Raw genomic sequence first — 144,179 nt, 5'->3', positions numbered from 1 at the left:
CCACTACAGGACATGAAGAAAAAAGCTTCATGACTGAGGCAGATGCTGTTCAGCAGGATTCCAGCATTGACATAGCAGGCTGAATAGCAACATACATTTCAAACATTATATTATAAAATTCCTGTAACACATCTGGTCAGTGCTGTTGCTAGAAGTCGTAGCCTGACTCCACCAGGCACCCTGTTTTGCCTCAGTTCAGTTACTTGCATTTAAATACAGCCTAGGCAGAATGGAAAAGCAATGAGATTTGTGAATAATTTGCTGGAGGGCTTAAAATATCTTAGTAGAACAAGATGACTATCTAAAAAAAATAATTCTCCTGGGTGGCACATTCATGGCTTCATGACTAATTTGAGATGGCATAATTTTAGAGATACTGTGACGAGGACAGAGCCGCTGCGTCCTAAGACTTCAACCTACTGTCATAATGTGAAGGTATAAGGACTCCTGAAAGGGCACAATACTTGTCATTTAAATTAAAAGTGCCAGAATAGTTGTCCATGTTGTTGAGTTTCTGAAATGACAACATCTCTTGTTTTGTTTCAGATGTTACTAAAACTCATACTTTTATTATTTCAGCTACGGAGCCTTTTGGAGTCGCTCTGGATTATACACTTTAAATCAAATTGTTAAATAAAGCAGGAGTAATTGGTTTCTGGGTTTTATTTGGTTTTGGGTAGAATTTAAAATTTTTGGTTATGCAACCCTAAACAGTTTGAAAACAAGTCACCTGTGAGGATTTTATCTCAGTGAGATGCATTGCCAAAAGTGCAGTTGGAAGGATGTGTAAAATTTGATGAGCAGGGCCACTGGTACTTGGTGTTCTCCAAAGCAGTTCTTCAAACTGATTTGTTGCCTCAGTCTGAAATAGTCCAAGCAGACCAGCTTGCAGGTAACACAGAAAAAACAGATATTTGTTAGGTTCTGAGAAAGGCAAATGATGATGTGGAACAGTGCTTTAAGGTACGATAGAAAACTGGTGAGATTTTTCCTTTTTTTTTAAGTATAGCATCAGTTAGTGACTTCCTTTTACCTGTTGTGGAAGAAACACCTAAAGAATTTTTTTTTGTTTTTAAAGATAAATAAAAAAGAAAAAGAAAGAAAGAAAAAGTGTACATTGGTGAGGCCTTCAAGGTAATTTTTTTAGAAGTTAATTTATTAAGGGGAAAGGGAATAAGGGGATTGCAGGCCTTCTCCCCACATTTAGTGCTCCTAGGAATTACATGTACAGTGTTAAGGCTTTCTTGCTATGGCATTCCACACTCCTTGCAAAGCACATTCTGCCTGCTTCTTGAACCTATTCATGTTTTACTAGGTGTAAAACTAAATAAACAAAGAACAAGTATTTTTAGGAATTTTCTGGAAATCCAAAGTGTTCCAGATTCCTGACTTTGATACAATTCCAGAGCAGGCTGCGTCTTATTAAACTACTGATACTAAAATGTGTCTGAAATCTTGATACCAAGGCCTTCCAAGCTGCAACTATATTTATACTGCATGATAATAATAAATTAAAAATAATAGTAAGTAGCATTGAAATGTTTCTTCTCTTGCAAAACATATCCTGGGTTTCTGTTGGATTCTCACAGTTGTAGGAGTAAAATGTGATGAATATATTGTTTCACTGTCTTACAAACCACCAGGACACAGCAATGCCAGATGAATGAGGTTTATAGCCAGAAATTTATGCCCATTAAAAAAAATATAATGACACTCTAATAATGCTTATGAGAAGCCTGAATTTAGAAATATCTCAGCCACCAATCACCTGCCAACAATGAATAATCCCTGAGAAAAAGAACAGAAAAACCTAGAGATTGCATATACTTTCTTGGAATTATGAACAGATTTCTAACTTGATGGAAATTCAAGTAGTGCCAAAAGTTGTGCAAACGAAATGTGTAAAAAAGCCATATATGTAATAACACAGAAACATGTATTAATTATATTATATTATATTATATTATATTATATTATATTATATTATATTATATTATATTATATTATATTATATTATATTATATCATATCATATCATATCATATCATATCATATCATATCATATCATATCATATTTAAGTTTAGCATGACAAGAAGTGTGAAGAAATGGCATTGAAATGTAGCTAAAAATGGACTTAGTGTCTCATTGAAAATTTTCACCTCCTCCCTGGAAAAGTTCTTTAGGAAATTTAAATAAGAAGAAAATGACACAAATACTATCGTACTCGAGTCACACTAGATTTGAAAAGGACATTTATATGTCTTCTGAAAGTGTTAGAGATCTTGAAATTATAAGTAAGGAGATGAGTGCAGACAAGTTAAGTCAGCAGAATAAAGATAATTATGTGGGACGTAAAAAATTAGACAAAGACAGTTATGGTTAAAAAGTTATTTGTATACAACCTGTTTACACTCAAATAGGGAGATCTCCTCAATCATTAAAAATTATTCATTATTCCCAAAGTAAGAGCCTCTTTTCTTTACTTGTAATTTGCCAAGCCTGAAACATCTGTTCTAAAATTTCCCATACAGACTAAATTTTTGGAAAATTTCAATCCCAACAGATATATTTCTACCACAAACAATATTAGACTGAGTAATGTGATGATTTATCCAGGGGCACAATGGCAAATTAAAAAAGACGAACCTAGCCTGCACCTTAAATGTTGTAGCACAGTGGCTCAATCACACGTTAGCTCTTCTTTACAAACATACATGATGTGTGTATCATAATTCAATGTCCTTTACTAAAAAATCTGTGACCCTGGAGAGAAGCACTTGCCAAAGTGGGTTTTTTTTGTTTTGTGTTGTTGTTGTTGTTTATGGGGTTTTTGCTGGTTTTTTTTTATATTAACCCCTCCCCACTTTTGAGATAATCATGTGAAATTGCAAGAGCATAACTAAGTAACTGTGAAATCTCTTGGCTGCATATGTTGGTAGTTATAAGGATGCAGCAATGTGGAAACTACACAGGTAGCAATTGATCCTAAAGGTGGGGTTTTTTTCATTAATTTCTCGTTATAATTAATTACCATAAATAATACAAATGCATTTTTAGTTGTACAGTGTTAGAAAATGAGAAACTGTGCCAGAATATGATGGTGCAGCAGAATTACTGTTATGGAAGATTTTATTTTTCTCAAAAGCATGTTAGTTACATCAAGAGATTTCAGTCCACTTTTGAAAAGAGCCATCTAGAGCTCACTGTTAATGGAATGAGAGAGGAGCCTTATGTAAACCCCAAATTTAGACCCCTCTTTAAGAAGGAAGACTGGATCGTAAGCCTGGCTTCCCACTTTGGGCCCATTTCCATAAAATTCAGAGGGGCTTAGTTCAACATACACTGTTTAAGATGCATCTAATTCAAATAACCTTCTGTAGAGAATCTTCAGTGCATTCATCCTTCCACAAAGAGGTTCTCCATAAAAGCTCTCTCTTTCAAGCCAGATAGCTCCTGTACATGAATAACTTTCACCATAGGAACTCACTGAGGCAGCAAACCCTGATCTTAGTGTCTTTTCAGAAATAACAGGCTCTTGGAACAATATTCTCTAAGTCCCCTTCAGAAGCAATTAACTGCTTCCAGTACACCTGGAGCATATTAAGCCTGGGAGAGGCCTTAAAGCTACAGTTCACATTTCACTTCAGTCTGGTAAGAAATCAAATAAAAGGGGGAATTTAAGAAGTCAGCTAATGCTCATTCCATATTTCTGGCAAGCAAAATATTCATAGAAGGTGCTTGCTTCCTTTGGCAAGAGAAACCCTATTTCCATCTTAGGAAGCTTCACATTGTATGAATATCTAATTTTTCCTCACTTTAACCAGAGAAAACGTATAGTAGAATGTTTTAAGGGCTTTTCTCAGTTTCCAGCTGTGTGATCTACACATCAACACAAAGATCTATGGCATCTGCTAAGACTACCTGCTTTCAGAAAGGATGCAGGTGTAGCTATGGTCACCTGCTTGTCACATATCAAGTTATTAAGTGCTAATGATATCTGATGATATACATTTATAAAAATCAGCAAATCAATGACAGCTGTGTCTCTCTCAGCATATGGATGATCTGGAGAAAAAAACCATAAAATTATTTAGTAACCTCTGAAAAGTTCAGGTATATCCTCTGCTGAAGTTTGTGTCCCTCAGACTATTACAACTCACAAAGTGAGATTATTAATGGGTGTGAATTTCCTCTTCTCTGAGAAGGTGGGAAAAAGCAAAGAAACAGATTTTTTTTGAGAATTGAAAAGCAATTTTAAAAATATTGAAAGTTCTAGTTCTCATTTAAAAATAGGATAAGATTTTTGAAAGGTCCTGGCAGTCAAAGAGGACAAGAAATGTCAGGAGTAAGCACATTTGAGTACATGGCATTGAGCTGACAGTTTTCACATGCTGATCCTACCAATAATATCCCTATCACATCTGATGGTAGTCTAGGCAAAATCTCAAAGATGCAGATGAGATAAACCTGAAATAAACTTATTGCTTTTGTAAGACTGCATGAATCTGAAACAGCTATTATCCATCTAATTGGGATCTAGCAGAAAGAGTAAAATATGTATTCCTAATATTAGAGAGCCATGACTTACATGCAAGCACAATGCACTTCAGAATGAATGTGCCAGTTCAATGTGGCTGGCTTTATTAGCTACTAGAGGCTATAGACAGCAGATCAACCTCTTCCTGGTGAATGGATGAGAACTGACCTGCATTTCATTCTTGTTCCATAGCTTGTCTTGCAACAAGGAGCCTTTATACCTGTTTAAGGACTAGTATGGTTTTTTTGGTGGTTTAAAAGCTCAAATGATATACTGTGATGCAGAAAATAACGCATGATTGAAGAGTCGATGACACTTAAAGAACAAAACTGAATTGGGAGGAGCTGTTGACTCCCTTAAGGGCAGAGAGGTCCTGCAGAGAGATCTTGACCAAATAGAAAGATCAGCAATCACTGGCCGTAGGATACAAATTTGAGCAAGGGAAACTGCTGGATTCTGCACCTGGGATGGGGCAACCCTGAATGCACAGACAGACTGGGGAACAAGAAATTGGAAAGCAGCACTGCAGAAAGGGACTTTGGGGTCCAGGTTAATGGCAAGTTGAATTTGAGTCAGCAGTGCTGTGGTAGCCAGGAGGGCCACCTGTGCCCTGGGGGACATCAGGTACAGCATCACCAGCCAGGCAAGGGAGGGGAGTGTCCGGCTCTGCTCTGAGCTGGGGCAGCCTCACCTCGAGTGCTGGGGGCAGATTTGGGGGCTACAATAAAAGAAAGATATAAAGCTATGGGAGAGTGCCCAAAGGAGAGCAATAAAGATGGTGATGGGCCAAAGGAAGGGCCTCTTCTTCTTGAGGAGAAGCTGTATGAGGAGTGGCTGAGGTCACTTGGTCTGTTCAGCCTGGAGAAGAGGGGATTAAAGGGAGACCTCATTGCACTCTGCAACTTCCTCCTGAGGGGAAGAGGAGGGACAAGCACTGATCTCTTCACTCTTGTGACCAGTGACAGGACCTGAGGGAATGGCCTGATGTTGTGTCAGGGGCGGTTTATTTTGGATATCAGGAAAAAGGTATTTCACACAGAAGGTGTTTGGTCACTGGAATGGGCTCCCCAGGAAAGTGGTCACAGCTCCAGCCTGAGAGAGTTCAAGAAATATTGGGACAATACTCTCAGGCACATGGGTGTGACTTTTTGGGTGTACTGCACAGGGCCAGGAGGGGGAGTCGATTTTCCTGATGAGTCCCCTTCAACTCAGCATAGTATATGACTCCATGATAAAAAAAATTTGGGTAGATAAACTTTCATCTGGCATTCCCTAATAGGTAAACCTGTCTGAAACACTGGCTATTCAACTTTAATGTTCTTTGAACACATTTTAAATAGGCACAATATAAATGATATTCCCTTCAATTGGCCCTTCTCCTGGGACAGGCATGCCTTAGAGCATTTTTAATAACGCACTGACATTATATGAATGTAATGGAAAACTGTCTATTGTTCTTCCACTGGACAAGGAACACTTTACCTTTATGAGAGTACCACAATATTTTGTGATTCTTTCTCACAAAAAAGCAGCTCCAGATGGCTGAGAGCAGAAAGAAAGATTAAGGTGACCATGGCTATTTTTTTTTTTGTTTAGTCTTAAAAAATCTGTCAGACTAGGCAAAAGCAAAGGGACCTATCACAATATGCATATGTGTCAACTAAAGGAAAATATCAACTTAACTCAAAATTTCTTGCTCTTATCAGTAACTCATCTAAGATTGACAAGGGATTTCTCTGTACCATTTCAGCACACTCAGGAGAAAACAGAGCCAGTTTGTAAACATGGGTGAGGACATGGGTCTCAAGGATAAAACTGGGACGTTATTCTCTGACATGACTGGTAGCTTGAAGAGCGGCATCAGTCTTGCATTGAAATGACTGTTGTTCTCATCTCTTTTTCTGGTGTTTCAGCAAGGTAAGTAGTTGAGCACTGCCATAATGAAAGTGTCCTGAAAGTACGACTATGCCAACTCTTCAATTACATCTTCTCAATAGATATTGTGTCCTAAATTTAGAAAGGATTTCTTTTTAATCAACAAATAAATAAAGTGGATAACAATTTCAGAGTTTTTTTGTTCCTGATAAATTAGCTAAATAACTTTAGATACCTACTGTAATCCTTTAGAGGTTTATTTTTACAATGAAACAAGAATAGAGCCAAATACTTAGAAATAGGATTGGAAAAGAGAAGCTGTACAGGACAAACAAAAAAAAAAAAAAAGAAAAATGTAGCAGTGTGTTTTTTGATCGTAATGTTTTGCTAGCAGTCGGTTATATAATCTTTCCTATTTTGCACTGTTACAGCATATTTTATTACTGGTGGACTGTTCCTTTCCCCCGTGCTGTCGGTTTTGCCCTAGCTGTCCATCTCCCCAAAGACCTGTCTCTCTGCTCCCTGTTCTGCCTCCCATTGAATGTCAATCCCTCCCCAAGCCTGCCCCTTTCTCCAGAAATTTCCCAATCAATTTTGTATCCTTCGAAACCCCATTGGTTTGTTTAAGTTATTCTCCTCCCCTGTAGTCCCCTATTGGTTTAAATACTGTATTCCCCACCTTACCCCACCTTATGTTCCACCCCCAATTTTGCCCAATTGGTCAAAGATTGTATCCTTCCCTGGGACCTCCTCCCCTTTATAAGCTGATGTATGGTTTTTGCGTGGGTCTTTTCTGTCCCTGAACCTCTGGGAATAAACTGCTTTGGAAACCTTACAGAAGACCTCTCCCTGATCCTTGTCCCTACCTCACCTGTGCTCACCTAGAGCAGCCGCACCCCGGGCAGCCTTCTGGGGGTGACCCGCTCGGGCTGTCGGTGTCAGGAGCTGGCTGGGCAGAACTCTGACGCCACAGCAGAAAAGTATTTTAGAGGCCTGAAAATTCATTTCACTATGATTTTGGGAAAAAATTATATTTTTGCAGGATTCTGTTTGTTACAATTGAGAGAGAAAGAGAGAGCCTACATATTTGAAATTAACTTTACCAACTGTAAATGTTTGCGTTTATAACTTTGAAGAGAGTGTTTCCCTTTGGAAGTGTTCATCTACAGTAATCATCTAGAAAGAAGTTACAGAATATTTTTATGTTCACCTATACCAATAATTTTACATTTCCCATGTAATATATTTCTTTCTTTTTGTTTTTCTGCATTAGGTTTGCTGGATTCCTTTGTTCCCAATCCCTCAAATTAGTTTTTTTTTTTTTTTTTAAGAGACTTGAGAAGAGAGTAAATTAGTTTAGACCTAGTCTTGGTGGAAGTGGTTTCATTCAGCAAGAAATTATTTTCTTTTAGCTTGCATGTTTATACTTATGCCCGGAAGCAAAAGGATGTGGTGTTAGGTTTTTGAGATAAATGCTTTCATTTTGTCTGCTTCATTATGCAGCAGTTTTGAAAAATCATATAAAAAACAAAATTGTTTTAGCACTTATTCTGTGTGCTGGATTTATGTCTTAAGAGTGCCTAGCAGACACTTCTTTAGTACCAATGGAGTTTTAGCCAGACTTAAGCTTTAATGTTTCTGGAAGATGCTGTTCAGGTAAGTCTTCAGGTCCTGTTTCTGCAATTGGATCCACTTGGGTGAAATCATACCAAGGCCTGTTCACTTCAAATAACTTGCAGGTAACTAATATTTTTGGGTAGCTCTTCAAAGTTATCACTCTACTGCTTTTGTGTATATTCCAGGTGCTATGTATAAAGTACTTGAGATACATTTCTGTATATCACAACCAAACAATGGTTAAATACCCGATTTCACAAATTCATCTTTTTGATTCTTACATGTTGATAAACTTGAATTGCACTTGCCATATAATTCCTTGCATGAAAAAGACTTACAAAGACGTTGTTTTCGTTCTCAGTTGCTCTAACACTGTCTTGGGGAATGCTCTCCAAAGACCTGAGAAACTGAAGAGTTCCTACCTCAGAAGTAGGATTTGAATGTGGGTCCTGTGCAGCTGAATACTCTAGTTGGGTTTACTGCATTATTTACACTCTCTAACTTCCTACTGCTGCCTCTCTGCTCTGCTCATGGGCATTAACCTGTGTTAAGCACCTCAACCTGAAGGGATTTCTGAGAACTTCAGGAGGGAAAAGAGGCAATCAATGTCCAGACAGGAGATAGATGGCTCCCTTGCCTGGGAGTGCTGACAGATACCCTTCTGAATTTCCTACTTTGTGTCATTTTGCTGCTTTCAGTGGATACTATTCTCACAGGCCCATTTCTTCAGGAGCTTCAAGATAGCCAAAGCCCACATGCCTGCTACAGGGTTACAGATTCCACAGAGCAGCAGTGCAATTAGATTCAACATTGCAGCAACTTACTTTGAAGTCCATTAGGTGGACATAGCCTTGTAGATTTATCTCTGAAGATTGGAGAATGACATACAAGGATAATTATCACAAATGGTGGGAAAAAACAGACCAAAAAGATAATGTCAGGAAAATTAGGAGGTCTCAAAATAAAGGAAGCGACCTTGTAGTGTATAAATAATGACAAACATTGATACAAAGCTTGTGCTTTTATTTTGAAAAATGAGACAAAGAACCTGACAATACTCACAGATAAATAGAAGCATAACATCCACAGGCGCCCCAACTGCCAGAGGTCATTCTTGAGTCACATTTTACAAGTCACAGGCTTCAAGCCTTCTTTGGTAATATTTCAGCAAATAAAACAAAACTGAACTTCCAAGATTTCTCACTAACTGTAGCAGCTATTCATCATTCTAAATCTTTACTGGCACTTTCAGAGCTTTTCTGTCACAGTCACTGGAGTGGCAGGAAATTCCTGTATGGAGCTTGTCTTTTCACCCAGCAGTTCCAATTACTTCGGTCCTTGACTGTCGCTTTGACAGCATCACTTCTGAGCCATCCAGCGACGTGATAAAAATTAGGAAACAACAAAAACAACACAAAGCTTTTGAATAGGATATTTCTTAAAAAGTGTTTGAATATGCGTGAGTTAATTACCATGCTCCATGGTCATAAACCAGAGAGGATTTCATCATTTGTATGTCTTTTATCTGTAGTCAAGTGTTTCTTCTTCGAGACCTGTCACAATAACTGATACAATTTCTCCATGTCTTCCTTGTGAAGCAGAGTTGGGATTTTTAAATGTTATTGTAATTATCCTATATATTAATGAGAATAAATGAATTTTTAAAAATAAAATAAGTATTTTCAGAAATTCATTGATGTTTTCATTCAACACTCCTTCATTTAAAATGTGAACTACTTCAGGTGCACGTATAAAACTCTTTTTGAAGTATTAAAAAATCTGAAATAGAAAATAGTCTAATTTTCATCAGAAAATATTGTTGCTGCTTCTCCACACACGTGCCATTAATTAATAGCCTGCATTTTCAGTATAGTCATAGCCTTGCTATTTGAAACGATTCAGTGGAAACAGTTTTTACAATAATAAAATTTATTAATATACTTTTGTCCACTGGGCTTGTAGAGACCAATTTCTAGCAGAGTCTGAATAAAACAATGACAGTCCTGCTGAATTCTGTGAAGCCTTAAGACTGAGCTTCCCTTTGTTAAAAATCAAAATGTGTCAGAAATCTACTGACTCAGAATAAAATTGCAGGTTACAATTTCACCCTTGGGCTTAATCAAACATGTGGTGTAATATCAAATTTATTGTGTACTTTTGCTTTGAGCTTTGCTGACATTTCAATGCCATCAGCAGTAGAAATGTCGAAAAATGTGATTGTCTTTTTCTGCATTTGGATATGGTGCCACAGTTCACCTTGGCTTTAACAAGTTTCATGATATTGTCCATTTTTAAGCTGATAGAGGCCATTTTAAAGATCATATTTGTGTATAGAAAGAATCTCATATCACACTATGGTTGTTATCATGAACCACTAAAATACTACTTTTGACGTTCTGCTATATGTTTGATTTTAAAGTCCACAGTCCTTGATTACCATATTTATGAATGCAAATATTATGTGATGGAGTATGATAAATGTATAAATAATATACTATATACTTTTTTCCTTTCAGATATTTAATTGCTGCATTTTAGACCCCAGAGCACATTTTTTTTTATCTTAATCAAAAAAAAGAAATAAATTGTACAAAATGTATAAATTTGGTATCATGTTACAGACACATTTTTTTTAGCAGATAAAAAGCTTTCAAGTGGCTAGGACATGTGCATTATGCCCATACATCTGTGTAATGTATAGCTATTGTTTTAGTGTGTGTGTATTAAAAAAACCCCAAAAAACAAAGGTTTGAAATCTTATTTTCTTTCTGTATTTATTTTGCGAAAAATGCTGGTGTTTTATGTCTGGAATTAGTGCTGTATTTTCTGCTATTAAAGTCTAACGTTTTTCAGGCATCTCAATTTTGTGAAGAAATTTTAATAGCGAATGACATCTTTGATGAATAAATAAAAAGGTAATTCTTAACAACACCCTTTCTTCAAGTACCTCCCATAAACTGGAAGTTTAGTTTTGCACTCACTGGTGAAGCAGGTATTATTGCTGTATTTTAAAACCACAAGAGGTGAGACACTGTAGGATATAGTGTAATACCCCCAGATGCAGGTGTCTTAAGTGCATGTCTGTGCTGAAAGCCCTCTCAAGCAGTGGCAAGAGCAGCTCTCCTGTGGATGGCACTGGAACAAGAGACATGGGGTGGCAACTCCTTACATTGGTGGTGTCTCTCAGGACCCTTTGTTTCGTGAAATCTATCCTGGCAATCCCTCATGTGGCATCTAATCGGGGTGGTGCTTATAACTCCCTAACAGAAGTTTTCACCAGCTAACATACCTAGATGCCTGGATTTTTTTATAGGCTTGTCTCTATACTGTTGACCCAGCAGACACCCCATTGCTGCAATATTGCAACTGAAAAATGTGTTCAGGCACAGTGTTTGTAAAGAACTGACACAAAATTTGCTTACGACTGCACCAGATCTTATGTCATAGCGGAGAGAATACAGGTTTCCTCAAAGGCAGTGCTAAAACTTCAGAGCTGTGTTTCCTTCATATTTTGTTCCTGATGCTCTTTAGGAAATCATATTCTTTATTTTCTTTCTGTAACTATGAAGTCCATATGAAATGCTACTTATTCAGCTTCGTGTGAATATCAGTGATTACCTTCCAACATAAGTGCAATTCAAAAGATTATTACACTCTGATTAGGTCTTGTTATTATTGTTTGTTTCTAGGATCCTGTTTTTCTGTAGATGCTCATCTGCTGCCTACAGAGAATGCTGGATAGAACATGAAACAGAAATGAGCTTTAAGTGACATTTACACCTCCTAATCTGAGCTATTTGCAATTATTTTATAATCTTACAGGAGAAGCATTAACAGCTGATTGAGACTGCAAATGGTGCAGGTAACCAAGGATGAGTCGTGGAGAGCCCGCTGTTGCAGATCTGGCTGAGATTCTTCAAATTGTAAACCAAATGTTAAACCTGCTCCGTGACTGACTAAATTCTCTTCTCTTTGGCAGTCCTCCTAAATACAGAGTGACACTGTAGCAGTGAACACTGAATGCTATCACATCAGCCAAACATCTGTGTCCGAATTCTGGCTTACCTATAAGGTGAGTAAGATTTAGCATCCTGGCAGGTACTAACCATACTGTAGCACCCCTTCATTTTATTTAACCTTTCTGAATAAAAGTCAGTGGCATTCTCTGACCCATGTAACATTAGTTTTGCCAGTCTAATTCATATTTACTCTTTATAGTCAGTGTTGCCTGCTGTATTTGGTTTAATATCTTGGCCTTTTTCACACAGTTTAATCTGTAGAGGTCATGCATTGTCCCATCTGTGAGGGTGAGAGGCCATATACAGATTGTTCTAGGCTGGGGGATCATCTTGACATCTGGACTGCAGGTTGGCGACACTCATGAAGGGCCCAATACTCCAGCTGCAGCCCTAACATGCTGTTCTTTATATCTCTTTAGTAGCCATATTTTCTGTACTGTGTCCGACCCACCACCTCAGCAAGCAGCTCTGTACAGAGCCTCTGCCTGTCACTGCTCTGCACCACCACAGTGACCTGACTGCCCCAGGATAGTGTGGCAAGACTATAGATCAGAGGAAGGAGTCAAAACCAAGTGGAGCTCTGGGAAAGTGCTGAATGTGTTGTCATGTGAGGCAATATCCAAGTGGTTGCTCTGGGAGAAATCATCAGTTCATCTCTGGGCCAGAGAATTGCAAACTGATGGTGACAATGGTCCTCAGCTCAGCAATATGCTTGGGACATTTTCCCACTGCCACTGGCTGGAGATGGTGTTTTTGGCTACTGTCACTCTTAATCTTTGCAATGACCAAGAACAATTTTAAATTCCAGTATGCTGTCCTAATAGCTTTGTACCATGATCTCCCACTACTGCTTTACTATGAGCATGCTCTTTACTAGGTATATCAGGAATTCCTTTAATCTTCCCCTATATTAATATAGAAGGTGTTAACATAAATGTTATTGCAATAGTAAGATAGCAGGCTGTAACTGCTTAGTCTTGTTTTGCAATCAACACAGAAAGCTTAGAATAACAGTGGCTATAATGTACCTAATTTCAAAATCACTGACAGAAAAGCAAAGCAAAAAACCCATTAACTTTGAAAAAAGGGAACTACAGCAGAATGAAGAAACTCCTAAAAAGGAATTTACTGGAAATAATATGAATTAAAGTCAAACTTGCAAAAAGATATAAAAAGATACTTTTTACACTTATAAAGAACAAGAAGCTTGCAAGAAGTAAATAGGAGTTTGTAGATACATTAGATAATCAGGGCACGTGAAAAAAAATAAGGAAAATAAAGATGAAACTACTTTTAGTGTCTGTGTTAACTGTGGAGAAACTTGGAAGAGATGCTTTGATGTCAGAACCTGTTTTTCAAGGGCTTTAGACATGATACCAAATTTCTCCACAGTTAACACAGATACTAAAAGTAGTTTCATCTTTATTTTCCTTATTTTTTTTCACGTGCCCTGATTATCTAATGTATCTACAAACTCCTATTTACTTCTTGCAAGCTTCTTGTTCTTTATAAGTGTAAAAAGTATCTTTTTATGTCTTTTGCAAGTTTGTCTTTAATTCATATTATTTCCAGTTAATTCCTTTTTAGGAGTTTCTTCATTCTGCTGTAGTTCCCTTTTTTCAAAGTTAATGAGTGAATTTGTTCCATGAACAAAAGAGTTCATGGAACAAAATTTCAAAGTTAAGAATAAAAGATAACTTAGCATTTCTGAAATTAAGAACTTTAGAGTAATTTAGGAACGAAGATGCCAGATTCTTTCCTACAATGTTTAACCTTTTTTTTAAACTGATTTGCTACCCAGTGAATGTAATTTACATATATGTTGCAGTTAAAAAAAAAATCCAAGGAGGATCAATGAATCTATTGTTTCTCATTTGAACTGGACAATTACAAACAGGATAGAAGAAATATATTAGTAGACATAGAACAAATATGATCTGTTTCGGCAGAATTAGTGTTGCTTTTGTAAAGAAAAGCCACATCTAAAATTTTGCATACAATTCACGGGAGGAGTCAGCATCCACACACACAAGAGCAATCAAGAGCAATCCAGCTGCCAAAGTTGTCTTACCATGCCAAAAGGCTTTTTACAATGTTCCTTGCCCTTTTTAGAATGCTTCTGTAAAACAGACTATGCTGCCACTGAGTAGTAGGGAAAGTCTTGGAATAGATAGATAATGGCTGAAAAGTTGGAGACAAAATAAGTTTATGCAGTCTGCTTTCTCAGTTGAGGGAGGGTACTAGCAGAGAACTCTAAAAGTTTGTGCTAGATCTGTGCTCTTAAACATAGCAGCAAATGAAATGGAAAGATGGGTGGAAAGAGAGATAATAAAGTTTGCTAGTATTACAAATTTATTCAGGACAAGAAGGATGAGGATCAACTGAGAAGAGCTGAAGAACATAATCCTTGTGAATAAAAAACCAAGTGAAGTGAAATACAAATAAATGTTAACTGATGTTTGTGGGGAAAAATAACTTCAGCTCTAGCTATATATATAAGCCCTAATTTAACATACATAACCTTTCACTCAGAAATGATGTCTTCAACTCACAAAGAGTAGATAACTGCAGAGAAGCAGTTCTAAGAAACAGTAATCTCAAAACAGAAAATATTGTTACACCTCTCTGTAATTTCACAGTGTGAACTTGTCTTGAACACTGTATACACTTTTTGTTCAGTTTTCTCTCCTCCCTCTCCAATCAGAAAGATACAGAGAAGACAACAAGGATGATTAGAAGTATGAAACAGTTTCTATATGATTGTAAATTAAACATCTTATTACTCTTCAGACTAGAAAAAAAGGACATTATTAATGTAACAATAGTTGATAAAATCATCAAGATTATCAAGGAGCTAAAAAGGGTATGATTGCATACTGTCTTTTCTAGAGAGAAAAAGAAGCTATCAGATGAAATTTGAATAAGGCAAGTTTGAAACAACAAAAATCCTCTCCATGTAATGAAGTTATTACAGGACACTTGTGGTGTTAGAAGTTGATATAAGCTTGAAAAAGAATTGGAAGAATGAGCTATTCAAAAAGGTGCTGAATAACAACAATTACTGAGTTTGGCTACTTATAAACTGACAATATGCTGGTCTGGTAGAGTAGACTTAGGATATATAACTTAGTAACTTTTTCCACAGCCTGCTGAGAAATACTTGGTGGTAATGGTTGATGAAAAAATCAACATGAGCCAGCAGTGTGTAGTTGTAGCAGAAAACCAACCAAATCCTGGGCAGCTTCAAAAAGCAGCATAGCTGGTGTGAGACTCCACCTGGAGAACTGCATACAGTTCTGGTGTCCCCAACATAAGAACCTGGAACTGTTGGAACAAGTCCAGAGGAGGGCCATGAGGCTGATAAGAGGACTTGGTGCCTGTTGCCTCAGAAGACAGGCTGAGAAAGCTGGGACTGTTCAAATTGGAGAAGAGAATTTTGGGTGGAGACCTCATAGCAACCTTCCAGCATCTGAAGGTGTCTTACAGGGAAGCTGGAGAGGGACACATGATCAGGAACTTTAGTGATAGAACAAAAAATGTTGGGTACAAATCACAGAATCACAGAATAAGCTGAGCTGGAAGATACCCAAAAGGATTTTTTAGTTCGAGTCTCAGCCCAGCGCAGGAGACCAAGAGCCACACCAAGTGCCTGAGAGTATTGGCCAAATATATCTTGAACTCCATCAGGCTTGGTGCTGTGACCATTTCCCTGGGTTAGTGCCAAATCACCCTCTCTCTGGAGAAACTTTTTCGAATATCCAGCCTAAATCTCCCCTGACACAACTTCAGGCCATTCCCTTGGGCGCCACAGAGCAGAGATCAGTGCCTGCCCCTCCTGTACCCCTCATGAGGAAGCTGTAACTGCAGTGAGGTCTCCCCTCAGTCTCCTTCAGGCTGAACAGACCAAGTGACCTCAGCCTCTCCTCACACAGCTTCCCCTCAAGGCCTTCACCATCCATGTTGCACTCCTTTGGACACTCTCTCATAGCTTTGTAACTTTCTTATATCGTGGCACCCAAAACTGCCCACAATATTCCAGGTGAGGCTGCCCCAGCTCAGAGCAGAGCAGGACAATCCCCTCCCTTGCCCGGCTGGCCATGCTGTGCCTGCTGCCCCCCAGGACAGGGCTGGCCCTCCTGGCTGCCAGGGCACTGCTGGCTCACATTCAACTGGCCAAGGACCAGGACCCTTTCTGCGATGCTGCTTTCCAGTATTTCATTCCTCAGATTGTACCTGCACTGTCACTTTTCTTTGCTGAAATTCATGTGGTTGATGATTGCCCAGTCCTCTAATTTAGGTTAGATATTAGGAAGAAATTCTTTTCTGTGAGGGTGGTGAGATGCTGGAAGAGGCTGCCCAGGGAGGGCAGTGTGTGCCCCAGCCCTGGCAATGTTCAAAGTTGGATAAAGCCCTGAGTCATCTGGGCTGGTGGGAGGTGTCCCTGTGCACAGCAGTGGGGGTTGGGAATAGATGATCTTTAAGGTCCATTCCAACCTCTTTACATTCTATTATTCTATGAAATATAATTGTTTTTGCAGAGGCACCTGCTCACACTAATATTAGAAACAAGGTAATGAGGTACTTTGAACTTGGTCTTACCTGGTTCAGGGATGAGTGTTCTATTATGTTCTCTCCTTATTTTATGTATTTCATTAAAAGAACCATTGATTTCCTTATATATTCCTACAAACAGGATTAATAAAGGCTCAGTTCTGCTTCATGTTATATTTGGTATAGTTTTATTTCTAGAAAAGTTAATTTAATTTATTAAGATATGCAAATGCACCTCAAGTTTCATGCTATGGATGGAAAACAGGATGTTACTGTAGACAAAAAGAATAGTGACATTTTAGTTTTGAGGTATTCACTATAATATTATTATTAATAATCAGCTTCTTTTGGTACTAAGATCTGGCTTAAGACCACTAATGTTTGATGAGTCCGGGATTTCTAAGAGTTTCTTTGTTTTAAGGAGTCCATTAGCCCCATGAATTAGAATTCAATAAGAAAGTGGAACATGATATATGAGCTACACCTATACAGACAAGCTGATCATTCTCTGTTTTGCTTGAGGGTCCAATTTGTCTGGTTAACATCTGTGCACATACATTAAGATCCAACCTCAGCTAAAAGTACTTTTGACAGAGAAGCCCAAGTGGGAATGAGAACTTTATGCAAGGCTCAACACCTCACCATAAAGGACACAGAAGCAGTCTGCAGAAATGCCCTCTGGCTGAGAGCCACAGGGCATTTCCCATTGTGGATTAGAAAGAGGACACTGTCCCTGAGACCTCTTCCTTCTGCCCTGAGTGTTTTCTGAGAAGTGACAGAGCAAGGACCTTAAAGTCAACAGACACCGCCAGATAGTTTCTCCTTCACAGCTTGATAGCAGCACCCTAACTTCCACAACTGAAACCTGTTTCCTAGCACATTTCATATTTTACATGGCATGCAAATGAATTAATCTTCAGAGCATTCCTATGCAGTAGGTAAATGTTGCTCTTAAATAAAAAACCCCAACCAGCCAACTCATCAGAAGAGAGGAGAGAGGCAGTGACAGGAAGGCTCCTGAAATTGCCTTGCATCTGGGCTCAGAATTCAGCAAACCTTTTCATTCCTGCTATTGCAAAGAGGTCATCTTGCTCTTTGATGTAGTCTAGAAAATGAAATGAGCTATTAAAGCCTGGATACATTGCCCCGTTAAATTAGAAACATTTACAAGCCCAGCACTGCACATAAAACATAGATAGCACTTCTCATGGTAAAACTATAACCAGACTTTGTTTCTTCATTTTGGATAGTGCGACCTGCGGTCTCTCTTTTCTATCTGGCTTGTGGTTTACTGCATTATGTAATTTTACATCCACTTACAGGCCAGCCAAAGTAAAATACTTTGTTGGAAGTGAGATGTAAACAAATGTTTGATCTTGCCCTGCCATTTTTCTTAGGTCTTGTGCAGAGCTGGGTTACAACATGCCAGTATTCATTAAAGGAAATATATTTTAGAATCCATACTGTATTGCTCATAAATATTTCAAGGTACCTGCAAACGTAGGTTAAGAGCTATCTTGTCTTAGGAAACTAAAAATACAGCTATTGTACACCCAGGTCTTTACACTAAAATCATGTTCAGGAGTAACTAAGTGGACACGTATGAATATTTATTTACAATTTCAACTTTAACCACTGCTTCTGCCTGCTAGCTTGAAAGTAATCAACTAAACAAAGAAAAGAAAACAAGGAATTCTCACAAACCTTGTTGTTCTATATCTAATATCAAAACTCCAAATATAAATTATTGAATACTTTGTTATAAGAACCTAAGTATTTTTCCCCATTTTTTTACTTTAAACAGAGACTGTAGATACAGATATAGTCTTTTTGCATTTACATAAAGCTGGTGTTATTAAGAATATCCACATGAGAGAAGGTTACAAAGATGATCCTTGTAAGAAGGTGAATCAGATAGCATATATTGTAACATAGAGTACTTTTTGCTGTAGCTGAATGACACGTTTAGAAAAGCTGATACTTTGATGAGAAGATCAACTGCACAGTATTCTCCCAGAATCTTCTCCAGAGTCTCAATGCAAACTAACATAAGGACACAACGTATGTGTCAAGAGAAATAAACACACATTAAACCAGACATTCATTTTCCTCAAACTACACTCTGAAATCATATGCAACAAAATACTGCGAAGTGATAGGAGTGCAAATTTTACAGCAACAGTCACATTTCAGATAAAGAAAAGCTTTTGTATGAAGTTGTACCCACAGTCCCCAGCATAAAATATTAATAGTTTCAGCTATACTGCTTTATTACTGAGGAGGAAGTGTTCCTAGGAGAGAATAATTTGATTAAAAAAATCCTGATGTTCAACAAGTATTTAGAATTTGTAATTAAAAATATGTATCTCTTGGCTAATATGGAGGAACACTGGTGAAATATGTTTCATGATTTTATTTAGGTGTGTGGTCAGAGCTTAGCATAAAGAGCCTCATACAAAATTGCAAAGGACTGTTGCTGAGCTCATATACTGAGGCAATAAATTATCTTATTTTTAATAACTTGATTGACCTAAAATGCTCTTCCTTGTTTTTTGTGCAAAGAGGACTGTAGTTAAATGCTGTATTCACTTGTTCTCTTATTTTAAAATAGTCTGGGAGGAACTGAGTGTCATTGTCCTTCCCCTCGCTATACGCTGGAGGTCAGGGATTTTTGTTTCTCACAGAGCACTTTTGCTTTACTCTGCCTCACCTCCTTACAACGTCCAGAAGAGGTGGCAAGCTGCTTTTGACAACGTGAACCTTACTATGTTCAGTGTGAAAAGGGAGCTGGTTGTGGTCAGATGTGGGCAGCAAGCTGTCATTTAGAAAAGAGCTCCCAACTAATGGATAAAGTATTTTTAAGCATGCTGGAATGGCTCCACAGCCAAGCTGTTATAAATGAATAGGCCTTTTGTTGTGAGCCTTGATCTCTTCCCTCCTTCTCCCTTTCTCCCTCCCCCCACCTCTTTGTCAGGATGAGTCAATATCCTTCTAATTGGGTGTCCTTTCTGGACTTTTTCCCCAGATTTTAGGCATTAGGAAAGTTCAAATCCTTAGACACAGAGCCCAGGTGCCCAGAAACTATTTTTTTTTTCTTTAACAGATTTATTGCTTCAAGAGGCATTCATTTCAGAAGGCTCAACAGTATTGTTATGGAGTTTTTTGCTGCACACAGAAAACGTAAAAGCATTTCAGTTCTACTTCACTGAAATGGCATTATCATCCCAAGAATGAACAAGCTGATTTGTTATGCCTTTAACAAGAGTGCCGTCAACTTCTAAATCATGTTGTGGGATTGTTCTGAAACCGTGGCCCAGTATACTTTCAGAGATAACTACCCTGCTATCTTGGTGGAAGCTCTGATTTTGTCATCACATCCTTTCTGACTGCCTGAGGAAAGTGAAAGTGGGTGAAGCCCTCTCTGTCAATAATACCGCAGGTGCAAATGGCCAAACTGGAACACTGATAGGCAGGCAAGACGAAAAGCCCTGTAACGGTGCCTCCTAATGGAGACCCCCCCCACATGATCTGGTGAAGATTATTTACAGGTGTGTTCATTGATTTTGCAAAGTTTTGCCTTGAGAGTCTTGACAAATAATAACTGCTTGCAATTCACTGGATCCTGGCATCCCAAGATCCCAGGCAAATTTAACCTTCCTAGGAAGCAAATACTGCCTTTCTTATTTCATAGACAATTTGCAAAGATTAAGTTTTGCTTACAGATGCAGCGAAAGTTTGTGGTAGATTTTAGAAGAGTTGAGGTTTCCTGTGTTAAAAAAAAATGCAGAAGAAACTATGTTTAAAGAAATGCAGCTGGGACTCAAAATTTTTATAATAAATGTATTCATGCATTTTACTGTGCAGTTGCAGTCCATCTCCTGTCCTTTCCAGTATGCTTTTTAAAAAACACTATAAAGTATGTTCACCAATTCAGATTTCCTCCCTGTTGTCTCTGTGAATCATTTGTGGATATGAACTGAGAACATCAGAAAGCTGAAGACAGAAAACTGTTCGAGTAAATAAGGCCTTCTATTCTTTTTTTTTTTCCATAATGGTCAGTGAAAAGGACAAACATGTTCTATTTCTCTTCTGACTAACACTCCAGGAAGTGCCAGCTTGCCAGTGGATCGAAGTTCCCTGCTTCCTGCTTAAAGAGACTCTCCAAACCTGCCCGCCCAACTCTTCAGCATCTTCCACTTTCCTTCTTCATTTCCATTAAATTAAAAGGGTTGAATTTTATATAGCTTTCGACAGATGCATATGAGTTCAGAGGAGGAGGGAAAATGATGATAAGAAATGTCATCAGATTAGTTTCCCCAGTTCTGGAAATCACCAGATTACAAACTAATGTTCTGGGGTTTAGTTGTTCAGCTGCAGAAGACATTGCCTCCTTTTAACCTGAGTACCACTAATTCTTTCTTTTTAAAAACCCCCACATTAACCAAACATGGCTGGTTTGTATATGGCAGGCTACTGTGTGAGAATGATTTGAGTTTCTTGGTATTCACTGTCTAAATAAATATGAAGTAATATCCTTGCATTGGCCTTTTACTTATAACTCACAACATTAACTTACAAAATAAAAATCCTCCAACCTCAACTTCAACTTCCTCTCCAAGCTCTCAGGAGATTTTTCACCATAATCTCCTTTCTAATTCTGCAATGGCCTCTTCCTAGGTGTCAATCCTTACTTCATCTATACTTTTGGGGACATAAATGAAACAGGCTTGTACCTGTGAGACCAGAGAATTGCCACCGCGCTGGACTTGTTTCCAGCATGTGCTAACAGGCCAGTCTGGCAGATGATAATTGTTACCCTCTTACAGTGGCAATATGAAAATGAGTCATAAATCCTAACCCAAATCACACCTCAGTCTCAGCCCTCAGTTTCTATGCAGGTAACTCCCAGGTAACTAATTTGTCCTTAGCCTTGCTCTTAAGGAGAGGAAAATACTCCTTCCAAATTCTATACAAACTTAACCTAAGCCTGCCCTTCGTGGGAGATGAGCTGAGGCTCTCAACTGCTTTCAGACCTTCATTTACCCATAAAAAACTGTCTTTTTAATGTTGTTTTTTAAATGTGCTTCTCTTACTGGCTGATGGGAAAACAGTCATGTGGGTGGAATATTCCAACACCAAATAGCTCTTGTGATTATCAAATGCCTCAGCTCCATTTCAGCTTTTATGCACTCTCAAAAGCCATAAATTGCCCCATGTACTCCTCTACTATGAACATTGTCTCTTAATCAAACTGGATTAATAAATTTAAGAGACAATACCCACAATATATGTGAATTTTGTGTTGGGAATAATGAGCCAGATGTACAGGAGATGTAAAGAGCAACATAAGTTGCAAGTGCATAACCTAGAGCTTACGCAGCTTGCAGAGAGCAGAAATGCGTGCTGCTAGCAGAGAAAGCTACCAACAGGTTCACAGTCATTTACATTCAGCATTAAAATGTTGACACTATCTCTTGCCCTTAGCAAGCTTAGACCTGCTGACAAGGGTAAGTTTCAGTACTGTCTGATATTTGTACCAACTATATTTTCACTTGGAAAGGCCCTTGTATCCCAATACAGAACTAATAGTTTGCTCTAGAAACCCTTCATGTATTGACTCTATAGTATTGTGGAAGAGATTGATTAAATGGTTTCATTCCTGTCATTTCTGAATTTTAAATTTATGTATCAGTTGTCATCTATACATTATTTACCCGCACTTACAGACAACAGTCCAAATATTTGTTTATTCTATTCTGTTCAGGTGCTGTAAGCATTCTTTCTGACAGCTGTCCATAAAAGTCTACTGTACACATGCCTTACTGCTGCTCATTAAGTGCTTTGGAAATTAAAGTCTTTAACTGCTCACTTATCCCAAGGTACTAAAATTTCACTACATGGGCTATCACAAAGTGCAACATAAGGAAACACCATCTATGGTCAGCAGCATGGAGCATGTGTGTGTTTGTGTTTTGAACCATAAAGCTGTAATGAAAATAGTTTATGGCAGGATCCTCTCAGTTCCAGCTCGAGAGTATCAGATCTGTGACCTATGGTAGAGGTTCTGCTAAGCTAAATATAATGCTGACTTGGTTCAGTAGTTCATGCATTCACAACTGGAAATGAAAAATCTAGGTTATGCTAGGGGATTGAAGGTGTAGCCTGTGGTTTGCAAGGACGGGTGAGATATCATAAACGGAACAAATGTAAATCGTCTGATTTTGCACAGAGTATAGCACAGCTGACAATAGTACTTTTCCAGTTTTAACAGAGCTGTGTCTCCTTTAATTGACTTAGTTGTATGATCAATATCACAAAATGCACGGGGCATGCAGAAAACTGATTCTTTCTCAACAGTAATATTTGATAAGATTGGCTGTGGATTTATAAACACACAAAGTATTTTAAAATGAAGGACAGAAATCCAAAGACAGAAAGGCATTAAGTAGAAAGAACCTAGTCATAAATTAAACTAAACATCCTTTACACATTAAAAAATAAATTTTAGTATTGATTAATGCAGTGAGAAGTACAATTCCATCCCATGGATACCATACTGCCCCTTCAACCTGAACTTGAAATTTTCACAAGATTCAGTACTTGTCTTTGAAACTGTTACCTGTCATGCTTAATGAAACTAAGTGACATTTGTATTTCTTTTAGTACATTAATATAATTAGAGTTTTAAAAAACTTCAGGGTTAAAATTAATCATAAAACTTCATTAATTATTGCATGATAAGAAGTCCAGCTTACTGGATTTTTTAGTAAAGTACCATAGGTTTGTGCTACTGTTACTTTGTCTCCTTTAATAAATATTGATTAGGATTAAATACTTTATAACATATCTTTTTCCATTCATGAGTTCTAGGCATCCACCTTCACAAATGAGGATAAATGTATAATCTCATGGTCTAGTGTAGCATATCCTTTCTGCATTCACACTGCGAGTGTAGTTAACTACGGGTGTCTAGACAGATACTTACACAAACAGTACAGAGTATGTACAGAAATCTGTCCTGTATTTTCTTCACTTTGTTTTACCAAATTCCCAGATTGCAATCTGTAGAGGAAACTGTGGTAGTAGTTTTCAAATTGCTGTATCCATGTGTCAAGAATCTGATTTTTTTGGTTAGTGTGAGGCCTAAGTCACTCTACTGTTCCCAAGTTCAACCATTTACATTGAGAAAAAGACAAAGTATCTTCTGCTTTATTTTAAGAAGCTCTCCTGTGTCATGACACCTTGGTGCTATTTATCGGTTCTCATTCAATAAGAAATCTCATACAAGAGGAGAATTTAATATGTGAAATGATGTGAGAAGCTTTGGATGCCATAGAAGAGAGTTATTTGTTGGTATTAAATGGGGAAACCAGCATTTTTAGTGTTTCTGCTTAGCCTGATGTTTTGTATTTTCCAACTACAGTTTTATATATATATATAACAAGAAAATTAAATGGCTGATAAATTCTATGTTTCTGAAGATCAACTTCCATATTTTTCCCATTGTAGCAAATTATTTAATTTTTTAAAAAATTCTTAGCATGCTTGGTCCCATATACAATGGCAGGCAGAAAGAAATACATATTGAGTATATGCCTTGAGTGCTCCTTCACATACATTTCCAGGTGTATATTTTGGAAAAGTGGAGTGAGCAGGAATCTCTGCTCCCACCACTGCAAGTGACAAAGTCATGAGAGAAAATGGCACCAGCATTTTTGCTACTCACTTGGTTTACTCCTTAATTATATTTATGGTGCAAACTGACTAAAAATGTACAATTTATTCTAAAAAACCTGTGTCAAATCTTTTTGAAGACCAGAGTAGTAGTGTTTGAAAGTTTAACTAGCTACTGGAGAGGATTGGATTGGGTCAGGATTGGTTACTACTGTTACACAATCAAATCTAACTTTAAAAAATAGAATACTGACATAACAAAATTGGGCAAAAAAATTAGGGAAGTGGTCAGAGATCCAGGACTGGAACACCAGAGATGTGAAAGTGAAAGCAGCCATGCCACAATTGCTTAAGTTTTCCTTTTCTGTTGTTCATGGTTATCAGAATTTTACTTTGACTATAAAAAACTGTATTAAGTAAAAAATGCAAATAATTTATTGAGAAAATATAAAGATCACTTTGGAAAACTTCAGAATAATATTTCAGTCGCTTATGTTGATCACTGGTTATCAAGGTAATTTAGTCTGCTGGCATTTGTATCTTGAAACATTCTCTGAGAGAGCAGCTAGTGTGTTAGAAGTATAAAACAACCGAGTACAAACAATCTTATTTTATTTACAACAATAAAAGAAAAAAAACCCCACAGTTCTGACCTCAAAATAACTGATTTTATAAGTTTACAGGAACCTGTTTATACATCTTATAAATATAAAACAATATGAAATAAAATGACACTCTAACATTATGACTTATACAGCATCTTCATTAATACTTTAAAAGGTTTTAAACCTTTTAAACCACAGAAAAAGTAAAAAAGAAATAAAGGAATTTTGCACTATAATAGGCTCCTACAGTAAACTAAAATGTAATAACTTCTTTTAAAGGCAAACCACAAAAATTCCAGTGGTTTTATGTCGACATACATACACACACACACACACATACATACATACATACATTCTTTCTCTCTCGATGATATGTGGCAGATATTACACATATTAGTGAACAGTATCATTGTGCCACCATTCACCAGGCAGGACTGCATCTCCTAGATGGGATCCAAAACTACCAGCTATATGGGAGTCACTTTAAACCTCAGTTGTGTTTTCTATTTTTAACAGTATTTTAGCTGAGGTATTATGAGACCTTGTGTAAATATTTGGTTCTTGCATGGTAGGTGGTTTAGAATTGCCATTAATTGGCAGAAAGTATAACTGAATACTTTTTGGAGTTAGTATCTCTGTTGTGATATCAGAAATAAAAAACAGCTTTCAGTATTGCTTATTAAAATAATATGTCTGAACTTATTCTAAAACTAATGGTCAGTATGACAACTATGCAGTCCTTGAAATGGTGTAGGCAATTTCCTCTTGTGTCTTTCTAGTTATTTCAGCAACTCTATAGAATGAGGAAGGGAACTGGTAAAGGCAATTGGTCCTTAGGTTTTCTTTTTCTTCCTGGGAAAAATCCCCATCTTAGCAGCACAGTCACAGAATTAGATCAGACCTGGACCTAAGATTTGTATAACTTTCATTTTTCTAAGTAAGAAACTGAGGCAGAAGATTATTTTCTTCCATTCCCTGTTTTAGAAAAGTAAAATGGTGTCTTTTTCCATCCTTACCTGCATGGGTTGCCAGAATGGTCACCTGTCAATGTAGACAGACAATAACTTTTTGATACAAATGAAGTTTTGTAATTATGTTATTGTGTAATATTATCCTGTAAATTTTGTTCTGTTCAATGTAGAGAACTGCATGTTCCTGGTTGGCAACATCCCCCCAACCCCCAATTATTTTCTGCAAATATACAAATAAAAAAAATCATGACAGTTAAAAATACTAGTGGAACTGACTGAGGTTAATATTTCTATTTGTTTCTTCCTATGATCTGCATTTTACATGTACTGTCTGAATAAGCATTTGATGCTAAGGGTTTGGTCCAATCATCTAGATGGATACCAAAAGGAAATACCAGGAGCATATATATGCAGGAAATCAAAAGAAATATTGATGATGATACAGAGCAAAAACCCTCCCAAAATATTTTGCTTCAAGAAAACTATAATTCCCAATTGTTGTTGTACTGGCATTTTTTAAAATTTTTTCCAGTTGTTAACATATGGGTGAGAAATAAGCGCAAGATAGCACAGTTGCGAGCGAGAAGCATGAGAAAACAAATTCTGTTTCTATGTATAGCAAAGACTTTTTATCAACAATTTGGCTGTGCATTCAGTATTATGGGCTCATAATATGCAAATGCATTTGGCTGTTAATACATATTCGCAGCTTACATGATTCCAAAGGAACTGTTACAGTATATGCTCTGAATATGTATGAGGAATAATACGCAATATGGAAGTAAGAGCATGCTATATTATGAAAATATAAAATAAAATGCACAGTATTTTTAATACTCATTCACAGTGTAGTCTCTTGCAGCTCAAAAGGAGCATCTGCACTCTGTATTATTAACTCATATTAAAGATGTACAGAATTAACTAAATTTTTATAGATCTCCGGACGTGTTACCATGACCTCACACAGCAATATAACATATAGTCTTCTGTTCCACTGCATTATTTATTCTATTTGTAAAACATATTTGGTTTAGTATTTTCAGATTTAAAATCTTTGGGAACAGATTGATTAGATGCTCTTTTCACATGGAAATATTTTTGGTTTTGTAGAATTCTAGATAAGGTATTTTTTAAAAACATCATTTGATATTGGTGATTAGTTTGATACTGCTGAGAAAAGGTAATGTAAATTTCATGAATACTCACAATTGTAAGGAATGTGCATGAAATACTAATGTAGAATAATGCCAGATCCAGATACTTCTCAGGGTGCAAAAGCATAAGGAGCCTCATTAACCTGAAAAGCATCAGAAATATTTAGTTCAATTTTTTTGTTGTTGTTGTTGTACACGGTAAATACAGCCTCTAGGATTATGAGGACTAAATATTGCAGGCAAATTCATTAGGTGATTATAAATTCACAAAGTCTGTATATAACTCATATTACAATATTCTGTGTTAGCTAGCTACACTTTTTAATCAATATTCTCTTAAAATTCCTACCCAGTTAACTCTAAAGATGCTGTTGTCCATCACTTGCCTTTGCCAAGATGATCTTTAATGTCACTACAAGTTCTAAATAATCTTCAATGCCTTAAAAATCAGTACAGAGTTTGAATAATTAGTTTTTGCTCAATTTTATTTCTTCTGATGTCCTAAATAAGTTTTTTATTAATGAAGGTGCAATATTAACTGTAAAGAGAAAAGCTGAATAACTGAAAGAATATATGCAAATTAATTAACTGTTGCAATCCAGCGCAGCTGTAATTGTATACTGAACACCTCTTGACTTATTTGTAGGAATGTAATGAATTACTAGTTGACATTTTGTTGTGATGAAACATCATTTTCATGCCTCAATATATGATCTGTTATTTTTCATGAGATCTATTACCTGCTTGAGTGAGCCACTTGCTTGAGCTTGCTAAGGAACAGCTGAAACTACTGCAAGCCAGGCCATGTGATGTGCTTTGCCCTAAGCAGGAGAAAGCTTGTTGAGCTGAATTCATCTTCATGCAACTCCTTGAACTTCATTAGAGTTACATCAGAAAAAAATTAATCTTGGTGAATCTTCTTTGCTTGACTTAATAATTTATCAATTATAATGGAATCTTTACCACTTGTGTTAGGCAATATTTCTTATACTACTACTAAACTATTTCTTATACTACTATATTTCTTATACTTAGTCTAAACAGAAAAACAAAATGGAGAAAAATACCTTGAGCTGGCAGAAATCATTAAGCCTCATATTCCCTTTCTTCCCATTGTAGAGCCCATCCCATGGCAGAAAACCATCAAACCTGGATAAGGATTCTTTATTGTAGAAAAACCTCTTGCTCCCAGGTACAGCATTACTGGAACAAGATGCTCCTCTAAAAGATAACACGTATCTTTATTTCAGTTCTAGTTAGAGAAGGAGTTAAATCTGCATGTCTCTAGCTTCATTTTAGACATTCAACTGTTTATTTGTTTCTGTTAGTGCTCTTTGGAGATGGATTTCCTTGGCCTAAGGGGGGGTGGTTGCCCTGTTAGGACCAGCTGGTGTCTAAGGCACCATCAATCCCACAGCACTTCATGCTTTATGAAGTACAAATCCTCATCTACAACACAGCTGCAATCAGCTTTGCCCTGGCACCTGACAATTTACATGGCTTTTTACAGGATGCTTTGCAGAAGGGTAATACAAAAGCTAGGTCATGAACTCCAGGAACCAAAAGTACTCCAAGCTAAGCCTAATAGTGATCTTCAAATTCTCTTTTACTGTCCTTTTATGCATATATTGTGCATGTTTCTGCTTTTCATCTATATTTTAAAAATTATTTTTAAAAATTTTCACTTGCAATTATGTTCTTTTACAAAATAATTTGGTTTTAATTCTAAGGTTTTTATTTTGCCCTTTTAAGTATAACTGTCTTTCCATTTCAGCATTGCTGCACTATAAAATATTTAGGACAGAGATCATGCCATGATCCTAATACTGAAAAAAAAATGGGTGAAGTTTAGAATAATACACATATGTTAAAATTACATATAACAAAATTGAAAATCATGTTCTCAGGCATAGCAGAATAATAACTTAAACTCACAGGTACTGAAATACAAGCAATCAATCACAAAAAGATTCAATAATATTATTGTCCTCTATTCAGAACTATTTAAGGGTGTTAAGAGGGAAGTAAAATGTCTTCAGTTCCTCCTGACAGAAGGAAATCAGCATCAATTAAAGAATAGCTTTGGGGAAGGAAAGGGTAGGGTTAGGATGGATGGAAGATTTGAGTACCCAGACCTTCATTGATTCCTAAGTAACAGTTATTGACCATATTTTTTATTTGAAGAGTTATACACAATTTTCCTACAGCACTTCTGAGATGGGCATCTCTGCTATCCACAACTTCCTCCAACACAAACTATTTAAAATCCAAAACTCCCCAAACACTAAAAGTTTGCCTTGGAAAATTCAAGCTTGAAATATAGCTTGAAATTTTAATAATGTGAGTAAACAACCTCTACAGCTGTTAATTTTGGAACGTTGTGGGCTTGCTTTAAATAAACAACTTGCATCTTTCTGAAACACTTTATTCTGTTCAGTGACAAGTCTATTTTGACTGCAGGTAATATTTTTTGTATGGCTTGTGTAGGATCTCAGTCTAGGAACTGGTGATAAACAATTCTGTCCTGAAGACATGGGATTATGTTGTACATTTTGTGCACTTTTAACAGAAGTGCGTTTTAGAGAATCTTTTTAATAGAGAAAGAAACTTGGAGGGCTTTTTCATATGATGGTGGTGCGTGGGGTTTTTTTTTTGCCAAGTGTGGTTTTCTGGGGGTTTTTGGGGTTTTCTGGTTGTTTGTTTTTTTGGTTGGTTGTTGGTTTGTTTGTTGGTTTTGGTCAGGGTAGTTTTTTGGTGGTTTTTTTTTCCTTTCATTTTAGCTTGCCTACAAACTGCATTTATTTTCTGTTTACAAGGCTTTTGAATTTCTCTTCACATCAATCCAAAGATTTGTCATCAATTGCCTACAAGACCTGGATTTGGTGGTTTAGCAATGGAAGACTATATCGGAATACATATGTGCAACAGCCAGTAACTTGGTTGCTATAGTAAGATACAGTATACCTCAAATTTGTGGCCTACTTGAAAGGCTGCTGGTGTTAGTATCTGAACTGCCCACTTCCTGAGATTTGTCAGTAATATTTTAGAATGATATGTATTTTACAGGAAAGTAATCCAAAAAATATTTGAGATTTGCTGCACATTTGTTAGAAGTATGCTGTACAGGAAGCGCGCATGCCAATGAGCTTTGCCTATCTGTGGTATCTCATTAACAGGAACCACATCTGGACCCATCTTTTTACAATCACAGCCTTTGGTATGCAATGTGTCGCCCGTTGCACGATATTTTTAATATACAATTTCAGTGAATTGTGCTTGAATTCTCTTACCTTTTCTTAATCTGATTTTGTTTAGGACTGCCTCCGACTGCATCTGTTGAACTGTCTGCTGAAGATCCTGTAAATTCACTTGGTCAGAGCTTTAAACTCTACAACTGAACCTTGTCAGGGTGACCTCGTCCCATCACCTTTTTAAAGAAGATACGTCATGGGAGTTTACCATCTGGGTTTCACAGATAAGGTTAAAAAAACCCACTGAAATACCAACCCTGGGTGGTATCAGCTCTCCATAGGCATTTACTGTCCAATGAAATATTTTGGAAGCAGGGTGTGGTTGGCTAAATTATTGCTCCTCCCACAGCTCTCTTCTATGTTTCCAGTTTCAGAGGGAAAAACACAAGCTTGTATGTTGAGAGTGAGTCATAACCTTTCTTCTGCTACTGACTCACTTGGGAGTTTGAGGTAAGTCATTCTACCTGATGTTTTGATCACTCTGCCCCTGGGACAGCAAGGAGGAGACCATGGAAAGTTATGCAATGTTTGCATAGATGAAAAGTGTAGATATAGAGACCAATATTATTATTACTCAGTAAAATAATAGCTTTGTTGGCCCCAAATGGATTTTTTTTTTCACACAGATTCTTTCCTCCATAAAACATCTTTCCCCCCCCAGCACCCCCCATTTTCCATATAAATGTTTAAAGAAAGAGTATGCTGCACCAAAAAATACCTTAGGTTACTGAAATACTAAAAAATTACAGTATTTTTCAGAGGAAAGCATGTGCACCTTTCACCAAGCTTCTCTTTTGCACCATGACAAAAATAAAGCTGTAGAGTGGTGCAAAATTACTGATGACTTCTGAAATAGGAGTTAGCTCTGAAGGGTGTGGAGTTCACATAGAACTGGCTCCTAGTCAGGTATTTACACTTCATCCTGGTTATTTTGCAAGCATGTCAGGGAAGGGCTAAACTTTAAGAATTTAATGTTTAAAAATGGAGCATATTGCTTAGCATGTGTGATATCAAAATAAATATCTATCATCTATAATCTCACATGTTAAGATGCTGATAGTCTAACGTGTTTATTTTATATTCCTACTTTTGTTTCTCAAAAAATATACCTAAATATTTCACTGTCATGAGACATACCAGTAAAGCTAGCATATTTACTAAACCATAGCAAAATAATCTGCTTGTAAATTTTAAGGAAAATACATTTTAAACCTGGACGTACTTCAATTGAGAAAGGTGACATACGCTGTTCCCATAAGCAAGGCAAAGCCTGTAGTTTATGGACACCAGCACATGTGTGAGCAATAATTACAGTACCCTGTGTTGTGGGCAAGAACAGAGCATAAGACTGACGAACACATCAGACTGTGCCATGGGAAAGAAGTGTTATTTCCTATATGGAGAAAGTCCAGGTAACACTACTTGGCAGAGGGTAGCAGAGGAAATAGTTTGCACTTTAGGGTTCTACTTTTGAAAACTGCTTGTTCTATTCTTCGTGTTTGAGTATTTCTGTGTGCCCGCTGTGAAGTCTTTTCAATGGATAAACGTGCCTGTTACCAGCCAGGGGCAGGGGCAGATGGGTCGTGCGGGCAGCAGGGCCGGCGGAGGGTGCAGAGGCCGGGGCCCTGCGTGCCGCACGTGCCGCTCCGCGCTCCGAGGCGCAACTGGTGGCGGGCGATCCGCGACACCGCGGCCAGCTCGGGAGCCAGCGGCGGCGCCGCGCTGCGTGCCCCGCGCCGCTGCCAGCGCCGCAGCTGCACACCCTGCCCGGCCTGCAAAGCCTCCCTTTCACATTCTCCTGGGTTTTGGTGGTTTTTTTCCCTTCTTGCCTACTTCTGTCTGACGGGTTACGGTCTCCTGGGGGAATTTCCATGGCTGGAGGCCCGGCTGGGGGCAGCGCGGCGCCCCGCGGCCGGCCGGCCCCGCGCAGCCCAGCCCAGCCCGCGGGCCCGTCGTTGGCGGGCGGCAGGAGCTGCACAACCGCCGCCAGCCGGAGCGGCACACTTCATTGTCCGGAAATGATGGAGAAGGAGTGATTGTGGCGGCGGTGGGACAGCGGGCGTGAGTGCCAGGCTGTGCGCGCCACGGCCGGGGGAAGGCCCGCGGTTGTGAGGGGAGGCGGCTGCCGGGCCGGGCGGCGGCGGGGCGGGAGTGGCGCGGAGGCTCCCGCGGCCGGGCTGCGGCGCAGGAAATGCGGAGGTAGGCGCGCCGCGCTGCCGGCCGGCTCCGCCGCCGCCGACGGACCCCCCCGGCCACCCCGCGGCCGCTCCCGCCCCCCGGCCCCGCGGGTGCTCGCTGCAGGGGGCGGGGGGCGCGCCCGCCGCCGCGCCGGAAAGTTGGTGCCGCTTCCCTACTGTCCCTCTTCGGTCCCTCGCCCCGAGCCGTGAGTTTTCTGCGTAAAATACATTAACGAGCCTTTTCATTTGCTTGTTCCTTCAGGGTCGCGTGTTAGTTTTGTTGGAGAGGGGTGCAGGCTCTCTGTTACTTGGCGAGAGAGCTGGCAGATGTCCCAAGTGAGAGAACCTCTTCCTCCGGGGCCTGGAGGGCCAGAGCAAGCTCCGACTGAAAACAGCTCTTTGATCTCTCTCCCTCGAGGTAAGTTGCTTTAAAGTTTCTCTGTAATTGTTGCGCGTTATACTTGAAGGATACATTTACTGATATGACTAGTGGGTTTTAAACCCTCTTTTTTTGCCCCTCCCCTCTGTAGTGTATCTCTGTAGCACTTTGGCTTCACCACGTTATTAACCCAAAATTCCCATGAAAAAATGAACAAAAAAAAAGTAAGGAAAAAATGTGCTGCTCTCAGCCTTGATTTTCACTATTAAAAAACTGCAGTCATTCAGAGGCAGATGCTGCTCCTTAAAAATCGCTTTTGTTTTTCTCAGCTTTGTGTTTGTGTTTAGAAATTCTTTCCTGTAAAGCTGTCCTTCCAGGTCTTGAAGTAAATTATGGAAGTTTGATTCAATAGTGAGAGCCTTGTTCAGGTTGGAAGTCACTTTGTTGTTTTTTTCTTAGATTGCTCTGTGATGCTGCCGCTAAAATCAGTCTCTGAGAATATAACTTGTTTCATATTAGCTGTTCAAAAGGTTGTTTAAAAGTATGTTCATCTTAAATATAAATTATTTAATTTATGTCTTATTTGCTTTTGAACAAAATACACTGATACTCTGATCACCTTCATGTAGAGAAGTTTGACAAAGTATATTTTAGTTCGTCCTCAAAACTGGGAAGTATGCTTGCCTGTCACGTCCTGATCTGTGAAGATAAGACTTTTCTTTGTTTATTTATTTACAGCTATGATTTTCCAGAATTCTGACAGGAGCTTAAAAAGTCTCAGAAAAACAGACAAAAAATCTTGTTCAAGAACTGTAACTTTATTCATAACTGGTTAACTGGAGCAGAGCCTGGTAATACAGTTGTGCAACTGTGGATTAAAAATGCAGTCTTGTTTTTGTTACTAAGAAAATCAATAGCTATGAGTAATCAAAGCTGAAGACTTGTTTCAGAAACCAGAAAGTATCTGTAGCTAAGTAAAAAATCTTTTGGCAAGGGGGCATAGCAAGTTGGCTTATACTTATCTTATTGTTGGATTTTTTTTTTTTGTTTTTGTTTTTGTTTTAGAAGATGACTCATAACTTCTAAACAGTAAAAAAAAAAAACATAAAAGAGATTAAATGCAGAAGATCAAGCATGCAGAACTGAACTGCTAGAATCACATTTTTGTCAGAACCACCAGTACCTGTGATATGTGTTTATTTTCAGTGTGTTGTTTTTATTTGTCATGTGGTCAACTGGCCACACTGGTTAAATGCTGCATGTAGGCCATACATCAAAGTTACTGAAGTGGTAAGTCAGTGAACTTACTAGCACGGAAGTGGTCTCATTCTCTCAGAACCACTTCAGACTGAGTGTTCACTATGAAGTGAAAGTCCTATGTATGATTGTAAATACATGCTTTTTTTTTAAATTAAAAGCAAGGAAACAAATACTGATCTGTCCCTGACAAGTAATGTGCAGAAAATCCAAATGACACAATTAAACCTCACAGCTTTCTGAGGGATCAGTAAGGTACAAACAAGCATTATGGTTATGGTTTGTTCACTGGCCACACCTATCAAGGCACGTATCCAATTTTAAAGCTTATGTAGAGTTCACATAAAGCAGAATTCAGCATTCAAATACATTATTTTTATTCTAAGGAATTTAGATTTAAGGATAATATGGATTTTTAATGTGGATATTTGTTGCTTTTTTCTAGTCTAAGTTTGTTGGGGAAGTGGGGGTGGAAAGAGGAAAAGGTGAGTTCATAACATTTCCAGTCTATATTCCAGCATTTCTGTTGTCAGCTTTGTGGTGTGTGGTTACAGGCTAAGGTAATTCAGATATTCCAGGACTGAAAAACTAAGATAGTATGTCTGGGACTTTCAACAGCTCCTATCCTTCTATTCTGCCCCGGGACATCCAGAATTACACTGACTTCTCTAGAATTTGGTGATAATTTTAAAAGCTTTGATTGAAATTCATATTATTGACCTATAAATGACTTCATATAGTTACAGTGAGATACCTGAAATCTGGGTTGACTTAGAAATAAAGATTCCTTAATCAGGAAAAGACGGCTTATCTTGTATGTATAATAAAGTATTAAGTGCCTTCTAATGAGAAGGAATTTCTAATTTGTAACAGCATACTTTAACATGCTTTGTATATGTTTAACTGATATAGATACCTTGTCCTGAGAACAAACTTTTCCTTTACAGTAGTTCTGTGAGATACCATCAAGAAATCCAGGAACACAGTGTTCCTTTTGCTTCCTATCATATACATCCAGATGCTGAAGATGAACTGTATTTTTCCATGAAAGGAAAAGAAACTTCAGTTTAATTTGAATAGTCAAAAATAGCTATCCCACAATGTAATTAAAGATCAGGCAAACTTAATAAAACTTAGGCAGTATGCAGGAATATTCATCAGTTGTGGACATGGTGAAAACTGGGCTGAGGCAGAGTTTGGCCTACAGATGTGGTATATTCTGGCTTTCACATTTTAAAATAATTTTTCTGTGTTACTTTAACCATTATGCTCTCTCAACATATCCCCTGTCACTGTTCTTCCATGTTAGTTCATTTTTTAATAAATGCATAAATATTAGTGAGAATCTGGATGCCACCCATCCACAGTGTGGTGTCAGAGACAGCAAATGAAATCATGGCATCTTCTTTTGTGGCAATGTCACAATTCAACTTCAGTCTTTAAATCATTATCTATGTCAGTGTGGTCTTCTGCTCTAAGAGACACACTTCAGGGTGGAAGGTTTAATCTAATTTCTGCAAACTTGTTAATTTCTGCCACATCCTTCCAAAAGTATAGCTCTGCTTGTGCACCCTTGTTCAAGATCCTAGTGATGCCTTCTTTTTTAACTTAGCTCATGGACCTTGGAATCAAATTGTGATTATATCTACTTGTGTGATGTACTCAGTGAATAGTTCCATGTCTCTGCTCAGACCACTTCAATTTGATTGTGGTCAGGTATTTCTCAACTCATAGGTACCAAAATAATGTTCCTGAGGAAGGAATGTTGTAATTTATGACCATTGGACTCTCTGCTTTAAGGAAAATGTTTCATATATTTAAAGTTATGATGTGATTATTGCCTGGACTATGGGTATGCTTTTTTTAAAAAAAAAAAATCTTCTGCATTTGAATAAACCATGGAATACAAGAGAGAAATTCAGGGCTGTCATCTATAAATTATTTGGAATGCTTTTATCTTTGCTTTTTGGTAACTAACTGTAACCTAGAATTACAAAGGAATAATATTTAGCTATCTCAATTAAGAAAGAAAATAAAAACAGTGATCATAATAATTAACAATTTTTTACAAAATTGAGACTGATAATTTCACTATAATAAATCTTTAGATGATGGAAAATCACTAGAACTTTTTATTTTAATCGGTGGGGGGATGGAGAAATTTAGTAGAAATATCAAGGATCAGATTTTATAAGTGACTGTTCTCTCTGGTGCAAATCATCTCACTGTTGGTGGATGGAGATGCAGCTCTGATTTGGTATCTCAAGAAACCATATGCAGCAACTAATACTTCCATTCAGAAAATGTAGAAAGTACTCCTCTTCAAGAATGTGATTCTAATCTTCATGTTTTCGGTGCTTAACTGTTTTCATGATGAGGAGCACGAAAGGAATCTGATGGCTAGATGAGATTGGGTGACAAAGGACTTAATGCAGGGAATGTTTGGACATTCTTGAGGCAACAGTGATTGCTATCACAACAATTATTCCACTTTACCAGCAATGCTTCAGTGTTATGAGTAATATATTTTTATTTTAACGGTTAACCAGTGTACTCAGATTGCTCAAACTTACCAAATATTTCCTCTATAATTTTATTCCCTCTTTCTATCTGACAAGAGTTGAGAGAATCTGTATTAATTTGTTTCATTCCTGTGTGCCAGTACTGAGGCATTTATTTAATATTACTGACTAAAATATCTAAAACTTTGGTTAATAGATGTCTGACTTTAGTTTGTCATGAAAGCATATGTCTGCTTTCAGTTTCACGTGCATACCGTTCCAGTCAAGTGATTCATGCCCTCATGGGTGTGACAGACTTGTATTTCATAGAGTTGACTGTAAAGATCTTGTATCAAGTTTGAAATATTTTTGTTCCATCTTACATCACAGGTTTATTTTATATCACAGTAATTCTTAAATTCAGCTCTGGACTCTCAGAAGGTAGATTTCTCTTTGCTTTAAACACTTTTTTTTCTTTTTTTTTCCCTAGTAAGTAACATTCAGCAATGAGTGTGTTATCCTACTTTTTTTATTTGGATCAGCCATGCAGTTTTGAAGTAAATCTGTTCGCTTCTACTTTGATTTGCATTGTGAAGTGATCCTAGGGAGTGACCTGGATGGGAATCCTTTTGCTCAAAATAATGTGAAAGCTGCAGGAATGTGCCTAATACACTCCAGCCACTAGTAAGCCTTGAATCTTTAAGATTATATCTGAGAACTAGTACAAAGTAGAAGGCCCTTGGAACATGTATTACATGGAATATTCTTAAAGTTAACTCTTTCACTATACAGGCCCAGTTTTATTGGCCATTGCTAATATAGCCATAGCTGCCAAATATTGCTTAGCACTTCCATGAAACTGGTTTTTTATACATATGTAACTTATGCATGACATACATGCATAACTGACTGTATAATTAGTATGATTATTTGTGAAAAGTCTTCACTTATTATTTGACCTTTTTAATACTTAAAATAATGCAGAATACCTATTTGCACATTGCTGTTCATTTTTAATTTATCGTGACTCAAATTTGTTCAAGTTTGTCAAACTTCTAGTGCTTTCATAGTTATTCCATAGCTTGCACCTGGAAAATTCTTTGTAGGAGTTTTCCAAAAAATTGCTCAGTTAAATTGCTCTAATTTTAAGAAATTATTTTTTTCTGTGGCGCTTCTGAAGCCATTGAAAGTTGCAACAAGATACTTAAGTGAAAGCCAATGAAATTAAATGAACGCAAATAAGTTTTTTTTTGTTGTTGTTTTAAAACAATCAAACATCTAATTGGAGGCTTCTAACTCCATAACTTGTGGACTATCAGTATTAATTAGGTGTCCTAAATGAAATGAGATTGTTTCAGGTAAATGCTGGAGTAGGCATTCTGTTACACAAATTGTTGGATTTGTTATATAAGGTGCCTAAAAGTTTTAGGCATTTCATGAAGTAGATGGTAGGCGTTACTGTTAATAATTACACTGTGAAATGTGGTTTTACCAGGGTTTCTTTATGCAATTGTTGTGAACTGTGAATTTTCAGCAGGAAGTAGCATCCTTAGTGGTTCCTTGCCAGCGAGGTTATTAATGAACAAAGGAAGTGTTAGAAATGCAGTGTTTGCCACATGCTCTTCAATCCCTTCCAATTGTAGGCTTTAGACAGAGAACCAATTGTTACATTTCCTTTTGAGAATGTTCTTTGACTTTTTTTATTCCTCATAGATCTACTTATGTGTTTATGTTTTGTGGCAATTTATTTTCTTTTGTAATTGCTCTTTTCTTTGAAGGACAAAATTTCATTTGGGATGATTTGAACCTGGCACATTTATTTTTAAATCTGCATCTGCTTGTTGTAGGAAAAACTCAGGCCTTGTGATGGTTCATCCCAAGAATTAGGTCAGATTTAGGTGCCTCAGTAACTTTGCCTCATGCTTCCAAACCTTTCCTTTGCCCCTATACAATTAAACTGTTGGACCGTTTGTGATCGCATTTTTGGAGATCAGTGATCACTGTGCCAGTCCATTTTGCTGATTTCTCTCTCCTTGATGAGAATGATGCACTCAGGTTTCCAGAAACTTCTCCCACCAGTTGTTTTTTTTTTCTTTACATGCTATTTGGAGCAGTCCACCACATTGCTGGTGAACAAAATATGAATGTGTCATAGCAGCAAAGGCTTTGGTTGTTGCAGCAGCATTCATTAAATTCATTTTATATACAAGCTCCTAAATTTTATAGACAAACTCTAAACCTGTTTCTCAAGTCCAGTTTGTCATTTTGCTAGTCATGCACTGTAATGATACACATTCCTGGAAGCAATGGCTGAGTCAGAATATAAGGCTATGTGTCATCCAATGAACAGAAATCAGCTGACAGTCAAACTCTGAGGACGTGCAGTTAATGGGGGCACTTCTTTCCATTTTTGTTTTGTTTTGTGTATGTTACATACTTCATGATACATGGTAGCAGATATATGAAATCACAGAGAGCCATTTCTGAACAAGAAGATGTGGTGGGGCTCTTGGGGGCAGCTGGTATGTGAATGTATAAATAGACAAACACTTGGAGAAGAAAAATTGGTTATTTTTCAGTCTTGAGCTCTTTGGGTTATGTCTTGCAAATATACATCCATTACCTATCTTTTTCTGTCAGTCGTGTGTATTAATTTATTCTTCACTTAATATGCTTTACATTACAGAGAAAGATACACAAATGTAGCTCTGAAAAGAGAGATTATTCACTGGGATGGTCTAGGAATTTTTCAGGAATTAGTTTGACATATGTTCCAACAACTTTCCAATGGCATAGGATGCAGAATTGGAAGGAATCCGGGGAGATTGCCCTGTATACCTGTTTTGCCTAATATACATCGGTCTATCTTGACAGCTCCGGCTATTTGTTAAGTTTACATTTTGATGGGGCTGTTGTAATAGTAGTGTTGTTGCTAATCCAGACTGCTGTCATTATTCAGTTGGTGGAATCTTGCAGAATGTATTTGTCAGGTTGCAAAGGAGTGTGTGTAACCAGAGGCATTCTCCAAACTAGAACAAAAGTTAACAATCAATATTGCAGTAGTCTTAAAGGGGAAAACAGATTTCTATTCTATGGAATATGTGTATTGCTGTGTAATTTGAAAATAAATATAACTAAATTATGGTAAAATATAGAAATTATTTATATGTACTTCAGTAATTCCACAGAGAAAGAGCATTAATTCCGTTTATTCACTTATTTAATGAAGCAGTGACTTTGAGATGTGATTAAAATTTTAATTTTTTTCTCTAAGTGGCTTACCAGTTGTCCGTATCATAGGTATGATTTGGCTTTTAGCTATCTCAACTTGATACTTCTTGAGCATGTCATATCTCTTACTATTTAAATCTTAAACTTGCATTAGTCCCTGGACAGCAGAGTTTCTGCCTATACTTACCTTCAGGATAAATCACAGGGGTGTATGTGTGGGTGTCACTCCCTGGAGCTTTTGACTAGAAGCTTTTCAGCCCCGGCACCGCTGTTAGTTTAGGCGAAGTACAGAGCCACACAAGTTGCTGGTTTGGGGCTGAACTGTGGTAGGTAAGAAGTCTGTGTTGCTTTTGTGACATGACCTAGAGTAACTTACTGTGGTTTTGAAGAGAGATTGGATTTATACTTTAGCTCTGCCAGACTCAGAACATAATGAGTCTTTTCTTTCCATTATTTGAACTGTTAAGAAGAGCATCTCTTTTTTTCTTGGCTGTCAGTATTGGAGGTTAGCCACATGAGAGTGGAAGGGTGTGCTAAAGGAAGCAGAAGCTGAAATACTAAGGAAGTCTTACAGAAAGAATTCTTAAGGGTAAGCTTGATTGAAACAGAAAAGTGTTACGAACTTACTTGAAGATGCAGTGGAAAAAAGTCATGCTTTTCTATGACCAGATCCAGTCATTAGTATTTCTGTCAGAGTAAGGTCTTTGTGCTGATTCTTCATAAACTACTGTTGTGAAAATTCTTAGGTACCTAACATAATAGTAATGGCATCAACAAAAGACAGGAATGGTCTTGAGGCTATGTTCATGTGTGATTTGTTGCAATTGGTATGTTGCAGTGGCACCTCTAATATTAAAAAAAAAGAAAATATGATTCCATTATCAACTGTTTGTTATAAGGGAATAATTAATAAATTCCTTTGTAGAAAAACTGAGACATGGGACATATTCAAGAAAAAGGAACTGAGTCAAGACACTAGTGTGTGTCTGTTTTCAGAAGTCTGATGCACCAGAAGCAATTTATGAAAAAATGCTCAAACATATAAAAGAGATCATAAGGTCTACTATTTCTAAAGCCCCATTGAACTAAGTCTGGGTGTGATGAGGTTAATTTTCTTCACAGCAACCCCTGTGGTGCTGTGTTTGGGATCAAGCAAGGTTAATAGCTCACCAATGGGTTGGCTATTGCTGAGCAGCACTTGCACAGCATCAGTCAAGGTTTTCTCTTTTCCCACTTTTCTCTGCAGTGACTAGACTGCAGATAGGCATGAGACTGGGAGGGGACACGATCCAGGCAGCTGGCTCAGGTTGACAAGAGGGCTATTCCATGCCTCAGGATGTCATGCTCAGCAATAAAAACAGGGGAGGAGGTTTTAGGGGAGGTAGCCATTGCTTAGAGACTAGCTTGGGCATCAGTCTACTTGTGGGAGATAGTGATTGTTTGCCTTTGCATCTCCTGTTTTACTTTTCCTTCCTCTTTTCTTCACTTATTAAACTATATCTTGACACACAAGTTTCTTCGCTTGGGTCTTTCTGTTCTCTCCCCTTGTTCTGCTGGGGAAGGGAGGAGAAGCTGTGTGGTCCTTAGTTGCTGCCGCCCAGGGTGAGCTCAGCACACCTCAGAGCAGCATCTATCAGGATGAGCTGCTCCAGTGGGTAATTCTGGAGTGCAAAATAAGATACCAAACGTGTTTAATGGTGTAGGTTACTGTTATGTGCATTTACAGAGAAATCTTCATGTGAATTCAATAGATCAAAAAGATAATTAATGGTTATTGTTTTGAACTTCCTATCAAAATTGTTTGCTGCTCAATTGCAACATTGTTTCTGTTTAACTTTTTAATGGTGCTTCTTTTTTCTTGTTAACTTCTACTATTGTTTACATGGTCTTGACTGGCCATTTACTATTTCCAGCTAGAATAATAAAAGTGCACATGAAAAATACACATACAGCCTAGACAATGAGAAGAAAAAAAGAGAAAAAAATACTGAACTGAAAACAAGAAGAGGGATGAAAAATAAATTCATATGAATAATGATGAATGATTGTATTCTGCACTCCTTCAGATTTCTTAGATAAAAATGTAATCTAGAGCACTAAGGGCCCCATAATATTAACATTATTGTTTCCTTATAGCCATTCATTGTTTACTACATGAAATAATAGGGTTCTGCATAGTCATATCCTATATGTGAGCATTGTATACAGCTACTCTCTGGGTCTGTACTAGCACTGCTGGGTACATATTGTAATTTTGGTGTCATCACTGTAGTAAAGTAATTTAAGAGCAAAATCTCATAAAATAGCTCATTTAAGCTTAATGTTTGTGGAAAGCAGAGTGTTTTTACACTAGCTCTATCAGGACACTACTTATTTTTATTCAGTTTATCCCAGAACATTTTTCAAACACTTTTGAAACATATTTGCACCAATACTTAACTGCACAGGCTAAATAATCATACTTCAATACAGCCACTTTGTATTTGATAGATACCAGGCAGAAATAATTTGTATCTGATGTCTCCCAAAAGGGTTGAAAAACTGTATTTTGGTTTGTTGTTGTTGATTTTGGTTTGGCTTTTTTTTTTAATTTGGTTTTTTGTGTGTTTGTTGTTGTTGTTGTTTTGGGTTTTTTTGGGGTTTTTTGTTTTTTTTTTTAAATTTTAATAGGATGAGTATCTAGATAAGATTAAGTCATCAGGGCAAGGGACAAAACTCAATAAAGTCAATATCTTCCCATTCATTTCAATAACTAGACCAATCCCACTGAAACAGTTCCTCTCAGGATGGGCTTGAGGAAATACTGACAAGTTGTTGATGGGAGGGAGGACTGAGAGCAAAGTACTACGGAGGTAGCTAGGTCAGACATTTCAGGGGTGGAAATTGATAGAAGGGGAGCAGCAGTGCTTGAAGGCATATGCTACTCTACACACAAGATGGCATGTATTATTTTGAGTGATGTCCAGTGCCTCAGTTTAATAGGGTGGATAACAAAGGCAGAAAGTTAGGATTTAAAATCAAAGTGCTGTGGGTTATATAAGAAACTAACCTTTACTATGTCACAGTAGCAAAAAGTGATTTTTCTGTGTCTCAGGACTAGAATAATTGCTTTACTAGAGGATACAGTGTATTAAACTATAATACAGGATTTATAAACGTATTTGTTTGAAACAAATAAATAGAGTTAACAGACTTTTCAGCAGTTGGTCATCTAGGTTCACTGTAAATATTAAATGTTGTAGATATACTCAAAAAAAATACGTGAGACTGAAAATATTTAGTGTTTTACAGATCCCTTAAGAAAGTAATATAAACTGATTATCTGTTGCTGTGAATAATGAACAAAGTAAATCCAGATTTAGAGATGTTTCTTTGAATGCCAGTAGGAAAAATCTGTAACAATCAAGAACAGAAAGATTTGTGTGTGCAGATTTGATTATTAAAACATTAATGACAGTGAAGATGAAAACTGTCACTTTGGTTTGAGGAAATTATGGTCTCCTTGTGATAACTGGCAACATCAACAAAACAACATCTGTTGCATTGTGAAAGAAGCTGAAGAATCCCTCAAATAACCTTACCGTGAAATTTTGCCTGCATCTTATGTATACTTGGAGAGAAGAAATACTTTTTCTTTTCATTATTGGCTAAATGGTTGCATTTAATCAGCAGTGGCTTTTTAAAAGTTTTTTTTTCCAACAAAAAATACGTAATTGTGGTATAATAATTTTTCTGAATTTTTGTGCTAGTCACTTTTGAAGTATCAACTGTATTTGACTTTGGTTATGCGTTTAAGTATAAAAAATAGAGAACAAAATTTTGTGAAGTTACCATAGCTTTTATGTGCCAGAGCCACATGTATGTGGGTGAAAAATAATGGTTTTTTTGTGTGACAAAGCTATTAAAATTTTTATATGAAAACTTTGTGGAAGGTAACTAAATAAGAAAACACCCTACCTCCCCCAAAATATAATTTATTACAGAAGCTGCTGAGTTGCTGAGTATTATTTTGCACAATTGGATACAATATGACTAAAAGTCTTTCTTAATGAGAAATTATATTGATCTAGGCCAGAAAACAAAGAGAAAAATCAACTTTATTGGAAGTTAATTCTAAGGAAACAAGAGGGGATGCTAAGACGTTATAATTTATGCCATTTTACTTTTAGTTTTCAAAATTGATTTTGCCCACATAGAGAAAAAATACTGTAGAAATTAATATTTTGAAATTTCTTTTGACTTAGGAAAAACTGACCAAGAGACTGCTGTGGCAGGAGATAAAGACATAAACCAGCCTTCCAGTAATCAAAGTATACAAGCAGAGATACAAGAGCAGTCCATCTGGGGAAATCGCACTGATGGTGACCTCATCAGAAGTAAGTATTTCCAGAACAAATTGCTGCCACTGAGGCTTGCTTTCACAGTGTAATGGGATACTGCCTGTTGACTCTATTAAATGTGTGTCAAATGCAATTGTCTTGCAACTGTAATGCACATCTACTGAATTTATTTCCCAGATTGACTCCTGTCAGCATGCATAAGCAACAAGTATAAAGAAAGGTGTGATTTGAGTGGTGCAGTATGGTATAGACCTCTGTAGCATCTAAGCTTTTAAAGCCTTAGTGTTACATTCTTCTCATTAATAGTACAATAGTTACTACTGCATGTATGCAGCTGTGCTAGGTGTCATCACCCTCAATTTCCCAGGTAATGCATAAATATAAGCAGCAGAGTAAACTATGCTGAGAGCAGTTGCTTCCAGATGCACTGAGTACTGGTCAGGTGTAAGTTTTTTAAGGGTTTTGAGTCCTGAAGTAGTAGACTCCATGCTATGGAACTGTGGAGTTTTTAAATTGGTTTTTACAGGTCCACATTCCTAGTGTATGTCCTGTATGCTTTAAAACATAAAAAAGTATGCAAGATTATTCCTATTTTCCTGTCTTGGACTTAAGATCATATGCTATCCATTGTACCCTCTTAAGGCAAAAATATTTCTGTCATCTGCCAGAGGTAATACTCTGTAATGCTCTAAAATTCTGTGAATGCTTGAACGTTACTTGCTCAAGGGAGGGGCAGCGTGAGGAACTATTCTCTAATTATTGGGTGTATTCGGAAAGAAAATTGACTAAACACAGAGTGGGTCTCCAGCTCTCTTGAGGTTATCTGATCACACATTTCAGCCTTAGTCTCTCTTTACAATGCACACTATACTGTTGACAGTGGGGTAAATTCATATTTCTGAACCTGCTGTTGTCAAAACTGGTGATTTTTTGCTGCAGTTATCTGTTTCTTTTTAGTTTTTTTTTTTCATTTGTTTTGTTATTTTGCTTAGTTTTTTAGTCTTTTTAGTCTTATCTATACATTTATCTTCTCTGGAACTTTGTGTTAGCATTTGAAATTATTTTCAAATCTTAGTTAATCCTTTTTTTTTTCTAAATAATTAATCCCAGTAAATACTTACACCTCTAATGTATTGAATAGTTATCTCGATCCTTTACAAGAAACTTGGATTTACCTTGTCAGATATTTAAATCTGATTTTTTAAAATAATTATATTTAAATCTGATGATTTAAAATAATTCTTAAAGGGCTACAATCAGGGAGAATTGTTCTGCACAGCTTGAGAGTTTACTTATGATTTACTTCATTCCAAAAGATTATTGTTTTAAACCTAACTGTCCCTGGACAAGCAATTGCTCTGTGCTTATGTGTAAGGTGTGTATGGCATCTTCTTCTTTTGGAATAGCCTCCTTCTCATTCCCTCTTCCTAGAAGTTTCCTTATTCCCAAATCCTTGAGGACTGTAGGGTGATTCTGTGCATCCTCTAATCTGTTCACCACCAAGACTCAATGTACCTAGTAGCCAAGTTTGAAAACTAGAAAAAGTGTACTTACACTACTTATCACAAACACTACTTGGGTATTTCATGTAAAAAATAAGTATTGTAGCTCAAAATGATCTTGATTCAACCAGATCTATTACCCCACCAAACTAAGTCTAATAGACTGTTGTATATTGAAAGAAGGTTGAGGTTAGAAATAAACAGTGTTTTGATTATTGCAGTATATTTTAAAACTCTTTCTAAAAATTGTTTTAGACAGGGCATACTTCACAACTGTTCCACACTATCCTAATGAATCAGTTGCTTTTTTTTTCCCATACAGATTGTTTTCCATCCCCACACTTGATACATACTCCATTTGTCTTAGCATTAGCTTTTACTTTATAAATGTTTCCAGCATTTAATTTCCAAGGTTTTCCTTGTTTGCAGCTGTTTTATCCTGCTGTTATATGGAATTAGATTAATCAGTCAGATTTACTGGCACACTAACAACGAAGTCCAGTGTTAGAGCCCCTGTAATGACTTCATTATGTATGATTTCTCATTTGCACTTGTGAACTCAGTTTACCAGGCAACATCAATAAACTAAAACACTGCCCCTGTTTTCCACAGTAAGATGTTTTATGTTCACCTTGCTTTGCCCTTTCAGTCTTTTTTTCAAGCTCCCTTTTTTAACCTCCAGATATTTCCTCCAGATTAGCCTTTTCCCTACCTCCTTTAGAGCATCCCTTCTCCCCATTAAAGAAAATGTTCATAATATCCTGGGTACATGGTTAATCTTATGGGAAGCCTCAACCAAAGAGTTTATTATTTTTGAAGAGAGTTTGAGAATCAAAAGATTACTGTATACTGACGTATAAACAATGAAGGGCTGCATAAGAGGGAAGCAGTTGTATTACCTTTCTGTAGTAAATGTTAATACACTTGCATAACTGTAACTGGAAGACTGTTCAGTTGGAGAAGGGTCAGGGGAGAACCACAAATATCTTAGGAATGACTGGAGTAGTTGAAAATGTGCCATGTTGTGGAAAACCTCCTGGAATTCAATCTGCTTGGTGTTAACAAAGGGAATAAAGAGGGGCTTTTCCTAGTCCCTAAGAAGCATGCCACAACAAACAGAAATTTGTTAAGACAGTTCTTCAACTATAGCAAGACAAAGAGAGAGCTAAATATAATGTCAGGAAGTTCAGTTAGATTAGGAATAAGGTGTACTTTTTTAACAGAGTATTTGAGAACAGGAAAAACTGCCAAATTTATGTGTGTTAAATTTGCTTTAGTCATCATAAGGTGGCAACTGCTATCCATATCCTTGAATTTTAGAACCTGAGTAAAGGAGAGTCTTTCCGTAGTGGTTCCCTCAGCTGGGAAGACATATATTTTTCAGTACAGTTATTCCTCTAGAAAATGTTGGTACCTGTTCCCTTCTCTTCACAGATGCATACGTATTTTTTATATTATTTCTGACTGTAGGGGTTCTGCTTTTCAAAAGAGCCTTAGAATAACTCCATCTGCTATCTTTTTTGACAGTGCATTTAAAATATCTGCAAACACCTTCTGCTTATTTTCATTGTATGGTCTGGTGGCCCATAATGAAGTGGTTCTGCTTCTGTTATCACTCACTGTTGGCAAGTGAGGAGGAGTGCATGTTAAACATGCAGCAGGGTAACCTGTGGCTAAAGGAATGAAGCCATAGCAGTTTTTGCTGCTCTGTGTTACCACAATGCTCTTCTTTGTTCTCTGGAAGAGGTATGGGATTTTTTTCCCTCTTAGAGAAAAAATGGCTATAAAGATGGATTTTAGAATACTTAGGCAGGATTTTTGCAGAGGGCACTAGGTTATCTTCAATGTGTGTTGCTGTGCAGGGAAGGGAATGTTTAGGAGGGAATAAAATGCCAGTCTTGAACACTATTTGCTTGTGAGGATTTAATCTCCTTTCCAGTTCTCCAGCAGAAGCTTAGCTATGTGATATTTAAGAAAACAAAAAACATCTACCATAGATTCAAATTGTCATGAATAATTGATTAATAATAATCCAATTCTGAAGATTAAATACCTAAAATATGCCCATGTTTTACAGATAGAAAGGTCATTGCTATCCATCATTTTCTACCTTCAATTGTCTCTTTCTCCTCCATGAAACACCCTCCTGACAAGAGTGGTTCTTCAGAGAAAGGGATGCTTCTTTCAGCTCTGTGGGGATCAATTTTACATGGTGGCCACTGTTTTATTTGCTATATTCTTCCGGAGTAAAAACCTAAATATTTTTATCTTTTTGTTTCCTGTATTTTATGTTGACATTTTCACTTTACATGATTATTTATTTAATTTTAAGGTTTGGAAATTCCTTTCTTTGTCTGGCTAAGTGAGTGATTTCTCTAGTTCGTTATGCTGTTTGTGTTTTTGTTTTTTTTTTTCCCAAGAAGAAATAGCTAATCTGCTGTTAGAGGTCTGTTTCATTTCATATTAATCCAGATATCTTTTCTTGGCTGTTCTATGATGCGCAGTCATCTTACAATTACTGTGATTTTGGTAGATCCTGTTTATTCTGGCTATAAAATAGTTCCAAGTACTTGAATTAACTAAAATGGTTCTTTTCAAAGCTAGAAAGTACGACAAATACAGTCTTCTTGCAGCATAACAGTGTGTGACTACAGAAATTGTGCAGAATAGATTAATGGAAATTATTCAAAATATATTACTGGGTTTGAAAGGTGTATTCTATTAGTTAAAGAAGTGATTTATGTACAATGTTCCGAATAGACCCAGGTATAAAAATCTGTTAACCTATGAATGAACAAAGCTTAATCAGTTCAATATTTATACAGCAGCACAGTATTTGATATTTAGAACCTTCTTTAAAAAAAGGTTAATCTTTGACAAATCTGGCTAGATGTAAAGAGGTCCTCCCTGAGAACTCCTCTCTCAGAGATTTTCTAATCTTCTCCCCAGCACAGAACTAGCCTGTGTTGCCTCTGTTTCTCCCCTGACCTGGCAGTTCTTTTACTACAGCTTCTCCAAAAGTCTTCAAAAACCTTCTCAGGCCTGTTGAGGGGCCTGATGAGTTGCACAATGAAAGCCTTTCCCTTTGATCTTCTCTTTACCCTCTCCTGGGTAGAGAGGGATTTTCACAGGTAGCTGTACCATTATAGTTACAGTCCTCGGAGTCTGACTTGGTCTTTGGTGTTAGCCTGGAAAAAAGGAGGCTCAGGGGAGACCTTATCACTCTCTACACCTGCCTGAAAGGAGGTTGTGGCCAGGTGGGAGTTGGTCTCTTCTCCCAGGACAAGCAAACACAGTATCAAGCTGCACCAGGGGAGGTTTTGGTTGGTCATCAGGAAGAATTTCTTCACGGAAAGGAAGATCAGATGTTGGAATGGACTGCCCAGGGAGGTAGTGAAGTTACTATCCCTGGAGATATTTAAGGAAAGACGTGGCATTTGGTGCCATGATTTAGTTGACATGGTGGTGTACTGTCATAAGTTGGACTTATTGATCTCAGAAGTCTTTTCCAGCCTTTTCCTGGTGTTTCTGTGTTTACAGAAGTCACTGTGAAATGACCCAAGTGTTGCTGTAGTAGTCCCTTGTACACTGAGAGACTGCCAGGTGTATGTGTTTTCTGTATATCCTCTTCCTTTCAACTCTACATTGGCAGTGTAGCTAATGGACTGAGATAGATGAGGAATTTGTATACTCTGTTGACACTCCATGTCAAGAAATAAACTTCTTGCTGTTGTTGATCAATTTACAGAACAGTAGTCAAACTTCAGTGAGAAGTTTAAACTCTTTCAGATGGCCATAAGATAGGTGTATGTATTCTGCATATCACTAATAGCCAGAATTACTTGGAGGCTTTTAGTTTCTGTTTTATTTTACTTGTGACTCTCAAAGTGTTACCTGAATTTATGGTCTGAGGCTGAAGAAGTTTGGATGGCAGTAATCATCAGTACCAGACAAAGATGAAATTCTTCAAGTAACATGAAGATTACTGTGCTTGCTGTGTTTGGGCCTGAAGTAAACTGTATCTTAATTTTAGAATAATTTCCTGTGTTGTATTGGTACTGTCTCAGAATTAATTATGCTGTTGTGCCTATATGGGAAAGAATAGTTGTATTATTTTTCTGATTATTTCCTCTTATAGGGAAAAAAGTAGAATATGCTTGTAGTAGTTCCTTAAAGAAGAGGAGAAATAAAACTCTTGACTGCATTCTATGTGAAATATTTTATTACCAAGCCAATGAGTCAATGTGGTTTTACTCTTATGCTTTCAGTACTAACAGTATTTAGTTATCCACATTTAGCAAAGAAAACACTAAATTAAAAAGTGTAAGAAAGTGTCATTATTTAAGACATACTTTGAGGAACCTGTCTGCTGGCAAAAATGTCATGAACTTAAACCATGGTAAAAGTTTTTTTTTCCTCATTTTAGATTTAATTTTGTATTTTGTATTTGCTCTCCTTGGTGTGAAAAGCATGGTGTAGGTTTATACAGCTCAAAGGCAGTACTGTATATTGTGTTTACATCAAAATAATGAAATTAATTCTTCAAAATGTATGAGTTAAAATAGTTTAAAATATATATTTTTTTAATTTACTGATAAAAAAGTGAAAGAGGTGGAGAGGGACTCATGGTCACAGGATAAGCCTTAGCTAAGTAATCACAGTTAAACATTTTTCTTCTTTAATAGCTACATAGAGGAAAGGGAGGTCTGGGTACTGCTTACTTTTTATGCATTCTCATAATATAATACCTATAATGCAAAAGAACCCACAAATACCTTTCCTTGAAGGTATTTTTATAAAAGACAAGGAGAAACAGGAGCCTATGACCTATTGGTGTCTTGTTTTGGTGTGGTTTTCTGTTTTCCCTTAAAAAATTCTTCATAATCCAAACCCAAGGAGCCTTTTGAAAAACATTAAAATGTCGAACAGCTGTGGTCACTCAGGCTATTTCTAATGGCATTTTTAAAAAATAATTTTACTAGCAAAGTAGGCTTCCACATATATTGAGGCTTGATTTAAGAGAATGGTTGATGGTTTGCTACCTGAGCCTTAACTCTTAACATTCTACCAGAAGAACTTTTCAAATTCTGAGTTTGTCTGGACCCATGATTTTTTAGAGGATTAAATTCTACTTGTAAACTTTCTTCCTTCAAATTCTATGCAGTATCTCAATTATCATGTTTTTCTCTTTGAACTATAAATATTATGACACTTGTTTGGAGAAAATTTAGCAATGCTAATGTTAATTACAGCAGAATTTCAGCTGAGAGATTATTTCCTGTTGCAAAGGTTCCTCACGTTTAAGTGAGTTTTATTGATTTATAACTCAGACTTAAGGTTGTATAATGTTTGTATAAAATATTAAGAAGTTTACTTTTGAGACAAGTCAAGTAGAGCAAAGAGTTAGGTCATTTTTTAATAGGTTTGCCTATGAGTGAGATTTGACCTTCAGGGCAAGCTTTTGCTCCTGAGAGACAGCATAAACTATTGGCCATTCTTTGGTAGATCATGGGCAAGCCTGTTTTCAGGTATGGGTAACTTGGAAGAACATCTTCTAAAATAAATCCTCTTAGCCATTTAGAAGGCATCTACCTTTCCCAGTCTCCTTTCTTCAGTAGGACAAGTGCATATTTTGACTGTATTCCATAAGTTGCAAGTTGAAATAAAATTCACATTTTGACAGAAAAGCAATGAGAGATTATTGTGCTGACCAGAACTGGCTGTAAGAGCAGTGTCAAACCAGAATAGAACATCCTTTAGGTCTGTACAATTCAGGAATATGGGAGATCAGTGAGCAATACTCTTTTGCTTGAATTTCAAAATGAAAGAAAAATAAGTTTTGGTGAGAAGATTTGGGGTTAACCCACCTGAAAAAATTTGTCTGAGGGATCAACCTCAGTTTTTCACAGAGGTGATACAGAAAAATATTTGGATGGTGAGGCAGGATACAGAGCTAACCTTGGATAGTGTACATGTAGTTTTCTTATAGGTGACTTTATCAAATTACACCATCTCATTTAGTATTTCGCAGCTCACTTTGTAACTATGACTTTGTGAAGTATTTCCCTACTTCAATATATGTATATTCTTTTTACTGTGTGATGACTTTTTAGTGAGGAGTCACTGTCATATTTATAATGTAAAATAAGTATTGGTAAATATTTTTATCCAGCCATAGATAGATCATTGAGTAGGACTGTATGCTAATCACGCTATGAAGTAACTGACAGTGTACATTAAGGCAGCTGAAACAGCTGTAAGGTCTCCATGCTCTGTGAGAGTCTTCTGCATAGCCCTTCTGTAAGCTGTTCTGTGCTGGATCAAATCCTGGAAACTTGCAACTAGTGTGAGTTTTGTATTTACAACAAATAAGACAGTGTTTAACTTTGGAAATATGGAAGGGAAAAAAACAACTCAGAACAATTTTTAAAGAAGGAATTCTGGTAAAAGGTGTCTGCTTTTTATCCACTCCTCTTCTTTTTCCACTCCTTTGACTGTTATTTGATATACTTCTTGGTCCGCCTGATTTTCTGATTCTCATTTGTAGCATAGTGTTATGTCTGAGGAATCTTTTTCTTGACAGACTCAATTTTAAGTAAATCACCTTTAAGTAAATCACTATTTGGTGTTGACTGTTTGTGTTATTATAGAACATCTGCTACTCTAACATCTGCTACTCTAGCATTTTCAGAACAGTGAGATCCCATTTGTTGTGCTATGTTCCCTCCTTGAACGAGAGAAAATAACCTGGCAAAAGCTTTTGTTTGTTATCAAATCAGCATCCACACCAGGAATTCTGCTGTGATAGCTGGAATAGGGCAAGAAGTTCAGGTCTCATTATTTATATTTTGTTGAATTTTTTTGAAGCAGGTCCTTATGGAAAAGGAGAGAAGACTTGTTTGAAAGCACAGGGAAGGTTTTGATAGAAAATACACTTTACTTTAAAAACTTAGGGATAGAAGTGTATTTCATGATGGCTATAATGCAATGGCACTTCAAACTATTGATTTTTTTAAAAACTCCTTAGAATTTAGGGTAATTTTGGAAGAAAGTAAAGGGTGTGTATCAGTGATATGGTGGAATCAAAGCTGGAAGAATGCTGAAGGTTTGTTCCCATTTTTAATAAATTATTCTGTATCCTCTTTCCCATATTTGCCTTTCTAAAATAAAAGGGTAAAGAAAAGACTGACCCGTCGCTATAATAATTCTGATGCCAAGCCATTTTTCTCTTTTCTGTTTGCATAATTTTCTCTAGTGGCCCGTTTTCCTATTTTTGTTTGTCTGTTTGCTGGCTTGAACAGTCCTTTGTTTCCCCGCTTCCTTCTCAAATACAATGGCAAACCTGTAAGCAGTGACAGTGAGGTTGTGCTTAGAGGCTGACTGACAGTATTTTAAACTGCTTCAGTACAAAAGCCTGTTTCAGCATCTATGTGTTAACATCAACATTTAAGCTGTTTTTTAAGTAGCAATGAGTTTTTTGTGTTAGCATGAGTAATCTGATTATTGGAGAGCTAATAGTGAATTTTGTAAAGATACTGTGCAATTCACGCAAAACCTCCAGCTGTTAAATTTTACAACATACTACGAAACTCAGCTTCTAGAGCCATGTGATTATGTGAGATTTAAGTTTTCATAAAATAAAAAAAAATTAACCTGGTCTTAGTTTGTAGCTACTGAAAAAAGCAGAAAGTTAAAGACTGAAAACTGGGGAAGCCAATAAAAAGGATGTATTTAAAAATAAAATGTTGGTGATTTTTGAGTAGGTTGACTTCTCTGTACTGCACTGTACAGAAACAGGGAATTTTGGCTAAATTATCATAATGCTAATTAAATTAAAGGTAGTAGGGAAATATTCCCTTGTGATTTGTTAGTCTAGCAGCCTCAGAAAATGTTATGGCACAGTAAAATGTAGCCAGTTATACTGAAGGAACATGAAAGAAAAGGGTGCTGGAATTAATTCCAAATGGCAGATAAAATGGCAGATTGCCAGAACTCTCCAGAAGAGTGGATATGGTAGTATTAGAAACAGTGTAGTTTTGCCCCTATAGCAGTTGCTTGAGTGGTTTCCTAAGTGTTATTGTTTGGGGCTAAGAAATGCAAAAAGTGAAACTGCAGTGTTTGCCAGGTAGGGAAAAGCTGCACAGCACAGGGGGATGGAGGAGCAGTTTGGCTCACTGGTAATCAGCCTAGTCAGGTGGTGCTGTTGCTGATGATGCTGGGAATGCTTTTGTGTGGCTGAAGTCTTGTGTAAGCAGCAAGGGAAGGTGGGTTGTGTTTGATGTGGTTGCTGCACTGTATGTTGGATCTTTGTGGTAAGAGAAGCTTGCTGTCTCAGCTGTGACTTTTTAAAGCTCTTAAACTGTGAAAGGACCAAAAAAAGTAGCTAAATTCTAATGCTTTCACTTAAAATGCTGTTTATTCCCTTGAAATCCTTCAGCTTATTGTAAAAACTTATAATAAAATGTTTTTAAAATGTATAAATGGACATTTTTCAGTATTGCGGTTATTACGGACTCAGCACAGATTTCATTGCTGCATATGCACTCCATTTAAAAAAAAAGTAATTGTGATTAGTGCAGAAGGATTTTTTTTTCCTATGAATAAAGAGAAGGATGTCTTCTAAACAAGAAAACAAAAGGTTTTAAAACAAAACAACTGTGTTGCAAGAAGCACTGATTCCAGGCATGGAGCAAATTCAAATTTAAATGCTACTTAAAAATATTTTCAACCAAAAGATGAACCAAATAAACTTTAGTGGGTGAAATTGCATAGTTTTGTAAGTTGTAAGAACTATTTTTAATAGAGAAAGAAAATAATTCCATAGGTAATGTTGAATGCTTTTAAACATGCTGGAATGAGAATAATCCCTATCTGCATGTTAGAGATAAAAACTAGTATTTTACTGCTAATATTGTTTGGGCATAACTATGTCATAGGGAATTATATCTTGTTTCATGAGCAGAGTGGAGAATCAGAATTTTAGCTCAGTTGTGGAATGAAAGAAAAATGTTTTACAGGTAATTTCATCCCATTAAAACAATTTATTTTTTCAACTAATCTGATGCTTTCCCATTGAGTTAATGCATTTGTTTCTCTGAATTTTTGCACTTGTTGCTGTTGGTCACTGATGTGGCACTGTATTTTTCTAACAGGACAGATTTGTAACTGTGTGGCTCAGATATCAGAGCTTTCTTATGCATTGTTTGAGCAGCTTATGCTTTGCTTCCTTTCAGGAAACCAAGTGCATAGTTTTTACACGAAGTTTGGTCTTCAGCAGGCACGGTCAGCTGTCTGACTTTTGCTCTGCTCTAAGGGATGGACCTGTGAGCAACTGAAAAAAGCTCATTTAGCTTTTCTTTTTATTACTATATTGAATTCATGTAATCGAGGTCATTATGAAAACTTGGCCAGGATGTGTGGGTTTTTCCAGCCAAGTCAGAAAGAGATCTTGCTAGATCATTTTATTAGAACGTGATAAATAAGCAGTTAAGTAAAACATTTTTTGCCTTTTTTCCTTAGTATTGGTGACAGTGATTGTATGTTGAATGCATTCAGTTTTGAATTTAAGACAAAAAGCTCTCAGTTGAAAAAGGTTTATGTTCAGAAAGACTCCGTTGACTTTTCCCTTATATAAAGGTATATAAAACAACTGTTTTTGAGTCAAAGTTAAACTGCCGGTCGGGTGGGGTGGGGAAGGGAAAAAACAGTGAACTCTGATATAGAGATTCAGCCTTTTGGTCCATGGATGCTTGTGGATTTGAATCTAGGGAAGAAAAAAAGAGAATGTAGGTTTTTCAAGGACTCTGATAAGAGCACTTTTCAAAGTATATTCTTGAGAATCTTACATGTACAGCTTTCACAAAAATAATTTGGGTTAGATGGTGCCTTATCTCTTCAAGGTACACCAAAGAGTTAGTTCAAAGGTGGAAAAAGAGCTCTCATTTCTGGGTCATCCTGATGCCAAGCTGGTGCATTAGTGACATACAGCAGCCCATGAGACAGCATTGGTGACAGGAGCTCTGCCTGGACTTTGTGTGTGATTCAAAATCCTTTGGTGACCTGGGATCTCTTGAGTGCTTTGGGATGGGGAAGCCCCACTCATGCAGCCCATGGATTTAGAAACCTGGCAGATTGGTGAGGAGTGTCCTGTATCCATCTGCTGGACCCTGCTTGCCATAAGGGAATTCTTGCAGCTGAAGAACATCCATAAATGACACTAAGTCTTCTCAGTGTGTTGTCTGTGCAGACAGATGCTGCTTCTCTTTCTCCTCACATTTTGCTTTTTCAGGATCAGGAAATAGATGGACATTTGCTGCTCTCTCAACCATTTTTCCACATCTTTTTTCTCCTACTGGCAATCACTCTGTTAACTATGAAGTCTGCAGTTATGAAAAGATGGGTCATGAAGAGTAATTGTTGTGGACCTCAAGTCCTCACCCTGCTTTCTGACACAGAATTTCCATTTTCTATTATGCTGCTATTGCTGAGTGTGGCTGATTTTTGGCCTGGGCTCCAGGATCCTCTCTGACCTCAAGCAGAAGGGGAAGCTATTGCTTCAGCACCTGATCACTGTATAAGTATGAAGTGTTTATCTTTGTTATATTTCACTGTTTATCAACTAATGAGTTATCATTTAATTATTTTCTTACTTGTGAAATCTGTAGCAAATGCTTCAGATTTGCTAGGATTTTACTTGTGAATTTTTTGTTTCTTTTTCCGTACTCTTTTCTGCCATCACAGAAGTAAAGTGGCTCAGCTCACTGTGTATTATTTCTCTTTGTCTCCTTCCCTTCCAGTGTTCTCTTCTTCTGGGTGGTTCCTATCGGCTCTTTTTTCTTTTGATGTTTTTGCTCTGCTACTCTTTTTAATAATGTAAAAATCCCAAGTTTTGGCTGTTATTTGGAGTTATTGTCCATTTGCTTCCCCTGTTACATTTTTCTTGCAGCTGTGTTTTTTTTTCTTTCTTTCTTTCTTCAGTTTTCTGGTACTTTGTATCAGCCAATGCCAAACTTAGCATCAACTATAAGTTGCAAGAAAGAATAGCAGAGAGAAAATAAGTACAGCAATGGAATCAAAAACTCAGTTATAAATTTATATATTACTATATTTGTACTCATGTTCTGTGTTTTCCTGCTATCTTTTTATATAATCCTCTATATTGCTATTTCTCTATTGCTATCCTCTGTCACTATGTTTTCACTCCTATTTTTGATTTCTGCAATTAGTTTTGTTAATTGTAGCATTGGGTATTAAAATTATAGAGATTACAAAAGATGATGCACTGAGAGCAGGTGATCACGCTTGAAGTGGAACACTTTCTAGAATCTTCTGAAATTCTGTCACTTACATGAGTTGAGGACTAGAAATCAAGGGAGTAGTGAACATTAAGGGAATTGCTCATCCCAAGCATTTCCTTTCGAGTTCTTTTTGAAACCAAGTACAGCCAGTTTATATGCATTTTTTTGGTATGAGTTTAGGGGACCACTGTAATCTTGACATGTGGACACTTGGTATATATGGTCAGTGGAAGATAAACCTGACCTCAGAATATCTTCTCACCCAGACGCAAATGCTGAATGGGCTTGGCTGAAAAGCTGTCCCACATTGTTTCCTGTGGTGAAACAGAATCTAGTTTGTCAGTGGTTGCAGGGGTTTTGAGGAAGGAGCAGGAGGTGCTGGAGGCAAGAGGACCTGTTTGTGCACTTGCTCAGGTTACGGCTGTTAATGACATTGAGGTTATCTCTCCTGTCTGGTGCATCCTGCTGTGCTGCTTATGAGGCAAAACCCAGCAAGTGATATCCTGTTGTTCGTAGCTTCTCTTTGATGTTTTTTACTTTCTTTGGGAGCAAGTAACACAATGGTGAGGGGCATCAAAACTATTTCAAATATTTGAGACTTAATGTGTCAAATTCCATGGGACACCAGTGTGTCTTTATGCAGTGGTATTACTGTATGTTGTAACAGATACAAATAGCATAACTGCTGTAATGTCACGCCAACAGCTTGGATTACCTTTAGTGGTTGATAAACTTTCTTTTAAAATTGGAGCTCCAAACAAAGCATTCTGTTCCTCAGTGAGATAGATTCTATTGCACTCCCAGTGCCCTTTATCATTTCAGCACCTGTCTTCACATCTAGGAAATTGCTGATTATTTGTGTTGAAGAAATAGATCAATTTTATTACTTTAAGAATCAGCAAAAAGAAAATTCTCTGATTCTTAATGCACTGATTATTCACTTCTGAGATCCAATGTTTTACAAGCCACTATGTTTTATAAAGGAAGATGTAACAACAACCAATCAAACAAAAAAAAAAAAAAAAAAACAAAAAAAAACAAGTAGATGAAGACACCTCTTAATAAATTACCTCTGTAGAAAACACAGGACAAAATAATTAAACATCTCACCTTAAATACGAAAAAAATATTAAATTAAAGAACCCCAAAAACCAACCCACAAATTAGCTGCAACAACAAACAACCAAACAAAAACTACCTGCAGTAGTAACTAATGAATCTATTAAACTCCATAAATATGCTCTAGGAGTGTTGGAATGGTGACCAGGAGTAAACCTGCTATTCTGCATATCTATGCAAGTGTTACCACTGCAGTACATAGATGTAATGATATGAAACATAAGAGCAAATACAGTACAATTCTTTTCCAGTCCGACCAGAATGCTTGAGAAGAAAAATGGATACAGAAATGTTGTGATAAAGTTTCCCACTTTTGAATGCAACATTATGTAGGGATTTATTCCCCAGGTGTATGGGTGTCTGTTACCTATAATGCCCTAGTTTGTGTTTGGCTCTTGGTATTTTGTGATGAGTTCCTGTTGTTTGTTCTCAAGAAGTGACAAACTATGCTACAGTAAGAACTATATTCAACTTTATGTAGGTGTAGTTTAACAATCAGGGCATTATGTGAATTCTCTTTATTTCTAATTATATTGCGATCTACTAAAAACTCCCAGATCATCTGCACAGTTTATCACAGGTGACAATATTTGCAGTCTCAGAAAAAACTTTGCTAATGATGGCAAGATGTGTTTGATAAGGAAGAATAATTTACTGACAATCTAATGGTAATTAGAAGCCAAAGGGTATTTTGATTCTGAGATAATTGTTACAAGATAGGTAACAAAAATATTAGGGGATTTACTCAGTTTAGCAAAGATTTAAAATTTGTTGTTGCAGTCATTAAAGAAAATCAGTGGGCATTTGTTCATTTTGCAAATTCACATCAGGAATGATGTAGGATTTGTAAATAGAGAAAGTCACCCCATATTGTCAGTTGGAATGCTTATCAACTTTGTAAACCCTGGCTACGAGCCCTTTTCATGCTTCCTGTGCTAACTGCATCTCTCTGGGTATGTCAAAGACATCTTTATACAATTCCTGCAACCCTTCAAACAGTGTGTAAAGTCCTGCAGTGCTTCCGAAGGAAGGCACTGCAGGTGTCTTTGCACAGATATAAGAGTACTTTGGGCACTGTCTTGTGCACTTGTGTTGCTTCTCAGCCCATAGACACGCATGCACATGTTTGCCATTCTTTTCCACCCTTCACCAAGTGAAAGCTGACAGGATAAAATGTCTTTTCCCTTTGTCCCCTGCCAGCCTTGTTTCTGTTATACCAGGTGTCCCCTGGATGTGCTCTCAGATGTATTCTAACAAAGTGTTCTCAGTGTGGGTCCTGTAAAACTCGTACCAGCAATTTTACTACAGTATTTTCATTACAAAGGACATCCTGTTTCATAATAATATATTGTATTCATTTTGAAGATATCCTCATGTCTTACAAGAAGGAATTCTAAAAAGGTGGTTGATGCTGTTAGTTGATACTTTGTTTTCCTTGTAAAGTCAGCATGGTATAAAAAATTCAGTGTAAAAAAATGATTTTAAAAGATAGATGGTGCCTTGATGGTACCTTGTTATTTAGTTAATGTATGCCTTCTGTGATATGGTAGCTGCAGTATATGCTATTTATGTCCCAGAAAATATTCAAAAATAATTGCTGACAAAAGCCACTTCACAGGTTGACTCAGAGGTACGTCTTGTAATCTGAATGTTAATATTCTGGATAGCTAGACAGAGAAAACTATTGATGTAGTTTGAAGATCATATTAGAGACTAGTCAGAATTTAGATAGAAAGTGGGGATGGAGAAGGATTGAGATACTTGAGTTCTCCCAGTTTCAGTAAAATTTTATGCTTATTGAGCCTATTACACACATAATATATAATATTTTTGAAAAGTTAAGATTTTTTTGCTAGTCAGTGGGAAATGTTGCCTTTTATATCTAAAGAATTTAAGTTTTCTCCAGAAGTAATTTAGAATCATCTTAATTTTAGTCTGGAATTCAGACAGCCCCTGGTTTTACTGTGCAATTCTTGACAGTCATCTGCTTTATTTTCCCCCTTATGCTTAAATCAGTGTTATAAAGAAGCACTGATAGAAACCAGAGGCCTGATTCTTACATCCCTTATGTATGGTGTGTTCCATGTGATCCATGCCGGGGAAGTAGGAGCAGTGTCCACTGAGATCAAACAGTTTCTCCAGCTCAAATTAATGTGTAGATCTTGACTTTCATTGTTAGTGGAACTGATGACCTCTGTATTTCCAGAAGCTCATCTTCTTATTGTAGTTGCAACCATTTTGGGAGGAGAGAAGTGTTAAAAATACTGTCAAGTGAAACAATATGTTGTATTTCCTCAATATTTGAAAATAACATTACAGTTTTTACAACCGGCAGTTGGGCATTTTATTCTTCCCACATCCACCTGCAAAAATACTGTTATTGTGGCCTGATTTGTCATCATAAACTATTGTGTCATACATAAAGAAAAAAATTTTTCTTCCCTCTCCGGGTGTGTAGTCAGATAACTCAGGCTGTAAACTGGAAAGTTTTTGTTCCATCACTTTCATTGGCCAGACTAGGATGCTCCAGTATCAGTATCAGCTGCCTTGGAATTGCTTTTGATGTGATTAGACTACTAATTAATTGTCTCAATTCTTTTCTCCTCCCTGATGTTTTGTTTTGATTCACTTTGACTCAGAGGAGTCTGCATTCGGTGTATGTTTGTTTTTGTGTTTTGTATAAAATCCCTACTGATAGCTTAGACTGGCTTCTTTTGGTCCTCTTTTGGTTGAGAATTTGGCATACATTTGGCATACATTTGGCATACATTTGGCATACATTTGGTTGAGAGTTTGGCATACATTTGGCATACATTTGGCATACATTTGGTTGAGAGTTTGGCATACATTTGCCATACATACGCAGTTGGCATACATTTTCCTGTTAAATGTATGTGTCAGAATTTTTCTTTTAAAAACAGCTGGGACTTTGCTAGGTGTAAATCAGTGTGCAGTCAGGGTACATATCTATGTGCATATTCATTTAAAGTGTGCTAAGGGTTTTACAGTCTGAAGGAGAACGTGCATAGTTACTTCAAAACCATCAAAAATCATAATAAATGTTTACTACTTGAATTCACCAGATAGTATCCTTACAATTAAATTATTGTGCAAAGTCAGTTAAATAACAGCCCAAGTTACTGTATTAAGGCCCTCTTTGCAAGGAAACCAATGACAAGGAAGTGTGAAACACGCTAATAGATTGTGTGCTATAGCAATGTATGGCCTTTTTATTGCTTTTCCAAAGCAGCAGATTCATGTGCAGTTATTACTACCTATATTATCTGCTAGTTTTCTATCAAAAAAGATTCAGTCTGTTGAATCATTAATCTAATATTTATCATTCTTATTGAAAATCCACTAGTGTTAGCACTGGATAAAATATTGACTTAAATCTACTGGTTTTGCTAAAGATTAAAAACATATTAACCTGAAAAGCATGGTATTTCTTAGGACATTTTGAAACTACTCATTGTAGATGTTTGAAATGACAGTTTTTCTATGTTGTCTGAAGAATGATTTTTTTTCTTAAATCTTTAACATATAGTAAGTGACCAATACCATCCTGATTTGACGATGCTGAATGTTCATCCAACACACATTTGAAATTTTGATGTGTATTGCATTAGTTACTGAATATCAAGAATAACATTTTTGCTCATACATAGAGTGTAAAATGGGATCTTTTGTAGCAGCACACGGCCTGTTTAGAATGATATAACAGGCGCTGAATGTTCACATATCAAACAAAATGCCATCTTTCTGTAGAAAAGAGGTGTCAAAAAGTTTCTTTGTACCTTTAACGCATGTGATTATGTAGTACAAAATGCAGAGTTTGTAAAATTTCTTGAATATACAGGCAAAAAATGAATAATTCAAAACAACTCATAAGTTCTACATTCTATTGTATCTTTTATAACGGAGGCAGAAGATAGCATTGTGTTCCCAGTAGAGCTGAATTTGCACAAGTTACACCTCGGAAAATGCCAGATGGTCTATGGTCTACTTTTGAGAGCTGTCACATATGTAAAGATTTGAAAAAAGAAAGACAGCTGAATGAGAGCAGTGGATCATTAAAGAGAGAGTGAGAGTCCCTGGGTATCACTGTGTTTTAAGAAGCATTGTGTCGTTCTCCATATTACACCTTTTTTTTTTTTTTTTTTTTTAAGATATACACAACCTTTAAAAAATAAGGTAAAAATATTTCTGTTCTAAACTGAGTAGTTGTGGTTTAATCTCTGAACTGTCAATTGCTTTTGTTCTTTATGCTAGAATGCGGTCATATGGTTCCTAATTGGTTTCAAGTGTGTTTTAACCATAAGATTCAAGTCTCCCTAGTGCAAAATTATCAATAAAGTTAAAATAAATTTAAATTGAGATAACTAATCCATTTGGGGTTTTATTCCATTTTGATTTGACCTGCGTATCACATGTGAATACTGTAAAGCCAGTCAGCTAAAAAGTTGTATGTTAATGCTAAAAGATGCAGGTAAGAGTACTTTGGGAACAGGATTACTTAATAAAAAATAAAAATAATTTTTAAAAAAACATAGAAAAGTCCCTAAACCATTAGTAAAAATAATAATAAAAGCAAAAACCTGTTCAGATTTCCGAGACTTTCCATTTATCCACAATTTGACAGAAACACACCTAATTTTAAAGAATGAATTTTGGATATTTTGTCAAGTTACTGTATTCTAGCAAAGCCCCAAAATATGTAAACAATTTGCAAGCTGCCACCACCAATTTAACTGGCTTAGAAAAAGGGCATAGAATATGTCAGTTTTATAAACTGACACTCAGATATAGAGAATTTTTAGAAAAGTCTATTGCTTGTGTTTATTGAGGAAGGTTAACTGCTCCCCAGAAATTCTCGTTCATTGGTGCAACTGCACTACTCCACAGCAGGGAATCATAGGCAATGCAGGGTGAGGAAACATTACATGAAATGTGAAAAGCACTGTTCCTTAATTACAAAATTTGCATTCAAGTAGGATAATGAAGATAAAACTATGGGGTGCTGTAGACATAAACACTGAATTTTAGAGAGTAAATTTTCATTTCTGATATTGGCAAATATTTTTGACTGTTTTGCATGTGCATGGAAAGAGCATCTACACAAAGAGTTCCTGGTTGTATACTTTTAATAATATTTATTCAAATAGGAGAAAATTCCCTAAAAATTTGGTTTGGGACCTTTATGAGAGTTTGGAAATGTTAACCAAATATATACTGGTGCCTTAAGTTTTAGCTTTCATATTTTCCAGATTCTGTACTTCATTAGTCTATAACTCTGAACTTCATATAAAGTGTTAGCAAGTTCTCCTCACAGTTTAGTCAGACAAAACAATCCTTTTCCAGCCTGAGAACCAAGGGACACCGTTGCAGCTTCAGGCCCAAAAAGTGTAAACATCAGTGAACTGAGGAGAGCAGTCTGGGAGGATGGGACTGCATAACCTGAAGCTGTAATTGGACAATTAACCCAAATATGTAAATGGACCAAAACTTATAAAAGTGTGAAAAGGTGTGACCAGGGTCCATCTTGGGTGTAGCCTCGGCCAGGCTCATCTACTTTCCAAGGTGTATCCTTTGAAGGACTTTTAATAAACACCTACTTTATTCCTTTAACACGGTCTAGCCTCTGTTCTAGGTAGCCTCTCAAGGCATCAATAGCACAAATAGAATTCCAAAGTGAAGACAGTTCCTTGCTTATGCTTCTGTTCATAGATTTTACAAACACTAATGCAAAATTGAAGGAGAAGCAGTTTCAGAGTTGTCAATAAAAAAGCCTTTGGGTAGCAGTGACTTCTTCAGGCCTCAGATAGTGTGCTTCTTTTTTGTTGGCTTGGAGGTTTCTGAGCAGTTACTACTGGTAATGGAAGGGAATGATCTTTGATCTTTGTATTCCCTGTAACATCTTCGGGGAGTCTAAAACATGAATGTTTCCCCCAGCCCTATCTTTCTTTCCTGAAACAGAAAATTATCACTTTGGTCAAGTAGGTTCAAGCAGGGTTACTCTGACCTAGATAAATGTGGGCAGTCAAAGCTATCTTCTGAAAATGTTAGTGGCGGTGACTAAAATACCAATCGGCAAGAAAAGCATGAACCAGTTCATATTTAAACTATTATGAAAAAGAATCCTTTGTTGCCTGTGAGCGTGACCGAAACATAAAGTTTAAGATTTGTGTGAAGTTTAATCTGGAAAAGTTTATGTTTGTGGAGAAAGCAATCCGAGAATGGTGTTAGTATTCTGGATAAAAGGACAGCATTGGGCGTTTGTTAGGCAAATTTAGAACTGAGTCCTTTTAGAGACCGTCTTGGTCTGTTTGTCCCAGTAGTATTTGTTGGAAAATTTGTTAACTTGTACCTGAAGTGATCAGTGGTGTAATTTCTTTTAGAACACATTACCTCTAATTATCTATATGCATTTTTATCTGGATACTGTGAAATCATCAGAAAATGGACATGAATCATCTGAAAAGAAAATGAACTGCAGCACTGTTTTTCCTTACTGCTGGCACTAATTCCGCGTCCGTAGGGTATCTAATAGAATCTGGACTTCTTCTTTGACATAACATTTTTAAATAGGTGAATATTGGACTGTCTGGAAACCTCTTTATTTCCAAGCATGATGCAGAAGTGTTTTGATTAGGAGAGATGATTGGGCTGGTGCTTTTTGATTGTGAAATCTTGTTGTGTTACTGTGTGTGCAGTTTAATTAGTTTTCCCCCATGAAATCTGTATGTTTTTCTAAATAAGAATTGTTACATTGAAACCACCTTTTTTTATTACAAAGCTTTACATTAAAAACTTATGCATATTTTCTTTAGTTACAGACTAAAGAATACATAGGCAATCCCTTTTCCCTGTTGTTACAAATATTCTCCTTTGTGATACATTAGCTCAACACAAAATGGCCAAATTTCATACTTACTCATTAGGATGAGTTTATAGCATGTATTCTTGGAGACTTAGCCAGTTCACTGCAGATTCTTGCCTTGATAGATTTTTCTTTTTATTCCTTTGACCATTTTAATGTTTCCATTAAATCCCTAACTGGCTCATTACAGCCATTTCTTAGATTGTGATTCTGAGTTGAAAAATGCAGAGGCGGGGGGGAACTGTGGCTTGCCACAGCTCTGTGGTGTTTGAATGCATGGTCCTTCTGGCTACCTCTTCCACAGAACTGCATCTTGATTGGTTTTGTACTTCTCAGTAATCCACGAGCTCTATGAATTTAGGCTCAGACATGTTGGTTACCTGGATATTCCTGTTCTTTTATAATATACTGGGTGGCTGTGTCAGGGGACCCCTACCACATCACTCAGGTTATTTTCTGAAGGCTGGAGGTTGGCCAGCCTGCATCTTAGTCCATTATTTTGATCCCTATGTTTACTCCTATACTTTTTCTCTCATTTGGGTGTATTTCACACATCATTAATTTGATTACATCAATACAAGTTTATCTTAGTTTTGCTACATTCCTTCCCAATCCTGACTTTTTCCCTTTCTTCAAATTGCTTGCATTATGCTCTCTGTGTAGTTCATAGAGCTTTGCAAGCCTTTCCTGCATTGTCAAATGGACAATCTAGGTCTCATGCAGACATGACATTCTTTTTGATTACCTAATAATTTTTTTTAATCTAGAGATTTTTTTGCTTTATTGTCTTGATGAGGGAATGTTAACTTGTCAGTCTGTCTTTAGATCAATAAGAGCAAGGAAAGTTGCCTTCCCAGTCTAGCCCAAAGTGCTCAGTTATCAATTCACAATCGAAATTAACCCTTTCTTTCTTGTACTTTAAGCACAACCTCAACGTTTGCCTCAGCCAAATGCTTCAGCACTGGAAAGGAGTGAGGAAGAAAGTGGCAAAATCCAAAATGGCCATGTGGGTCTGAGAAATGGAAGTGGAATTCACAACGGGGTCAAGCATATGCCTGCAGACAACAGAAAGCTTTCGTCTCCTGTTTCAGAAAAAATGCACAGAAAAATTCAGTCCACCTTGTCTGTCAACAGCAACAGCAGCAAGAAGAGTAAAATAAGCTCTGTGTTTTCTCAAAAGCCAGGCACTTCACCAGAAGGTAAGCTGATATTCTTACTAAAAAACCCAAACTGAAAAAAGACCAACCAAACCTCAGTAAAAATTATACAATCAACTGAAAATAATTGAAGAGTGTGACTCATGCTCCAGAAGCAAACAGAACTTATTAAGATAAAAGACATGCTTCTTTCCTAAAGGAAAATATTAAGTATTTGAAGGAAAGGGAAGGAATGGGAGAGTTCTTGCTTTCAAATGTTTGGTCAACATGATCTGATAATGTTTTAGTCTCTGTACTTAGTATCCTGAACTGATAGAAACTCCTGTCAACATTGTTACACATACATCAGAAAAAAACCTATTAAAATACTACTAGTTCAAAGCATAGTAAATATTTAAATCCAGTAATGGCAGGCTCCGTGAGTGTAGACTTTGCTTTTGAAATGTTCTGTTAGCTGATATCCTGACTAGCTGCGAGGTCTAAACACTAGATAATAAAACAGTGACCTGTGCTTTAGTGTTCAGTGTGCCTTATGCTATATTTGGGATGTAGATAATGTGCATGAAAAAGCTTCATACTCTTGCATAGCTTAAATAAGCAAAATTAAATAATTTCTCTTATGTTTTAGCTGCGTCTCGATGCTCTCACTGCTTGCATTTACACTTACAGTTCCAGAGTTCCTGGCTTCTCAATCCACTGCCCTCCCATTAGCACTAATATACTCAATGGACTTTGCTACTGCCCTTAACAAGAAGAGTGTAGAGACACTAGAAATTTTATTGGTTTGAGGCAGGCACAGATATGACTGGTTAAAAAGACCACCTCTAGAGGGAGGGCACAGACACAGATTCATAAAGAAATGGAAGATGGTAGTGTTCAGTGAAATGGGGAGGATTCTCTGCCTAGATGAAAGGACGAGGGATCAGAAGGACTTAGTGAATCTGTGTAGTAATATCAACAGTTTCAGTCAGACCCTTCCATGGGCTAGTCCCCCTAGCTATTGTTTATTTTCATGTCTGTCTTCAAGAATCTACTGTTTCTTTTCTGTTGCACATTTAGTCCTCTAACATTTCTTTCCAAAATCACAACTTCATACTTCCTGTGTTCCCTTTTCTGTTACATGAAATATCCTTATATGGTTCTCCCTAGTGCACTTTGAAAAGACTGTATCGTAAGAATCCTAGATCTGTTCATGTGACTGAAACAAAGTGCAGACCTCTGAATTTTAAGAAATCCAATCTCCAAAGAAAAAAACCAAACTGTTGTTTCAGAGGCAGTGCCTGTCCTGTTCATTCCCCTATACAATTAATTTTGGCAAACGTTTCCTTTAATCTTCTAAAATTATCCCATAATAAAAACAGTTGTTGAGGTTTTTTTTCTGTTTAATAACTGAATATAATTATGTCAAATTACTAAGTGATTGAGGAGAAAATTATTAATATCTTCAGATTTAGCTTTAAATTCTAATGTCTGATTTTAATATCCAACACAATTGTATTAGTTGCCTGAAACTGCCATCATGCAATATTTTTATATGCAGTAGAAATTTCGTTATCCTTAAAGGCATATCTGATTAGAATATAGATAATTAAATAGTGTCACATTGTATAACTTGCATTCTTTCAAAGCACAGAAATACAGGATAGTCCTTATTCTCACACGCAATTTCACAAGTCACCTAAAAGCTAAGGTTAAATAAAGTCAACACTGTACATCTGGCATTGTAATGTTCTCCTTTTGAATGTAAGAACTTGGATATGTGCACTGAGTAGCTTGTCCCATTCTGCAAATGTCTGCAGCTCTAACTTTTCTGTTACTCAGTCTGAGCGAAGCCCAGGTTTTATCATGCAATGATTAAAGTATGTCTGGTGTATTGGAATATGCCCATAAGGGAAAATTTGTTTTTAAAAGTGATTTTCTGGTTTTGAAATTTATTTTGCTTTACAGGTCTCTGACAGACATGTTTTATATTTGTGTAAACACATCTGCATGCACACATGTACAAGCTCTCTGACAGCTTCTTCAGCTTTTCAGTAAGGTACCCTATGGGGCTACATGACAGAACTATAAATTATAAGTAGTGTTCTTATCAAGCTGTTGCCTCTCAGGAAGTATCAGTATATACTCCATTTATTCTATCATCCCAATTTTTTAGAAGATGCACAATCAGAAAGTCTGGCAACAGTCAATTGAAATATCTAAATTAACACAAAGAAGAGTTCACTATTTAAAGGAAAAATGATTTATTGATAGCTTAAAAATAATTCTGTTACTACTACAAGTCATGTTAACCCCTTATGACTACTTCTGGAAGACTGCATTACAAAAGCATGTAAATAGACCAGAAAACTCTGTCTGTCAAGCTGAGTTTAAACTATAGGAAAGAGAAAATATTTTTCATTTTCATCCTGCCCAAAAGCTGCATTCTTCTTGATTCTTCTCAAAAATCAAGATATGAATATTACCGGAGCACCATACTTGGTTGTAATGCAAAGTTTGTCCAGATCTGGTACTTTGCTCTAGAATATTGTATCTGTTGACAGAACAGAAAGCCTGGAAGGGCTTGAAGCAGGATAGAATCAAGAAACATGATGGGCTTGCCCCCCATCCTGCACAGGAGCATATTTGGGCTAATGCTTATTTGAAATGAAGCATGCTGCTTCATACTGCAGATTTCAGTATTTATACTAGAAGGCTAAATGAAGTTGAGTATTACTTTACCCTGGCTAGCACATCTGCCTGTGAAGGTTGGTGCTGTTCCTGTTGGTCTCCAAAGTACTAGGCAGTCCTAACACAAGCTATGAAACCTCCCACTCTGCCACCCCTCAAAAATTCACCCACCACAGTTAAGAACTCTTTTATTAATTGTTCCAGCTGAAAACTTCACTTGTGCTGGGGGTCATATTTTGTGAGCTTTTGGAGCTGAATTGGTGTAGGAAATGCATAAAATGTAACAGATATTTTGGTAGCAGTCGTATAAAAGCTTTAAAAATTACTTTTAAAAGTGAGTCTATAGTATATGTGGCCATGTCAGCATTCCAGAATATGCTGGTTAGAAACACTTTCACATTCCAGTGAGACTTAGGAGGTTGTGAGTGCAGTCACCAGTTCTGCTTTTCCTCCACATCTATTATTAATCCATATTGTCCCTGAAGAAATCTTACTCAGCTCCATAACTTACACTACAAAAAAACAAAGGAATTATGAAACAGTTGGAGTGTCACTCCTAAAAAGCAGCTTTTAAACACTGTTTCAGTTCTAAAGATTTTTCAAAGGGACTGGATAGGTTTCAGTGAATATTGGGAATAAAAAAATTTTTAGCTCAAAGAAATTTTAATAATAATATTTTGAATTATTGATGCCAGAGGTGTCACAGTACTTCCAAAATTCTGGTTGGTAGGCCACTAGTGAAGAGAATTGTAGCTATTTTGCACTCGCTTGTTATGAGCAGTGGAGAAAAACACCTTGGAAACATGAAAAAGCAATTGTAAATGAGTAAAAAGGAAGGCAGTCTAGCTGCTGGGTTCAGATGCAGAGTATCCAGAGCCCTGATGCAGATCCAGATGCATACCTGTCCAGAGAAACTTACAGAAGAGAGGAGGTCTAAAGGAGACAGCAATGAGGCAGTAGAACAGTAGATCTAGATGTCAGGAAATGAAGACAGTTGAGTAACTGAATACATACATATGTGTATCAGAGTGGTGGAAGGGAAATAATGATGACATGCCGTTGGAGGAGGAAAGGAAAGATGTTGGGCAGGGGAAGGAGGAATCTAATTCAGGGAGAGAGGGGCTGAGGTAGGTGCTTATTATTTTCTAAAAACCAAACCAAGTTTTCCTACCAAGTTCTTAAGAAGCTTGATGTTATACATTTTTTGAATCAAAGCAGTCATTTATGAAAAGGATGGAGAGAGGTTTTAATTTGGTTTTGGTCAAGTTATTGTGTCCTCAGAAGTTACTGTGTTTGGCAGGGAAATTCCCACAACTCCAATGACTTGACAGTTTCAGTTTAATGTGGTACTTCACTCAAAAGGCTTTGAGCATACACAATTGCTGTATTCATTTGAAAACAGTAGATTGTTAAACTATGCTGAACAGATCATGAGCCTGCCTCCTGTATGGACAGTGGGATCTCCTCTGTTCTTTCCTTCCCAGGCTCTCTAAATCAGAAAGGCAACAGAAGACATCTTCTTTGCAATGGGTTTCTTTCAGGAGAGGTCTTTAGGAAATGTAATTAGGCTAGATGCAGAAGTGAGCTAGATAAGGAAAGCCTGCAGCATGGAGGTGAGACTCTGGGGAAGGACAGCCAGTGCAGACTTGCCACCACATTGAAGTTACCATTCATGCTTTCCCAGAAGCAAAGCCTGAAGCAACCTTCCTCAACTTTCTAGACTGTGCCTTTTGTGATGCTGAGCTTAGAGATGCAATGAACTATTTCACTGAAAGAAAGTGTGGGTGGTTTTTTTAAATCCAGTGTTTAAAATTCAACATTTCAGGGTGCATTTGAACGAGACATCCCTCTCCCCTTCCCCCTTCTTAGTATAATGCAATTTCATCTGTTCTAGATTTTGTATCAAAACATGGGGTTGGTGGACACTATTTAACTCATGCTGCTGACACATTAATTTATTATAATATCCCAAGTGATACTGATGGCTTAACTGAAGATGAAGCAAATCCAACAAATAGCCTTTGTGTTAAACCAGGGTCTTAAGAGCCAGTAGGTGCATATACATGGAAAGTAATGAGTAGCTGTCTTAGCATGCTAGCAGTATTTGCAGTAGGAGTGTTTTACTTTGGTTTTTATAACTTTATATAGGAAAAATGGTTTCCAGGAAACTTTCCTTTAGCGTGCATGATTTGCTATAGGATTGTGTTGGGTTTTTTCCCTCTTGAGGGACACCAGAGCAGCACTAAGTTTTCTTTTACATACTGTTCAGTCATTTGATTGGTATTATTTACTGAAGTTTAGAAAGTGTGCATCAATAGCCTAACATTGCAGAAATATCTGTTGGCCATCTCTCAATCTGGCTTTTTTTTTAAACATACATGCACTTCTGAAATCCATCCCATAGCATTAAGTAGTATTTAGGCAGCTACTTGTTAGTATCCTGCAATCTCTCTACTTTAGCCGAAATTTTGGTATGTTTTTGAAATTGGTTCAAAGTGGATTTGTGTCTGAGCATGAAGTGCTAAACGGGTTTTTGTTAGACAAGGTTGTATCAGAACACAGTTTTCAATCCGACAGTGGGCAAATAACATTATCATATGGTCAAATGTGTGTTTTTTAAGAATGCGTTTTGAAGAGTGATGTGTTTTAAGTATGATTTACATCATATTTTTTGCACAGAAGTCTTGATAGGTAATTTACCTTTAAGGTAATTTTTAACAGGACTGAGTGGAGAATGGGGTCTGTAACAGAAAAAGGGCCTTTCAACAGCATCTATTTTATAAGGACATAGTCTAGCTAGCACCTAAGGACGTAGTCTAGCTAGACCTAACTCGTCTCAGTATTTGCAGTGGTGAGCAGTGGCAATGAAGGCTTCATAGTCTAAGGAAGTCTTAGGTATTGGAAATAAGCAGATTTCTTAGTATACCTGTATGTTTGAAATGGCTCATTTTACTCCTGAGGTTATATCTGTATTGCGGGCTTAGAATATTAGCTTTGATGAAAGTTTCCATGTTTTCATTGTGATTTGCCTGTTCAGGCAACATTTTAATTTTCTTATTCAATAGAGATAATAGGTTTTTATTTTAAATGGTGAAATATCACATATACTAGGCTTTTAAAGTATGTTTTCTCCTGTCTTAATAAATGTCACTCTTTCATCTAGAAGTAACCATACTCCATACAACATGTCAGTTCATTCTTTCAGTCTTTGCTTATTTTCCTGTGACCATTTTCCTGGGTGCAGTGATTTTTCTCTGAAGATAGACAGTGGGTCGCAGAGGCTGCCCGTGAGCCCCGTTGCAGGAGCAGTGGGAGGTGGGACAGCGCGTGTGCCGCTGCTCGGGAATTTTGCTCCCTCCCCGCCTCGGCAGCCCTTTAGGAGCCGTGTGCTGGGTGGTTTCTGGCTGGTGCTGTGCCGCTCCGGCTGTGCGCTCATCCCGCGCTGTGCGCTGCCAGCCCGCACTGCCGGACTGCAGGACGCCTGTAGCACCTGCTGGGGCTTCTGTTCAGGGCTCTGCGGGGGCCCTCTGCAGTAAACCCCTGCTGAAGACCTCAGCTGTCACTTTGATTGTGGGTTTGCCCTTTTTGATTCTCTCTGTGAGACAGCAGAGTGCCTGGAGATTTGTTTTGAGTGGTCTGAACTTGGTGAATGTAGTTAGTAAGAAGCTGACCAAGGTCACCATCCTGTAAGTGAGCTTATTTATCACTGTAGACATGAAAAACTTTTATCATATGTGACCTGCCTGCTTGGTATGAAAGCTTTTTGAGTCAGTTTGTGACAGGTTAGTGTCAAACATTACAAAAGCAGCACATAGCAGCTTGCACATGCATTTCTCTGTGCATTTTTCAGTTCATCATCTGCATTTCCTCTACAGTTTTGATGGTTGATATTTCTCTTCAAAATCTGTTTTTTAAGTAGAGCTGCACCTTTTCATAAAAATGAAGAGGAGATGATACAAGGGAAATTGAAATAAAATAAATGCATATTTCAGTATTTGAAAGAAATTGGATACCATGGTAATATCTGCATGCAGAAGTTTTAGAAGTAAAAAGTGGTGTGCACATGCCAATGTTTAAAGACATGGTCACACATTAAAATAGTTTTATTTTGATATTGGTTTTTTTCTTTAAATGAATGTAGCTCTTCTAATTGGGGTAAGTTAGAAATGGAGACTTCTGGGCTTTTATAAGCATGTGTAAACAGTTTGAAGGGATCTTAGGCCTATTTCTTGTCTGGATCTTGTTTGTGGTAAAATTTAAAACACAGTTAAAGTAGATGTTACAGGTACTGTATCCACTTTTTCGTTAAAAGAGCACATGGTTGGGTGTGTGTGTATGATATAAAGCAGCAAAAACTTGAACATGTTGGTTGGGTTCTGTTTACCTTGGCATTGCTTAACAGTTTTGATGAAGTTCCCTAACAAATCTGTGCCTTTTGCAGATGTGCCAAAGGATTTAAGGAACACCTTCACTTATGTTGTTTTAAAAAATGTCAGATGGGATGACCCTTTTAACTTCAGGTCTAATTTTCATCCCAGAGAAAATGAAAGAATAATTGAAGATAAGCTTGAGTATCTGAAAGCTCACTTTTATTCCCCAAACATGAGTTGGTCTAATAAAAGGTACTAGCACTGCCTACAGATCAAGACTGTTGAAATTGATGCCATTTAGCATAGCTTATGGGAGCTTGGATCTAGTCAACAAACATGATAGAGTGTTTTGATGAAATCAGAAGCATTTGGTAAAAGAACTAAGGTAGATATACTGGTTTGGAATTTATTTTTTTTTTTAAGTATGGCTCTAGACAGTGTTCACACCCCACCTCCTCACTTTTATGTAGTGATAGTCTCTAGTGCAGCATTTCTCAGTTAAAGTGTAATATAAGAATTGAAAAACAATGGAAATTTGAGACTGATGTGGGTGTAGTGTGGAAGTCCTAAGAAAAAGTTTATCTTTGTTAATGATTTGGCTGTGTGGTGTGATGAAACTTAAATACTTCCACAGAGAGGGAAATTGGTTTAATGGAAACTTAAACCTCAGAAACTTCAAAGTTAACTTTCTATCAACAGTAGTGCATCATGAATGCCATGACTAATGGAGTTCTGTCAACAATAAAGATGTGCTCCTAACTCTTGATTGTATTACTATATCTAATGGGAAAAGAAGAATGAGACTCTCTAATTTTCAAACAAACAAAAAAAAGTTTAAAGAAATAGATAGTTTTAAGCTGGCACAGATGTCATAACTGGTATTGCTGTATCATTTCCTTATTAGAAAGACTAAAATATACTCAAAGTTTCCAGAAAACACATTGTCAGACCAAGTTTACAAATACATAAAATATGTTTAGTTCTAGTTGGATTAAAGTGGTCCACTCCTCAGTCACCTGAAAAAAAAATCAGATTTTGATGGGGTGAGGTTAAAGAGTGGAAGTTAAGTATAGTCTTTATTCTTAATGTTAATCTTAACACCTAATTAATGTTAATATAATGTTATTCTTACTTCTTAAGTTTTGAAATTTAGAATAATATATCATTTTAAATAGTCTCCTTGGTCTTATAAGCAGGAAAAAAATACTGGAGTGTCTTGTGCAAGCAATGAAATATATTGTAGTGGTGTCCAACATGGCAATGGAAGACCTGTGGTCATCTCTTTTGCAGTGAACTTTGTATAGCACCTTCATGGCTGTATTCCACTGATCATAACAGCAATTGGTTTTAGCTGTGTAACGTTTTCTGTGGAACTGACAGGTTGCTGTAGGAATGTAGATACGGGAGAAGGTTGAGTTTTGTGTGGCATGGTGGCTTGTTATTACTACAAAGATACAGTGTAACTGTGTCTTTTTCCTATAATTGCATCTGTAGATCAGAAGCCAAGAAATAGGGGTCATACATGGAAGAAATTATTCTTCCACCCATTTTGTCTAACTGTATTACAGCCCTTTAGAGTCATGATTCTGAATTCACCAAGTTAGGTAGGACTAGGTAACAGCATGCTTTGTCATGTGTTAAATAATTGCTACCTGGATAGATATTAAAAGTCAGTAACATGAAGAACATAAAAGCATAATTATTTCAGGTTTGTCCTTGAAATGTGGATCAAAGTTTATGTTCATTGTACAAATGAGTCATTGCAAGAATGAAGAGAGCACTAAAGGGTATCTCTACTTTCTCTCAATTGTTTGTGGAGGTTAAGTAAAATTGTTATATAAAGATTTTTAGAATCGAATATTAGGTTTGCCATCTGGGGAGAAAAATAAAAATAAAGAGTAGGTAAATAAATCCTTTTAGTGTTTCAGTCATTGAAGAAGAGATGGAAAAAAAGACCCTCTGTAGAGTTTCTGTGATAATACGAATGGCCAAAATTTTTTACTGCGTCTTGGACATTTTTCATAGTTTTTACCTTTGAAATATATTTATTTAAATCAACGTGGCCTCTTATTGTAAGTCTTGATTTGGTGGGTTTTTTAGATTAGGAGGGAAAAGTTCCTTTGTGGGTCCAGAAAATGCTTTCTGTGTACAGTCTCTGTTTTATAACCTATGAACTCTGTTCCTTGCCCATCAGTAGAAATGTATTATAATGTCTGTGAATTTGTATTCCTCTCCCTGCAAATTTACCTACATGAAGCAGGCAAGATTATTTTGGACATCTTATTGACAATATGTATACACACGAAGTTTCATTATGGTGTACTAAAAAAAAAAATTGTAGAACAACATTTGTTATTGTATTAGCTTCTTCAAGCTGTATTTTAAAGATGTGATATACTAAAGCCTTAGTTCCTTAAATATGAAGGTTTCTTAGATAGAACTCTTGGCTTCTTTATCTTTTCCCTTCATATTAAAAGAAAATCTGAAAGGAGATTTTACCTGAGCATATTTAACACCATCTCCATGACAACCAGCTAATTAATTGCTATCAGTCTGGCTTTGGTCCTCTTCAGTGAACTGATACTCTCCAGCTTTTTTTTCACATATCTTCTGTGTTTTCTATGAAGGTCATTTATTTAGTGACATTATATCTTTGGGAATAGAAGCTTTTTAATACAAGAAACAATTTTCTTTACAGCACGTTAAATGTACCTGTGGTTTCCTGTCAGTTTTGCTTCCTGCACAGTAGTGGGGAAATTTTAAGGTTAAAGTTTTGGAGCTTTTTCCCTCTTCTTGCTTTTTCTGAAATTTTCATCTTTTTCCTTTTGGGCATGAGGGTTCAGTAGTACATTATGACTGTGGCCACATTGCAGTACAGAAATGTCCAAGCCAAGTTTGCACCTTATAATATGCAAACTCCTTAGTAGGAGTGGGCTAAGGGTTCAAGTAGTTCCTTTGCCTCTCGGGACAGATTTGGCTGGTCTGAGCCTCAGTTGCTGCATTGCTGTAAGTATTCATGCTTGCTTGTGTAAGTCATTGCTGCAGTATCATGGAGTCAGAGTTTGTGCAATGTTAGAGGTATTTGGAATCAGTCAACATACCTGTCATGACTAGTGCACAATTTTTAACATTTATAAATTTGGTTAGAAGGCCTGATAATAGTATTACTGTTGCTAGTAATTGCAAATTTTCCCCTATGACAGCAGTCTTCAGCCTGTGAACTATAAGAACTTAACCACCTCTATAGAATAGAATGTCTGTAGGTGCTCAAACCAGCTGTCCATATAGCTCAATATGCTATAGCTCAATATGCTATTTTGTAGGGACCTGTAGGACTCGACTGTAGGGACAAGAGATAGGGTGAGGTTGTGCAAGATATTTTTCCCACAACATTTTTCCAATCTTCACCTGTCTGTGGCTAAAGAGTTCAAAATTTGCAGGCAGTCAAAAGAATGAAAGCTGAGGCTAGGAAATTATTTCTCCATCCTGAACACATCTTGTATTTTTATATTTTTGGTTGGTTTCTAAATGGCTATTCACTGCCTCTTACAAATTAAATATGGTTATACATATGAATTTATACACATTATGTAAATAGAGTATATCCCTCAATCCTGCACTCTCCTTTTCACTGGCACATGTTTAGTTCCAATCCCTGTTTTCCTGTCATGTCTCATTGTTGTTTGAAGTTATTCCATATACTTACTCTTTGGGTGCCATATCTTTTGCAGATAGTTTGTGGGACACCTTAATTATCTATGTAATTTAGTAGTACTTCTAAAAAGTGGATATTGATGTTCAGGTATAGTTGAGAACTCTTGAAGATTGAAGTAGTACATTAAAAGAATGGCAATTATTTACTAGATTTCTGTATTAAAGCAAGAGAAAAATCTGTATTTTGACTGAATATTTTATATATTGTTGAAAGTAAGAAATGCATATAACATGCAGTTAAGCTGGTTTTAAGGTGTGCAAAAATCAATAAAGCAACAATATTTAGGCAACTCTTTTATTTTTCTTCACATGTATCAAGCAAACAAAATAGTTTCAGAAGGGTGAGATGAACTGGGAAGGGCTGGAAATGATTTTAGGTAGTTTCCCTCATTTCTTGTTTTTAAATTTTTTTTTTTATCAGTTTATGTAAGAATGTATAATTTAAGATAATAGATATGGATATTTTACATAATAAATGGCTAAGGAGATTGATCTAAGCAGCTCTGAGCAGTTTAGTACCTGGGATTTGTATGAAGTGAAGTGGTGACAGGAAACTTGCACAGAGTTGGAGATGAGTTGAGCTGCTGAAGTGACCATGAAGATGGGAAGAGGTTTTTTGTAGTAGATTATGTGTACTCTGAACCATTTTCATTCAGCTACTTACTTGACATTGTGATGTATCTGGATTTAGAATGACATATTAATGATTTTCTCTTTTCTTCTTTGCCTTTTTTTTTTTTTTTTTATTGTTTTGCTTGTTCGTTTTGTTTGTTCCTGACATACTACTGAACTATTACAAATGAAGATTGCTGTGTTCACTGTATCCTGGCTTGCTTGTTCTGTGAATTTCTCACCCTCTGTAACATTGTTCTGGGACAAGCATCCTGTGGCATCTGCACGTCGGAAGCCTGCTGCTGTTGCTGCGGGGACGAGATGGGGGATGACTGTAACTGCCCATGTGATATGGACTGTGGCATCATGGACGCCTGTTGTGAATCTTCAGATTGCTTGGAGATCTGCATGGAATGCTGTGGGATCTGCTTCCCATCGTGAAGTATTTATCCCTTTCTATTTTATTCTCTATTAAAAAAAAACAAACTGGAGAGCTTTTCTTTAAATACATTTGAAGAAAGACAAGGTAAGATTTTCACACTTGCACTGTTAATTCCCTTTATATAAATATTTTTTTAAAAAGCAATCCTCAAATCTCTATTCTAACACAAATTGTATAGTTTTGTATGTGAAACTAAAGCTACATTCCAGCTTCCCTTTGGCTTTGCAAATGGAAGTGTTTATTGAAAGTGAATTATAGGCCTGATACTGTGGGCCATATGAAGGCAAATGTCCCATTTGAGTCGAGTGATAGGTTTTGGTCAGAGAACAGACTTCAAAGCAAACCTTAAGTATTTGCCTTTACCTACTTTAATGTTTAAACACTCAAATGCCTCTATGCATAGCATGCCTTGACAGCCATTCTGAAAATCAAGATATCTCTATTTCTCTGTCTTTGGGTTGAAAGCAACTTTGCTATATTGTTTTAAACTTATTTCAAAAGCCAGCATCAGAAATCTTCCATTGGTTTTGCTACAGTGATCATGTTGGCAATATGTCTTTTGTTTTGAATATCTCATTGATTAGAGAGAGGTTCCTGGTATTTTCCATTGCTGAGATTATCTGACAATCTAAAGTCAAATATAAGTTTTTCTCTGGGCTAGAAGAGTACCAGGATTTCTTTGTCATCAATCAAGACTGAATAGATGCCTTATAATTTTAGTTCAGTACTATTATTACTTGAAATGCTTTCTCTTAAAAGAGACTTCGGAAATCTGTGTAGACATGAAATATATCCTCAAACTAATAGACTAATGATACTTCAAAAATTGGCTATAACAGGAAAATTATTGGAAGTTAACTCAAGAATCTAAGCCAGTGCATGAAGTAGCCTGGTCAGTGTTTGTGGCTTTGGAGCCCGTGTCAAATAACTTACTATTTATTTCTTTATGGTGTAAGAAAGATCTACAGAGGGTAGTAGAATTTAAACAGGGTATAAAAACAAATTTAAATTGACTTGATTAAGGAATTCTTTCATATTCTTAAATGCAAAAAGCAAGTGAGAAAATGTTTATTCTCAGATACATTTTAAATGTTGTTTTTAAATAACTGTGTAAAAAAATATCATTTTAAAAATGTATTAGATGCTTTAAAAATAAAAGGAATGGTATTTAAAATATTTGAAAAATGCTGTTAGGGTCTGTTGGACCTAACTGTATATTCCCTATTACATCATTAAGATTTTCCAAGAAATATCTCTCTTTTGTAATTGTAATCGTGGAACAGATAAAGAGGTTTGTGGCATTCCCAGATTTAGGGAATCAGTCTACCCATCTTCTTTACCATCTGCTAATTTCTGCCTTCCATGTCTTTAGCTCACAAACTGTTCTTTGTAAGCCACCCACACATCTTGATTTCACATACTTAAACTTTCCTATTTACATTCCAGGTATTCCATTTGTAGAGCATAGATTTGTAGATCTCCTAAATTCAGTTCTTGTTGCAGGAGTCATCAATAGCAAATAACATGTGTGTTGAGTGAATTGGCCATAAATGTCTCTTTCTACTATAGTGAATTCAGTTTATGCAAATGTGACAAGCTAAAGATCACAGGAGTGTGAAGCTGAGTCAAAAAATGGTCTGATATTAACCAAAGTTTCTTCTTGTGAACACTGACTAGTAGTGCCTACTACTGCAAGTTATCACTGAAGCCAAATCCTGAACTCTGCTAGGGAGCTGGGAAGTGTTACGTTTTGCCTTAGCGTATGTAATATTGTGGTGTATTCTGATGCAATGCAGATTCACCCTCAGTGGGTTTCCTAATCTGTTTTTTGATAGTTACTACAAGTATTATTCTTATTATGTTTTTTTTTTCTTTCCATATATTGGGCCAGATTCTGATCTGTATTCCGTAAACTAAGTGTATTTCCATTCATGTCAGAATTTTCTATTGGTTAAATTCCAGTTAGAGAGCACAAAAATATTATGGTAATAGGCAGGCTAATAAGGAATAATATAGTTAAATTGATAAATTCCCAGTGCTCAGAATCAGGCTCATGGGGCTCAATTATGACTCCTAAAAGGCTGAACCACATTGGGAAGGGGGAAGAGGTGCCTTGGTTGAGTGGCATTGCCTGGAGGCATTTTGTCTTTGTAAGGCATAATGCCTCTGGGGAAATTGGGGGCATCACAGTGAGCATTGGGACTCAATGCACCTTGGAAAAAGTCTAGACAGTACTTTGTCCATTGTAGGTGTGTGGTTGACTCCGTGGTTGGGGGAACATGTTCTCTGGGGCTAGACAGCACCATGAACTGTCTTTCCTCATGTCCTTCTGGTCACAGAGAGGTGAATTAGGGCTGTTTCTTGTCTGATTGTGCTTTTGGGACAGGGAAGAGGACTCCCAGTCTCTTGTCCTGCCCCAATATCCATGCCCTGCTGGAACAGGTCCAGTTCTGTGCTTGGAAAATGCACATTTGTGTAACATGCTTTTAGTGAATGCTAGATCTTACTAAAAATTACTTTTACCACAGGTTGATATGGTTAAAAAATAACAAAAAACAAAAAACAACAATCTAGGGAGTTATTTTCCTGTGTAAAAGTTATCTACAGAGTTTGTTCTGCACAAGGCCTTGTTTCTACTTACTGGAACTTAGTGGGTTTTTGATTTATTGAAACTATAAAAGCAATAATTATGAGAACTTTGTTCATGCATATGTGTATATACTTTTTCTCACACACATGGACATACACAGATATGTCTTTTCCCACTTTTTTGTGAAATACTAGGAAGTGAAAATAGTGTTATTAAACCTCATAATGATTAGAAGTATCAAAGTATTACAGACAATTGAAAAAATAAAAAATTGTGTATTTTGTTTGACATTTAAATGTAATCTGCTACTGTTTGTCATAGAGATATTAGCACTTTTTAAAAATGTATCTTTGTAGCAGAGAATATTAGCATGTAGTTTAGGGAATTCCTTTCTATATTTACATCCTTAAATTCTGTTTTGTAATTTTCACTCTGTAATCAGCCTTGTAAGCACCTTGTGTAATAAAAAAAGCAGAATCAGAAGTCAAATGTGAAAATAGAGTTTAAATAAAATGAAAACATTAGAATTTAATTGTCTATTTTATAATAGTTCTTGTGAACTTGTACAGTGTTTCAGTTTATAGTTCTGCAAACTGGCCCATTTGAAAGACATGATGTTTGTATTTTATATCAATTGGATGTGCTACTTGCAAACACTATTTTGAAATAAAGATCTTTATTTTGAAACTTTTGGATATCACTTTTTTCTTGTCTTGCCTTCTTACTCCTCTGAAGAAAAATTTAATGTCTTTTTATATTTTTTCTTCTATTTTAACCCTTCCTAGAGGTGTTGGCCTTTGGGTGATTTGCACAGAGGGTGAACTCATGTACAGGTTTGTCTTACAGGTGGAGCTGAGCCAACTCAGACACTAGAAGCTGTGCTAGCATGAACTAGCTAGCTGTGCTAGCAGTAAAAAAGTTTATCATTAAGAGGGAAAATTCATTTTTTGGTAAAATTGGATTAATTAGGTGAAATTACAGTAATGACTAAATTTTATCAAAATGAAATTTATTTTAATACATCCACTGCAAGTCTTCAGATTACTAAAAACAACCTGAACCAAGAGTGTAATTGGCTCTTAGTATTCATATTATTTTTTTTCATGTTGGCTTAAGCTAAATGTGAACATCCTTATACTACTTGAAAACTGCAGAAACTGCATGTCTACAGTCTTTTGCACTAATTTTTCTACATCTGTACCACCACAGAGGGTCAAAAAAACTTGCTTCTCTGGCCATGACCGAGGAAAGATGATAAAACTGGCAGAAATTGTGTTTGAGTGTGTATCATGAAGCCTTGCATTGAGACTAATAATTATTTTAGTAATTATTTAGTAATTATTTAGTAATTAGACTAATAATTGTTTTAGTAAAAGAACTGATAAATGCATAGAAAAATAGCATCATTTGACACCTATTTTAGTTGGTCTAGCCAGTATCCATAATACATAAGATTTCTAGAAAAAAAATGACTCATGTGAAGAAGGATCAGGAACATTCAGGAGCTTTTGGATTGAATAATGGCTCTATTTCAGGCATAGTTCTCATGTTAAGAACTGTGTGTTGACTTAAATGAATCACTGACTTTCCAATATTCTAAATGAGAAAATTTTTTGAGCTCTTCACACACTTAGGCCTTTTTCAGATTATCTTAATGGTTGCAATACTTGATGTATATTCTTGGGGAGCAGTGCCAATTGTATTGATGTGTCTCCATGTTAAAGCTTTTATTGTCTCCAGTCTTGTAACTTTCTAAAAGGAGACAGATCACAGTATGAATGATGTATCTGAAATCTTACTCTTGGCACCAAAATTAAGTTAAACATTAGAGAAATATCTCCCTAGTGATTTGTCTTAGTCTTTGAGTTCATACATCACATACTGGAAAACTCCACAATGTGTTGATGGTAACAGTAGTAGCTCTAGAATCTTACAGATATTGATCTTGTGTTTTTCCTTACCTTCCGAACCTTTTGCCAGTTCTTAGCACTTCCAAAGAGAGCAGGGAGACCTTAACTCAATTTTAACAATGAAAGAAGTTCAGTAAAAATAATACGCTTCACTCACTTCGAAGATGCACTTGTTCAGCGTGCTCAGTGCACTTGAATGTGAAGTTGATTGCTTGCACAAAGTTTAGCCTACTCTTAAACACTTGCTTATGCTATTTACCAGTGATTTGGTGCTAGTGTCATAAAAGAATGGATTTTCTCACCTTTAGAAATCTTTAATATGATGGGCTATTTCTACTATAGTTGGAAAGAGAACGTTCTCTGAATTACCAATCTGCAAAACAGGCAGATGTTTAATTAGATTAGATGTTCTTAATGTCTTTATGGTTTTTAATCATAGGTTCATGGAATTGCTTGAGTTGGGAGGGACCTTAAGCATCATATGATTCCAACCTGCTTGCCATGGGCAGGGACATCTTCAGCTAGATCAGGTTGCTCAGAGCCTCATCCAACTATACTTTGAACACTTCCAGGGGTGGAGCATCCACAACTACTCTGGACAACCTGTTTTTGTGCCTCATCACCTTCACATTGGGACTTGCTTCCCAATATCTAATCTAAACCTCACTTCTTTCAGCATAAAGCCCATTTTCCCTCACAGTATTCTCCCTCATGTAAATAGTCTCTCTCCATTTGCCTTTTAGGCTCCCTTCAGGTAACTGTAAGACTGCAGTTAGGCCGCCCAAAAGCTCTTTTTTCCAGGCTGAACAATTGCAATTCTCCTATCAGTTCAGCACGCTTCATAAAACATTGTGTACAATCCTGTTTTCTTATTTTATGTACGCATATTATAGCAATTGTTAGTACATTGCCATTCAGTACTCATAAAAACGGAATGTAAGATGAAAGACTGTATAATACCTTTTATACATTTAATAGTGCCTTACTGATTTTTATTCTGGCATGCGTATGCTATTTTAACTGACAAAGTACTCCACTGTAATTGGGGCTCTTTATATCATCTCAGTAGGGTATGTAATTGGTGCCCAAGCACTACACAATTCCTCTTCAATCAGTGATGTAGGATTCAGAAATTTGTCTCATCTCAAAGTTGCACAAAGTGACCACACTGTGAATATGCTGTACTCCAATATATTTCATGTTACAATTCTACTTTTTGAGGCACCAAAATCACAGTGCCTATCTTTGTTTCCTTAGCTTTTTTGCAAGGTAGTATGTTTGGTTTTGTTTTGCTTTTAAATTTTGGTTCAAAGAGAATTGAAAGGGTCTTCATTGTGGAAGTCTGGGACAATATCAAGATACATGTTGCATTGTAAGTTCTTTCTTCATCTTTTCTCTGTTCTCTGCTATATGCAACTTCTAGTAAGAGACTTGTAAAAGTGATGTCTTTTGGAACTTTGGACTTAGCATCTAAATAACTGAAACTCAGTAGTGTTGAAATATTTGAAAATGAAAATTAATTGATTATGTCCTTCTTGCTCAAATAAAGCACCAGAAGTTCTGTCAAGATGGATTCTGCAGAATTTTGCAAACTGGCAATCTTCAAAATAGTTCTGCTTACAAGAATAAGACTAGCATGTTAGTTTCAAACTAGCACATTTGAGAATGGCAATATATATATCTGTGTGTGCGTGTGTGTATATATATATATGCTAGTTTTTTGATTCTCAGCTAACTTCAGTTACTGAGGACTAATTAAGAACAAGCTGGGAAGAATAAATGTATTAAACAACGTGGTATTTCTTTCCTCCCTAGGAAATGAAACTCCATTTGTCTGTTTCTTCATGTGAGGAGGAGACACCTTGATTACATATTTAATGTAGACTAACAGCAGTGGTTTAGAATCCACAATAACTTCAAGGTCATTAGAAGTAGTGTGTGAAGGATAAAGGGAAATGTGTTGCAAGGATCCCACTACTCTTGACAACTGCTGTCTTTGCCTCAGTAATCTGCTTTGCAACTACCAAGCTTTCATGGGGTTAAGTCTAAGAAAATTAGGGTATCCATGACTGAAATTTTATATTCACTCTTGTTTCTTCAGAAGGAGTAATTAGACATATTTACACAATTACATTTTAGTAAACTATTATGTCAGCTTAACTGTAACACATATTCTGGTTAAAGTACATTAAACAGCAATCCAGAAGCAATTTAGCTGCAGAAGGCATTATTTTCTATCTAATTATTTGCAAATTAATGAATAAAATTAAATTCCAATCACTGAAAAAATGAAGTAATGGTGAGAATCAGAACTACATATTAGTTAAAGCTATGCAATGCATAACAGAATTAAAGCCGCCTTTTATTCAAATTCAATGCTTAAAAAAGAACAAATCCATCATCTTGAAATTTGACTTGTAGCTTGACATTAAAAATAATATGAGTAGAATTTTCAGTGGGGTAAGCACAAAACTAGTTCAAGTAGTGTCACTCTCAATTAATGTACTCAGGTGCTGTGCCCATTAAAATTCCCACTTGTGGGTTCAGCTCTCTATGCAAATGGGGTCATTACCTGGAGAATTTAATTGGGTATGACACTGGGAGTAGGAATTTTCCTTTCAAAATAAACCTTCTTGCACACATTTTCACTAGAAATTTGATTGTTACATAGACTTCATATTGTTTGGCTCTATAAATATTTACCAAAATTGAGAATGTCCTCGCTTACTTATTCTTTTACAGGTAATTCATAATGCATCAAAATGATTTTTAAATTGTTCCATGTATTGCATATGCAAGTCTTGTTACAAAATCTGTGGTGAAAATCTCTTCTTTTTTGGTGTTAAAATGGTATTTTTGCATGTATCACATCCTTTTAAAGCTGATATTAATTTCTATAATGTCTGAAAGCAGAACCATAGTATTTTTGTAGTACATGTAAATGAAAAAAAAGGTTATTTCATACTGAACTCCCACCTTATACATTGTTTGGAAAAAAAAAAAATTGTGTTTCTTAGCAATATTAACTTCCAACTTTTCTGGACACTACTTTGCATAATCACTTGTATAAATAAGGCTAATACTGAAAGATATTAATCTCAAAATGTACATACAAATCTTGCGGAAACACAGAATTACATGATTGAATGAAACTTCTAGAGAACTTCCAGTTCAGCAGTCTAAGCTGTAACAGTGTCTAAAAACATTTCTTGGAAGCCTCTGATGAAGGGAGTTTTGGACACTAGAGGTAGTTCTCACTTGTGCTACAGTAAAGTCTTAACAAATAGAAAGCTTTTTTCCTTACATCCTATTTAATCTTATTTTCATTTCTGAAAATAAAACTGATGTATCCATGTTCTATTCCCAGTGGATGTGTACAACAATCACCATTCTCTTGTCATAACCTTTCATATAGTTTGCATACTCCTGCCTAGTTTCTCTTGCCTCATCCAAAGAAATATAGTTTCAACTGTTGTTTTTCAGTGCAACATTCATTTCAGGCATTATAAAGCTGTATGAGCTGTGCTTCTCCTTTCAAAGTACGATAAGACTGAGGGAGAAACCCATGAAGGAATTTTTTTTCCGCTAATAAGAATGTTGGATAGTGTATTAAAGTAAGAGATACATTCATGTCAATAATGTGCATGGATTTCTGTGGCATGAAAGTTGACAGTATTTCATTTGCAGCTTAACTTCTGTAAAAGAAACAGTCCTAAGAATCAGCATGATGATTATCTACATAATCCCTTGAAAGATTTTTGTGGGATTTGCAGAAGAACCCTTTAAAAAATTTCTGGGATGGAGACCTGCAAGTGTTGTATTAGCAAACAAACTGAGAAAATGAATTGACCATATCATTAAAGCTTCTCTACATTTATTACTTCTGTATTTTCACTCCATGTCAGCTTTCAGCTTCTTGCCACTCTTTTGGGCTCTTGGTTTACTAATCTGGTATCCTCTGTGTTCTCACTGAAACTTCTTGTCCAGTTCTGTTGGGTCTCTTTGCTTCTTTGATGCTTAATACATATTTATGAAAGGAAAAAAAGCTACTGAAGAGTGATTTTTCTTATTGAACTTACTTGTAACCTTGTAGTAGCCTTGCAATATGGTTTTAAGGTCACGGGTGAGAATGAATTTTAACTTAAACAAACTTTGTTTCAAAAGGTTAGTGCTCCCTTACTACTCTTCATGTTCAAAAATGGTAATTAGAATAATTTTATTCACAGAGAAGATCTAATGTATTTCAGTGTAGTTTTATAATACTTCTCAATTATTATACAGTAATGAGAATAAAAGTTTTATAAAAATAATTTTACAGGCATAATATACCTGAGTTCTTAACACTTTTGATTTTGGACTGATATGACATCCTGACTTCCAATATTATTCCTTAATATGTACAGGTGAAGTAGACTGAAACCAAGTAACTGATAGGTCTCAAAACTGTAGTTGTCAAATGAAAACGTGTTAAAAGAGTGATTTTAGAGAGATTGTGAGGAAGTTGGTACTGTGCCTGCAACTCTTCAACATTTTGATCAATGATCTGGAAACATTTCTAGCAGAATTTGTAGATGAATCAATAGTTGATGGAACAGTAAATTGAATACATATCCTTACAAGCTGCTTATTTAGAGCAATCTGAACCTGGTCGGATGGATCTCTTCTCAGAAAATGTTTTTCCATGCTATGAAAGGGAAAGGAAATATTCAGAATTTACTTCATCTGAAAAAGAATAATTTCAAACGCTTTGAAAGGACTTAGGGATCATGGTGAAAAAGGTACTGAACAATTTCAGCTGAAATCCTGCAGCCTTTCATGGTGACCTTTCAGTGTTTCAATGGGTAAGCGTGCTAAGGGAAAACACGCTTTCAGGCCTTCCTCTTTTGGAAAATAAGAAGTTCAAAACAGAATACTGGAAATTACTTAGAGATATAGAATCACTTTAGCAAGAGAAAATTTCAGAGCTTATTCTACTCAAGTTTATCCAGCAGAAGACTGAGCTGTGACTCCATCACACTGTACTGGTATCTTCACAGGCTCAAATTACAGTGATTTGAAATTTTTTGTATTCTGTGAGAGAGACACAGAAAGAGCTAAACTATAAAGCCAAACAAAAATGGATGTCCAGTTCCTTACCCAGATGTACCTCTGAAGATAGTAATGAGTTGAACAAACCATCAAACCCAGGATTTGATTACTCTTGGCAGTCTTGGTCCACAACTGATGCTTTTCTCAGAGTTACCTTTAAAAGGCTGTGTGCGTATATGAATATTTATTTATTTATTTATTTATTTATTTATTTATTTATTTATTTATATGTTTAGCGCATACAGAGAAAAAATGTAGTCAAGAGATGCTGAACTGGACAGAATTTTACTTCTTTTCATCTTAGAGAACTTAGATTAGATGGTACAGTACCACCTCATGGATTTGTCTGGTGACAGGAAGAGACTACCCAGTGTGAATGCGTTTGTCAAATTCTTACTCTTGACAAACATTAAAATAAAAGAAATATGTTTTTTGCCGCTGCAGGATCTCCACAACACAAATATGTATGTTCTCTATCACAGTAGTTGTCCAGGATAATATGTGGTCACAGATGATTCCCATACCAACATTTAAATATGGTGCATGTAGGTTATAGTTCTGGACTAATAATTCAAATAAAGATTAATTTCTATTTCAAAAATGTAAAACACATTAGATGTTAATTTCAAGGGCAAAATGAAATTGAAGTCCCTAAGAAAATACCTTAAATTGGATGAATTACCTGTAAAACAAACATCATAGATAAAAAGTGAATTTGCTTAATATAAAAAAAGTTAATAAAATGGGCTGTGAAAGGAAGATAAGCAGCAGTGTTAAGATAAATAGTTCACTCATAGTGAAATAAAGCATGAAAGTTCATCTGTGATATAGAAGTATACGGAAAATTCACAAGACAAAATGCATTTCAGTGTATTAAACAAGGGACCAATGGGATTTGTGTGTTGTGAGCTGCCAGTAGACCCATCATAACTGTTACAGATCTTCTCTGAAATGTTAAAAAAGCAAAAATACAGAGCTAGAAGTTCCAATTCCTCTGGGCTGAGAAAAGGAAGTGGATACTTCCTAGTGTTCTTTGTACACTATCCTTCCACACCTTGCAATGCAGGAAATCATAGAGCAGGTGGAGAGGTCAGACATATGTGGAGACTTTCCTGCATATTTCACTTCCCTGCTCCTTAGTTAGAGGTTAATAAAATGCTGTGTTACATTGATTCAGCTGTAATTTTGCATTCCCCTACTCCAGGAGAAATTTAGCTCACAAACTATACCATTAGCTTTATTTATTTATTTATTTCCCTTAGGCTTCCTTGGTCCTGTGTTATTCTTGCGGGAGTCAAATGATAAAATGAAAATTGACCCCTGTGGAAATCATTAGTAGTTTGTAAGACTGTATTATGTGACATGGGGATTTCTCCAATGACCAAATGAATTTTACCCTTTTCTTTTCCTGGTTTCCAGAGAGAAAAGGGTTTAATAATCCACTGTGATATATATGCTTGCATGTGTGCTTATCCATTTTCTTACTCTCTACTAAGGACTTTTAAGCCTTGTGGTCTCGTTTAAATGAAATGAAAAGTGAGAGCAATTTTAAAAAGCCAAAGAAAGTCAAAAGGAGACTGATCTTATTCTTACCCCAGTGAGAGGACACAGGCGGAATTTGGTCAGCTCCTGTAAGCTGTCAGGGAGCCCACAGAAGGGAGACTTACCAAAAAATATTTAATAGTGGCAAAACCTGCAGTTTTAAAATTGCTTTCAAAATAAATCCTACTACTTTGTCTCCTGTTTTGTAACACTAATTTTTGAAAAAGTTGGGGTATTCCCCTTTAATGATTCAAGGTTTCCCCCTCCCCCCCAACAGTTTTCAAAATCCGTTGTTCCAAGGACATTTTGAGGAAGAAAAGTAGAAATGACTGAAAAAATTATTTGCTAGTAGTCAAGAAAGAAAAGACTGAAGGATTGAAAAAGAAACTGTTGTTATTAAAATATTTGCTTATTTCCTTTTTATCATTGACTCAAGACCAAATTTTAAAAAAATGTATCCATATAACAAGCTATAGCGAGTTTCTGAAATAAATATTTCCTAATTAAAGCAATAAATAATATACTGCATAATTTTGCTCCAAGTTAGCATTAATAAAGTATTATATGTGTAATTTTTACAACTAGAAGTATCTCTGTGGCTGTCATATCTTACTGTTCACACAGCTTGATTGGTGCAGAGTAGACATCTGCCAGAAACATTTCAGTTTAGCATGATGAATTTACTGTAACCCTGTCAAAAATTACATAGCAATGCCAAAGCATTGCTTTGAATATAGGTTGAAAAACAGAAATAAGTGTGTTGAGGAAGGTTTTCAAATTCTCTCAGAATCCAGTCATTACTGCTGTTACAGCTGGGCACATAGGAATGCTGCTGCTCCATGGGGGATTCCTGGGAAGTGAACATTACTTACTTAATCAGGATAGTGAAAGGCAAAGTCATGTTGACTGTAGGTGCCCTGCGTAGGTTATCAGCATCCCAGCGAGGACACTGCTGCAGAAAGGGCAGGCAATTTGCACAAAAGTGTAAAGGCTTTTTGAGGCTTTTTGTTAAAACTAAAAAGGGAAGGCCACACTTGTTTGCGATGTCCTCTGTGGTGACTGTATTTCACATGCTTGATTTTTTCAATTATGTATGAAACACTCTTATGTATGAAACACTCTATCCAGCACTGCTTGGGTTAATATGCTTGTTGAAATCTTGTGTATGAATGATTTGGGCCAAATTTGAGCTCAGATAAACAATATAAGAGGCAATAAGGAAAAGTACATGCCCTCTGGAGGCTTAATGGTAATTCTCTAGGATCCTGACATTTCAAGAAGTAGTCTATCAGGAAAGGTAAGTACCCCTGCATCTTTGATAAAAGATTCTTCAGAGTTGTATGTGGTTTAAGTAATTGTAGGATATCTCACTATTTTCTCAGGTTAGATATTTTTGTATTTTCAATAGAGGCCAAAGATATTCTAGTATATTTCAAATAAGAGCTAAGATATGACCCTGGGATATTCTGAAATGCCATATTTGTATGTTTCATAGAACTATTTTTTATTAATCTGCATCTCCATAGGTCTACTGTCTGCCTACATATATGAATATTACTATAACCTTCAGGTAAATCCTGGAATCAAGGGTATCATATCAATACATAGTCTTCTTTCATGGGCTTTTAAACCCTAGATAGCAGAACTGATTGTTCATATGTAGATACAATTAGTGTAAATTATTATTTCCCGAGATTAATACACTAAACAGACATGCATTGTTCACTGTGTTATCATTTTTTGTTGTTACATGATTTCAAACACTGTGTATAAAGGTCTGGCAGAAGTGCAGCAAGAAGTCCTTCTGTCATTGCTGGTATATATGGAAAAAACTTCACCATTGAAACCCATATTAAATGGAGGAACCTGCATTTCTCTCTTACCTTTCCCTCCTCAGAATTGTTCTTCAGAGTTCTGGGACAGATGAAGCCAAGTTGTTCATAAACAGCCAAAGGGAGAATTTCTTTGTTCCTTTGATGAGCTTTGGTGAGGTATGTGGGAAAGCACCTGTCTGTGAACTTTCCTTTCAATAGCTACAATCACTGTATTTATGTCTATAAATGTATTGCTATGTGACTATAAATGTTAATATTTGTTCATGCACATGAGTTCCTCTCTAACTAAATATTCTTGCTTGGATTGCTGATGGCTCACATCCTACTCTGCCTTGCTCCTGTGAATTACCAGCCCAATATGCTGACGGACTGACAAGACACCCTCTTCTGCTACAGCTGAATTAAGGCTGATGCACATTACCCACAGTGCTGCCTGACAAATTGAATCATCTGCTCTAAGTGATTTTGCCTGTTTCAGAGTACTGGGAAACTCAAAGGGCATCAAGTCAAATTACACATTGATTGCTGTTTGCCCTGTAGCTTTTGCACACAGAAGGAATCACATACAACACTTAGAAGATTAGTGGAGACTGCATCAAGGGAATATCATGTGCAAGCATGTGCAAGTTGGACTTCTCTGGTTGGTAGTAGCATCGCAAGTCTAGCCATCCAGGAAAGAGCAAAATTTGTATTAATGTGTGCTTCCCAGTTGACACAGATGTAGACTTCATCATCCTTCTTGTAGAACTTCTAATTCTCAACTTAGACACACTGTAATTCATGTTTGATTTGGGTTATTTTCCGTCATCAAATAAACAAAATGTCAGAATATCACCATTAGAATTATGTCTAGATTATTTTATGCAGAAAAACAAATCCATATGTATTAAGGTTTATGAACTATTCTATATTAGAATATTTTTAACAATAGAGGTCACTGATCTGTGACTGTATGATCTACAACTATCCAGACTTGGGGTGACAGATAAGTAGATGGATGCCTGAGAGCACAGCTTCTATCTTCAATCTTTGGAATCCAGAGATTTCTGCTTCCTTAAAAAGCTGTAACAAAAATAATTTTAAAGAAAAAGTCAAGAAAACAAAGATTCTTATGTGAAGGGAGGTTGTCTTCATGTGGGGATTGGCCTTTTCTGCCAGACAACAAGCAGTAAGACAAGAGGACTTGGTCTTAAGCTCTGCCAGGGGAGGTTTAGGTTGGACATTAGAAAGAAATCCTTCACGGAAATGGTGATTGAGCATTGGAATGGGCTGCCCACCATTCCTAGAGGTCTTTAGGGAAAGATGGGATATGGCACTGAGTGCCGTGGTCTAGTTGACATGGTGTTCAGTCATAGGTTGGACCTGATGATCTCAAAGTCTTTTTCAATCTAAAATAAGTCGGTGATTCTGTGAACTGCTTATTGCAATAGCTGACATTTAAAAGACAATGCAGGATACTATGCAAATTGCAGTGATATACCAGACATCAGCACAAAGGTTTATCTTTATTTCATTAGCAATGTTTGCACTAGCTGGGGCCTCTTCTTTCTCCTTCTTATGCTGACAAGCAAACTTTGCTCAAACTCATAGGAATCAACAAGGCTGAAAGAGACCTCTAGGATGATCCAGTCTAACCGTCCACCCCTAAACCACTGATCAGCATCACCCAGTGCCAAATCCAGATGTCTCCTGAACATGATAAACTCACAGCATGCTTCTCAGAGAAGCGTTGTAAATATTATGAATTAATAAGCCTCTGTGTATCTTAGTTTATTGATCTATTATTCATGTAGAGTAGGATAAAGTTCAGCATGTATCATCTTTTCTGAAAGGTCTTCCAAATCATTTAGTCCACTAAATGATCATGAAGATTTCTAATTTCTGTCTGTTGCCCTGAAAATTTCTTATTTCAGTTTCTTACAGTTAGCTATTTAAAGCACTTACACTATTTCTCTAAAATTTTGTTTCTATTTCTAAGAAACCAGTCACTTGCTTTCTATTCTTGGTGTTCTCTCTTACAGTCATAGACATAGCTATGAAATGTTAGCATATCACAAAACTATGCTCTCTAACTACTTCTATGAATTGAGGTTGCCAGTCAAGGAGAGGTGACAGCAAATGCAATAGGACTAATATTGTTGTGTATGTACAAACTTCAGGGGTATTTCCTGTCACATTCTATGTTTTGAACAGATCCTTTAGTTCTTTCACCTACTGCATACTACTCTGTCATGATCAGCATATTAGGAAGGATAAGCTGCTCAGAACTCTTAACACAATTTCAGTTTGTTTGCTTGGGCTGAATGTTTTGGTTTTTTTTTTTTTTTGATTTGTTGTATCAGTGAATTCCTTCCACTGAAGAAGCAAAGAAAACTTTCATTTTTAGAAGCTTTCTTCACCAGATATGAAAGTGGCTTGGATTTATGGACAGATAGCATTTTGACTTGACTTAAAATCTACTGTATCTGTTATTTAAGGTCAAATGTCTCAGTAAAACCTTCCGCAAAAGTGACTCGTTAACTTGCACTTTTATCAGGTCCCTCCTGCAATTTTTTCCCTCCAGCTTTCTTGATTTCAGAAATGACAATGATGGTATTTGAGATTTCTGAGAATTTCTTCATTGTGATGAAAGTTGTGAGCAGAGGGGCTTTTCCTAATTCTGCTCCTGGGCTGCCTCTGATCCGTGTAGCGTACAGCGCAGTGCTGCCTTCCCTAGGCACTTCTCTTATCATTTTCCTAACTTGCTCTTCTGTTCCTTGTAGTAGCTTGTGGAACTATGTAAAGGAATCCTTCACAATAGTAGCTAAACTGCAGAAAAACATTCCTAAGGATTCAACAGAAATTAAGAATTATTAACATTTGTCTTTCTTTTAAGCTCAAAATGAGGAAAAGTGAAGGTCCCCCAAGCATCCAAAAAGCACTCCATCTTGACCTGTCAAGGCAACAAATCCCCTTCTAAATACAGGATTCTCTGCAGAAACTACTTTGCATAGGACTGTATTAAGGTCAGAATGAGTAAACAAAGAGACTTGAACCAAAGCCACATACTTGTTCATAAACATGTATTTTAAAAACTGGAACAACTTTTCTTTCCTCCCCTCCTTGCACATACACTTTTCCACAAGAGTGGCAAATCACCACTCCTAGTAGAAAGCAATACATAGCAGGCATAAATTGCTGTTGTCTCTGGAAAAAAAAGGATTTATTTTTTGAATCAGCATCCAGTTGTGGGGGCTTTAATCTGCTTTTCAGTCATTGATACTATGAATTGTTGAATTTTTTTCCCCTTGATTTAAGTGTTTTAGAGTTTACTCCCTGCCTCAAATCACAGTCGTGGGTACTGGAGCTCCTGTGGGCCAGACAGCCTGCCTCCTCATGGGGCTAGCAGCATGCATCCTACCACCTGGCAGTGAGCAAAAGTCTACTGCTTCTTATCTTCCTCCCATTTTGGCTTCCCTGCTATGCAAGCTCGCAAATATTTATTTTTTATGTTGCTTTGATTTCTTGTTGTAGCTACTTCGGGCTTGAGCCAGTGTTCACTAGAAAAGGAAGAGACATTCAAAGAGGTTATCACAATATTTCATATTGAAAAGTAACCAATGCTCATCCTGAAGTATTTGAATCCTGTGCTTGAGGCCACACAAGACCTTGCAGAAGCAAGGTCTTATGCTCCTACATCTGTGTGCAGTCTGTCCCTCTAAGCTTGATCACAAATTTTTTACTTTGTTTTCTGGTTAATAGCAAGTGTTTCTTAATTATCATGAAATTATTAGAACTTTAATCTGAATCTGCAACTTTTTTTTGCTTTTTCTTTTCCTATAGTGTTGTGTTTATGTATGACACTGTCTCAATTTGGTAGGACCAAACTGACTGCTACTTCAAGAAGCATTTTTATCCTGCTGCCTGTTTTTTTGTTATGCCTCAAGACGAAGATTTATGTTATGGAATAACTATAGGAGGCAGCCAAACCAAGAATCCATCACAGAGTGTCAAATTGTCCCAATTATCCTTTTATGGTACTGGTGATTTTAACAGAAATATTGCATGAGGCTTCCCACAGTCAGAGCTGCAAGTGGCAGCCTTTAAATACTGGTGGCACTTCAGCCCATGCATTGGCAAAACTCTCCTTTCAGCTAAATTCGAGTTTGTGGCTGTCATCACAAAAGTACCAAGAGACAATGCTATTTAGCTGCATTTCCTTTTAAAATTATGGCTGGGAAATCAGTGAAGGCCAGTCTGGTTATTTTATAGGAGATACAGTTTCTGTACTGAAGGCTGAAAGACACTAGACTTTATTTAGCAGCACTGCTCTCCATTTAACTAGACCTTCCATCCCCCTGTCCTGGAATATCTTCCTTTCTGAAATTAGCAGAGTTCTCTAATAGTGGAGTTATACAGCTTGTAAAAAATATGCTAATCTTGTTGTTTTAACAGCTGTGTGTGTTAGTGTTCACTTTCTCTGTTGCTCTTGCAGAAAGTGCCATAGTCTTAAACCCTCATCTGAAAATGTTATGAGCCTGTCATTTTTTTTCCTCTTGATTCACATTTCAAAGAGATTTGCTTCTTTTTATCATCCTGTCTGCATTCCCATTACAATTTTACATTATGATATTGAAGCAGTCTTTGATCGTTTTGTAGTTTGCGTAGGTCCTTGTGTAATATGTTCACTTGCTTGTCTAGTAGCATGTTCACTTGGCTGTCTGGAAGGCTGCATGTCAGTGACACAACCTGCACCAACCTAATCTCATCTGCCTCGCTTTTCTGAATGGCTGCTCTCTTTTGTATGATGTCCTATATAAATTGTTAGAGTGTTTGGCTGAGCCCCTTTCAATAATAAGATATTATTTACTGGGTATTTTTACAAATAAATTTCGTCCACCCTTCCCTTCCCCTATTCTTTTTCTGAATGATAGCAATTGGATATTCACAAAGTACTGTCACTTCATCTTCCCATTTCCCCCCCCCACAACACAGATGATTTTACTACAATGATAGAAAAATGGGTGTTTGTTATGCTGCTGATAGTAATGAAAATTACTGTTTTCAATAATATTCACCCTCTTTAAGCACTTGCATTAATTTTCAGCATCCCTGTACAGGGACTGTTATCTTAGAGATCATATGAAACAGAAAGCATCCTTGTTACATTGGAAGAGGTCAATTACACATAAGTTTGACTGAAATGAAGAAGGGTAATGAGTGAGGAAAAAGTGTATGTGTGAGTGAGTGACAGAATCATTTTCACTGTTCATGGGCAAGTGCCACACACTGTCTACCCATTACACTCATTCGACTGATTTTTGGAGGTTGTCGACTTGCGAAGTTTATTTCTGATAACACAAAGTTATCATTTTTTGACTATTTCTTAATGAAGAGTATGTGTGAAGTGAATTTATGTGTATTTGCATATGTAATCAGAAGGAAATTAAAGAGTGACATGAATAAGCATTGCAAACTTCCAAGCAAATTTTATTTTACATATTATGTTTTTATTTTCGCTCTGGTTTTGCTTTGGTTTGTTTTTGTTTTTGTTTTATGGTATTGGATAAAACCTTACAGAAAAAAGGGTGGGATTTCTGCTTGCTATGTTGTACTGGGGACTAGTGATGGAAAACAGGGAGCAGCCAGAAAAGTTCCTGTAGGGAGAGGAGGGGAAGGAAAGGGACCTAAACTTTCATTTTGGCTGCATTCTGCATAGCCTGAAAGCCTCAGGGAAACTTCCAAGTGTTATGGTAGGTAGGCTACAAAGTACTGATCCAGTCTGAAGATAACCAAAGCACAGCTGAGGTTGGGGAGTCTTGAAACTGATTAAAAGTAATCACAGCCCTGTGGCCTGAGGCGTGCAGAAAACAGAACCATTAATGCTATCTGGGAATCCATATAATGTCCTACATAGCAATTGCCAGTAAAGGGGAAAAAAATTTCTCTAGCACTACTTCTTGAAGCCAGGGAAATTTCTTCTTTCTGCCGGTATGCTGAGTGAGAGAATTATCCTGAAGTGGCTCGAGTTTCAGCCCTGATGCTGGTGAGGAGGTGAGGGCTCTGTTGCAGAGTGAGCATTCTAAATCCAAGGGGTGCCTTGACTTTTTGAGTTTCTTAATTGACAATCCAATTTATCTTCATTTATAATCCAATAGAAGCTATACTGACAGATACCCACATCTTATTTTGTGCTCGATATATTGTAATATATAGAATAGCAGTGGGAGGAAATTGCTGAAAAATAATTGCAATAAGATATTTCAATAATGACTTGTACAGAACCCGCTGTGAATACCCATATACTGTTGACTTCAGTAAGAATATCGATGGTAATAAACACAATAGAGCTCTATTTTCAGTTTAATAAAAAGATTCGTGTAAAAAAAAAAAGAGAATAGATGAATTGCATGACTCAGTTGTCTCTCTTGAATTATCTTAACCATATGTGGTTGCTCTTAGAATTAACCAATTTATTATATTCTAAAGAGCAGCTGGGGAACTGTTTAATATATAAAACTGAAAGGAATGTAATTAAAAACAGAGGGGCAGAAGTAATATTGTGTAGTCACAGTTTAGAAACCAAGTCTACATTAGTTTGTTTCAGCATTTATCTCAATAGGATGTTTTCGCCACAGCACGTTTATTCTACCTGTTTGTAGTCCTATAAACCTCTTAATTCATATTTCTTCTGTATTTTTTTTTCATTTTAACATGGACCAGTTTCAGCTTGCTTTAAATAAGTTCCTTATTTTCATGTACACATAAAAATAGACCAAATCACAAAGGCAGCTGGGACCATTTGGAATAGAATTTAAGAAATATAATAAAAAAGAAGATATGTCAGGAATTTTTTTAAGTTCACATGTTTATGTCTGCATTTTAAATTCTGAAGTTGTTCAAGTCCTTGTGGATGATGTTTCAGTATTAGAATATGTAGGTGTGTACCCTCTGAATGTGTCCATAAGTTTTGTGCTTGGCACACAAAGTAATTATGTGTGTGCTGGGTAATGATGCAACCATTGCCACTGGGTCTAATTGACCTACATAGATGCTGTATATAGTATCTGCCCATGTGTTTCTAAAGGTTAAAATGATAGATAATTATATTTTTTACCCTACGTGACCATTGTTTTTGAAAATAATGGTCATAGTTTTAGAAATCAGGGTATATTCACACTTAGCAGAAATAATCCTGTACAAGTGCTATAAATTGTTACTCTTTTGCATTATTTAGGGTAGCTCAGATAGGGTGCTTTGAACTAGAGGATTTTTTTCTCACTTTATTAAAAATACTGAATTTTCCTTATTTTTCAATGTCGTACATTTTATAGTGCTTCCTTATTAATGCCTTTGTTTTAAAAATGGGGCAGAGAGACTCCTGATCTCAGCAAATATCTTAGTGAGTATACTTTTGCTTTGGGGCAAGCACAACTTAATATTCATAAATCTTGAAATGCAGAGGCAAAACGTGAAGAGAATCAGTGCAGATTCTCAAGCAGTAGGTATTGGGGCTAAATATCTGATGTGAACAACTTATCAGAGGATTGGCAACAATATGAAAGTATCATGTAAGAACCATGTTATTTCTAAATTTCAAAAGAATTATGGAAAGCTCCCTAGTACTAGTCGGCATTTCAATATAATATGGTTAAGAAGAAAATACCTCACATAAATAAACCTCAACAGACTAACGTAAAAGAAAACAATAAAGTAGAAAACAGTGCAATAAAATAAAAATAGTTCTTTGTAAAGGTGCTTGAAATCTGAAAATCTAATAAAGTTGTTTTTAAATTGATGGGCAAATAAAAGACATGGCAAAAGAAGTGTTGCATGTGTGGTTAGAAAAATGTTTATTTCTGATTGATGAAAAAGTCTCAGCAGGTGCCTACATTATGCACTACTTGCCACGTTAATATTAACAGTCATTGTCTCAATTTGTACTATGGGTAAAATTTGAAGGCAACTATAATAGAAAATAGTTCATAACAAAAATCCATCCCTCTAAATGAAGCTCAGAGTTGTGCTAAAGATGACTCAAGAGGAAAGCAGGCTTTGTTACATATTGATGACTAGCAACTCAAGGCTGGGACAGATGGACAGCAGAAGTCAGTTCCTGTGTCAGCAGACCTTTGGAAAAAGCCTTGTGCCAGCAGTTCTCTCCTTTGATGCTAAGGGGAGTCAGCATTCTGGATTATATGGAAACAGGATGGTGTGGAGTTGGCAGGGAACAGCCCGCACACAAAAGCCTGGTCTGGAGTTGTACGTTGTACAAGGCTTGATACAGAGCTGCCTCAGCTGCTCCAGAGCCAGCAGGATTCTGGCTGGAAAAGTCCTGTGCTTACTCTTAAGTGAAATGTGATTACTCTTTGGGAATGTCAGCTGTTTTTCAGTGCATGGTGTGTGTCCCCTTCTGTGTTTGATTCAGAGAAAAATACTTCCAAGTCGTTTAGGAGGCGCCTGTCCTACAAGCCTATTTGCAGGCACAGAATCCTGCTTCTTTAGCACAGCTCAGGCCTGGGAACTTCCACATTTAAAGACCTATGTCAACTAGGCATTTTTCCATTGCCATTTTGAAGAATTCTATTGAAGATGAACAAGAAGGAAGAGAATCCGTCTTTCTGAGCTGTGATGGCTTTGCAGGTCTAGCTGCATTAAAAAACATTCAAACTTTCTTTTTCTTCCTTAGCAAAGTTATCAGATCCCACTCAGAATTCTCAAAAGGACTGGCTCTGTGGAATAAAACCATGCTATTATTACTCAGAAATTGTACCACTTCAGGATAGAAGAGTAAAAAAGACTTGAGAAGGGCAGAACTACTTGTTTTACCTGTGGCTCACTGATGTTAGCTAGTACAGTTTGTCAAATTGCTATTCCTTTAGTCATCACTAGTGATATTTTCTAGAATATATGACTTTAATTTCTTTTCTTTCTGCAGATATTTCCTTTTTTTTTATTTATTAGAACTTTACTGAATAGTATTTGAGTATGTTGATACCAAATGATAAACTGTAATTAGAATAGTAAAAACCTTAGATCCCTGAAAAGAGATGGGTAAAATATGACAGTGAGATGTGCAGAGAGATCCATTTCACAGCTTTGGTAAAGGTCTGTCTGTATTTACCTCAAAGTTTAGTTCTTCTTATGACAGTTTTTGCAGTATTTTCGGAGGATTACCATCCCAACAAACATTGAAATTACTTATTATTATAATTGTTTCTTCTCAGAAATTACAGCTATCTCTATATGTGATCCAAATTTTTGCAGGATTTTTCAGTGTTAATTTCGAAGGAGTTTTTATTATTTACTTTTTAAATTTTATTTTTAAGTAAGAGATTTGAAATTATCTTTGCTACTTGTTCTGTGAAAAACACCATGCTCTAGTAGATAAAAGACTTATATGCCTCATATTTCCTGCACATGATTTTATAGGTTGTTTAAACTTTTGGGGTGTACTAGTGTGGGCTGTTTGACCAGCAAAATTCAGATCTCAGTTTGTGGAAATACACTTTAAGTAATTCCCTGTCATTTCAGCATCAGTAAGGCAGCGTGGGCAAGTTTATGAAAAACATTAATCTTATTCTCTGCCCTTAATCCCAGGGTGAATATAGGTTATTTAGCATACAGAAAAGCGTGGAAGACTTTCAGAACAGGGTTAGGCGGGCAAGTACTGTAACAAGGAAAGCTTTTGGCCTGGGGAGTGCAGGAGAACTTGAAAACCTGTCAGTCAACGCTGGACTGCCACCTGGTGCTCGTAGGGTAGGAGCTGCCTGCCTGGGCTTTTCCTCGCCCTCACCTTCCAAATTAATTGGGACTCAACAAGAGAACCTGCCCATTTTCTTAACTGTTCATAACTTTAGAACTGTATGATAAGAATTTATATATTTCTTAGCAGTTTAATAATGTGAAATGACAATCTTTGTTAGGTTTAAATTGTATCTTTAAATTATTTAGAGGTCTTAACTATTCATTAGAAAATCACTTTCATAAAACATGTAATTGTGTTTTTATAGAAGAAATTATGTATATTCTGAGTGCGGCAACACTGTAGAAGTTTAGCTAATTAGCTGTTTCTGAAAAATCCTTTTGAAGAAGTACATGTGGACATGATTTTACTTGGCATTAGTTGCCCTCAGATTGTTTTCTACAAAAAGAATGGCCTAATGCACTGAGATCTGTAAATATTCAAGATGCTTCTTTGAGTCTGTCAGAATCCCATGGGTTGGATGGATACATCAAATCTTGCTTTTCTGATAGAAGTTGTGGTTCTTGTTGTTTCACTTCACCCATTAAAGTGAGGCAGCTGGGCTCCTTCTATGGTCTGCAGAAGCAGAGGGGCCCTCCCAAAGGGCAATGCACCCAATGTGAAATTGGGCTCTGAAGGCAGAAAAAAAATGGAATCAGCTCTAGAAATGGCCATTTCTCCCACTCACTGTAGCTGTCAAAGTCAGATTAGAAAAGTAAAGATAATGAGAGGAATTTCACTTACCCTGTCTTATTTGGAAATTTCTACTTTTGGATACAAAGAGCATATCTCAGCTATGAGCCACGACTGGCTGATGCTGCATATTAATTTTCAATGCATTTCCCTCCATGCTATGAAATAATCATTTAATAAAGCTTTCAGGGGCAGTGTGAACCTTAATAATATAGCTTTAATAGATCCGTTGCCTGGGAACTTAAATCAAGGCTTATGTCCAATGCCAGTATTAAGGTAAAGTCTCCCAAAAGCAGCCGTGTCCCTTGTGTCAGTCTAAGATATTATGAACCAGTTTTGGTCATATTTTTCTTGGTGGGAATGTTGACAATAGTGCTCAGTACAGACCTCTGATGGAGAAAGAAACAACACCCCAGTTTGGAAGATATATAGAAAATACCAAAAGATAATATTTACACTGATTAAATACATCTTGCATGATCTGGTTGCAAATCTTAAAAGAAATTATTGAAGCATACTGTATTACTTACTGCAGTATATTCTATTTCTGCTCCTCCTGTTGCTTAATAATTTTGAAAATTTTGTACATTTATGTGGTATATTTTAATACAAGAAATACTAAAGTAATTTTGTTACTTATGACCTTGTTGCAGTTTTTAGCCAGGGAACCAGATCTTGTTATCAAAAGGGACTGGAGATAGGTCACTCTGTTGGAGCTTTAGAGAATATAGCATGAAAACAGCTGTAGCCCCATTCTGGGTGTTGATACAGAGGTTTTTCTACTCTGTGCTTACCTAGTGCTAAGATGTATGTTGGAGATAACCTTACCTTCCCTTCTCCATTTAGAGACAAGAAATTTTTGGCTCCATGAACAGTCCCTCTGTGTTGAGATTTTGTGCAGGGTCTGCAAATACAGTAGAAAGATGGATATGAGCATTGTTATATGATTTCCAGCATTTCTGCAGGGGAAAGTGATAGACAAAAGGTTCATCACAAATTCTTGATGAAATAAGTTCCCTCATAATGAGGCTTTAAATTAGTGATGGGATACACCTCTGCTTAGAGTAATATTTTGTATTACGAGGTCATAATAATTTTTAAAGTCTTTAGGCAATACATATTTTTCTGTTATGTTCTGTGTAACATAAATAGCAAAAGTGTACTTTTCAAAGTTGGTTAAATTCTGGTTGGATAAGGCTTCATTCTTCATTATGTATAAGCAACATACTTATAAAAATAGAAAAGCTTATAAAAAATTTACTATTGTAATTTTAGTCGGATATTTAAAATATCTGGGCTGAATACTTCCTATTCATGCACATCTATAATAACATTAGATTTGAACATGTAAACAAATGGAAGTTCAGCACTTTGTCTGAATGCCCAGCCTGAGACTAATATATGATCAAAATATTAGTCTTTTATTGTTCCTGTAGAAAAACAAATTCATTAGCAGTGGTTGGACAAGTGTAAAACTTGGAAGCGGTTTCCACCTAGACAAATTTTAGATTTGATGATAGCATCTTAAAAGACTGTACAATCAGAAAATAAGAGGTGTAGGAGTGTCTCATAGTTGACAGCTCATCAACTAGCAAATGCTTTAATGACACTTTGGCAAATAACAAATAAGTTTTAAACATCCCCATGACCTTACAGGGTTTTCAGATCTTGAGAAAAAAAAGGTAGTATCAATCCTTGATTTTCCTTTTGGCAGTTTCTGCAAGGGAGGTGGAAAGTGTCTGTTAAGAAGGAATAGTTCAACTGAAACAAATTCCTCTTGCTTTTGTCTCTAAGTGAGCTGCACTGTGAAAGGACATGGAACGTGAATGCACTGCCTAAGAGGTTTACATTAAAAGATAAGGTACAGTCTGAGGGTAACTATTAACATCTCCATTGTACAGCAAATACTCAGAATGGTAAAAGGCTGCTGTTCAAGAAACAAGAAGTAAAACACAGCCTTAGTGTTTATTCAAGGTTCTCTGTAGATATCTAAATTTTTCATGTGTGTCTTTGTTGCTTTGTTAAGAGCTGTTATTAGAGCTGCTTGAAGAAACTCCAAGTTATTCAGGTGTATGAAGTCATCTGCAGCAATAATATGTGAGAAGAGATGAAAATGCCCTTCATTAGTGATTTTTATTAACTAATATATTCTGATTTTACAAATGATGCTTCAATTTAGCAGGAGACATTTTTTTCTAAAAAGGTGATTTTTGTTGGTTTGTGGATCGAACTTCCAGAAAAAAAGTTTTAAGTAGTCAGAATTACTTGAAGCATTGCATGTTTGCAGATCTGTGTGTAATTTTTCCCCATGGGGGCCTGGATAGGGGCTTATCCTAAGTTCATGAAATGTAATGGTAAAGTAATCCACATGGATGTTTCAATGGATGTTATGCCAGGCCTTATTCACAGATGTAGATAATTGCCAACTGGAACTAGAAAATACAAACATTGAGGTAACTACTATTTCATTTGCCTTTCTATATCTAGGCTCCTGGTCCGGACTCCTGAAAAGTATTGAAAATATGACTTTCTTGCTACCTTCGTGTTGTGATAGGTAAAAAGAAAGTTATATTGTATATCCTGGTTAACATCCTAAATGCTGATCCCTCTTTTGAGGTAGAGGATGAATTGAGTGATCTCTCCAGATCATCATAGTTGTTTTCTATTTTAATTGTATAAGAATAGCTGTTTAGGGATGTTGAAGGGATTTAAAGGCACTCAGTCTGCTCTTTATTCTTCATTCATTCATCTCTCTTTTTTACACAATTTGCTGGCAAAATATCCTTAAATTGTTTCATTAAGCTAGCAGTTTAAGTAAAAAAAACAAAGTTCAAAACTGGATTTCTGCAGCAAATTTTATCCTCGAGTGTAATATGCCACAAAGTACAGTTACAGCTGAAGTTCTACTAGGAGAAAGTTATGGCCACAGAGCAGACTTTGTTGTTACTTACACTGGACTGAGCCCACTGACTTCAAAGAAGTCCATATAAATTTAAAATGTTGCACTTGAGATGTGAAATGCAGAGCACAAACTAGTATTTCTTGAAACTATTAATTCAAAAACATTAATACAGTTAAATTAATTAGAATTGCAAAAAGATATCAAAATGTACATACATAATTTTATGGTTTACTTCACTGAGCTGAATGTGGAAGTTGAACCAAAACCACTATTCAGCACAAAGATTTTTTTTTTTATTTTACAAAATATTAGAGTAGCTTTGATTGCTGAAATTTTGTGGGAGCCACATGGAAGTACAGAGAAGATTTGGGACTGGAAATTTCTGTTTCACCACTCTTCAGGAAATAGTATAAAAGTCTTCTGAAAGAGATCTGTGAAACAGCATCAAGGCCTGGGCAAAAAGAGTTAGAAGAGATAGTAAATGTAACTCCTAATTCAAGTGAAGTCTTTTTTCCCTTTATTTTCTCTCCTTCCACTAGACCAATATGTGACTGAAGACCAGAACGAGGACTAATCTCACATAGTGTTGTAGATCTATAACTGAAGGAGTTGCCCCAACAATTTTGGGAGTCCCTGAAGATAAATAGGCACTTTTGGGTAAAATTTATCTGACTTCTTCTAGAGGAATTGTGACTCAGAGGTGACTGCTGCTCCCACTAACTATGAAGAGAGTCTTGGGTCAAAGCAGTGTGAGAAGTTATATTTCACTATTTGGGCTTTTTTTTAATGGCCAGCTGGGTTTGTGACCTAAACCCATTTCTTTTTTCATAGAAGAGATCTGGTTTTTGTATTAAAAAAGAGTGTAAGGACCAGGTGTCAGAAGGCTGGAAGGCTGCTGCTCCAGTGCCTTTAGTACAGTGATTAGAAGGGCGGCAGGTCATCTTCCCTGTCTCTCCACTAATAAATGGATAGCTGGATTGCCTGGCTACATTACATCTGGGGATTTCCTTTAGTCAGATTGGCTAAGAAAGGCTACTACTGGATGCATGATGTCCTGGTCGTGCAACACTCCTCTGGAAAGGGAGACTTGGGGGACAGCTCTTGGCAGGCAATATGGCAGGATTTCCATATGAAAATATTTCCACTTTGTACATTTTCTTTCCTATTTGAAATTTTCCATGGGGTGAATTTTCTGACTAATTCTGACTGCAAATACGTTTCAATGAATCTGTTCCAGTATTCTGCTTTTTATCCCAGTCAAAAAGGGAAAAATGGTTTGAGTTGTCCAAAATAACCATGATGAATGAAACTTTAGTCCTGATTAGGACATGAAAAAGGCTGAATTCAGCCAACAAAAATGATTTTATTTTAAACATTGATTGTTTTGTACAGATATTTTGTTCCAGCAAAGCAACTCAGAGAAATAAAACTGAATATGCTTACTCAAAACTCATTTGATGGAAAAGGCAAGAAATTTTAAAAATACCTTTATTTCCTGCTTGATAGACAATGTTTTGAGTTTTTATTGGACAACCAGAATATTTTAATGAAAGTTCTTCTCTACAGGGATGAGCAACACTTCCCACTTGTATGTAAAATTTTATTTTCTAAATAAGAGACCAGCCATTATACAGCTTGTAAAAGAAGGAGTAAAACAGTTTTCTTCTTCTCTAACCCACTGCAGATTTCACCACTAGAAAAGTACATAGTTTATTACATTAGGCTTATTTAGATTATTTTACAGTAAAAGCTGTAAAACACATCACATACCTCAATTACAGCTTCTGATTTCACAAAATTGTAATAAATTGGCAGTTGTTATTTCTCTCAGGAAAAGAATTCTCTGGTCTCCCCAGCTCACCAGCAGGATGTGAATGTTGCACACATGCTGGTGGCTCCAGGTGATGCTTCTGGTCTGTGTTGCTACTGAGTGCTCCTCTCCCCAGTCTCCTTGGCCCGTTTCTGAGGAGCAGGGTGAAGGTCTCTGGAGGTCCTGTGCTATTCAAGTCAAGGGGTCTTCTTGGCACAAGCTCTGCACTTTCAGTTCATCAGGAAAGGGCCTACTGTACAGCAGCACTGAACCACAGTGAAAAGCTCACAAATTCCACTGGCCTCAGGGAGGAAGGGAAAAAGTGGGTCTATGGTATCAGAATGAAGGACACGCTGGAAATACTGAAACGGCACGCTCCAAGAAATATGGACACCAGGGAGAAAGTAACCATGGATTTAAGTCTCTTTTGGATATGACTCAGGCAGACAATACAAGATGTGTAGTACATGAATTATTGGGGTAAATATGTATTTTCATATAAAAAACATAAAAGCAAAAAATGTGTTTTCTGATGTTTTCTGACATTGGTTTAGTTTTTGGGGTTTTTTTCTTCTGTTGGATATCAGCAATATTGCCCTTTTTTTTAAAGACAACTTATAATCAGTAATGCATATATATTTTTAAACAAAACTGAAGTACATATCAAATGTAATTACACAAGAAATCTAAAAACTTCATGTAGTATTTTGACCATGAGGATATGGTTTGTGGGAGCTGTGTATTGTCAAAGAAGTGTGCAAGCAAACACAATTGCTCAAAAAAGCCTTTGAATAAAAATTCTATAGATAATGCTTTAAATTTTTAAATAGTTTGGGGTGTTTTTTCTGTGATAGATCTATTCTTTTTGATGTTAGTGATAACATACATTCCATCGATCTATCTCCCCAATGGCCTGCTGAAGTTTGGTGGTATATCTATTAAAACATTGCTTAAGTTCATCTTCGTTGTTTTTTCTACACTAAGTTATTCCTTCACAAATTATCCTGTGTTGAGAGGGAGCAGGAAAAAAAAATCATGTATCTGTGAGCAATATTTTCCACTGGTCTTGAAAAAGCGATAAAGAATGTTCTATTTATTCTTCCAAAGCCAATATTTATCTGTTAGGATATTTTTTTATTTTCCTGTCTCTACTCATAGTATTTTTCATATTTTGATCATTTCCTTTAAAGTAATTCTATTTCTGGTGTTAGATATTTCTCTCTTCCAGTGAATGCTAGATTATCGGTGATAATGGCATGAATAACTGGGAAAAAAAGAGAATCTCTTTTTATCATCATCATTTACATTTTCACACTGTAATCTATTTTTTCAGTGAATTCTTATGAGAAAGATCCACCTATGAAATTACATTATTCTTCTAAAAGTCAAAGTATTCTGCATCAGCTTTTACTGAAATCAATAAACAATTTAGGATAAATTTGTGTATTCACCTAATGAAAAGGAGTACAATCTTTGTTGCATTTTTATTGTATATTTAATTTAACTTCTGTAAGTCATAAGTCTCCAAATCTCTTTTGGAAAAATGTTCTAATATTCAAAATGCATTACATTTTGCTTCATTTTGCATTGTTTATTCAGAATACACAGCCACTTACTATGTGATTATCAGATTTTTGAATGCTGTACTCAGATTTATACAAGGTGAATATATTTATTTTATTGCATAAGAAAAATCCCATTGCAGATTAATCAAGACTGGAAATATTGTAAAGATTAATTGTAAAAAAAAAAAGTGAATTTCCACTGTAATTTAACCATTAATATTTGCATTTTAAATTATATTTATGAAGGTTGAATAACTGTTCTATAAAATCCTCTTGTACAGATGTATTGCAATAGAAAAAATTATAAAATATTAGTTACAGACTATGTATAGTTGATATTTCTTAGAAGTTATGATTATTAAAAAAAACTCCAAACATAAAATGCACACATAAGAAGCCTTTAGTATTATAAGCATTGTAATAACTACATTCTGGAAATTCAAAGTCTCAAACAGTTCTATAACTCATCCTATTCAAACCTAATACAGCACAATGCAATTTTTACAGTGCCCTTTGTGCTAGTATCCTGAAGCACTTTAAAATGAATAAAGTTAAAATTAGCAATGTAGCACTCAATTTCCTAAAGGAGTTACTTTAGAAAAACTAAGTAAAATCAATGCCTTAAATGTTTGGATGTAAAACCCTGCCAATTGAAGCTTTTTTTATTTCAAGTAGCAAAGTATTCCAGATCTCCTGAAGAAAATGTCTGAAGGCTCTATAGGTTTAGGATATCAAAAAAGTATTTAAGAATTATGAAACCATCATCTATCAATCTCTGAGTGCATACTGATAGGCATGGAAAGCAAATGTAATGTCTAAGTAGAGCTATATAGCTGTCTCTGCATCAAATAGTAAGCCAGTAGTTTATTTGCATTTCTATCACACGTTTCACCTGAAGATCTCAAGCCAGTCCCTCTGTTAATTCCAGCAGAACTATATAAAACACTTGAAAAAAAACCCCAGTGAACTGCAGTAACATGCTGGAAAAAGGAGTTTTGTATGAGCAGCAGATGAGGTGCAGCCCTCCAATAAACTTCAGGGTTAATTGCACATCAGGGGGCATCACTTGCGTAATGGGTCTCTTCATAAGTGATTTCATTTAGCTATAGTTTTGAAGATGACTATTGCACATCCCCTATTTACATATAGAATCATCATGTGCAAGAAACAGTTTTGTAGAAAGTTGGCAATTGCAGTTGTGGCAGCAAGCAGCATAGAATCAATGCCTGCATTCTTTCCTCTCTCTTGAGGAAGCACTTAAATATATAACAGAATGCCAAGATGGAAAAAAGGGAATCCACAATAATAGGAAATCTCGATAAGCAAGCAGAACTCCTGCTATTTCTGCTCACCAGATTAATTTCACCAAATAAAGAAATAAACTTGTTTTCAAATCAGACAAAAGTGGAAAGTCACATTTCAAATTACAGACAAATAGTTACAGTTTATTTTGATAGTGTTTTGAGAGACATGAAACAGGAATGCAATAGCTTCATACATGTGACAGGAACTAGAACTGCTCATGGTGCTCAGGATGATGAATATGGTCATAAATTCCTCTAAGTAGGAATCTGGGAATCCTTCACTTTGACTGCTGGTGGGCAGGAAAGCAAAACCTGCAATGGGTGTCAGCACAATTCATTCAGTCACTTGTGTTGTAGGGCAACACGGAAGCAAGATGTAGGAGGTGTAGTTACCTGCAACTTCTCTTTGTAGCCGTAGTTTGCCTCATTTTTATATCCTCTTTTGAGTTTCCTTTCTCTTGTCTTCCCTATTGCTACAATTCGCTCTATAACAAACCACTAACTTCCTTACTTGACTAGCTAGCTCTGATTTCCATTGTGATAATCATTCACTGGGAGGGCAGCCTCATTTACTGGATCTGCTTGGAGTAGAAAGTCAAACCAGATGACTGGAGCTTCCTTCTAGCCCAGGAGGCTTTTTCATTCCACAGTTAATGCTGAGTTAGGTTGTCTTTTCGTTTATGTGACTCCTGCTTTAATTTAGTATTGGAATTGAGACCCAGGTGCTGCTTAGTTATTTAAAAGTGTTACTGTCATTGTTGTCTATGTCTTTAAATAATCTGTTTCTGAATTCAGTGAGTAAATGAAAGCAGTTTATGTAAGCTTGCAGTGTTATTAGAGTATCCACATCTTTCTTTCTCTCTCTCTCTCTAATGATACCTGTACTGATTTAGTCCATGATAACATGAACTGCCAAACAGATATTTGTGCAGGCTCTGCATCCAGTTGTGGCTTAGAAGGATGAAGTTGTTTTGAACAGCACTTCACTGTTTACTGAAACCACTGAGACCAGGATTGATTTAGGAATCTTAATAATTTGTAAAAACTTCTTCTTTTTTTAATGTTTCATGCTCTGACAAAGACAACCTATTGGCATAACAGGACAGACTTTGTGTGGCAGGAAACACTATAGGCACTAATTACAAAAATAATCTTCTTTGTGAATGTTACCTTAAGTACATATTTCTGCTTTCATGAGAAGCTCTTCCTAATTTTTTGTGTGATGAAAGACCACTAAAATCAAGGCAGTCTGAAAAGAATGATATGAAACCCTTTACTGATGGGTCTTTGCCACAGAGGTGGCAGGAGGGCATGGAAGAAAAAGAAGGGAGACAAAGACGTTCCGGGTGTAGAGAAAGGTGTTGTCTTTGCATTGGAAAGAAATAGTGTGTTGAGACATGTTGTGTCATGAGAAATGAGAAAATACACACATGCTGGAAAAATTACAGATGCAGAAATTAGGATCTACAGGAAGCTGTGGGTGAGCTCTTGTGCTGTTAAAGCTGACAGCACTGCTGCGTGACTTGCTGCTGTGTAACTCAAGATGCCCATACATTTCTGAGGTACAAGAAGATGCTTGAAATTGGATTTCTTTTGTCATATTCGGAATGACCAGAAAAGAACCCAATGACACAGCTAGCAGCAAAGCAGCTGCCTCCATGGAAAGAAGAGGGTTTTAAAGAGGGGTCCTTATTAGAAGGCACTACCATCAAGAAGCAGAAAGAAAGTACAATACTATTCCTCCCTACCTTCCTTGTGCATCTGGGCTCTACAGGAAGGTGGCCTGGTGAAGGAAGGAGCAAACATAGTCTCTATTACAGACAGAGACAGTCTCTAATGAATAGCTAGTTCCTCATCACCAGCCTTCCCTCTCCAAGGGTATTTTGATACCATGGTGTTTCTTTAAAAGTTTATATTCTAGGTTGAAGTTATACAAATGTTAGCTTATAAGTTTTACTACATCTAGCAGAAGCAAACGTACCAGCTTAACAAGAGAGTAAGCATGGCCACTTTAAACTTCTGTCCAAACTAGGGATTCCAGTTCTTGTTTTAGATTTTAGACTTTTTCCTATTCTATCAATCCACAGTGTGACATCTTTACAATGCAGACCCTCTGTTGCCTGTCCCATATCATCGACAATTAAGGTGGTGTTGCATGTCAGGATGTGTGCATTTTGCCTCACAAGCAGAGGCTATTTACACTTACCCACATAGGCAATGATGCAGACTACTCATAGGAAGAAAGAATTGAGAGGTGAAAAAAAGTTATGAATACTTTCAGGAAAGTGGGCCTTCAGAACTGGTCTATTTGCTGACAGGGAGAATTCTCTGACATTGCCAAAAGATTTTTTTCTTCCTGATTCTTCAGTTTTCTTTACTGATTGCTGCTCTTTTGCATAGTTCACTCCTTTGTCTGAATCAGTTGTAAAATAGCATCATGTTGGCATGGCATGGTTGGCCACATGTGCTCCCACCCTTGAAAGGTGTGCACATACTCTGTCCCCTTGTCTGGAATGTCAGGGTAATGCAGGTCTGAAAATAAAGCTCCTACTTAAGAGGAGAGCTCAGTCATTATCTCTTCTCGCTTTGATGAGATTTAAAACATGCTTAACATTAAGTACAGCCTTTAAAATTCCAGAGTGGAGAAATCAAGACCAAAAAGGAAGAAAACAATTTCAACTTCTAAGTGCCATAAACAATTAAACAACTGTTTTCCAAGAAACAAGGACTGGATAATTAATTCCTTGATGAGCTATTGTGTGCTTACTAGGAAGGTAGAGATTGAAGAACAGTTATAGAAAACTATGAAATACTTGACAGATGCCTTTAAAGTGATCATAATAGCTATAATGTAAGATTGTATATTGCTCAGGGACGTTTACTGAACTACCAGGCATTCATTTGGCTATAGGCAAACACAGATCAATGGCAACTGACTGAAAAGGAGAAGGGGTAATATTTTTTTTTTCCTCAGCAGCTCTTCTAAAATAAGTCTCTTTAAATTTGTGACACAGTCGGTCATGTGCATCATATTATGGCAGGTTACATCACATGATTTTATGTAGCCTGCTGGTAACATCACTTTGCATTATACATTTAAAGAAATACCACTTCTTTTCACGTAGGGTAGAAGACAGTAATCAACTGACAAGTATTCTCCTGCTACCCATGAGAAAAAGCCAAGTATCAGATCTAATACTTTCCACCCCCAACAAATAATTTTCTGTAAACGCTTGTGCATGACAGAATGCCAGCAGATAGTGGGTATTTCACAGCTGGTGACTCTCTTATTGTTTAACTGTGATGTCTGCATCTTATCACACTGTGCAAATTATTTAGCAACTGCCATATTATTTATAGGTATGAATTGCACAAATTAATATCATAAATAATTCATTTTTTGCTCTGAATTAACATTCTGCCACAGTTAAAAATCTAATTTTTTTGAAACACTATCAATTGTTATGGGCACGTTGTGATTTTCAAGCCAGTGGATTTTGAAAAGCAAGTTGCAGCGAAAAGAATGATAGTTTTTTTTCCCCTTAAGTTTACACACCACTAGGAAAAAGCTTTCAGATGGTGAAAAGTACTGCCATGGTCTTTACGAAGAATTATGTCATGTTTAGGCATTTACAGGAAGAGAAAAAACATTGGATTTCACCCTAACAGTATGTCAGTCTGTCATGACGTGACACCAATTTGTAAACAAAAACTAACTTAAATGAGTAATGATCCATTAATATAACCAAAACAAAAAAAAGAATAACATTCTTTTTCTTTCCCCAGTAAGACATAAGATTGTCATTGCGGACCTAACAGAAAGACAGTCGCAAGTTTGTTTGCTAGTAGACTCCTAGGGAGCTGAACACAAAAATCCAATAAATAATTAGCTCTCCTGTGACAGGCTTCTGAATTACTGTGATACATTAATTGGACAAAATTAGCATGAATTAAGGCAAATAAGTATAACATGTAATTTATTACTTACTAAGCACGGTGCTGCAGTGGAAGCCTCAGATTTCCCTTAAGATTGCTTTAACAGCTATAATGCATTCCTTAATTTACTCTGTGGAAAATCAATTTTTTCAGAGTTCATTAAGCACCAATATGTTACAATGCAAGTCCCTAGAGCACAGAACTACAATACGTTATGCAAATTCATACCAGTGTGTTACCAATATGTAAATAGCAATAATACTATTGTCGGCTTTCTATTGATAGACATGCTGAAAAGGATAATGCTTAAAACTTCTTCAACTCTTTTGACTTGTTTCTGATATTTATCTCTACTCCTTTTAAATGCCATTCCTTAGGAGAGCTATTACTTTAAAAAATCTTTTTCACTTACGTTTCATTATGAGAGTATTCTGAAGTCTCTGTTTGTAAAACAAGTGGCAGATAAAGCTTTCTAACATGTTCATAGCATCATGCCTTCCACAATGAGGACTCAATATTTTTAGTACATGTGTAAATGGGCAGTGCTGGTTGATAGTTATGACTGATATGTACCATACAATAAATGTGCCCAGGGAGGTGGTGGAGCCACCATCCCTGGATGTGTTCAAAAAAAGACTGGATGTGGCACTTAGTGCCATGACCTAGTTGAACTGTTAGAACATGGGTTGGACTCGATGATCTTAAAGGTCCCTTCCAACCTAGAAATTCTGTGATTCTCTGTGATTCTGTGAAAGAGAAGCTATTCCTAATCTATAAGCTCTATATATACTTAGCTTTATTTAAAACTTTTCCTTCCCTTGTTTTTAGTACCAAAAATGAAAGTAAAATCACATATAGTATTAATTCAAGCTCTTGAACTTTAACTCAGAGGTGGCTACACACCACACAGATGCCACACTCTACCCCCTCCCCTCCACTGAGCACAATATCATACAGTCTGAAATATCCCTTTGGCCAGTTTGGGTCATCTGTGCCAGCTGGGTCCCCTCCCAGCTTCTTGTGTCCCTCAGCCTCCTTACTGATGGGGTGGTGTGAAAAGCAGATAAGTCCTTGATTTAGTTTAAATACTGCTTAGCCACAACTAGAACTTCAGTGTGTTATCAAGATTATTCTCATTCTAAATCCAAAACACAGCACTCTACCAGCTACTAGGAAGCAAATTAAATCTATCCCAGCTGAAACCAGGACACCAGAAAGTCAAATGTGAGCCACTGGCATTAAGAAAATGAAGTCCCAGATTGTTCGATATTCACCTAATAATATGACAGACTCCAAAGCTATCGCAACAACGGCCTCCGGAGCTCTTTGGGGAGACAGATGTCACCAGTGGAAAGATGATTTCCATGTCTTGGCACTCTGCAATTGTCAAACTGAGGGAGGGAAAAGGAGAGTAGGGCTCTGCTAGTGAGGAAGCATCCTTTGTGGAAGGAGGAGCCATGTCTCACTCCTGTCATTTTCCCTTTTATCAGATTTGTTTTGAATAAAATCGTTTCTGCCTAAATCTCACTCTGGGAAGCAAGGGATGGCTTTGTCATAACCTATAAATACCTGCATTTAAGTCCACAATTTGGCCCTGATCTGTAACAATAAGGGCCAGGTCAGAAGAGTTGGCTTGAAGGATTTGGACCTGTGAAGGCAGGAGGGGGTTTTGGGTGTATAAAATTGATCCTTTGCATTCTGCTGAGACTGGTAGAAGAGCAAGACACTTGGTCATGATGATCATGAGCATCAGATGAATGAGCACTTTTCAGCCTCAGATGAATCAACAATTGATAAAACTATTGGGCCTGAAACTACTTCAGAATTTAGCCCACAGAAAACTTGTTTGAAGATTTTTGTGGTTGTCCAGGTCTAATGAACCATAAAAGGTTTATTTTGTTAGAACCTCCTTGTTTATGAAAACAGGGAAGTGAGGCTTGTATTTAATTTTGTTTGCTATCATGTTTGTAGTGTTTCTTACTAAAATACAGGAAACGCTGTACTAGAGATAAATATTATTGTGTAAAAATTGCCCACTAATACACAGTTATATATTCAGGACTTTCCTCAGTCCAGCATTTCATATACTGTGATTATGGCAGCCCATGCCTTGCAACTACAATCAGACAGATGACTGATCCTCTCCACATGCCCACCCATTGAAGAGCACAACTGTATTCTTCAGGAGACAGGCAAAGCAAAACCAATGCAACCTTGATGTTTTTAGTTTGTATCTACTCTGGAACCATTTTAAAAATAAATATGTATTTGAACCTGAGAATATTTTAGAGATTAACTCAGTCTGCAAAGTGAGATTTGCTTCAGGCTTAAATCCCACCCCTTGAAATGCTCAGCCATTCAACATATTTCAGCACTAGTACTTGATGCTATAGTTTGGGCCAGTGGAAAATGGATACTTCTGGAACTGAGTTGGATACTCACAGACTCTGACCCTCTAAGGTTGGAAGGGTTATGGAGTAATTGGAAAGTATTTACCTTTTGTTTATGTTACTGACAACCTTAAATAAGGAGCAGGCAGCAATACCTGGCTTCATCTATGCAGGGATTTTATATACAACAAATATTTTATATTTTGAATTTGTACTTTAACAATCCCTGTAATTACTCAAAATTGTATTATATATGTTCTGGTAAAAAACCACTTTTCAAATAACTTTGTATACCAAAGCAAGTGAGCATTTTTGAATTCAGATTAGCGGATTAGTATTTTCTATGGATGATTAAATAGTGGGCTTAAAAGTTGTCCCTCAGAGAACCCTAAAGAATCTGGAATGGGTATGAAAGGTACAAAACCAGTGGAAATCCTATTATCCTTATTGCTCATGTAAACTGAGTAGCAGAGAACACATACAGAGAAATTTTGGGGTCCATAAGGCCATATATGTGTGTGCATATATATATATATACACATATATACATATATATAAATTTCACTTCCTTTTAAACTGAGATGGAGTACAATACTGTAAGACATTTTAAAAAGAAGCCTGATAAAGTAAAATCTGTGGTTAATATAGAATACAAGAAAGACAGTTTTTCCTGATCTGAAAAAACATGGGGGTTTAGTTGGGTTTTTTCCTTTAGTTGGGTGTAGTTGGGTTTTTTCCTTTTAAACGAGACCCTGCTGAACGCACAGGGCACACGTGCTTACAGATAGCATGCAAAAGAGCAGCAGCTGCAGCGTTTGCTGGTTCCCAGTCAGACCAAGTTACAGCTACAGAAGTGTGAGAGTTTAAAGCTCCAAGGGCTTCTCCTGCCTTGCTGCCCTAGTTCACCACTCAAGTCTCCCGGAGGCCTGCCCTGACTCCCTACCCTGTGCAGAGGAGTGGAGCACTAATGTTTGTGACATCCTCTGATTGGGCTTGGAAGTTCATTTTAACACATTGCATAGGGGCAGCGGTGGCTCAAAAATAATGTGTGTCAAGGATTATTACTGCTGTACTGACTATGAATCTGTGCAAAGTCTTCCACATTTTGCTTACAACGCTCCAATTAATGCTAGAAATATTTCTGTCAAAACCAGGTCTCAGATGTCACACCGTTTTTCTATTCTGTTAATTCTTAACTACCTCCATATTCCTTTTTAGAGTTGAGAGTAAAGGCATTTTTTTCCCTTCCTGTAATTTATCATTTGAAAGGGATAGTAAAAAAAAGTATAGATAAGATACTGAAATTTTATCTAATTTTATATAATTTGAAACCTTTTAATTACCAAATACTATGAATTTATAAAGCAATCAAATTAATTATTCAGAAGAATTTATGCTTAACTCTAGGCATATGTCAGGCATTGGTTTCTATCATAAATTATGACTTAATACTAAAAAATAGTCAGTTTGACTAACTTTCTAATCATATAAATTTCTTTATGTCATCTTCCATCTTGCAGAATATTGAAAGCTACTAGAATGGACGTGATCTTTTCTGTCTTTATCCATGGTATGTCTCATAAATAAATTGTTAGGGAGTAGACTCTACCTATCTATCCAGAGGGGGACTGCACCCATCTGTGCCTATCCACAGGCTCTCAATTCTGTGTTGTCTTTTGACTTCAAGACATTTTCTCTTTTGACTACGCAATGGCTCAGCCTGGAAAGAAGGCTTAGAGAGAATCTTCTCATGAGGCTCTTTCATTCTTGCAGTTAGCTCTAGCTGGTCACTGGGCAGGGAAATTTGGGTAATTAAATCTCCTTAAACTGAGGAGTAGCTGGAACCCCAGCTTCTCCACAGATATCACTCCTCTGAGTGCTCTGGTCATTAGGACATTTTGCAAAATGCCATTCACCAGGTCTGGGCCTGGAGCCTCAAGGCAGAACCACAGCTGAACTTTTGTGAGGGGCCAAAGTTCAGACACATACCTGATCCTGACTACCTCTAGCCAACCCTGGGTTTTTTTGATCTCTTTTCTAAGTAGTTTCAATCTGTCTATTGATTGTAGGGCGTTTTGGTACGAGGGTAACACATTCTGTATTGAGGTCAGTTGCATATCTGCTTTTTGTAGCTCTTTAAGTGCTAATGTAATGTCTTAATATTAAGCCATTGCCATAAGGATTAATCAAGTTCTTATTGGTTATAGCAGGTGTGTCAAGAAACTACCAAAATACCAAAATACTTCCTTTTCATGTAATACTCATTTGTCCCTTCTCTTGTGGCACCCAGCTATTTAATAACTAGCTACAGGGATAGGAAATTTAACAGAACTATGCCAGGAATTTACTCAGTGCATCGCTTCTTGTGGAAATCAAAAGAGAGTATGGGGTGAAGCACCCCTATTGGCTGTAGAAGGTCTGATTCTTTTTTGCTCCCTGCTGGAATTACAGGTCATTATTTTCCTGCTTTCTTTTAGCATTGAGAGAATAGTGAAACATACCTGAATCCTTTAATTTTCAATCACATTCTCTCCAAATGTAACAATTCTCTTCTGATCTTTTTGTTACTAAAATTGCTATAATGTGTCTGCCCATATGTTTGCCTTATGGTTCCTCATTTAATCTGCATCTCTAAAAACAGCTTGCAAATATGTGTTTGTGTTAAGAGATAAATGTCACCTGCATTCTTCTCAACAAAGTCAAAGCCAGTGAGATATAAGGCAAACAATTCAAATGCTACTGAGCAATGGGGGAAGTTGGCTACACACAGGTATGGCAGGGTAATTATCTATCTGCTCACAATCTGTCCACACCTGGAAGTTGATGCAATTTTATTTACTCTTTCAAAGAAAAATTGAAGCCTCAAGAATACATGATTGCCATAAACTTTTCCAAAAAATTAAAGACACTGTCTCAGAGTCCTCTGTCTTTATTATGCAGTATTATCTGCATCTTATTAGGTCATGACTACATGCATTTTCAGGAGAAATAACCTGTGTACAGAGGCATCAATCCAATCTCTGGGACTTGACTTTTCTTTTAAGAACTCCACTTAAAGATATTTCAATAGAGCTGGTTTGTTTTCTGGGGTTTTTTTTTGGCTCTTTGAGAATATTTCTGGTGCCTCATTTTAGATGTCAAGTACCATTTGATTCATTCTAAGGTAATCTTTTCTTCAATATTATGAGTCTTCTGAAGAAGAAGATATATTGTCCCAGATATTGTAGTGCATTGGCAGTAGTTAGAGTACCTAACTTGTCTCTCCTGTATAGTTCCAGTTATGTTTGCCACCGTTGCACACTGAAAAGGTGTATTGAATGAGCTAAGCAAAATGAAAGATTGTTCCTTATATTACTTTGTCCCTCTAGTACATGTGCTTGGCATGCAAGTGATATTCCTTAAGCTTCCTTGGATTCCACCCTCCAATATTTTCATCATGTCCTTAGGTCTATGTAATTCTGTTTCTATTCAGCTACTGTCATTAAAATATATTTGGCCATTTTACCTGTTTTACTGAAGAATTCAGCCTCCCTGCCACAGTTTACTACTGTTATGGAATACTTTTGGCTTGGCAAAGCGTTAGCATCTCTGCATTTACAGTGAGATACATAGAAGAAATCTCTATGTGCAGAGGCAGCTGGAAGCTATTTTTGCGCAAGGATAACACTTAAACTTTTTGTAGTTAGACCTCTGCAAAATTGTTTTGATTTGCAGGTGACTTTTAAGGAAGAAAGCAAGATGCAAAATATTTTGTGATCATATCCAAACATATTTTAAATCCCCCCCCCCACACACACACTCTCTTGTATTTCAACTTTGTTGCTTAACTGTTAATCATTACCAGGAATATTTTGTTTCTGAATAAATTTCATTCTGTCACTTGTTCCTCCTGCTCTGACTATTCTTATTTTGGCATATGTTCCCATTTGTAACCAATATTTCCTTTTGCCTGCTTGCCCTTCCTGGAGGCTGATATGCAGATGGTGGCAAGCTCTGAGGGGGTAGGGAGAATGCTATCTGCTCAAAACTATCAATCTCTTTACTCTTTTGTCTTTCAGATCTTGTTCCCCTTGTTTCTAATCATTGTCTTTGAGTAATTCTGAAGACTGATTGTGCTTAAGTTCCTTCTCTTGGATTGTAAATAATTTTGAGCAAGGATTTGTGGGTTTGGTGCTCTGTGTTCCATTTGTCCCTTTCAGGAAAACTCTAACATAGAAAATATCTCTAAGGCTGCCAACAAGGTTTGCAAGTTCTAAATGTAGGTTGCTTTCATTCCCTTTTTTTTTTCCTTTTTTTTTTTTAATGGGGCATTTCTGTTCCAAATAGACTGTCATTACAGAAGTAACTTTAATGCTTCATAAAGCATAAATCCTCTTTGGCTTCTCTGCATGGTCTCCAATATCAAACGTTTCCTTTCTTGTACTTTTGTCCCCAAAAGGTCTTTAAGAATGAGACCTGTCTGGATCCCACATGAATTTCTTTTTTTCAACACCCAGAGTTGGTTAATAACCTGGTCAAGTCTTTCTTTTGTGACTACTGTTTATTTGCTCCCATATATTCTATATATTGATGGGAACCTCAATATAATTCAGGCTGTGCAGCATCTGATTGTAACAGATTGGTTTTCACTCCCAGAAAGCAGCACATCAAAGCAGACACAGATCAATAATACTTTCCCCTTCCTATCTGTGGATAGTGTTGCAGGTTTCTGTTCAACAGCCATAAGAAAATGACTACAAAAATCCAGATAGTGATTGCTAAGTAGCAAATACAGAATCAAACAACTGGCACAGTACCTGGCACACGAAGTATCACATGAAGAGCAAGTTGTTGGTTCTTAGTAAAAGAAACTTGAAGTGTGTATCCCTAAGAGCCTTTTCCCCCCCCTTCTCACTTCTTCCCTTTTACTTGGGCTCCTTCACGCGGTGCTATTCTCCCTTTTTATACTGTAGCTCTGATAGTGAATACTTCCAGTCCCAGCTAGTCATCACAGGATGCAAACGTTAAATGAAAACTTTTTCAATTAAATTTTACATTGGTTGATCAGCCAGAAGTGGGAAATATTTAGGTGAAAGTGAGTAGTGGGTACCTGGATGGCAATTAGTGTCAACTTCTAATACCCTGAGGCAGGGACTCAAATATTTCACCTGTGGAGGAGGGGGTCAGGGCTTTTTCATCCATTCTTTTCTTTGCCTTTTAATTCCCTAACTCCCATAATCTGGCAATGTATTATGCAGCGCAGACCAGGAAGGTGGGCTGCAGTAAATGCTGCTTTATGGATCAAGCAGTAGGAAGTGCTATACTCTTCCCCCCAGAGACTGAAGGCTTTACATCAATCAGCATACTGACAATGACTGCTTTTGAACTTACCTGTAGTATAGCAGTGTGGAAAATCATTATCCAGCACTCAATTTTTTAAAGAACACACATAATTTGAACACTGAAGCACCATACGGCCATTTTGTCTGACTCTGAGCACCTTTCTGATTGATCGCCTCTCTCTGTGCCGCAAGGAGGAGACAGGATGTATTCTTTGCCTTTTGCTTGTGGTGTCCAAATAATCTCACACACTGTAATGAACTGTGAGGAGATTTATGCCATCAACACTGGCGTAAATTTAAATACAGCGCAAAATGTTCCAATCCTTGTTAGACATGAAATCTGAAGTGAATTTGAGTATTCTTTACCCCACAAACTCAATGGGTGGCAAATAAAAAAGTGCTGTGTTTGGAATGAATTCAAATCTTAATTTTGTTGGGCTGTGAAGGATGTGATGGGGTATCGTCTTGAGAATGATGCAAGGGTACAAATGTGGAACCTAGCCCTAATTAATCGGGAGCTTTCACAATGCATATTCAGTTGCAGATCCAAGAATGTGCTCTGTCTGTGTGCGAACTCATTTCACTGCAGGATCAAGACTGTCATACGTAGGATCAATAGCATAGAGAGCTCTGTTTAGCTTCAGATTCTTCATTTGAAATAACTACTGCATGGACTGAAAACAATGGCAAGAATCCAAAGGCAATTACACACTGTTCTGATGAGGGAAAATCCAGCTTCAATCTTCAGAGCAAGCAGGCAGCTTGATCTTTGAAAAATAGATTATTTCACATCTACTCTTTAGAATAGGTTCTCTCTTGCTAGTCACTGGATCTGTATTCTAGATAATGGGAGTGCTGTGTGTAATCACTCTTGGTCCTCATCCAGACCAAGGGGGAAAAAAGGTCTTAACTTCATATCTTCTTTGCAGGAGTAGTCATTTAATCTCCTCTTCTATTTGCTCTATATTGTTCAATTTCTTTAGTTAATTTAGTTCAGTACTCAGGTCCTGCAAAGTTCAACTATTTATTGGCGGACTTGACTATGAAAAGAGTATAAATGCTAATGCTTACATTAGAAAAATAATAGACAACCTGGAAGCATTATTAACTTCATTTATTTTTTTGGTAGGAATTAATGTTTTTTTTTCCAAAAACCTCACTGTAGTGAGAGTCCAGGACTATGCCATCTTCTCAGTATTTTGTGTATCTCTGATCTAAAGATGGACATTAAACAAACCATTATTTCTGAGACAAATCTTCTAGTGGCAAATTTTCTACTAACAAATCTTCTAGTGGTCTGCATTGTTCTTTGAACTTCACCTAGGCAACTGTTCAGATCAAACTGCAAAGCCTACCTCATTACTGATACTTGCTCCACTCACCCCGTAATTATTTCTTGGTTCCGCTAGAAATAGGAAGGCTGAGGGAAAAAACTGAAAAGAAAGGAAAGAAAAGAAAAAAATGAAAGAAAAAACTGAAAAGAAAGGAAAGAAATATTTCAGGATAGTGAGTTGTGAACAATTTGTATCTTAGAAGGTGTTTTTTGTAAATGTTTTCATTGTAGTTCAATCCTATAGAAGTAAGCTTCACAGGCTAAGATTTCCCCAGTTCAGAAGAGGCTCCTGGAGGAACCAGTTCCATAAAGTCCTGCAAGTACCCTTAAAGGCCTGCTACTCAGTGACTCTTCTTTTGACTGAGGAGACCTGGAAATTGCTATTTTGAAGTTGTCTGTCAACATTGTTTTGTGTTTCAGCCAGAAGGCATCATTCTAGGGTGACAATAGACTTTGTCCATTTGAAGTCTTTTTTTGTCTTTGAAGTCAGTGGCAGTCAGGATTGCAAGATTTTGCATTCCCAAAGTCTGTGAGCATTACTGAGTTTTAACTGTCTTTATTGCATTAGATCAAAACTCTGATCTAATGTAAACTGCCAGAAAATATCAGATATGCTTTTTTCATAGTATAGAAGACTCCTGGTTGACATGTAAAAGTTAGGTCTCACCTCTTCCTATTCTCATGGTAATGCTTTTAACCCAGAGCTGAATGTGTGCATAGCTGACATCAGTATGCATCCTCTTCTGTCTTAACCTAACAGAACAATGACTATGGTTTTAGTTAGTGTTTATAACTTGGTACTCAGTAATGCTGAGAGACTAAAATAACAGAAATTTGTTAACAAATGCCTTTCTGTAAAATGTCAGATATGATTCTTCCCACCTCATTTTGCTGGGAAGAACACCAACATTCCAAGGCATTTGTATTCTATGTGTGTCGCTCTGTGGATTAATATTGTTTGGCTTCATTTGAATGCATGAGCACTCAAGATGTAGGAAGCAGAAGAAAGGCTATTCTGCCTTCAACCTTCTTTCTTTTTAGTATATGAAGCAGGACATCTAATTGTTTCTTGAATGACCTCCAAGGTCTTTGTGGAATGAGATTGTTGTCTTCTGTGTACAGAAGAGCATCCACACTCTATTCATTTATTGAAACTTAATTATAGGATGCATGTAATAATTTGGAGACAGTCAATGAATTTGCCTCATGCAAGTCATCACGGGACTGTGGGAAATAGATGCACATGTTCATTTATTGTAAAATACTCAGATTAATTATTTCACCTGATATCTGTACTTGTAAACTGCCAGTTGAAGCTGAGGATGACAATGAGCCATGGATGACATATATTAGATATGGTCTACCACTCTACTGAAGGCATTTTGATACTATGTCAGTGGAAGCAGTGTATAATGGTTAGAATTAAAGCCCATTTTATGCTTGCCAGTTATTGTGTTCCTCTTTTCCATGCTACATCAAACTATTTTTTTAAAGATGCATTTGGTCACAAATGACAACATATCAGCTGCAGTATTTATCCACTGCTCCTCACTGTAATTGTAGTTTAATGAGATTAAAGAAATATGTTTGTGTCTTTACCATAGTTTAATTTCATTTCAGGACTATGTGTTCTCTCACTTGTTATTTTCTGTAAAAAAGCATGATTGGCTCCACATTTTTCTGAACTATTAGTAATGTAATCTTGCTCCACTAGAAGCAGTCAGGAATGTGTCATTGCTTTCAACAGGTGCTGTCTTGCCTTCATGTAAAATGCCTGTGTTATGGAGCAATGAGTCTGCTGAAGAGCCCTTTTGCTTCTTTTGCAAAATATCTGTGGTGCCTGAAGATGGGCTCATTCCTAGTTTTCAACAGTTGTTTTATTTGTGAATTGCATGCAAGCTGTACATGGTTTATATATTATTTAGTCTGCAAAGAGTATTAAATTTAAGTATCTCTTTAGTGTCTCCTTAAATGCAATTTGATTACTCTCTAAAACTCGAAGTAATATTTAATAACTGTTAGTTTTCTTTTAGAGAGTTCTTACCAAGGAAACAGGAGTTCTTACAGCTACATGGATAATTAACTTGAAGCTTGTCTGTCTCTTGGGGGACATCAGATATGTAAATGAGGAACTTAAGTCTGAACAAGACATGCCAGGGAATCACTAAAAGTTCTATTACACTGAAACATTGGTATTTAAATCCTAAACATTATAATATAGTATTATAAACCACTGCATTTTAAAGAGCAAAGATGTGTGCGGATTTTATTAAAATTTGCAATATGAAATCATAACAGTATGTAGATCTCAGTTTGTTAGGAGATTCAGTGAAATTTTGAAACCTTCAGTAGAAATCATGGACTGTAACGGAAAAAAAAATATTATAATAATACTTTCTTTCAGTATCAAAATAAATGTGTAAACAAAGCAATATTTCCTCTCCCCAATTCCAGAATTGAAGCTGATTGTACAGACTATCACATAATACATTGTGCCATACTGAAAGCTATCCAGGTAAGGAAGCTTTCCACATTACTGCACTGCTGAGCAAAACTAAGGCTAATGTTAATCAGAATAATTTTTTTATGCCCTTTCAAAAATTTCTTATTTATTACCAAATCATTTAAACGTGCATCCAACAAAAACATAAGGAACTTCACTGATAAATCTTTTGCAAAAAACCCACTTTTCCCTAGAATCTGTTAGTGTTCCTATTAACAATGTCATCAGTGTCAGTGTCAGAGGCCAAGTAAGTGAATTGAAGGATCACCTGACCTTCCAACTCTTGAGGGGTGACCTCTTTTTGGACTAAAGACACAACTGGCATAGAGAACTTCTATGACTGTTGTTACTACAAATCCTTTCTGGAAATAGAGAGCATCTACTTTAAATTACTTGAATGTAATGTCTCTTGTATATGCAATTCATAAAAAACACATATTCTAGATCTTAGGTATATGCTTGCAAACCAATAAGTTGTTTTCTTTTTGGTGACCTGCTTAAAATATGTGTCTGCAATTCAAGTGAGCAATGAAAGCATACAAATAGTGCTATTTCTTTAGGAGGATTTAGTGATAGTCTGCAACTCCTATTTGAACTGAGGCCAATGCAGGAGGAAAGTAAATGTTCTAGTAGCGAAGTCATCACTCTGATCTGCTGATCAAACACCACTGTTTAAATCAGCAACAGACGAAAGATTCAAAACCAAATTAAATGAAATGGAAAAAAAAATCCCCAAACCTTCCAAGCTTTTATGTATTGTGTTTGTTTCTATCTCATTCTATTTTCCTATCAGATATTACCTGCCTTCAGATCAAGGTGACCATGTCTGCTTTTTGCAGACATGTTGAGATTGTAGTTCAGCCTATCTCTACTCGAAATGCTGGTTTAAATTTTCTTAAATTTTGTTTAATGTGCTATTTTCCACATTTTTACCAAGAGGTATCTATTTTTTTCCTGTTTTTTGCTATTTATTCCAACAAATGGAGTTGAATAAGAAATTAATTTCATGTACTAGAGATGTGTTACAAACTCTTCATGCTAAACTGCATTTAAATTCAGTGTGAAGCAAGAAATTATGGCATGTTTGACTTTTCTAGTTTGAATTGAGATTTGGATGAGATAAGACCATATTACTAATTTGAGGATGAAGGGTCACTTTCTGACCCTTTCTAGAATTCTTCTGGAAACATTAGGTCCATTTGTAGAAATTATGAGCAATAAGTTTTGGAACACTTGAAGTAAAACATGCAGTGGTAGATTATAAATTGTTTCTAATATTGGTAAATTCCAGGCATGCTCTGTATAAAATGTGCACAAATTTCTTTGCAGGTTGTGTGAATTTTTCCAATGGAAATAAAGAAAGAAAAACTATTTGTTGCATGAAAATGTACATACTAAAATAGATTTGTATACAGTCAAAATGAAAAATGCAAGTCTTCATGTGTATCATTCATTTAATCTTGTATTCAATTAATTTACACCAACTTTCTCCAAATGTGGAGAAAACTGTAGGAATTGAAATAGTAATGAACTCAAGTAACCTATTTATTGTTTATGCATCTCATTTTTAAAGCTGTTAATAAAAATATTAATAAATTAAAATGTTGAATTTGTGAATATTAATAATATTAATAATAAACTAAGAAAAATCAAGTACAGGGCTATATATTAATTTTATGCTTACTGGTATTTTTTAAAATATATTTATATGTATTTTCAATCACTTAGGCTGTTGTAACGTAGTGTGACTTAACAGAATATGGTTTTTAAATTTGGTTTTAAGGCTTATTATTTTTTCTTTCTTTTTTTTTTGTGAGAACACACTACCTTTGATTTAATTTTTTTGACACTATGCCCACTGCACAGTAGAAAAAAAAAGTGTAATTGTAGTTTTGTCCTTAACAGCACAGGACAAATAAATGTCAAAATCAAATGGTGGTGTCCCCCAAGGGAAAATATACTTCAGTTATGAAATATTCTTCCCCATCTCCCATTACTATTCCCATGGACACCTAGGTGAGGCTGCCTCAGGACCTAATCAGATACTAATCATTTGCATACAATAAAAAATCATGCAACGAGGTTTTAGCCCATTCTGAGGCAAAGTGCATAATATATCTTTTAAAGGTTCTGTCTTAAAAACTGGTGCTGCTGTGGCTCTGGATGAATGGTTTGAATGGGGCAGGCCTGGTGAGAAATGAACATCTGCTTACATTGTTGGTGCCTTGGCAGCTTAGCACCGCATTTAATAAATCTGTTTGGAGGTGGCGTGGCGCTATTTTTTGATATATATCTTGAAAAGGCAGTGGTATTGATACAATTTCAGACTGTCTCAGGAATAATAATAATAAAAATCAAATATAAAAAAGTCATTGTGAAGATGAGATGGTTTTAGGGAAAAGGCTCTCCTTAGGCTTTAGTAGCATTCTTAATTATATTATTACTCAGAGAAAGTGAAACCTGTCACTGTTGGTTTATAAATATATTGTGGGATCCTTTCTGATATAAAATCCTGAACAGCTTGAAATTGTGAATTGTCCTCAGCTACTGTTATATTCAAGAGACCTGATAATTCCTGAACTTGAATGAAACATTTTAATATTATCCCAAAACTAGTGGTAACTAACCAGTTAGGATTTCAGTTCAGATTTATTTTTATTAGGAAAATAAATTTTGAGAGAGGTTGTGGGCAAAATAAAAACATAATATATAGATATAAACATACAGACATGTCCGTTGACTTGTAGACAGGCAGATAAATGCTTTCATGTCATAACAAATTTTAGATAATTTTTTTATAAGAATTTCTTATAAGAATACAGGCTGGCAGGGAGAGTAAGGAAAACTTTGAGGTGAGAGAGCTACCTTTTTCTCTTTGTCAACTAAGCAATTATTTATTTTCAAGCACTTTTGTTTTAAAATTTAATCAGGTTTTCTGCAGGAATAGATAAAAATGAAAAAAAAAGATATTTCAAGATATTTCAAATTATTTCAAAATATTACAACATATTCCTTGTAATGATACTTGGAGAGAAATTTGAAAGCTCTTTTCTTCTACCTTAATTGTCATTGAGTTTTTTTGGGTTTTAAAAATCATTTAAATCTCTTAAATGACATTATTTTCTTGGGACATGTAATCTGTTTTCTGGCTAGATCTAATTCTGAAATTAAGTCATTCTTAAAATTGCATCTGCCTGCACATTTTACCCTTGAGAATTTTTTGTGTGAATGATTTGAAGTAGACTGAGTGAGTAAATGTACAGGGGAAGAGGTCAATTCTCCTCCTGCAAAACCACAAGCTGTGTGTGATGGGGCCTCTGGAAAGGATGAGATGGGACCATGTTGTACTGAGATGAAGAAGTGAGTCTATAATCTTTCAGCTCTTCTGGGAGTCTCATTGTACTCCCTCTCCCTTTCTCATAGCCCATGTGCTGTCTTCAGGTGAGCAAATAATCTGCCTTTACTGAGGAGGCTGCTGAGGAGTCTCCTGAGAGGCAGCTAAACCAGACAGTCCAGCTCCTGTCAAGCATTTTGCACAGTGTTTATAAACTTGCTCCTCAGTCTTTACCCCTCTGCTCCCAAGCTGTATCTATCTGAAATACAGATACAGAAACATATGGAGAATTGGATCTAATAAAGTTTTACCGTGGTTTCTCCTACCTGCCAGGGACCACTTTTAGTACTGATGGAGCAGAAAGCCTCATCCCCCTCCCTTGCCACTCACTGCACTGACTTACTGCCAGGACAGTGCATCTGGCAGCCAAAGAAAAAGAGGAAGTTGTGAGAAGAAAAGAGGTGGGAGAAGGTCCAGCACCCCTAGTTTTCTGCTCCCAGGTGTCTCCTGTGGAAATGCAAAGACTATGGTAAGTGTAGTTATGTGTCAGCAGATGACAGTACAGGAAAAGAGTGAAAGAAGATAGCAAAGCAGAGGTAAATTGTATGTTAAATGAACGAAGAAGGTATGCAAAGAACAATCATGCCTCAGTGTTTCAGGGGTGCATGGCTATGTGCAGTCATGTTGCAGGAAATATCTGCATTCAGTTTCACCCTCTGTCTTTGCCCCAGGAAGATCTGGGTGAGCCAAGTGGTTAGGCACCCTTCTTAAGGTTCTTCCAGTAGTTTCCCATCCAGGAAAGAACAGATGGGAATATCTGACTGATAGCAGTACAACAGGCAAGTACACAGCCCATGCACAGCCCTTACTTTCCACCCAGCTCTTGGTACAGATATGCACAGTATTACACAACCAATCAAAGACACACCAACTTTCATGCTTTAGTTGAACTGAAGAGCAAATTTCCTGATAACCCTCTTTTACTGAGCTTTTGTTCACTTTGTGGAGTATCTTGGGGATCACAGCTCTCTATTCTTTTGAGATAAACAATGTTGGAACTGATGTTCTCCTGCTCACCTGATAATAGGCATCCAGGCTCTGGGACCCCATCACAGCCAGAGAGAATAAAAGCTCCAAACCACGTAGAATTTGATGTCAATTCCACATATCAGTGGTGTCATTCCCCAAATCCACCCTTGCCAAGTTGTGTGCTCCTCCTACATACCTGAAATTACCTTTGCTTTTCGGTGAACTTATCCACCCTCCTGTTTCAGATGCCTGTTTATTGAAAGTATGACAGAAGTAGCCAATTTCAACCAACACAATTAAAAAAAAATATGCTAGATTCAGTGAATGTTCTTAAAAGAAGCTACAATTGACACCAAATGTTTTAAGCTAAAAACTTATAGAAACTACTTTTAGTTTCTTATTTTGAGATGTAAATTTATGGCTATCATTTGCCCTAATTCTGCTGTTTCCTAGTCCTGTCATTCATTTAACTTTTTAAAATTTATAATTAATTTCTTATTTCCTTATCATGCATTACATAAATACAAGAATTTCCACAATACAGAGGAGTCTTGTATCTCCTCTGCTTCCCACTGCGATTTCAGAGGGTTTAATTCCCATTTTCTTCCTTGTGTATTTGAATGTTCACTGAAACACATAGTGTTAAGTTTTAAAGAGTCATAATTAGGTTTTAATATCAACATTGGGACAGCTTAATAAGACAAGTAGTGTTGTCACCTTCCCAAGCCCAGTTTTCCATCTGTTTCCAGCCTTAGGCATTGCATCCATTTACAGTCTGTTAGCAATTGCAGGTTTACTTCAGAACTATAAAAAGAAAGAAATAATATTTTTCTATTCATGGAAAAGATTTTATACTAAAGTTCAGAATATGGAGAATTTCAGTGTAACATATGGGCTACAGATTATTTGAAATCAATTGGCCTATTGTCTTAAAGCTCAGCTGGTCCTTTGACACCATTGGAGCACAAGCAGTGGTGTAAATTCGAAAATCTGCAAGCAGTCGACTCATCATCTGTATTGTGTGTTAAATGAGAAATATAAAATTTGAATATGTGCTTTTAGGATCACAATTTTCTTCACTGAAAGGGTGGCCAGGCATTGGAACAAGCTCCTTAGGGGATTGGTGGAATCGCCATCCCTGGAAGTGTGCAAAAAATATCTAGATGTGGCACTTGGGGACATGGTTTAGTGGTGAAGATTTAGGTTAACAGTTGAACTTGGTGATCTTACAGGCCTTTTCCAACCCTAAAAATTCTATGCTATTATGATTTATTTAGTTGCAGAATGGGATAGGTAAGTATATAGGTAGATAGATAGATAGATAGATAGATAGATAGATAGATAGATAGATAGATAGATAGATAGACAGATGCATGAAAAGGAGCATATTCTGAATATGCATGCCTGTCAACACAGTCTAAATACTGACATAAAATAATTCCACAGCTGCTAAACCATAAAAAAGAAGTAGAGGCAGGGTTGCATAGGTGATTAGATTGTCCTTGACTGTTTTTTCCAACTTCTAACTACCACAAATGTTCTGATATTTTTGCTGTTGATCTGGGTGAAGGAAGGTTACATTTGCTGCTGTTGCTCAGAAGAGATGTATAACTTGCAGGAAAGTTAAAGCTTGCTTGGAGGAGACACCATGCCTTACCACACCTGGAGGATTTATCTGCATCTCGGGTAGGTAACCCACAGACAGAGTGGCTGAACCTTTCAGCCTGCCTTTTTTTGGCTCCTGTAGTACAACTGGGAAAAAGGGAAATACTACTGTGGCTTTTTTTATGATGTAGAGAGCAGGACTGTAAAAACAGAGGCATCCCTCTGCCTCAGTTCTGGAGGCACAGCTGAACTGAGTCTAGATTCACAGCAACAGCACGTGCATGGGACACAGGCTAGCTTCACCATTTGCTTCTGCTTACACAGATGCTCCCTCACTGTAGACTACAAAGTCACACATATAGCCTAGAAAAGATCTAGTGCTGAAGTGAATATACTCAAATCCAAGATTAATTCAGTTCTATGGGGTGAGTTTTCTTTCCTGAAGGGTATTTGTGTGCTATATAATTATTTCCTTTAATTCCATTTTTAATGAGAGGAACATTGGAGGGGCAGATTTTCATATGTTGCAGATGGTCTTTTTTTCCTCGGCCTCTGTGGACCAGCAACAGTGAAAACTTGCTGAAAACTGTCCCTGATTAATGAGCACATAGTCTTGGCTGTGGTGATGCCAACTCTCTGTACTCCTGCTCTGTAGGATTGATTTCAGAGCTAATCCTTGCACTTGTGTGGGCCAGCAGCCTCACAAGCTCATTAGTTCCAGTGCACCAGGGCTGCCCAGCTGTGGAGGGGGTCAGGACTTTCCCTGCAAGCTCAGTGCTGTTTGCTTGCAGTGACTCATCTTCAGTCATGTCCATTATGCTTTGGCAACCAGCATCCTTGTTCCTATCCCCTGGACTTAAGAGGCAAATAAAATCAATCCTGTTTTATTTTGTAATGTTTAGAAAATATTTCCATAAACAAAGACTGTGTTGGAAAACCAGTGGATGTTGTCTGACTTTATCACATGCAGGCTCATTTCTCAAAGGTATTGCTATAATGGTGAGGACTTGACAAAGGCAAATTTATTGAAAGTTTTACACATAAATTCTAGGTCAGTTCTTTTCATGAGTAGAGACTATGTGGTTCTCTTCTTCCTGGAAAATCCATTTTTTTCTGAAAGCTTCCATTGTGCTAGATGAAGTAGAGATTAAAAACACTAGCTGCTTTATTCAAAACATGTTTGACTTAAATTACAATAAATTACTTTGCAGCCAGACATCTGAAAGCCATGTGCTAAATAAACTGTACATTATCTAGAGAAGGGTGTTAAAAATCCCCTGAAGTTGTAGAAATATGAGAGTTAAAGAAGAAGATGATTTTGGCAGTCGTAGTCAATACATTGAGGCTGAACTAAGCTTTGCTTACACGGTCCTTCTAAGAAGAAAGACATATGTCTTGAATGTGATTCGAGTGCATTGCCAATGCAAGCTGATACAGAGGTCATTGCTGTTGGCAGATGGTGCTGCAGAACGAGGCATAAGTTCCAGACAGGGAGCTGGAGTCTGCTTACCACATATGTTCTGGTACATTTTAAAATCACTTAACTGCTAAGCTGTAGTGGTTCCTCTGGTAACTCCACAGAAATATGCTGTAAGTAACTGTAATGACAGTCACTGTACCCATTTTGCTCCCATGAATTCTGCTAAAAGCACTTTGTAGAAATCTCCAAAGGTGTAGGACAAGGCTGCTACTGTTGGAACAATAAGCTGGCATCGTCAATTACAAATGCACTTTCTTTTGTTAACTTCTTAGCTGATTATTATTTATATTAATTTAATTAATATGCCTGATATTTGCAACTGTATTATTTATCCAGGAAAAAGAAAGCTCCTCCATCAGCCCAAGTGAAGTGATTTTTATCACAGAAAATAATGCTGCAAGGTGGTGCACATGTTTAAAGAAACAGGGTGGTATGCCAAATTATGCGCAGTACTCTAATTTCTAAAAAGAGTCTAGGTTTTCAAGCACTTTATTTGAACAAGAAGATTTAATTTATTTGTTATTTTATGAAGCATTTTTATGTGTAGAAAAAGTGCTACTTGTTTGCACATGCTGGTTATGTGGCATTCTTACATGATTTCATGCTTTGCCGATGGAAAATTAGACCCTTGTGTATTATAAAAGAATAGAAGATAGCTATAGAATCAGGATGCGATTGCCTCAGGACATTCTGTTGACAGCTAGAAATATATACAGACAAAGCAATGTCACTGGATGCTAATGTGAACTATACAAGTTGATGAGTACTGTAAATCCTGTAAAAAGAGAAATCTATACCCTTTTATTTTGCAGGGTTTTGCCTTTAAAATTACCACTATTAACACTTATGGAATTGTGTTACATACAATCATTATTAAGATTTTATAATTATTGACATGATTAAACACAGATATATGTTTCTGATAATATATCTATGTTCAGGAAAAAATAACCTTTATTAGTGTACCAAACCTTTACTTCACATTTATTTGAAGCTGTTATTAATTTAAGGGGCAAATTTGAGTATATAGGGAATGCCAGACTGATCCAGTATTGAGGTAGAGTAGCAGTGCTCAGTTTTGAAACTAAAGCAAGATACATCAAATTAGCCCTAGCCTTACAGGAGCCTATCTGGCATTTTGATGTTTTCTACATCATCCCCTATAATAAGTCCAGATGTTCCAAATGGATGAGATCTCAGTAAAATAGCAGGAATTTGTTTCTACTGAGACTAATTCCATCATTACCAATAGATTGCAATACTGGATCGTTACCGAGGTGTAAATATTTGGTTTGCTGCTTCCATTTTCTGAAAGACTCTTCTAACAACTCAGCTCAAGTAAAGTTGTTTTGATATTGCCTGCTTCTGTCCATCTTTCTTATTTGTTTCATCTTTAAAAACACAGCAGATGTGTAAGACTGCAACAAAACACTACTTAACATACAAATCTCTGTCTTCCCCACCTATATTATCACAATTGCACTTCGGACATCAAATATTTATCCTAATTACAATTCCACTCTAATCTGAATATATTTTATATGTCAGCAACACTGTCTGAGAGAAAAAAAAAATAATTTTGTTCTCAGATACGTTGCTGGTGAGGGAGAATGACCTGGGCTCTGTCCCTGGGACCAAGTGGGCAACAGTGGGGCCTAGCCACATATTTTGCATTTGAACCAGTAAACTGAAATTACTTATATGTTTATTATGTGTTTGTTTAATTTTTTATGAATCTTATCTTTGCTTACTAGGTAATTATTTGCTCATTCTAGACATTTTATTCCAACTACCTTTGTTCTATATATGGGACCTGTTGTCTCTACTTACGAAAAGTGCAACACCTGTTAATATCTTGATGATCCGAAGTTGTCATATGTGTAAATGCCATGTCCTGTACCTGGAGGAATCTTTTAAAGCTCTAAGGAGTTTTAATAGGAACAGGCCAAATGGCTAGCACTTATATTGTCTTCTTTTCTGGTTAGGAAGCAATTACATGACAAAAATTTGAAATGCAGCAAAAGTCATATTTGTGTTTAGAAAAATAATTAAAGGCCAGCAAAAGTTTCGTGAACCTAATTTGTTGGCATAATGTAGAAAAGAGTAGCAAAGTCACTGGAGGACAATTAGCAGGTTCTAGTAGGGCAAGCTTTACAAAGCAAAATTCATCGATTTTTCAAAAGGAGAACAAATTTTAATATTCTAAATTCTGTATTTCAAAAGGCTTTTACAAGCCTTCCTTGAGGTTGACTATTATAGTCTCTAAGTAGTTGATGGATAATGGACAAGAATTATTTTAGGAAAAAAGACCTTCAAGACTTAAGGAGTAGGAAGAATTTTTTTTCCACAAGAAAGGCTGGCAATGGTTCAAGGATTAATCCGTGGTCCTATATTATGCAATATAGTTATTAATAAATTAAATTTGAAAATATATTATAAATTAACAGAGGATTACTAGAGAATCAAGATGTGATTGCCTCAGGGGTAGAGTAAAGCAAATAATCAAACTTTGCAGAACATTAGTAAAGCTTGTGAGGAATTTCAAGACAACCTATTTAAAGTAGGTAATAGGAAGCACCATGACAAACAAAACTCCAAAAATATTATCATTTCAGAAAACTTGAAAACTTTATGGGCAGTTCAGGAAACTTATCTGCTCTGTGTATGATTGTCGTTAAAAAGGGAATTAAATATTTCTATATTAACAAGTAAGACTTTCTAGTGTCAGGATTCGAAATGAAGGTATGATTTTGTACAAGACACTGTGCAGGGTCATTGCTGCCCTTGGAGAGATGTTAGGGAAAGCACTGAGGAACAAGAGTGGCATCTTAAAACTGTGCAATGGGAATTTAGTGTTTTTTTGCTTTAGAGATGAGAATAACAAAGAACATTTTGGAATCAGATTAAAAAAAAAAGAGATGGCAATGGTCTGTTCTTGCCTTGCAAAGCAGGATGGCCAAAATTGAGGGGCAGTGAATCCAAATCTTGTAAATAGAAATATATCTTCACATACAGATTAAACCAATGAACTGGCGTCGTGAGGTCACAAGTTTGACAGAAATCCAGTAGAGTGTGGAAATGTATCAAATTAATAAATGTTTCCAGATAATCCTGAAAGAAATAAAAACCCCTGAAACACAGAACCTCACTCACCAGAAAAGAATCCAATCTTGGAAAGAACATAAATTCTTCAGATTCAGCTTTTGTTCCAAGCTTTAGCCATTAGGAATATAGAGGTTGTTTTCCTGGGGACAGGTGGTCTGCTTTCTGACTAGAGTAGAGATTCTTGCCCCACTTTCCGAGGAGGCGCGTAGGGTTGACAAGTGTCAGGGCAGCAGTTGCTACAATAAATGAAGGGAATTTTTGGAAAACTATTATCTAGTAAGATATTTCCTGTGCTCCTGCTAAATCATTTCTAGTTGACAAGCCTCCCCTGGACTCCTCGGAGTAAGGCTGACTGGCTAGCCATTGCTAGCCACTTTCAAGCCTACCTACCCCCAGCTGTTCTGGGCTCCAGCTGCAGAGGACGAGGGAAAATCTGGGCAAGTGTAGCCATGGTTACCAGTCCAAGGAATGAACAGATTTTAAATATGCTAATACCCAGTACTGAAAAATCTTTTGGGCAAATGCATTCTAATAGCCAGTTCTCCCAAGAAGGTAGTCGCCTATCCTTTGAGAGCTGCTTGCATGTACCTCCACTTATGCTGTGTAATATCAGGATTTTCATCCCTCTATGGAAGGTCCTTGTTGCAGATAAGGACTTGAACAAATTGAATATGTAGAAGTGCATTAATAAATAAGTTTCACTGGTACTGCATTTATTTTATGTAGTACTTCATTAATACAAACCATGTTTCTTCTCAAATTCCCACCTCCTCATTTTTTTCTTCGTTCCATCCTTTCTATCCTGTAATTCATCAACACAAGCTTCATGATACTGTTATGAATAATTTACTGAGCTGTGGAACCAAGATACTTTATACCATACACAATAGTTCTATATTAAAATACTGATATCCGTAAGTAAAACTCACATTAGACATTAGCACAATTAAGATTAACTCTGCACATGTAAGGTTTTCTATAGCCTCAAATATGCTGGAAACTCCTAAACAGCATTGTTCCAAATTAGTCTGATTCAGATTGGTATCCCTTGCACACTCAGGTTCCCATTGAATTAATGAAGAATTAATCTAAAATGTGGAGTAAGAGTTTGGAAGCAAAATTTTCTTTTCTGAACAGGAATGTATTAACAGAGTTCAGTATCTATATGTTAGTACCTCTAATGTTCGAAAATTCTAGGAATGCTTTTAGGAATCATCAGACAGTAATTTTACTAGCTACAATTTTTAAAATAACAGCTGTGAGGACAAAGGAGCCAAAGTTTACTTCTCCTTTACTGTTTCAACATCTTACTCCTTCCATTTAATTGTAATGAAGTGAGGAGACAGAATTCTCACCTTTAATCCATCCTGTTTCCAAAGTTAATTGTGAAATCACTTCAAATTTATTATATATAAAGTTTCATCTGAAAAAATTGTAAAATTGGCCAAAAAATACTACCTAAAGATTATCTTATGGCATCCATACTTGTTTAACTGCTTTCTGTTATGTCTTTTAAATTACCTTGTAATAAGTATCATTGTTTTTTGAAAGACTAGATTATTTCTTTGTTATAAGTCTATAGACCTCTAAGGAAATGAATCAGAAATACATATTTCAATTTAATTTACATTTTTTGGGAATAAATTAATATAATTTATACACATACATATATTATGTAAAATATTTTTATATATAATACTTTCAACATACCATTCTGCATTAAGAAAAAAATTTCTAGTTGAATTACATACCAGAAACATTTCAGAAAAAAAAAATACTGTACCACTATATGATTAAAATGTACAGGAAAAATGGTAGAGTTCAAACAGTCATCGGAAGAAGCAAAATTTATGCATCTTTATGTAGTGAGAGCACTGTGTCAAACCAAATATTGGAAGATAGAAGGCTAGTGGAATTTTTCCTTTTCATCCAGCATACTGACAGTATTCCTAGCCTTGCCTCTTAAATCTGGAAGATGTGGTGATAACGACCTATTTAAATTAAACAGTTGAATTTGTGACTTGCTCATGTTAGGTGAAAAGTGTTACCTGTATTCATAAATGGCCCAGGGCCAAATTCAGCCCATACATATGTCCCTTTCCAGACCACTGAATGCCTCCAAAATCAGAACATGGCCATCACACTTGATAAATTGTAAATGGATGCAAACCTTCATATTTCTGTGTTCAGTTATGCATTCTTAAACCACGAAATGAGCTGAGTACTGGACAGAGCATACACCCCTGGAGCCACTCAGAAGACATATGGCATAATCCAAGGCAGGTGTTTGTAAATCCAAAAGATCACATTAGACCCCTTAGGCTACAATCTGAATGACAGCAATGGGATTTTGTAGTTTATCTAGGACCCTAAATTAAGTTGTCACCCTTAATTTGTGGGATAACATCTACCAGGGCAAAAACAAGTTGGAAACTTTTTCCTCTTTTACAGATTCAAGTATTCCAGTTGCTGAACTCTCTTACTTGTAATGTGTATGTTTACATCATCATTTAACTCTTAGCTAAGCAACTTTATTGTCTTTTTTTTTTTTAATTTCTGAGAAAAGAAATAGGTGTCCAGTGAATAGCCAAGGACTATGAGATTGTTGAGCTTGTCTGGGACATGCAGTTGTTCTTTTCCAACTGGATCAGTCGAACATATACTGAATTATGAAAACTCCTTTTGATTGATGAGTTTGGATCAGCTTTAGCAGATGCACATTAAAAAGGAGTAGATGAATACATATAAACCATTGAGCTTAGCAGAAAGTAGTGCTCAAGACTGTAAACTGCCAACTTTATCATCTTTAAGTAAAAAATACAGTTTTTCTTCCCAACAAAGACTTTTTATAAAAGCAATAAGGTAACTGCATGAAGTGTGCTTATCATGATATAATCACACCCCAGGGGGAATGAGAGGTGCTCGGCTGCACCTCATGCTTTGTAATGACCCAGGGGTGTGATTATCTTATGATAACCACACTCCCTGTCATGCCTTATTGCTTATATATTCCACATGTCATAATGAATCCTGAAGCACTTTCTAGGCCTCGTAGCAAAGGCAATGACTTTGAAGTATAGGAAGTAGTCAGATTTTCTAGGTACATACAGATTAATATTGTATACATTAGGAGGAATTATGAATGACTACTTATCTGTACTAGCCAGGCCATAGTTTTTTAACTGTTTCTAGGTTCTGTAGGTTTCATGTGGTATTTTAAGGGAATATTGCTTAAATTGTTCTCTGGAAGTGCAGCACAAGAAATATGGAAGCTTGACCACCATACTTCAGGACCGTGGGGAAAGATAACAGCAGTGACATTGCCACCTTTGCACTTTCCTGTTGGGATAATTCTATAAATACAGAACTACAATAATCTGATTTTACCACAGAAATCTTTGTATGTTTACAAGCTATTTAATTGAGTATTGAAGTAACTGAGTAAAAAAATCTGAACTTTGATATGCAAAATTTTTCCAGAGGAAGGAAAAGAGCTTGAGAGACCAGTATTTACAATGCTGACTGAATATCTCATCAATTTCTCTTTTACTGAAGCAATATGAAAGAGTTGTGATTATTTGGAAACATTATTGTTAAAAAAATCTGCAATTTAATAATAGAAATAGTAATAAATCCTAATGAAAATGATTGGGGTTAATAACAGGTCCATAAGGAACAGTGAGATCAAGAGGCTTCTGAATTCACAATTAAGGGTTGACATAAAAGACAACAGGATAATAAACTAAGCAATTATCTATGATATACCTTATGGCATTATAGCACCACAGGGTGAATCTGTACCTCAGGGAAAGGGATTCTCAGTAACTTTGCAACCTTGTTAATCTGACGTATGTAGCAGTCAACATTTAAATACTACTCCACTTGTCAGGAAAATCTACAGTCCTGTTTTCTTCCTGTCATCATAAATAGGTTGATAAAGATGATGGCCTATCATTATGGCCATTGATTCATTGCAAGCATAAGCTCTGAGATCAGCTAAGTTAACTGCAGGCCAGCACAAGTAACTCTTTGTGTCTAAAATAAAGCTTATTTAGTTCTATAGGGTGCAAATGGAGTATTACTGATTACCATAAAGGTCAGACATGCACATTTTAACTGGTGATAATAAGTAGTTTTAAAGATATTTGAGTCTTTTCTTAATCTTGCCATGTCACAAGCCTTCTATTGTTGTGCACCAAAGAATGTGCCTTTAATTGAACCACTTGCCCTATTTTATCTTGATCATAGAGTGGGTTGTGTGATGTTAGTGGTGATAAACGCCTACCACATGTCCCAGTAATTACTAGCCTTCAGTATATTGTGCAGTGAAGTAACACGAAGTTTGTCTGTAAAACAAAAGGCTCCAAAATGTTGAAAGCAATCATGAAATGGTTTTGTGTACTGTTCCAAACTGCTCTAAATGTGAGCTCTCTGAAAGTGGAATGCAAAAAATAAATAACTTTCAATTCTGATTAATAAAAATGCAGTCTCTCACAGTTTCATATATAATGGTTCTGAGCAATTGGTTCCTCTTATAATTCATACGAAAGAGCTGTGTTAAAAAATAGTGAGGTCAAATAGTTCAGAATGGTGATAACCACAAATATTAAAACAGTAGCATAAAATATTATTTGTGTGTGTATGTGTGTATTTTGAAAAAAAAAGAGAAGAAATCTACTAGTTCTCAAAGTCTGAGTGTGACAAAGTCATTATCACTACAAATTTAACCTCCGCCTCCTCCATCTTTCAAGGCTATGTGTTTAATGTAGAGTTATTTATAATATCCTGAAATAATACCTTTCCAATTCCCTTCTCTCCCTATCAGATAAAAACCAAACAATGTCATCAGTGGCTCCACAGAGGTGAGGAATTTTACAAGATAATGCAAATTACAGGATCAGTATGGTGTGCTAGTGTAAGATTTTTGAGTTGTTCAGTTTCAAATATCAATGAAAAGCTCTTTGACAAAGTAGAAAGTTCCCTTGTCTTTGCATTTCTTATTTTAAAAAACATTCAAGAAATATTGATGTTACCACCATAAGGGTTATCTTAATTATTTTATGATTATTCTCAGCAGTTTCTTCCTTTTTTTTTCCCAGAGAGGAAAAAAATTAGCCAAATTTTACTTTTCTTTAACTCCTTGTAAGTCTTTTGTAGCATTTCAGTAAAACAACAGGCAAAAATGCAAACCTAAGTGGAACAAACGAAACTTTTCTGAATTCTGTCACAAGCAAAAATTCTCTTAGATGAAACTGTCTGGGTTCATATACCTCCACCTGATATATAAATGTCCTGAAACCAAATAAGAAAAAAGGAAAAATGGGTTGACTTGTTTTTTGTTGGATTGCGGTTTTTATGCATATCAAAGTCAAATGAACAGCAAATTGAGAAGAATTCACTTATGGTTAGAAATGCAGCGATATTCATAACTACATAATTGTGTAAATCTGTCCTTATTTATGTGAACTTCTTGTAAGATTTACTTCAGGGTATAACCTGTGAAGTGTTAATGATCTTTCACTTGCAGTCCTGACTGTCATATCAAATTATAGTACTGTTGGGTTTATTTTTCAAGTAGTTGCAACATGGATTAAACTTTGTTATATCTACTACTAAGCAATTCATTAAATGGGTTAGAATCGTTGCTGATTATTAAAATTAGAAATATGATATCAGTGGCTGAAGTATATGAATCTGCTGCCAATACATAATCAGATGCTTTTTAATATCATCATGAATAAAAAAGGTTTTTCATTAAGTTATTCTGTGATTCAAGTAATTTTATTTATGTTAATTTAACAGAAAATCTGTATACTTATATCAGTAATAAATTTTAAAAAGCTATCAGCTATTTATCTTCCTCAAGAAAGAAGAATTTTGCAGATCGTTTTGCTTGTAAAAATGTGCGCTTTCATATGGCCTGAACAGTATGTGGCAATGCAAAAAATGACAGATTTTTAAACCCATATTAATAAAGTTTCTGATTCTGATTCTATTCCCCTTGAATATTTCTATTCCATGTTTTGGTATAGGTGTTCCTAATATAATCAAGTGAGAGAAGCATCAACCTTTCTTTATGACATGTCAGTACAGCTAGAAAAGTTATTAATTGGGTTATTTGTGACTCTCAAACGGTAAGATTGTATTGATGGTACTACTGTATTGTATTGTATTGTATGGACATGATTATATTATTTTGGTTTTTCTTTAAAGATTGTGCAGCAGTAAAAATTTCCACAGAAAACATGTTTAGGGCAGGAATAGCAAGCTTACCAAGTGAAACCCTGTCGTGGTTTGACCCTGGCCTAATGCCAGCATCTCATGAATGTTGCTTGCTCATCCTGCCCTGCCACAGCTGGGCAGAGGAGACGGAAAAATATTAACAAAGGCTTCATGAGTTGAGATAAGGACTAGGAGGTAACACCTCAAGGCAAAACAGGCTCAACTTCAAGTTGCAAAGTGACTTATTTCTAACAGACTCAGAGGAAAAAAAATGAGAAATAAAAGAGGCGCTTAAAAACACCTTATCTTCCCCCAGCCTCTCCGTCCATCCTACTGACAGCACAGGGAGACAGGGTTGGTCAGTTTATCACCTGAGGCTTTCTTCTGCTGCTCCAGAAGAAGAGTCGGCCCCTGTAAGGCCATGGGGTCCCTCCCACGGGAGACAGTTCTCCATGAACTTCTCCAGCCTGGGTACACTCACAAACAGCAGTCCTGACAAAACTGCTGAAACGTGAGTCCCTCCCACGGGCACACAGTCCTCCCAAAACTGCTGCAGCATGGGTCACTCTTCCCCAGAGTGCAGACCTCCAGGGACAGGCTGCTCCTGCCTGGAAGCAGGGCCCCCCTCTCTCCATGGAGTCTCCCACTGGATCAGAGCCTTCTCCAGGCAAACACCTGCTCCGGCATGGGCACCTCCACCATGGGCTGTGGTGGATCTCTGCATCCCCCGTGGATCCCCATGGGCTGTGGGTGGATCTCTGCATCCCCCGTGGATCCCCAGGGGCTGTGGGTGGATCTCTGCATCCCCCATGGATCCCCAGGGGCTGTGGGTGGATCTCTGCATCCCCTGTGGATCCCCAGGGGCTGCAGGGGCACAGCTGCTTCACCATGGTCTCACCACAGCTGGCAGAGGAATTTTGGCTCTGGTGCCTGGAGCACGTCCTGCCCCTCCTTCTCCACTGACCTTGGTGTCACCGTGTTGTTCCCCTCACATGTTCTCACCTCCTCCTCTTCTCTGACTAGAAACAAAACTGTGTGTTTGTTTTGATTTCCTTCTGAAATATGTTATCACAGAAGCACTACCACGATCTCTCCTTGGCCCAGCCTTGGCCAGCAGCATGTCCATCTTCAGAGCCATCAGGGATTGACTCTACTGGATGTGGTGGAAGCTTCCAGCAGCTTCTTACAGAAAGCACCTCTGCCGCCCCTGCACTACCAAAAACCAGGCCATTCAAAAGCAACACAAACCATTTCTAGTACTTTCATTTTTCTCAAGGGAATATATGTCTTCTTGCTCTTATAAGCAGTCCCCTGCAAAAATCATTGAGAGAGTAATAAGGGTATAAGAACCAAGATATTGACATACTTTAATTTTTCTAAAATTTTTTTGGGAGCTTCTCCTTTCTTGTTCCAAGAGCAGATGTTACTCTCTACAAGTGCTCCCAAACCAGTGCTTTCTGATTTTGTAAGAGGACTGACTCTTGCTTTTTTCAAATATCTGCCTGAAAAAATCTGGGTACACTATAACACTGCTAGAAAAAGCCTTCACTATATTGCAAATTCACTGAGAAAGGGTAACTGCTTCTGATTTTTAATTAGAAATTATTTGCGAAACTACTAATAATTTTGTAACTTCCTAAGACAGGAAATCAAAATTTTTAAGGCAAAATGTCCTAAACAATGTTTGTTTCTTCAGCCTTTGGAATGTTCATAGCTGTCACACTCAGCCTTTCTACTCTTCTGAAGATTGTACAGCTTCTCCATCCAAAACAGTTCCACCTTTGCAAGTGAAGGCCATGAAGCAGTTACTGTATTGTGTTCTTTCTGTAGGGACAAGGAGCAGCAGCAGAAGCTTGTATAATTGTTGTCTCAACTAAATACAACCTTCTAGAGATGATTTCATAAAGATGAAGAGGTTGCTGGTGATTTCCAAAACAGATTCATAACTTTGAAATTACCCTGCAAAGCCTCCTCCTTTACTGCTTAAGTTGATTTTAAGACCTGTAAGAAGACCTGATAGTCAAGGTATAATAGAGGTTGGTGACTGCTATGCAGAGGCATTTTAATGTTTTTTAGATATTCTAATTAAAATTTATCTCTATCTTTTATATGTCACTATTTATTGTTGAAATATACAGACACTCAGGATATATGAGCATCCCATCATCCAGGAATGACAAAAGAACAAATAAGAAAGATTTATTCTTCTTTACCTCAAGTAATAGTACCTATATGCTCTTGTAGCCAACTAACGTGGAATTTATTCCCACCAAGGACCCATGTGTGTATATATGTATATACTGATTGGCAGCTGACCTTTGGAAAAGAACTTTTGTGAAACTTAGATGACAGTGGGAAGGGAGTTTCTGGTTCTCTGCGTGTGTACTCATATTGCCCCAAGTGAATGAGTGTCCACAGAGAAGGAAGGCAGTTATTAACGATGATAGGAAGCTCTTCCTTAGTTCTAATGGTATGTATTAATCACCATTTTAGATTCTGTAAAATCAGGAATATAAATGGTGGATAGCTGCCTTTCTACATTTTTTAAAAATCGCTATAGTGGATGCCTATACCTGAAAATCAAGTATCTCTTTGCATGATGCTTGGATCTCTTTTACAAGACAACTCTAGAAAGGGGAATTGCTATGAAATTATTTGTGGGAGGTGTTCAAGCCTTTTGCGGCCACTACATAGGCAGGAGGCACCATAAATATGAGCATTTATTAGGGGTAGCAGAAAGTCTATCCCATGAGGATGGTATCCTACTGGATACATGGGATCCATTTAGGCGTTTGCTGTTGCAAGTATAGAGACTAGGTTTAATAGAAATACATGGCTAGACATGACTGTTTCTAAAGTAGAAAGCTTACATTTTTTATCGATTTCCAGAGACACCCAGAAGAGAAAGAATCAAACAGCTACCGTCTAAGAATTATTGTGATTTTGCAGAGAAGCTGATCACAGTTTTTTGGGCTGAGGTGACTCACAGCACAGCAGAGGAGCCAAAAGCCTGTGCCTCACACAGAGGGTGTACAAGGGACCCAGAAAGCCATGGG

At 36.7% G+C, this 144,179-nt stretch overlaps 1 protein-coding gene across 4 annotated transcripts; it reads left to right on the top strand.

Annotated features, from left to right (window-relative positions):
• The first annotated feature begins 30,640 nt into the window (after nucleotides 1–30,640).
• MDFIC (MyoD family inhibitor domain containing) lies at nucleotides 30,641–81,160 on the top strand. Of its 4 annotated transcripts, none has more exons than XM_084206233.1 (5): nucleotides 30,641–30,704; nucleotides 32,694–32,849; nucleotides 44,044–44,175; nucleotides 65,861–66,136; nucleotides 77,654–81,160. In XM_084206233.1, exons 2-5 carry the CDS (start codon nucleotides 32,759–32,761, stop codon nucleotides 77,899–77,901), a joined length of 747 nt encoding a protein of 248 aa, XP_084062359.1. In that variant the 5' UTR covers nucleotides 30,641–30,704; nucleotides 32,694–32,758; the 3' UTR covers nucleotides 77,902–81,160. The 4 variants fall into 4 exon arrangements, with proteins under 4 accessions (XP_084062359.1, XP_084062356.1, XP_084062358.1 ...); XM_084206230.1 differs by lacking the exon at nucleotides 30,641–30,704 and adding an exon at nucleotides 32,195–32,315; XM_084206232.1 differs by lacking the exon at nucleotides 30,641–30,704 and adding an exon at nucleotides 32,328–32,453.
• The last annotated feature ends 63,019 nt before the right edge of the window (nucleotides 81,161–144,179 follow it).

Source organism: Fringilla coelebs (genome assembly GCF_963513975.1).
Source record: "Fringilla coelebs genome assembly, chromosome: 5".
Classification (NCBI taxonomy): Eukaryota; Metazoa; Chordata; class Aves; order Passeriformes; family Fringillidae; genus Fringilla; species Fringilla coelebs.
This window is presented reverse-complemented; position numbering and strand designations above follow the sequence as displayed.

Bases quoted from the DNA above. Each gene is read 5' to 3' on its own strand.
- MDFIC (XM_084206233.1), top strand. From the start codon at position 32,759: ATGTCCCAAGTGAGAGAACCTCTTCCTCCGGGGCCTGGAGGGCCAGAG. The intron at 44,176-65,860 runs GTAAGTATTTCC...TTGTACTTTAAG, and splicing joins TGATGGTGACCTCATCAGAA to CACAACCTCAACGTTTGCCT. The intron at 66,137-77,653 runs GTAAGCTGATAT...TTACAAATGAAG, and splicing joins GCCAGGCACTTCACCAGAAG to ATTGCTGTGTTCACTGTATC.